Source organism: Nelumbo nucifera, chromosome 5 (genome assembly GCF_055504915.1).
Source record: "Nelumbo nucifera cultivar China Antique chromosome 5, China Antique-T2T, whole genome shotgun sequence".
NCBI classification, from domain to species: Eukaryota; Viridiplantae; Streptophyta; class Magnoliopsida; order Proteales; family Nelumbonaceae; genus Nelumbo; species Nelumbo nucifera.
Genome location: NC_142653.1, coordinates 80,887,603 through 81,031,781, shown reverse-complemented (window position 1 = coordinate 81,031,781; position 144,179 = coordinate 80,887,603). Strand labels below are relative to the sequence as shown.

At 38.8% G+C, this 144,179-nt stretch overlaps 3 protein-coding genes across 13 annotated transcripts; 1 reads left to right on the top strand and 2 right to left on the bottom strand.

The window, feature by feature from the left end:
* Positions 1–14,180: 14,180 nt before the first annotated feature.
* On the top strand, positions 14,181–52,160 carry LOC104593833 (glucan endo-1,3-beta-glucosidase 6-like). Of its 4 annotated transcripts, none has more exons than XM_088888851.1 (4): positions 16,328–18,648; positions 18,814–18,942; positions 19,160–19,339; positions 50,859–52,160. In XM_088888851.1, the coding sequence occupies exons 3-4, from the start codon at positions 19,245–19,247 to the stop codon at positions 51,976–51,978; spliced, it is 1,215 nt and encodes a 404-aa protein (XP_088744977.1). In that variant the 5' UTR covers positions 16,328–18,648; positions 18,814–18,942; positions 19,160–19,244; the 3' UTR covers positions 51,979–52,160. The 4 variants fall into 4 exon arrangements, with proteins under 4 accessions (XP_010252157.1, XP_088744976.1, XP_088744977.1 ...); XM_088888849.1 differs by having other exon boundaries at positions 19,149–19,339; XM_088888850.1 differs by lacking the exons at positions 16,328–18,648; positions 18,814–18,942 and adding an exon at positions 15,382–15,497 and having other exon boundaries at positions 19,149–19,339.
* Positions 52,161–64,450: 12,290 nt separating this feature from the next.
* On the bottom strand, positions 64,451–96,695 carry LOC104593834 (uncharacterized). The gene is made up of 5 exons (XM_010253856.3): positions 96,309–96,695; positions 96,164–96,208; positions 79,200–79,413; positions 72,391–72,538; positions 64,451–64,676 (listed from the first exon to the last, which is right to left on the bottom strand). Exons 3-4 carry the CDS (start codon positions 79,359–79,361, stop codon positions 72,413–72,415), a joined length of 288 nt encoding a protein of 95 aa, XP_010252158.1. The 5' UTR covers positions 79,362–79,413; positions 96,164–96,208; positions 96,309–96,695; the 3' UTR covers positions 64,451–64,676; positions 72,391–72,412.
* A 6,648-nt stretch (positions 96,696–103,343) lies between these two features.
* LOC104593835 (uncharacterized) lies at positions 103,344–143,960 on the bottom strand. 8 transcript variants are annotated; one of them, XM_088888846.1, is made up of 6 exons: positions 143,478–143,960; positions 129,168–129,258; positions 129,023–129,067; positions 106,280–106,327; positions 103,786–103,977; positions 103,344–103,667 (listed from the first exon to the last, which is right to left on the bottom strand). In XM_088888846.1, the coding sequence occupies exons 5-6, from the start codon at positions 103,957–103,959 to the stop codon at positions 103,596–103,598; spliced, it is 246 nt and encodes an 81-aa protein (XP_088744972.1). In that variant the 5' UTR covers positions 103,960–103,977; positions 106,280–106,327; positions 129,023–129,067; positions 129,168–129,258; positions 143,478–143,960; the 3' UTR covers positions 103,344–103,595. The 8 variants fall into 8 exon arrangements, with proteins under 8 accessions (XP_088744972.1, XP_088744970.1, XP_010252161.1 ...); XM_088888844.1 differs by having other exon boundaries at positions 103,786–103,986; positions 143,478–143,954; XM_010253859.3 differs by lacking the exon at positions 106,280–106,327.
* Between the last annotated feature and the right edge of the window lie 219 nt (positions 143,961–144,179).

Here is a 144,179-nt window from a genome sequence, read left to right as displayed (position 1 = left end):
TTATTTCAAGGCATGTTTGGTTCCAAGGTAGGTTCCACTAAGACCAACCAAGGTCGGTTCATTGGATCGGTTTGGGTAGGGTAAACCCCTATACCCTGTAACTGACCTGGGTGGGGGTTGGTCCCAAGAATTTGGAACCAAACCCTACCTTGTAACTACTCGAGTAGGGTCAGTTCAGGACCAGTTCGAGGTTGGTTCCATTCAATTCTGGGTAGAACCTACCCATTTGCTCACCCCTAATGTCAATTTTGGATTTTGAGGCCAGTTTATAATTTCGTAATGTATTTGTATTAGTCAATACATTGCGTATGGGCCGATACAATCTAATACACTATATGTACAATTCGAAATTCAAATTCGAATTTAATGACTCTTAATTAATTACCACATTTAATAACACACTATTAAAAGCAAATTGAATAGTGCATTTAAGGCAATATTCAAATTCAAATTTGAATTTGACATGCCACTAACTTGCCTATTAAAATTCACAAATAGAGGACAAAGGGATTTGAGCCCTAGTCATTTGTTTGTAACAACTACTAGTCCACCATTATGCCATACCACAAGTGTTTGTCATATAAATTTATAATTTAATTCTTAATTAAATTCGTTTATTAGTAGATGACTACCGATAAAAGCTAAAATTCATCATTAAAATATATAATAAATATCAATGTTTAGAGAATCGGGTTGGACATCAACCCAGAAAAGGGAGAGGTTCATAGGTTAAAGGTTCAACCGAGGTCAAATTGTGATGATGTAATATATTATATATTATTATACATATATACAATATTATAAATTCTATATTGGATTCTAATATATTCAAATTATATAATTTTATTCTTTATAATATATATTTCTATTTTCATTTCATTTTTTTATAAGGCACCTATATCGAAAAGTTACCCAAAATAAAAACAAAGGACACCGCAATAGGACATCTCAGCAAAAAGTTATGGCCTTTATAAGTTTGCATTAATGTGCTAAAACAATTTAAAAAATTAGTTGGTTTTCTAAAACCAGGACTGATTCACTAGTTTTCAAGTTTGACTAGTCTGGTCGGCAATTTTGGCAAATTTTTAACCCAATCTAGTCATGGTCCAACCGGTCCAATAGGCTAATCGGTCATATTTTCTAAAAAGTGGTAAATATTAATACAAATTATATTGATTCTTTGAATACTATGGTATGTATGAATACACAAACATTTTAATTATTTCATCATTTTTCAACAGTTTCCAGTTATGTTTCAATATTTTACACTTTGTATAAATCACTGAAATATGGATTTTTATGTTTAAATAGCTTATTATAGTGATATGAAACTCATATTTATTGTAATTAACATAGGTTTTTAGGATTTATATGAGTTTCTTAGTGTACCTATGCGTATCTTAATTTTTCATCCATATCCATGCGTATCTTAAGCATATCTTGATACATCTCTTAAAATTATCTCTCAGATACACATTGTGTTTCTGATACTTTAAACATTGCTAACAGCTATATAACAACTAGTTTTGGGGCATTTGGGTAAAGTAGGGGAGTACATTCGGTCGATCCGATTCAAATTGATGACCTAACCGACCATTCGGTTTAGTCATGTCCCTCAACTTAACTGAACTGAACTGAACTGAGTGTCAAAACTAAACTAAACCAAACCAAATTGAACTAAATTCAATTTGGTTCGGTTTTCGATTTGGTTAAGAGATAAATCAATTAAGCCAAGAGTTGTTCTTTAAATAGTCCTTGAGATTCTAAACTTGAAAAATCAATCAAGCCATTAGAAGCACCAAATCAATAGGATGTTCTTTAAATGGTCTAATTCTCCATGGCAATGTGATTGAAATACCAAAATACGTAGCCCAAAATATTGGTTACTACTTTTATGATATTACTGTTAGACAATGTATGCCCTTAGCTCCAATCAGATTAATGTACAAATACATTTATTGTAAATGAATAAAAGTATATTATTGTTTCATGTTGATATTGGTATGTTTTTGTGAAATTACTCCTTAAAGTGAGCACTTATGAGACTCGTGTTAGTTTAGAAAGTTCTCAGCCATTGGATAGACTTTGGGAGTTTATCCTGCCAAGGCTGACACTGATGTGCTGCCAATGAAGTTGGGGCAATTTGTCTCAGCTACTAGGGTTAGACTCAAAACACATGCAATGTGTGTTTGGTTGAAACACTGAACTCAAACCATTTTCCAATTATGTCTAGGACTTTGGAGAATGATTGATGGGCAAAATTGGAAAGTTATACATAACCCCTAGACTTGATTATGGTACTGCACTAGGTGTTGGATTGGGTTGTCTTTGATATGCCAATCTGTTTGATCCATTAAGAGTCAAAACCTGGGTATATTGGGATAGTATGAGAATTCATTTGTGATCATAGTGATAGGATCGGCCCCTTTGTTGGACAAAGTGAATGATAGGGCTTGCATTCTCTCTAATGGGAACCTAAACTATTGGTAGTGGATTTCAATTGTGTTTGAGATTTGGTTTTGCAAAATATATTTATATGATATATATATATTATGTTTTATGAATTTTTTTTGCAAAAGGTTTTAATTCCTATGATTCTTTTGAGCAGAGAATGTGACACTATACCTTGTAGTTAGGGGAGAGGTCCTTCCCTGTCGAGAGTGTTTAATCATTATAAGCCAAGAGGTTAAGTGTAAGAGACTATTACAGGGCTGATTACCTGATGGGCTTTATCTTATTTAAGTCCATTATCCTTGAGTTTTCATAGGATGGCTAAATTCAAGAATCATTTAAGTGTAAATGTTGGGCCCATTTTGAGCCCATAGTGATATGCTTAACGGGTCACTGCGTTTAGCAGTGAATTTGGCCAAGATTTTTCACAAAGGTTGGGCCGAACCCATGTGAACTTATGTGATGTCATTGTGGGGTCCCACGCCATACAAATCAGGCCTAAGTTGGCCATGCAACAACCTTGGGTTGTGAGTCTTATAGCTAATGGGCCTAAGGCCCATAATTAATAAGATTAAGTTGTCATGTGCTCCGGGTTGAATCTAGATTTGGAAATGGGTATGGAGCATTCATCCTATTAAGAATATAAGATTTATCTCTTAGTAGAGTTTAGATCCAAATTAGATTTGGATAATCACCTAATTTGATTAGGACAAGTGCTCCATAAAGAGAGAAAAGAAGAAGAGGGCAAAATATACTAGAACATCTCTCTATTTTGTTCTCTCTTCTTCTTTTTGTCTCCCAAGAAACCCTAATTCGACCACAGCTATTTTGGGACTAACAAAAGATCAGTTTTCATCTAATTTTTGCAAGAAAAATCCAAGAGAATTTCGTGCTCACCTTCCCCAGTTCGATCCAAGCAGTTGGATTGCAATTTTGTTGAAAACTGTGTTTCTGAACCAGCTTTAGGAATACACTGCACCATCTTTAGTGGAGGCTGGTTTTAAGATTGATTTGGGTGTGAACTTCCACCTTGGGATCTGTGTTTGTGGTATCCGTATCAGGTATACATCTTCCTCGTTGGTTGGTTTCAAATCTGGTCCGATTAAGTGTAAGACCGGTCCTAAATATATAGTTTTTCAAACCATAAGGAATTCATTCCCGAAAGGATTAGGAAAATTTTGAAATTTCACCCAACCATCTAGCATGGTTTGTCCATCCATATAATGGATCCTAACCCTTACAACAATTAATGGCCCGTTGGTTGGTTACAAGATTTTCCAAATCAAACTCTTCAAAATATCCAAGTGCAATTTCTTTGGTACTAGAAAGAATGTATCTGAAAAATCTTAATCAATCAGAAACCTAGATGAATTTGAATGAATAACAGTAGATTGGTTATTAATCTAATGATACTGATTGATTTTTCATTTTTTTTCAGGTTTTTTTGGGCACCACACCAAACCATTTTGGTATAGATATACCATTGGACTAAAAAGGCTTTTAGTTGCAAAACCTTAAGGGCCAATTCTTTTTTTTTTTTTTTTGAATTTGAGAGGGGGGAAATTTATTCGGTTTTGTAGCTTAAAAGTTAAAACTAAAAAAATCAAGGTTTGGTAAGTGAGAACCAACAAACCATGGAAAATTTATTCAATCCTGAGTACAGGTGGAAAATTTGTATTCAGATTAGATAATTTGATTCAAATTGAAACTCAGTAAACAACTAAACATGTAGCAAATCTTCATGAAACCAAATCCAAACTTCATATTAGATATTCATATAACCAAATCCAATATTCAATCTAGGGGTGATCATGGGCTAGGCCAGGCCGTGCTTTGCACTTATGATAAGGGCTATAGCTTAGGCCTAGGGTTCCGGGCTTGAAACATAAGTCCTAGCCCAAGTCTATACGGGCCCGGGCCTAGGCCTGATTCTGGGCCAATGTCACTCGTATATAAAATATTACATATTTATATATTAAATGACATAACATGCATATAAACTTATTTTATACATTATATAATATAAAATATTACATATAATATAAATTATACATGTCATGTTATAATATTTATATATAAAATATATAATATAATATAAAATAACATGTACACATATGTAAACATTATACATAAAATATATAAGTTTAAATATATGCGGGCCAGGCCGGGCCTGAACACAAAACCTAGGCCCAAGCCCAGAATTTCCAAGTCGGGCTGAAATTATCACTCCTAATTCAATCTGCATGAAACATTAATGACACCAAGAAATATCAAAAATTGATTCAATTAATAATAATAAAAGAAAAAAAGATGAAACCAAAACATTTTTGTAATAACAAAACTAAATTAAAAGGATGTTCCATTTAACCTCTCTCTTTCTCAAAGCCAAAACATTTTTGTGATATCTAGTCGACTAAAATGAAGGAAATCAATCACCCAATAAGTCTACCAAAAGGAACTTCACAAGTCACATGGATATGATAATCCAATGTTGAATTCTCCAAAGCCAAATGGCCCAAATCTGAAATATGTAATTATAAAGTCTTGAAATGTTCAGAATAAAAAAATATATTATTTACACAAACCTTGTAATCCTCTACAATAAGCATTTTATGAAAAAAAAAATCAAACAAACTCAATCAAATAGCAAAAGCATATTCATAAAATTGGTACATAAAAAAAAAAAAACTTACCAAACTTGCTATTTGTTAATGGTAAAAACCATACCCCTAAACATCATTAACAATGGTATCTAATTGATTTCCAAGATCCATAAAAAGTATAAGCAATGTTAGAACTTATAAGTTAGAAAAACATGCAAATTTGAATATTATAAATCTTAAATTGATAAAAAAAACAATTAATTACCATTTACCTTTCTCAAGCTCTTCAAGTTCATCCACACTCTCTTCATAATTGGGTAAATGAGAATTTCAAAGCCAATTCTGAGCACAAATGAGAGCCTTTACAATTCTAGGAGTCAAACAACTCCTAAATTGATCAAGAATATGCCCTCTTGTGCTAAATTCTAACTCAGAAGCAACGGTAGAAACGGAAATTGCTAATACATCACACGCTATCTATGAAAGTATTGGAAATCTAAGGGCATTGATTTTCCACCAACCTAAAATATCAAAAATCTCAACATCTTCCTTTTCACTTTTAGCCAAATACTTATCCAATTTTGATTTGTTATCCCCACCATCCTTTGAAAACTTAAGCCTCTTATAACAATCTTGTGTTCTCACCTTTTGTAATGGTTCTCCATCATCCACTACACTTGAACACTGAGCTTTTTCACTTCATTGCTTGTTTGTAGCTGAATAACCATTTTTGTATTCATTAAACAAAGTATAATTCACCTCTTTTACTTTTTTACAAATTGCCAAAGCCATAAGACCTTCATACATTTCTTTAACCACAAACTCCACATATTCTATTTTGTACTGTGGATCTAGAAAAACTGAGAGGAATGTCATGATATTCATTTTTTCTGGATTTCCCCAATATTTGTCATATTTCTCCTCCATTTTACATGCCAACATGTTGAGATCAAGATCATCACTCATACGACATTCTTGCAAGAGGTTACTAAGGTCACAAACTTCATTAAGAAACCCACTACAAGTCACATATCTAGAGCCTGAAACACACAATTGAATCTTATTGTGAAAATACTAATAAATGTTTTAGTTGAACTTCATGAGGTTATTAAGGTCACAAACTTCATGAAGAAACCCACTACAAGTCACACATCCAGTTTAAGGAATAATTAATAGAAACATACCAATAAGAACATGAAATAATAGTGTACTTTACCCATTTACTGATAAATGTTTATATGCATCAATCTGATTGGAGCTAAGGGCATACACTATCTAATAGATACTCCCGTTTTATGATTCACCTTGTTGGAGAAGTTGTATCACCTTGGTAATTGTAGAGTTAGTGAAATCTAGCCGTAGGGCTACTTTTTGTACTTTTACTTTTCTTTTCTGTATATCTCTCTTGTGCATTAAGGGTAGATCTATCCTTTTACAACTTAATATAAATATTTCTTTTAGGGTGTCGACTGACACAAGGTGTCACACTCACCATTCGGCTGTGTTGTTTCTCTCTCTTTCTCTTTCTTAGTTTTTTAATCTGACTCTGACATGGTATCAGAGCAGGTCACGATCTGATCTGCAAGTGACTACTTCCTCACCTCTTTCTTATCTATTATCTAGAGTACTCCCTCCCTAACAGTATTTGGGAGGCTCTTGAGTGTTCTTGAATCCTATTTCTAAAGCTACATTCAATCAGAACTTTATACTCTGTTCTTGGACTACTGCGCCACCATATTTCTCTTTTGGATTGGATCTCCCTCTAGAAGCATCAGATCATGCTGAAACTTTAGATCTAGTGTCGCCTAGGGCAGATTTACTATTTCCAATTGGTTTGGTTTGAATCCGATTTGATCTAGAAGGGTTTTGAGCCACTTCGGAGTTCGGCAGACCCTTATAGTTTCCTTTTCTAGACATTGACTAAAAGGTACTTCATTATTCTACTATTTTGAACACTTCTCTCTGTAGTTTTTCTTGCTCTTGTTATTCAATGACATCAGAAAGAATGGAAATTCTCCCCATCAAGTTTAATGGTATGAACTATGCACTTTGGAAATTCAATTTCCAATTTCATGTGGAGGATGGATCAGCAGTTAAACCTGATGATTCGGACATCAAGGGTTTTAATCAGTGGAGAATTGATAATGCAAAAATTGCATCATGGATCTTAGGATCCTTTGAAACTGACATTGCAATTCCTATGAGAGGATACAAGACTGCCTGTGAGATGCACGAGTATCTCGAGAGAGTATATCAGCAATCAAACACCTCAAGACAGTAATGGATCAAGGAGAGGCCACCTCAGAAGCTTGGAAAGGAAATAAAGCACCCTCTAAAAATGCATGAATGGGGTAATGGATCAAGGAGAGGCCATCTAACGTAGCCAAACTTATTTTAATATATAGCAATAGATTGAATAGCTGGAAGGCTTCACCTTTTCTCCTTTGCAGGAAAGAAGATTCTTATTAAATCATCCATGCAATCTATCCTTCTTTATTGCATGAATGCATGTAAATGACATGAAATGAATAGCTTGGAGTAAATTTACCCTGAACCGGGATTTACACTCTATTTGCATTGTTTCCAAATGCAGCCTAAGATGTAAAAGTGCATCAATAAAAAAGAAATAAATTTGCATTAAAGTGGGTTTTTTGATAAAAAAAAGCATATGCTTTTATTGGAAGTCGTGTTTGAATCCATTACAGCTAAAAGTCTGTTTGGTAAGAAGATAAATTTGGCAATGCAAAACTAACCCAACTTTGCAATTTATATTACCATTTTATACTCTAAACAGATAGAGGTTAACATCTTCTCCTATTATCAAAGAGAAAGAAAGGTCGAAAAGTACTATACTGGGTTTATTAACCTTTGGACCGAATATGAGCTTGTTCACATGGGGAATGATCCTTCATAATGTTGTGTGAAGTATATGAAGGAATTTGATATAAGAAAGATTATGCACTTTCTAATGCATCTCAAACCTGAATTCGAAGTTGTTAGATCTAATATCCTAAGGCGATGAACACTTCCTGACTTGGATACTATTCTTAAGGAAATTTTGGGGGCCGAAACCAGATCTGCCACACAGATTATTCTAGATGGAAGAAAGGAGTCTAACATTGATACTGTCTTTCTAGCAACAAAACTGAAAGGGAAGAAAGACTTCTCTAAAATATAGTGCTATGAATGTAAGGAGTTCGGGCATATTGTTTCTCACTGCAAGAAAAAGAATATATGCACCTACTATAAGCAACTTAGTCATATTATCACTGAATGCCCCACTCGGCCTCAGAAAAGCAGTGGATCAAATCAGAAAAAGGAAGCTACAAGGCTTATTAGACGGGTGTAGATGGATCATATGCAACATCCTCCATTACTTCTGTGATTGGGCAAAATGACACCTCAAGTAGCATGTCTGAAGAACGAATTCGACAGTTCATGTCCTCTGTTATCTCTTCAGCCTTCTTTGCTATGGGCCTGTCTGGTAAGTCTCCTACCTACTGTTCCTCACCGAACCATCTATGATACATTGACTCAGGAGCCTCTAACCATATGGCAGGGGCCACTCTTGGTCAGTGTCCTAAACCCCATCTCCCCAATAAACACATAGTTACTACTAATGGTGAGAAATTGGATATACTTGGATGTGATGCTTTATATTTATCTACTTCTAAGTCATCTCCATTTCATTTTTCCAAAATCCTATTTGTACCTAAGCTTACTACCAATTTAATTTATGCTGGCCAACTTATAGAGAAAGGTAATAATGTCTCATTTACTTCTGATGGTTATTTGATACAGGACTGACAAACTGGGGAGGTGAAGGGGAAGGGGCGTAGACTGGGAAAACTCTTTGCTCTAGAATTTGAGAAGAATAAAACTATGCCCACTTCTACTTCATGTTTGATTTCTACTACTTCTAGTTTTGAATCTGTTAGTTGTAATAAAAATTGGCAGTTGTGGCATAAACGACTGGGCCATCCTTTCTCTAAGAAACTTGATCAGTTGTTTTTCCTTTAGTAGTTTACATGTTTATAATGTTTCTCTTAAAAATGTGAATAAAGATTGCACTACTTGTGGCTTATGTAAGAGCCATATTTTGCCTTTTCCTTCTCATTTTGAACATGCAACAGTCCCTTTTTATTTAATACATAGTGATGTTTGGTCATTTCCAATTGTCTTACGGATGGGTTTTAAATATTTTTTTAACCTTTATTGATGACTACACTTGTTTCACTTGGGCCTATTTTCTTCGAAAGAAATCTGAAGTATACTCCGTATTTCAGCACTTTCACACCTATGTTACCACTCAATTTAATGCCCGAATTTGTGTGCTACGATCGAATTCAGGGGGAGAGTATATTGATGGCGATTTCTAAAACTACTTAAATCAACATGGAATTCAAACCCAAAAGTCTTGTCCAGGCACCCCACAACAAAATAGGGTTGCAAAAAGGAAAAACTGGCATATTTTGAGTGTAGTCAAACTTCTTCTACAGGATTCCCACGTACCCTCTTAGTTTTGGGTGGAGGCGGCCAGCATTGCTGTGTATCTCATAAATCATCTTTCGTCATCAGTTTTGAACAACTCCTCTTCTTTTCAATCCCTCTTCCACAAATCCCTAGACTTATCCATGCTCAGAGTGTTTGGATGTGCTTGTTTTGTCCACCTTCCACCCCATGAACGCACAAAGTTAACTACACAAGTAGATTTATACGCCTTTATGGGGTATAGCTCTGAACATAAAAGGTATCTTTGCATGACCCTTTGGTTCGTCGTCTTCAAATTTCTAGTAATGTAGTTTTTCTTGAAAGTGTGTCATTTTTTGAACATATTGTGAAGTTCCCAGCTCCTTTTGTTTCCTTGCTACATAGTTTTGATTCTACAGGTACATTAGATATTCCTTTGTCACCCCCGCAACAACTTTAGACCTACTTCAGTCTCCATCCCCCCTTCTGCTCCGCCTCTAGTTGCTGATCCAGTCATTCCAACTGCCTCAGTAAGTGTTCAAGACCTTCCCTCTGAATCTATTGCTCCTACTTTACGCCGTTCCTCTAGAATTTCTCATCCACCTAACCGTTATGGTTATTCACTAGAACATAACTCCTTTTCTACCATTTTATCTACCACAGACATTCCCATATCTTATTAGTAGGTTGTAGTAGAACCACACTAGAAAGATGCAATGGATTCTGAGTTTCAAGCTCTTTTGGAGAATGACACATGAGACCTAGTCAAAGCCCCACCTGAGACATCTCTCATAGGAAGCCGATGGGTCTATTCTGTGAAACTAAAATCTGATGGAAGCCCAGATAGATACAAAGCTAGGCTTGTTGCACAGGATATTGTATAGATCCGCAGCTTGTTTGTCGTCTAAAGAAGTCACCTTATGGCCTGAAGCAAGCTCCTAGGGCCTGGTTTGAGAAGTTCGGATCTGTTATCACTAATGTTGGCTTTCTTCAGAGTTCTTTTGATTACTCCTTGTTCACCCTAAGGCGGAAGCATGGAGTAACGATATTACTCCTTTATGTTGATGATATACTCATTATAGGGGATGGCATAGAAGGAATTTCTAGGTTATAACAGTTACTCAATGAATCCTTCAAGATGAAAGACTTGGGGCCGCTGACATATTTCTTGGGCTTTGAAGTGAGCAGAAATTCTTGAGGCTATTTTGTTAATCAACAGAAATATGCAGCTGATTTGGTTAAACTAGCAAATCTTAGTGATTCTAAGATTGTGGACACTCCACTAGAACTAAACCTGAAACTCAACAAAGATGATGGGTCTCCCCTTGAAGATCCTACTTGATGCTGCACGATTTGGGCACTCCTACCTGGCTGTGACTTAGCTTCTGACTGGAACGAACGACACCTGAGAGGAAGGAAAAGTGAAGGGTTCCCGGGGAGTTATCCCGGTGGGAACACTCAGATGGCTAAGTTAGAACTGGAGGAAATCTCATAGAGAGTAGAGAGTAAGAGTGCTCAAAGTGCTTAAGCTTCAATACCTTTTCTCTGTGTGGGTTCGGGTTCTTTTATATTGGAGTCTAGTCACACCTGGCATAACCACCATCGCTGTTAATGCCAGGGCAGGTGTGACAGGCGCAGGTGGCCGCCACAAACTACCATTGCCAGGTACGGGCTTGACAGACGTGTCATGCCTTCCAGAGGAGGCAAACAGAACGTTGCTTGGCAGGCAGAACGCCGCCTGGCAAGAGATCAGAGCCTTGCTACTGGGTTCGGTGGGTACGGATGTCAGACAGGGCTCCCCACAACATACCGAGCTACCGCGCACCGGACTGTCTGGGGTAGGTTTGTCTCTGTACCGAGGTGCCAAGGTGTTGCACTGGGGGGAGGGAGGACGATGCTGTCCCGAGGTGCTCGGGACACTTAACCACGAGCTAGGGTGCTCCCTTTTTGGGAAGGGAGAGCTCCGGGCCTCTTAGGGGGAGCTCGGGACCTTCCACACTTGGTGGAAGTCACAATTGGCCAGGCGTCAGTCCCCGGCGAGTTGCTTAACCCGCTGAGTGGCCAGCGTTGGACTCAGCGTGTCTCTCCCGTCGAGTTGCGGTCGTGTTGTCAGGCTGAGTTGTACACTGGGCCAGGTCATATACACGTGTCCCCGGGCTACGAGGTCGGGCCAAATCACCCTTCATCACTACCCTTTATCGTTAACTAGTGTGCAGTTTAATCTATCTCACCATGACTCAACCAAACATATTTTATGCAGTTCAAATAATAAGCTAGTTTGTGTCTTCTCCGAGAAAACCACATTTATTTGTAGTTCATCGGGTTATAAGATATGTATGAGGCACACTGTCACATGGGATATTCTTCTCCTCATCATCTCCCATTCATCTTATGGCCTATGCGGGTGTTGATTGAGCTGGATGCTTGACACCCGATGGTCCATGACTAGATGGTGTGTCTTCCTAGGCAACTCCCTTATCTCATGGAAGTGCAAGAAACAAGCTACTGTGCCCAAATCTTCCACTAAAACTGAATACAGGGCTATGTCTTCCATGTGTAGTGAGATCATATGGCTTTGGGCTATTTTATTTGAAATACTAAATGAGCCACCACTGTCTGTTCCTCTTTATATAGAGAATACCAATGCAATCAAAATTGCATCCAACCCTGTCTTCCATGTGCGCACCAAACACATAGAAGTTGATTGCCACTTCATTCGCAATCTCCTTCTCGAGGGTACCATATCTCTTCCTCATGTCTCTTCTGGGCTCCAACTGGTAAACTTGTTAACTAAAGCAATGACACGGGCTCGGCATCTATTTCTCATGGACAAACTAATGCTTATTCCTAGGCATCAGTTTAAGGGGAGTGTAGAGATAGTGAAATCTAGCCATAGGGCTATTTTTGTACTTTTACTTTTTTTCTATATATTTTTCTTTGTATTATATTTCTCTTGTACATTAAGAGCTGATTTGTCCTTTTATAACTTAATATAAATATTTCTTTTAAGGTGTCGATTGACACAAGGTGTCTTACCCATCATTTGGCTGTGTTGTCTCTCTCTCTTTCTCAAATTTTCGATCTAACTCTAAGAATAATGAGCCACCATGAGATCATTCTAAGCTTTAGAAGGTCACCTCACTCATAACTCATGCCCTACTCTTCGAGCTTGATCCCATTAAATGTTAAGAGTACTGAAGTTGATTTTCAACCTCTAACAATCATCGAATAGATAGACCCATGAATAAAGATCATGCCAAATAACCATCGAATTCTAATAATCAGATATAATTGTTAGTTTTCATTTTAGGATTTTGAGTGTCCGATTGATTTAACCACCCTTTTGTTTAACTATTTCAATGTAATGTTTAACTGTCAAAGTTGGAAACCTTTTTCTCCCTCTGCCATATATAAGACTCGTCGAGCTTCTAATACATAATTGGTTTTAGGGAGAAAATACATCTTTCATTGAATATTGCTTTTGTTTCTTTCATCTTTACTCTCTTGTTGAACTTGTTATAGTGCCACATAGGTCAAACCTTTAACACCTCCTACGTGTGTAAAGACCAAAATCACTACCACGACGAATTGTAAAACCAAAAGGATAATATTAATGTATTACCCTAGGCCGTAGATTGTTCTCTAAGGCTGCATTTGCCATTCCATATTTTTAAGGAATTATCTCTTTTTTACTGTTATATGCAGTCCAAAAGAACTAATTCCTTTTATGAATCATTAGCCGCATCACCGCTATTATTAAAAGATATAATAAATTTTCAACATAATTAAGTAAAATTATTCCCCCAAACAACTCTGAATATTCACAAAATTATTCCCTATTGGATTCACATCATTAACTGCGCCCCACATGCATATCTCAGCGTGCATTGAGAACATAGTGGAAAAATGTTCCCAATACACGGTTGGGATATGCTGTGTGGGGGCGAAGATGTGAATTACCCTACCGGCCGTATGATGGACGTGACGTGGGTAACGGTAAACCGAACGGAATCATCACAATCAAAGCCCAAACCCAAAGGCAGAGCCGTAGATCCTCGATATAAGTAAAAGTAAAAAAAGTGAAGTAAATTTTGTTGCTTTCTTCATCCCTGTCCTTATCTGACGTGGCGTTAACCAAAAAACAACCTGGCAGAGAGTCAGAGGCAGACAGCTCAAGAGAATATTATGCCTATAATTCCCAAATTACCCTTTATTAATATTTGATATTTTATTCGCTTATGATCTGAAGTGTTCTACAATGAGGGTGGCCTCATCGTAACATCGAATAAAACACCATCACTCACATGTTTCTTCTAAAATGATTCCATGTATGCACATCTGATTGGAGGAGGAGCACTAGTTTATATCAAACGGTCCATAAGGCATCACCAGAATTCCGAAAATACGCTGAAATTTTTTGAAATCTGGACACTTGTGACATGACGAGAACACTTAAGTCTGTCTCTTTTGAATTTATTATCAGTTCTTTTTTAATTAAATGATCTCACTATTGATGGGAATAGACTAGATGATGTCTTCATTCTTTGTCCACCGTTGGATTAGGATCTTCTTTTTGAATCGTTTGGTGATGATTGAATTTACATCGAATTATTCGCTTCTCACGGTCTCACCTCTCAGTTCTCACTCCTCAATATGTAGCAGAAGGAGAGAGAAGAGCCCCTGCGAACTCCTTCCTTCGTGGCTTCAGCCTTCTGGAGAAACAGCTCAAAGATAGATAAAGAAGACAGGAAAAAAAAAAAAAAATAGAAATGATAAATACGAGCTCACGCTTTATCACTGTCTTCATATTTATTTTAACTAGTAACTCTAGATTTGTCTTCCTAATCTTTTGTGTTGGTAGATTCTTGAGCTGGGTTTCTACTCCAGCTCAAAGATTCTTAGCTTCATTTCCACAATAATACCGCTTTTATACGATCTCTTTAAGCTTCCTTTTTTGGATTTCTTTTTTACCTGTTGTTGTTGTTTTGGATTACCAGTGGTTTTTCTCCGTCTAGTGTCACTTGATAGCTCTGTGCTCTTTCTTAAAAGGTATTACCTGGTTTAGAACCCATCTCAAGACTCGACACCTTCACAAAATCCAAACTTGTCTTGTTTCCTTTTCATTTTCTTCAACCTCTCATGCTTATTGGCTGGTTCCAACTTTTAAGCCGTAGAACAGAGTCCAACTGCTTTTGCAGAAATCCTTATGGTTTTTCTTTGCATCTTTTGGGATTTCTAATCTAGTCCGCTTTCACTTCTTCCTCCATTTTCCTTCTCCAGTTTCCTTTGCATTATTGTACCTTATATGCATTTTCGTTGTGCATGCTTCTAGTGTGTAAATTGTCTTAAGATGTCAGGAACAGAAAACAAACATCTTTTCAGTGTTTTCTGAAGCTCGGGATCCCTTCATCACTTGTTTTCTCTGTTTAGCTTAACTTTAGCTTCAATCCCATTTCATAAGTAGGTTTTGGATCATCTTCTCTGGTTCTTAGGGTATTATTTTGGTGGAAATCCGAGGAGAGAGACGAGCAAGGCTGGATCCTTTTTCTAGAAAAGCTATAAGCTCGGAACCACTTCGGTTTCTATCTTGTTTGTCTACTGGGGAGTTGTTTTAGCGTTGGGGAGGTGGATTTGTGGGATTATGGGTTGCTTTTCTGTGGTTGCTGGTGTAGTTTCTTTGTTCTCTTTGGTGGTGTCAGTGGGTGGAATTGGTGCCAACTGGGGTACACAGTCAAGCCACCCTTTGCCGCCTTCAACGGTGGTCAGGCTGCTCAGGGATAATGGGTTTCAGAAGGTGAAGCTCTTTGATGCAGATTCAGCGACTTTGAGAGCTCTTGGTAAGACTGGAATTGAGGTGATGGTGGGGATACCCAATGACATGCTGGCCACTATTGCAGGCAGTATGAAGGCAGCTGAGAAATGGGTGTCCAACAATGTCTCTTCTCCTATCTCCAATGATGGTGTAAACATCAAGTGAGTTTCTGTACCTGCATATCTTCTATTTCTTTTTGTGTTTTCATAAATCCCTTGAAACGGGTTGAAGTGCTTTATTTGACTCAGAAGTCACCAGAAAAAAAAAGAGTTATTACTTGTGTGAATTCATATCCGTTTCATCCACATTATTTTTCATGAAAGAATTGCATTTACTTTGAATCCTTTTTGACATAATTATGGTTCAGTCAGAAAAAACATCGAATGCATACTTTTTGTCTATCATTATGTTTGTGTAATAAGTTATATATTCTGGAAAGAATGATAAAGTTTAAACTGCAGGTGCCACTAGGTGCATCCTTTTCCATACTTGTCTGGTGCCTTTTTTCCCCACTGGTTAATATGATATGGAATGATAGAAATGTAAATCATTTGGATATTATTGTTGGACATATCCTTGATTTTTTTTCTAATCAGTAGGAAATGCCCCTGATTTTTCTGTCAGTTATATTTTTTTTCACTTTTATAGTTGAGTTTACACAGTTCTCAAGTAAGCTTCTGGCTTTATCGGTGGTCTAATCTACAAATTGATTGAACCTGACCTTGTGAAGACCTTGGTTCTGTTGGTTTGTTCTTAGAGATCAGAAAGGAATTGTCAAAGCTATGAAGTTTGGGAAGTTAAAAGCATTATCTTCTGTTTATGCTGAGGCTTTAGCCATAAAAGAGTGTTTCTTTTTGTCAAAGATGTGGGTCTGGGTCAGTTGGTAATTGAAAATGATTGTAAGTAGCTAATCTCAGTTTTCTTTTCCTTTGAAGTGGATTCTGATAAGTCTATCTGGTTTGTTGCTAGGGACATCTTGCAGATTGAGGTGGGTCTCAATGTATAGTCATATACTTTGGGCAATAGCTTTAGCCAATTTAGCGGCTTGTTTGGGTTTAGCTTCTGAGGGTGCCTTTCTAGGTACTTCCACGGCCCCTGGTTGGGTGATATCTTCATTGGCTGGGGAAGCCTCATTTGGAGCTGATAGCAGGCCCGTGTAGTTTTTCTGTTTGTTTGTTGCGTATTTTGGTTTTCATGTAGCTTTTTTGCTGGTTTCCTTTTATTAATGACTGCCCTTTTACCAAAAGAAAAAAAAGGTTTGATAGTATATGTATATGTACCAATTTCATGATTTTGATTTGAAAAACCTTGGAGTGGTTATTTTTTCCCATTATTTGTCCACTTCCCCAAAGAAAAGGTATGATTTCAATATTCTATGCCAATTAAAGATAGTGTAGAAAACGGTTTGCATTAATTTTCCATATTTCTAAAGTTATCCCCACTAAATCCTAAATCTAGTGGAGGCACCATTTTTGTGTTCGATATTTTATTAATTATGAAAAAAAAAAGAATGCTTATTCACATTCCTTCTCCCTGTTATCAGGTATTATTCTTAGTCTTTTGGAATTATATGTTGCCCAAAACTCAAATAGATAAATGATTAATTAAGTAAAAATATAAAAAAACATAATTTTAGCTTATAAAACATTACAAAAATAAAGGAAAAATGAAAAAAAAACTACTTAGTTTTTGGTGAAGTTCTCCTAATAGTAATACCAACCAATAGAATGCTAAAATTATACTACCAATAATTCCTATCAATAGGTACTATTGGATGTTTGAAAGGCCATTTTAGGAACAGGAGTAGTTGGTTACTTGGTTAGAAGTGGAATATAAAGACCTAGTAGGCACAAATTCCACTTGGAAGAAATTCAAAGATCCAACTGTCATAAGAAAGAACAGAAGTGATGGTAAGACTAGGCATGGATGTAATAGTTCCTTTTCCAGCAATGGGGGAAATGGAACCATCAGCAATGTGAACTTTATCATGCCCAAAACATTTAGTGTAGGATGAGAGAAACTCAGACTTACCGGTTATATGATCTGAACTCTGAACTTTTCACCAAGGCTATAACTCATCCTTGCCACAAATTTCTATCTAACAAACTGATGCTTCTTCCTTAACATCAGTTTGAAGGGGGTGTAGAGATTATAAGAGCTGATCTCTTGTTTGGGAGCATCTTTTTATCTTGTAACAGACATGATGAAGGAAATCAATGCACTGCTTTCCAATAGAACATCCAAATTAGTCCTTGGGTTAAACACGACCCACAAGATATTGGACACTCACAAAGTCAAACAGTGCCTACATGTGTGTGGCACACTAGAAACCCCAAACACTACCTCAGAGAGCAGTAGCACCACTACACTTTATTCCAGACATACCAAACTGTGTCACTAGACTGGGATACATCAACTTCAACCATTCCTTCTAGAAAACAAGTCAAAAAAGAAACAATGATAGGCTGTGAGGTAAATAAGTAATTAAAATTGGCTTCCACACACTCCATACTTCATCAAATTTAATTAAACCATATTCAGTAGATCATAAAAAGTGATCTAAATCACAAACTTTCAGCCCCAAATATTAAAATTTCACTGATTCAAGCAAATCTACCAAACAACATAAACTTTTTTTTTTCTGGAAATTTATAGAAAATATCCTTCAAAAAAATACTTACAGCCTTCAAAGAATCTTAAAAAAATTATCTTTTGAACCCAAAAAAGATTCTCTATGAAGCAGTGAAATCCATCCTCATCTGGTGTAAGTTTCAATTATCATCTGAATGCCATGATGTTGCCAGACTCTAAAAAAAGCTCTTGATTCTCCTGCTCTCATACCAAACAGTTGAGTGCGAATTGGTTAAAGTAGTAGTGTATCAATAGTACAAGAAAACAAGAGAAGTTTCTCTCTCTCTCTCTCTCTCTCTCTCTCTCTATCTATCTATCTATCTATCTATCTATCTATCTATCTATCTATCTATCTATCTATCTCTTGTCTTTTTTCCTTTTTTCCCCTCTTTTCCTTGCACCAGCTGAGACCTCGGCACAACTTGAAAAGCTTTGGTGAGACCTGAGGAGTAAAAGAAATTGCATTTGGTGGCATGGGACAAGGCCTGCCTCCCAAATGACAAAGGAGGAATTGGGCTGAGAGCTTCGAATGCTGTGAATGTTTCCCTGTTGGCAAGTGGATCTAGCTGTTTGGTGACGAGAAAGAGGCCATGTGGAGGAAGCTAATCCAAAGAAAATATGGCAAGGAGTTGTGGATTACAAATCCTGTCTCCCAACCTTATGGTATGAGCTGTTGGAAAGGTATTGTAAAGAATCTGTCTCTGTTTTCCCAGTGGGGTGTTCCTTCAAGGTGGGAAATGGGGAAAATGTCAGGTTTTGGAAAGACACCTGGTGTGATTCCTCTCCATTAGCATCTCCTTCCCACACATTTTTGGAGCAGCTAGTGACAAAGATGCTCTGGTGCAGGACTGTTTTGAAGTTACTAGTGGTCAAGTGGTATGGACTCTTGAGTCTTTAGGAGAAACATCCACTATTGGGAAATAGAGGAGCTGAGTTCTTTGTTGGCCTGTATTAATTTTGTTATTCCAAACCTTGGTGAGTGTTAGATATTATATTCTGTTTTATGTTAGAGTTGGTAGGGGTGTTTCGGTTTCTTCTGTTTCCAGCCTTAGTTCATTCTCTCTTCTTCTTTCTCCCTTGATTGTAAATATTTTCTAGGCCTTTTTTTTCTATTTATTTCTACTTTTTTAGATCTGATCACATGGTATTAGAGCCAAAGTGATTGACCTGGTTTGTTCCAGATGCCATGCAGCCCTCTGTCAACAAATAATTCTCTCCAGACATTGAAGGCAAGAGGACTAAAAAGAACTGATTGCCCACTAGAAAAAGAGGCTTCCATGCCTCAAGTTGCAGTGCTTGTGGAATTTGTTGGTGTTTTTTTTAGATTCCCTCTAATTGGTGATTCAAAGAGTGACTGTTATGGTTGGTACAGGTCAGTTGTTTAATTTCTTGGACTTTCTATTGAGTGATGTGTTAAAACATGTGATGATGTAAGGGTTTCTATGCCCACAATGTATTTTTGAAGTTGGATAACTGTTAGAAAAGGTGTTTTGTGTTTTATCCTGAGTTGCGGCTATGGTGTTTATGCTTTCAGACTAGTAAAAATTGTTGTTGGTGGTCTATTATTTTGGTGTGTGGTTTTTTTGGTGAAGTTTTGCGGAAATAGTGTATCTGTGTTCCTTATATGTGCTATGGTTTCTATGGGTAGTGGGACCAAGTCTAGTGTAGTAATACAGCTAGACTTCATGGCTGTTCAGATGACCTCTGAAACTCAATGGTGCAAACTACATTCCCTGGCCAAATCAGCAGAGGCGAATCCAACTGCTAGAGGGAAATTCAAATACATTATGGATGGCAAACCAGATATAGGTTTTGCTGGATATGCTAATTGGGTGCGAAGGATGCATGAATTATGACTTGTCTTTGGAACAGCATGGAACCCCATATTAGTGAGAAGAGATTCTAACCCACAAAATGGTAGTTCTGTTTCTGAGAAATCTACTTTGGTTGCAACCAGGGGAGGTAGAGGTGTGGTATGTGTAGCAGGGATGGTAATGTTAAGGGGGTGGTCATGGCATAAGAGGTGGACGTGGAGGTGGTAGGGATAAGGTGCTGTTAGAGGATGGGTTATTGGGGGACAGGGTACAGTAAGTGTTTCCACTGTGGGTGTAAAGGACATACCGTGAACTTCTGTTATGATTTACATGGCCTACCATCTACATGGGCCAGTCATGCTTCTTTCGAACACCCAACAGGTGTTTTGATCTTTGGTCAGTTGCTATCGCAAGAGAGTTGTGATCTCTGATTGTGTGGTGGTACAAGAGGGCATGGTTGCTGCAGTTCCTGCCTTTGTTTTGCTGCTGTTTGCTAGGTTTGTGTAGTAGTTCAAGCAACCTGTTGGTGGCAGTATTTTTTTGCTATTCTGCCATGTCTGGAGTTCCTGGAAGCTGCCTATGCTTAGTATAGGTGCTTAAATGGGAAACTTCCCTATTTCTATCACACCTTTGGATGGTTTGAACTACTAGGAGTGGTCTAAAGGGTGAAACTGTTTGTTGTAGAAAGAGGAAAGTTTGGGTACCTTACTAAGAGTATCTTAGAGCCTAAAGAGACCAGACCTTCTCATGATAAAGTGGGAGCAGGATAATTATATGCTCATGTCCTGGAACTCCTGGTTTTTATCCACCATACAGCCTTCCTTGAGAAAGAACTTCATGTTGGTTGATACAACTAAGGAAGTATGGGAACAGGATAAAGCCACATATTCTGAACAGAGGCATTATGCCTGGTTTACTAGCTTAAAGTTGAGTCATCTACTTATCGACAGAGGGGAAAAAAGCTTGTATACATATTTCTCTATTCTTACCTCTATGTTGAAGGAGTTGGAATATTATTAGTCCATTGGCTGGAGGGATGTTGCAGATGCCAAAGAGTATAAGAGGCTTGTGACCCAGTAGTATGTTTTTGCTTTTCTTGCTGGCCTAAATCCAATTTATGAACTTATACAGGTTCAACTGTTAGGAAACAAGGAATTTCCTAAAATTTAGGAGGTACCTTCCCTTGTTCTGTCTGAAGAGAGTAGGAAAATTGCTATGAATCCTCATGAAGGGGAGCAGGTGGCTCTTTATGACAGAGAGGGCAGCAATGACAGTAAGAAGACTGAGATGATGGACAAAGATAAACTATAATGTTCTCACTGTGGGAGGTCTCATCAGTAAGAACCCATAGTTTTCAAGGCACCAAGGCGAGGCTAGGCGACTAGGAGGGGGGGGGGGGCTTGTTGCCTAGGCGATGGATTTTTTCAAGTAAAAAACCTGGATTTTTTTTTAAGTTCTTCCTTATTGGTTCAGGTTTTGAGGTCTTTGAGGGTTCAATACAACATTTAGCAATGTTTGTGTTGATTAAACTCTAACAAGTAAAAAAATAATAAAAAAATTAGTATATAAACACACAAAATGAATATTCTAGTTTAAAAATGTCTATTTTTTTTGAACAGAAAAGTTTAAAAATGTCTATTTGTTGCGGATGCGTTCATAGGGAGGACGTACAGCTGTCGACAGCAGCAGTGAGGAGGGGCCCACAAAGGCGGCAGCTTATCTTGGCTCATCTTATCTTATTCTTAGTAGTTTTCCTTATCTTCTAGAGTTTGATTTACCTATTAGAAGTAGGAGTCTGTTGATCCTAAAAGTGTGAATTATCCTTATCTGTGAGTATTCGAATTCTACTGGGAGTCTTCCCACACCTCTTGTAATCTCCTATTTAAGGAGCTGTAAATTGAGAATAAAGCATTCAGTTTTCAGTCAAGAAAGAGTAGGAGAGTTAGGATGATCTCTTGAACAAATCACCCTCAGTTCGCCACCATAGGGTCTGCGCACAAAGGGAGGGGCAAGGAGAAGCTAGGAGTTCTCCCCATGGATCGACCCGTGACAAGATCCTATGCTAGGGCCCATAACACTATTATGTAATTATAACCTCAAAAAATTAAGAATATAAAAGTTTTTTATAACACAATGTAGAAAACTTTTGAGAGGGTGAGACCCCAGTTACCCATCTCCAATTCGTGGATGACATATTAATCCTTTGTGAAGGGGCTGAGATTGAGAGGGTGAGAAGTTTAAAGATGCTGATTAGGAACTTTGAAAGTATGTCCAACTTGAAAATCAATTTTGAAAAGAGTTGCATTGTAGGGGTTAATTTGGAGTCAAGAGAAGTGGAGGCTATTGCTGAGTGCTTAGAGTGTTCTGTCTCTACTTGGCCTTTGACCTATTTGGGGCTTCCTTTAGGAGAAAATCCTTGGGATAGTAGGTTCTAGTGCCCAGTTGTAGAGAAGTTTGAGAAGAGATTGGCTTCATGGAAAAAGAACTACATCTCTCTGGGGGGAAGAATCATCTTAATAAGAGCTACACTGCAAACCTTCCAACTTACTATTTCTCTGTCTTTAGGATTCCAACTAGGGAAGCTAAGAAGCTGGAAAAATTAATGAGAGACTTTCTTTGGGAACCAGGTGAAGATAGGAAAGACCATTTAATTAAGTGGGAGGTGGTGTGTAGGAGTAAAGAGGAAGGGGGCTTGGGACTAGGGAACTTAATTCAGAAAAATACAGCCTTACTGGGGAAGTGGCTGTGGAGGTGGCCGTTAGAGAGAGTCAGGTTGTGGCATGAGGTGATCGGAAGCATACATGGATGCTCAGGGAATAGATGGGATGCTGGTGTATCAAGGCAGGCAACTTTGGCAACCCCTTGGAAGGCAATGCACAATATTCTTCCTCAGTTTCGCAGTCATATCAGGTATGATGTGTGATGGCAACTCTGTCCTCTTTTGGGAGGACATTTGGGTTGGAGATGTTCCCCTGAAAACCCTTTTCCCCTCCCTGTTCTCAGTTTCTCGATACAAAAAAGAGGTTGTTTCCAAATTTTGCTCCTCATTGGAAACCCTTTGGGCTCCTACTTGGGATTTTGGGTTCTGTAGAGGCTTAAGGGATGAGGAGATTGAGTGCTTAGTCAGTTTACTCTGCGTTCTTGAGCAAGTTTGTTTGAACCCCTTTGAACCTGACAAAAGAATTTGGATACCTAGATCGGAAGAATCTTTTTCTTGTGCTTCTTTTTTCAAATCCCTTTGCTGTTCTAACCTTCAGCAGGCTTTCCCTGTTAAGGAAGTTTGGTGCAGACCTGTTCCCCCTAAGATTTTGGCTTTCTGTTGGGAAGTGTACTATGGGAAAGTAAATACCTTGGATAATCTACAAAAGAGAAGACATCTTCTCTGTATTTCCCCCAACTGGTGCACCCTATGCAGATCTCAGAGTGAGGACTGTTATCATTTGTTAATTTCTTGTTCCTTTACTGCAGAGTTATGGGATTGGCTTCTCTCTTTGATTGGGAGCAGTTAGAACTTGCCAGCAGATTTAAGAATGCTTTTTGATCCCTTTACTTTTGTTTGGCAACAGAAAAGGGGTAAAATCATGTGGAGGTGTGCAAGAGCTGCATTGATATGGACAGTCTGGGAAGAAAGGAATGCTAGAACTTTTTTGGAAAAGGAAAGGAACTTTCAAGAGATAAAGGACTGCATCTTGGTTAGGGTGATTCATTGGCTGAAATCTTTGGACTTGTTTCACCAATTCTCTTTTAATGACATTTGGAGGAATTGGGCAGCAGCGGCAAGTTGTTCCTCTTCCAAGACTAAAGTGAGAACAGGCTGGTCATCACCTCCTGCAGGCTTCTTGAAGTTGAATTTTGACGGAAGCAATCTAGGAAACCCCGGTCCTTCTGGGTTAGGTGGGGTGCTGAGGAATGAAGTCGGGAATGTGATATTTATCTTCTCAGGTCCGTTAGGAGTGGGAGACTCTACTAGAGCAGAAATGTTTGCTGCCCTGCAAGGTGTACAGTTTGCAGCTCAATTAGGGGTGAACCAGCTAATAGTTGAAGGTGACTCAAAGGTTGTAAACTTGTAATAAGCTGGTTGCAGGACCCAGAGTCAGTAAGTTGGTGCTTTAGGAATGAAATTAAAAAGTTTAAGGTGCTGACAAGAAACATGGACCTAAGAATACAATGAGTGGGGAGATCAGCAAATGCTATGGCGGACTGTCTAGCCAAGCAAGGGGCAGCTAGGGAAGTTTTGTATTGGGCACAACTGTAACTTATTACTTTAGTTTTCTTCTTTAGTGGAGAGATCGCAGCTTGTGCCTCTCTAAGGGCTGCTTGTATGTGCTAATTTTTCCAAATTAAAAAGTTCATTTATTTATCAAAAAAAAAAAACACAATGTAGAAAACTGCTTGGCGATTAGATGAGGCGAACCTCCAAGGGCACCTTGTTGCCTAGGCGTTGCCTTGACAACTATGCTAAGGACACTGGTTGGGATTGAGTGGTGAAGCCTAAGAAATTCATCTAATGTTATTTCTGGTGGTCCACCTCAAGAGAGAAACCTTGTCGAGATACTATGGGCCGACTTGGTTGGGAGTATTGTATTATCATGTACCTTATGTACAATATCTTTTATTTCTTCTTTGTATATCTTTTTGTACCCACTTAATCTATCTATCTATCTATCTATCTATCTATATATATATGTATGCATGTATGTATGTATGTATGTATGTATGTATGTATGTATGTATGTATATATGTATATATGTATAATGCTTTCTTTTGGGTGTGCACACATTTTGACACACCTTTTCATATTCTCTGTGCAGTTCGAACTGTCTCTGTCATGGTATTAGAGGAGGTTCGATTCTAGATCTACTGAAGCTCTTTCTCTTGCCTGTTGTTTACTTTGAGCATCAGAAGTCATCTCCTCTCTGCAATTTCTGAGATTGATTTGGTGGTTTTCTAAGGACTGTTTCGATCAGTCTTCTTCTGGGCTCTCCAGTGAAGGATGATTTGCTTCAGTTCTCTTTCCTGCTTGATTGGATAGCCTTGAAACCCTAGATCTTGTGTCGCCCAGACCTGCTCTTGCTTCCCATATCATTGCTTTGTAGTTTGGTTCCTTGCTGGTAGGGTTTTTAACTTCATCTTCTTGGAGTCGACCCTATACTTTCCTTTTCTGGACTGTCTACCTTTCAACAACTTCTGGGTGTTTTTACTCCATAAAATCTGTTCTCCCTTAATTATATCAGATCTGTAGTGATTGATCTGAGACTTGCACTATCAATTTTACTTGCTGGAAGTTTAGTTCTTGTTGTTTTTCTTACTGAAATGGCTTTAGACAAGAGAGATTTATTGTCAATAAAATTCGATGGGAGTAACTATGCCCTATGGAAGTTTCACTTCCAATTTTATGTTGAAGGCCAAGGATTCTGGGGCTATGTGGATGGTTCGGTTGCCAAGCCTGATGAATCTGATAATAAAGGGCTGAAGCAATGGAAGATAGATAATGCAAGAATAGCTTCATGGATTCTTGGTTTGATAGAAGCTGACATAGCTATTCCGATGAGGTGCCTCAAGATTGCAAAGGAGATGTTTGAGTACATTGAGAAGGTCTACTAACAGTCTTACTTATCTAGACAATATCAAATTGGAACAGAAATCTTCTCCTACACCCAAGGGGGAGAAAAAGATTCAAGAGTACTATGCTGGTTTTATTAATCTTGGACTGAATGTAAATTGGTACACACGGGGGACTCTTTGTCAACTTGCTATATCAAGACAATGAAGGAACATTTTGACAGAAGGAAGATTATGCATTTTCTAATGCATTTATGGCCTGAATATGAAGTGATTAGAGCAAATATTCTAAGTAGGGATGCTACCCCAAATCTAGATGCTATATTGGGAGAACTCCTCAAGGAAGAAATGAGATTGGTTACTCAATCCACGATTAAAGGGAAGCATGAATCTAGAACTGAAACTGTCTTTTTTGCAAACGAACCAAAGAAAAAGAAGGATCTCTCTAAGGTATAGTGTTACGAACGTAAGGAATATGGTCATTTTGTCTCACATTGCCAAAAGAACACTTATACCTATTGCAAGCAACATGGACATATAATATCTGAATGCCCTACTAGGCTACCCAAGGGAAACTCTTCAAGAAACAAGAAAAATCAGTATAGAGCTTATCAAACTACTATGGATGATTCAGATGGTGGTACAGATTCTTCTCTTGCGCTGACATTAGTCAAAGGTGAGTCTTTTGGAGGTATAACTAAGGAAAAGATGCGATAATTGGTGTCTTTAGCCATTTCTTCTACATTCTCTGCTATTGGGTTGTTTAGTGAGTCTTACCTTTACTGTTCTTCTCCTAGTTATCTTTGGGTAATTGACTCTGGTGCCTCCAATTATATGATGGGGGCATATTTTGGTCAGTATTTTAAACCTAAATCCTTGAATAAGCATATCATTACAGCTAATGGTGAAAAACTTGAGATTCTTGGCTATAATGATTTGACCTTGCACACCTCTTATTCTTCTAAGTTTCATCTTCCTAAAACTCTTCTTGTCCCAAAACTTACTACTAATTTAATTTCTGTTGGCTAATTAGTAGAAGATGATAACATTGTTTCCTTTTCTCATGATGGATGTTTGATCTAGAACTAGCGAACTGGGACGGTGAAGGGGAAGGGGCGTAGGCTGGGATAGTTATTCACTTTGGAGTTCGAGAAATCACAGTCTTCACCAACTCCATCATGTTTACTTTCTACTACATGTAGTATTGAAATTGTTTGTAGAAATAATGCGTGGCATCTTTGGCATATACGCCTTGGCCACCCTTATGTTAAGAAACTTGAATTTTTGTTTCATTCTGGTTGTTTATCTTCTATTGCTACTTCTTTTGCTCATATTAATAAATCTTGTGAAGAGATGAGAGATCCATCGTATGGACGCCCAAAGATTGCGGAGTAAGGGGTGAGTTTCAAAAATTTTTCTCATTCCCTTCAACTGGGAATCGCATTCCCTATTTTAGAAAATCATATTTTCAATGATCATTCTTGAACCATAAATTGAACCAGATCTGAACCAAAAGGAGTAGGAGAAAATTATACTTGATACGGAGAAGTAGTATCTCCCAAAGGAGGTGTTCACACCCAAGGAAGGATCCAAAGACTGCTCCCACTGAAGTGGCGCAGTGCAGGATGGAGCAGAATCAGTAGTGTTCTTCTCCAAGAACTCTGTCCTTCGCAAGAATCAGTAGAATGGTACGTGAGCACAGATTCCTTTCAATTCTTTCTTAAAGAACTGATGTCAAGATCCAATCTTGACTTCTCCCACAACTGGAGATCGAACTGGCAAACAGGGCGGCAAGAACAGAGAGGCGGCAAGAGAGTATTTGCAGGGTGCAGAATTCTCTCTTCTTGTTTTTAGCACTGAAGGAAATCTGATGTGTTTCTAAAGGCTGCCGCCCCCTTCTCCTTTTGTTAACTTAGAAAGATCAGCTCCTAATCTCATTAGGAGCTGCTTATCCAAATCATATTTGGATCAGCCTTCTCTTCAGGTGATAAGGATAAACCCTTATCTTATCTACAGATTAGATTAACTTTCTCCTAATCTCATTAGGAGGTTTCTAAATCTGAGTCACATTCAGATCTGGACTCTCTGAGTGGATAGGGTCTTGACCCTATCCTATCTGCTAATCCATCTCAGAATTCGCCCCATTATTAACTAAATAAATAGCCCAGTTCGAAATGGGCTTTAGGCCCATTAAGCTTATGTGCTCACTTAACCGTCCTAATTGCTGCCCAGTTGGGCTTCCTTGTATGGCGTGGGACCCAAGCATTGATCTACACATCAGCCACATGGGTTCGGCCCAGCCTTTGTTACAAGGCCTGGCCGAATACATTATTAAAGACAGTGCACCCCCTGAAACCTATCGAATGGGCTTTATGGGCCCAACACTTACCCTAAGTGGTCCTTGGGCCAAGCCACCTTATAACACCCAGGGACTGTGGGCAGATGCAAGATTAGCCCATCAGGTATTATTCTCAATGGTCTTACACTCAACCTCTCAGCCCATAATGATCACACATTGCCCGACAAGAGAGGACCTCTCCCTCGGCTGCAAGGAACAGTGTTGCACTCTCCACTTATATGGATCCCGGGAATTAAAACCTTCTTGCAAACATTTTAGAAACCATAATATATATACTTTTATATCTCATATAAAATATACTTTGCAAAACAAATCTCAACGGTTGAAATCGGCTGCCGGGGCAGTCTTGGTTTCCATCAGTGAGAGTGCATCCCCGATCATTACCTTTGTCCGACAAAGGGGCTGATCCTATCACTATGATCACCCACTCAGATGAATTCTCGGATTGTCCCAACATACCTAGGTTTTGACCCCCGCTAAGCATCTCACTGATTGGTACATCAAAGACAGCCCAATCCGACACCTAGTGCAGTATCATAATCGAGTCTAGGGGTCAGGTGAAACTTTTCAGTTTTGCCCATCAATCTCCAAGGTCCAGGGCAATACTGGAAATCTGGTCCAGTTCAAAGATTCAATTAATCCTACACTGTAAGTGCCTAGGGTCTCACCCTGGCAGCTGAGACAGGCCACCCCAACCGACTTGGTGGTACCACAGTGTCAACCTTGTCAGGATAGGTCTCCCCAGACCGACCCACTGGCTGTGAACATTCTAAACTAACACGAGTCTCATTACGTGTCCAGTTTAAGGGTATTACACAAAAACATACCAAGGGAACATGAATCAAATATGCACTTTTATTCATTTACAATAAACTCATAAAGTACATCATTCTGATTGAAGCTAAGGGCATACAAAACTGTCTAACATCTTGCATTTCATGTGGTTTGAGTAAAGACATATTTTATCCTTTCCATCTATTGCCGAACACTCTTCAGTTCCTTTTAATTTGATTCACAATGATGTTTGGTCGTTTCCCATATCCTTAAGGCTAGGGTACCAATACTTGTTATATTTGTGGATGATTGCACACAGTATATTTGGATATATTTTTTGAGACACAAGTCAGAAGTTTTCCCTACCTTTAAATTGTTTCCGGCTCTTATTTAAAACCAGTTTAATGCTACGATTGGTGTTTTTCGATTAGATTCAGGGGGGAATACCTCGATGGAGATTTTCAGACCTATTTGAGGGAATTGAAAATTCAATGATAGAGATCCTGTCTTGGGACCCCACAACAAAATGGGGTGGTAGAGTGGAAGAATGGACATAGATTGAGTGTGGTGAGAACCTTGTGGCAGGACTCCCATGCACCCACTTTCTTTTGGGCAGAGGCGGCCAACACTGCTGTATACCTCATTAACCTACTCCCCTCTTCTGTTCTTCATGATACTTCTCCCTTCCAATGTTTATTTCATCTCTTCCACCTCTTCGTCGTTCCTCTCGTGTTTCTAGACCTCTTGACTGCTATGGTTTTCCTACCAACCATAGCTCCTTTTTTGCTGCCTTGGCATCTATAGATATTCCAAAGATTCATCAGTAGGTTATGGCAGTTCTTTATTGGAAACAAGCTATGGATGTTGAAATTCAAGCCCTCACAGAAACTGATACTTGGGATCTTGTTTCTACACCCTTAGTTGCTTCAATCATTGGGAGTAGATGGGTATATTCCATCAAATTGAAATTAGGTGGTAGTCTTGATAGATACAAAGCTCGCTTAGTTGCACAAGGATACAAATAAGAATATGGGATTGACTATGAGGAGTCCTTTGCTCCAGTTGCAAAGATGACTATAGTTTGCTTGATCTTGGCTATCTCAGCAATTAAGCAGTGGGGCATCCATCAAATGGATGTCAAGAATGCTTTCCATCTTGGCCATCTCAAAGAAATGGTGTTTATGAAGCCTCAAGAAATCCCTTTTATGGATTGAAACAAGCACCTTGGGCATGGTTTGAACGATTTCCTTTTGTTATTATAGATGCTGGGTTGATGAAGGAGGTGGGAGGAGATAGAGGCTTGAAGGTCAAAAGAGAAGGAAGGAAGAGGAATAAGTGAGGGCAGGAGGGTTTAAGGGGAAAGAACATAGATAGATGAGAATCTTAAGCTGGAATATCAGAGGATTGGGAAGTGCTAGGAAGAGAGCAGGAATAAAAGAGGCCATCAAGAAAATAGACCCGATGTGGTACTTTTGCAGGAGACCAAGAGAGCTGATTTTGACATTAGGTGGGCAAGGAGTGTCTGGAGAGGCAGGGGGATTAGCTGGGCGGCTCTGCCTTCTTGGGGGTCTACGGGGGGTGTTGTCACTATGTGGAAGAATGAAGTACTCATAGGTCAGGAAGAGTTAATAGGCCAATTTTCAATTTCCCGGAAGTTTAAACAAGTGGAGGATGGGTTTGAATGGGTGCTTACCAATGTATATGGTCCAAATGATTATAGAGAGAGAAGGAAGTTGTGGGAAGAATTGGCCAATATAAAGGGACTATGGGAAGGGCCTTGGTGTCTAGAGGTGACTTTAATGTTATAAGATTCCTAGAAGAGACAAATAGTCAGAGGCGGAGATCGACCTTGAGTATGAGGAAATTCAATCAATTTGTGGATGTTTACGAGCTTAAAGAGATCCCACTATCACACAACTGTTTTACTTGGTCCAATCTCCAAGTGAACCCGATTTGCTCTAGCTGGATAGATTTCTATTCTCAAATGACTGGGAAGAACATTAGGGGAATCTAAACTCTAGAACATTTCCAAGGGTGACTTCTGACCATTGGCCTATTGTAATCTATAGGGAGAAAGTGAGAAATGCTGGTCTTTGAAAACATGTGGCTAGGATATTCGGGGTTCATCAAGAAAGTCAAAGAGTAGTGGCTAGAAAGCAATCCAACAATGAAATGGAGTGGAATGAGGTTTCATAAAAAGCTCCAATATCTGAAAGGCAAAATCAAGGAGTGGAATCTGTTAGAGTTTGGGAGGTTAGAGGAAAGAAAGCAAATAGTGTCTGCACAAATTGAGGACTTGGATGGCAAGGAAGAAAGTGGTTGTCTTACAGAAGAAGATAAGGAGCTAAGATAGAAATTGCGTAAACAGATAGAGGATTATCTTCTTCAGGAGGAAATAAGTTGGAGACAAAAATCAAGGTGTAAATGGCTGAAGGAGGGGGATAGGAATACCAAATTTTTTCATGTGGTGGCAAGTAGAAGAAAAAGAAGGAATTTAATATCAAGTCTGGAGATTGAAGGGGTTATACAATATCCACCCAAAGAGAAATAGTGGGGGCTTTTGCAAATCACTTTAGGTTTATTTTTAGAAAACCCCTAAATAGTAGGGTGTGGATTGAGGGTATGGAATGGCCAACTTTGTAGATAGAGGATAGGGATTGGTTGGAAAGGAAATTCGAAGTGGAAGAGATAAGGGAGGCAGTGTTCTCTATAGATATATCAAAGGCACCAAGCCAGATGGTTTTACGATGGCTTTTTATCAAGATTGCTGGGAGATATTAAAGGAAGATTTATGGACTATGTTTGATGAATTCCACTCTAGAGGGGTGATCAACCCAAGGCTGAACTCCACTTTCATTGCACTGGTTCCTAAGAAGAGGAATGCATGTCACCCAAAGGATTTCAGGCCGATTAGCCTAGTCAACCGCCTTTATAAGATTATCACCAAGGTGTTGTCCATCAGAATAAGGAAAGTGCTCCCAACAATTATAGCAGATAATCAAGGAGCTTTTGTGAAGGGGAGATAGATAACAGATCAGATTCTGATAGCAAATGAGAGCTTGTAGGAGTTCAAGAGATCCAAGAAAAAGGGGTGATTTGTAAAAGGCTTATGATTTGGTGGATTGGTCTTTCTTGATGGAGGTGATGACCAATTTTGGTTTCGGAATAATTGGTGCAGATGGGTCTTGGGTTGTATCAGGAACTGCCATTACTCCATATTGGTAAATGGGACTGTGGTTGATTTCTTTCCAGCCTTGAGAGGGATTAGGCAAGGAGACCCCCTCTCCCCCTTTTTATTTACTTTGGTAGCTGAAGTTCTGGGGAGACTAATTTATAGAGCAGATTCCAGGGGCTTAATAAGAGGTTGGAGAGTTGGGAAGGAGCTTGTGCCACTCACACATTTGCAATTTGCAGATGACACCATACTCTTTTGTGAAGCAGGGGACCTTGGCAAGGTTAGAAATTTGAAGCTCACTATACAACTTTTTGAGCAAATGTCAAACCTTAAGGTGAATTTTGAGAAGAGTTGTATAGTTGGGGTAAATAAGGGCGAGGGGGAGATCTTTGAGGTTGTAGACTTCTTAGAATGTGCAATAGCAAATTGGCCCCTTAATTACCTCGGTTTGCCACTGGGTGATAACCCTCAGAAAGGTGAGTTTTGGGTTCCGGCTGTTGAGAGGTTTGAAAAGAAATTAGCAACTTGGAAGAAAAATTACTTGTCTCTTGGAGGGAGAACCACTCTAATCAGGTCTACTTTAGCTAATCTTCCTGTTTACTTCTTGTCAATCTTCAAGATTCCGACAAAGGTGGCTAGTAGATTAGAAAAACTAATGAGAGACTTTCTCTGGGAGCCGGGGGTGGAGAAGGACCATAGGGTGAGGTGGGAGATGGTTTGTAGGAGTAAGAGGGAGGGAGGTTTGGGTATCAGGAATATAAGGAATAGGAACTTGGCTCTTAGAGAAATGGCTTTGGAGGTTCTCATTGAAGAAGGACAAACTTTGGGTGAAGATAGTGGGCAGTATTCATGGGGTTGCAACTAATGGATGGGACTTTGGGATTCTGGCAAGGAGCACAAGAGCATCTCCTTGGAAAGCTATTCAAGCTATTCTACCTTTGTTTTCTCCATGGATCAGGTATGACTTGCACTCAGGCAATCTCATTAATTTTTGGGAACATCTTTGGATTGGGGACTCCACCCTTAAAGACCAATTCCCAAGCCTTTTTGCCCTTTCCACTTTTAAAAATGAACCGGTTTCTTCATTCATTGTTCCTTTTAATTCTATTTCTGGGGTCGGCTGGAACTTGGGCCTGCGAAGAGATATCAGGGACATAGAGCTTGATGGTATCTCATCATTGTTATCCATTCTTGAAGGGGTGTTCCTAGAGCCAACGAAGGCAGATAGTAGAATTTGGACACTCACCCCCTTTGGATCCTTCACTTGTGCCTCTTTCTTTAGAGATCTCACACATTCTTCTTCCTCTGGCTTATCTTTCCCTATTAAAGAGGTGTGGTGTCATCCTATACCTCCTAAGGTTGGGAGTTTCTGTTGGAAAGCCTTTCTGGAAAGAGTTAATACAACAGATTTACTTCAAAGAGAAAGACCCAATAGTCGTTTTTGTCCTCACTGGTGTGTCCTCTGTAAAGCTGATGGTGAGTCTGGATATCATTTGCTAATCTCCTGACGGTTCACTAACATCATTTGGGAATGGTGTACTTCTTTGTTTGGGTGCAGGTGGACCCCCCCTTCGAATGTGCAAAGCCTATTCACATTTATGCCAATTCGGCCAACAAAAAGGGCTAAGTTTATGTGGAGGTGTATGAGGACTGCAGTCTGTTGGACTATTTGGGAGGAGAGAAATTCATGAAATTTATAGATAAGGAGAGAAGTTTGGAAGCAGTACTGGAGGTCATCCATATTAGGGTTATACACTGGCTGAAAACCTTGGCTCTATTCGCAAAATTCTCAGTTGATGAGTTGCAAAGAAAGTGGAAGGAGATAGAAGAATTTGCTCCAATGAGGAAGGCCTCAAATGTTTGTTGGATCTCCCTACCCCATGACTTTGCTAAACTGAACTTTGATGGCAGTAGCTTGGGCAATCTATGGCCATCCGGAATAGGGGGAGTAATAAGAGATGAACAAGGGAATCTGTTAGCTATGTATTCTGGACCAGTAGGGGTGGGAGATTCTTTGAGAGCTGAGATTCTTGCAGCTCTTGAAGGGGTACAAAGAATCAAGGATATGCATATTAACAAGTTGTTCATAGAAGGAGATTCTGAAGTGGTGGTAAACTGGCTGAAAGAGGATAGTCTTAGACTTTGGAATTATAGTAATGAAAAGCGGAAATTCAAGTGGCTGACTAAGGACATGGAAATCCAATACAAATGGGTAAAAAGAAGTGTGAACTCTTTGGTAGATGGTCTAGCTAGACAAGGGGTGAACAAACATTCCATATTTTGGGCTGTCTTGTAACTTTTGTTTTTGATGTTTAATGGTGGTTCTTGGGAGCTAAGATTGTTTAGCCCCCATGCCCTATAACTTTCTCATATTTTTAATATTAATACAATCCACAATTATTGATCAATATATATATATATATATATATATATATATATATATATATATATAGATGTTGGGTTTCTACAAAGCCTTTCTGACTATTCTCTCTTCATCCTGAAGAAGGCCTAAGGAATCACTCTTCTTCTATATGTTGATGATATGCTTATTATAGGTGATGATCATGACGGTATTTCCCACCTCAAGGATCTCTTGAGTCTCTCTTTCCAAGATGAAAGACCGGTCATTTGACTTACTTCCTTGGATTAAAAGTCACTCATTCTCCTCAATGGTACCTTGTGAATCAATAGAAGTATGCTATAGACTTGGTTCACCTTACTTGCCTCATTGATGATAACTAGGTGGATACTCCTCTTGAGATGAAGCTCAAATTATCTAAGGATGATGATGGACTTCTTCCTATTGCTACATTATTTCGATAACTTGTTGGTAGTCTCGTCTACCTCTCTATGACAAGGCCGGATAACTATTATGCTGTTCAAGTTGTTAGTCAATTTGTTTCTTCCCCTAGATAACCACATCTGACCACAACTCTTGGGATCATTTAGTACATTAGGGGTACTATCTCTCATGGACTTCTTTTTTGCTCCTCATCATCTCTCCATCTATTAGCCTATGCTAATGTAGATTGGGCTGGATGTCCCAACACTAGAAGATCTACTACTGGCTGGTGTATTTTTATGGGCGATTCCCTTATCTCCTGGAAATGCAAGAAACAACAGACAATTTCCAAATCCTCCACTAAAGCTGAGTATTGAGCCATGTCATCAGTCTATAGTGAAATTGTGTGGCTTAGAGCTCTTCTTGGTGATCTTCATATGTAGCTCCCAACTCCCATTCCCATCCATGCAGATAATGTTAGTGCCATCGAGATTGCCTCTAATCCTATTTTTCATGGACATACTAAAAACATAGAGGTTGACAATCACTTCATCAAAGATTAGTAAGTATTGAGAGAATTTGAGAGAAAAAAATTAATTGATTGTATTGTCTTGGAAGGAGCATATACACAACTTTATATAGAATTACAGAGCTAACTTACAGGGTGATAAAATAGGAAACTAACTTTTCCTAGAAAACTAATTTCTATATCAGTGGGATTCTCCAATTAATATCCCATGATTCTAGGTGTAATCATTCATGGAGAGAGAGACGAGAGAGAGAAAGAGAAGAAGAGGAAGATATGATTGAGAGAAAAAGAAAAAACCTTCTTCTGGCTGCCACTAGTTCATTATTTATATTAACTTAATATAAAAAGAATGGAAGTTACAAGTATGCCCCTGGCGGCACTCCCTATAAACAAACTAATAAGAAAGAAAGAAAATAACTAACTGACAGCATCTAAAGCGGACAACCCACTAACAACAACTATAAAATAACAATTAAATAATCCTCACAACACTCCCCCTCAAGTTGGGATGAATATGTCTATCATGCCCAACTTGTCACATAACTCATTGTGCCGTGAGTATGGAAGCCCTTTTGTGAGGACATCAGCGAGTTGTTCCTTGGAGTTGACATAAGGGATGTAGATTTCCCTTTTTTCCAATTTTTCCCTTATGAAGTGTTTGTCCACCTCAATGTGCTTGGTCCTCTCATGTAGGACAAGCTTGCTGGCGATGTTTATGGTTGCCTTGTTGTCACAGTAAAGAGACAGGATTATGAACAACAACTCCAAGCTCCCCTAGAAGATTTTTTAGCCAAAGGACTTCAGCCACCCCATGTGCCATAGCTCTATATTCAGCTTCAACACTTGACCTTGCTACCACACTTTGTTTCTTGCTTTTCCAGGTCACTAGGTTTCCTCCCACAAATGTGCAATACCCACTCGTGGACTTTTTGTCATCCACAACACCTGCCCAATCAGCATCTGTAAAGACTTCCACCTTTAGGTGATTATGTTTACTGAATAGTAGACCTGGTCTAGGATACTTTTTCAATTATTTAAGAACTCTCTCTGCTGCCTCCATGTGTGGTTTCTTAGGAGAGTGCATGAATTGGCTTAGAACCCAAACTGAATAGGCAATGTTTGGACGGGTCATGGACAAATAAATCAGCTTTCCCGCTAACCTTTGGAACTGTTTCACATCTTTCAAAGGTTCACCATCACAGTCACCCAACTTGTGGTCAACATCCATGGGAGTATTTGCTGGCCTTGCACCTAATTTGCATGTGTCCTGTAATAGATCAAGGGTGTATTTCCTTTGAGAAATGAAGATACCCTTTTCTGAGCGGGCGACTTCAATTCCAAGGAAATACTTCAAGGGACTTAAATCTTTCACTTCAAATTTAGATGCAAGGAATTGTTTCAATTTTTGTATTTCTGAACTCCAACTTCCTGTAATGATGATATCATCCACATACACTATCAATACAAAAACTAGTTCCTGACATCTCTTCACAAAGAGTGTATGATCATACTGACATTGTTTGAAGCCCATCTGTTGAACTGCCATGTGAAACTTACTGAACCAAGCTTTGGGAGATTGTTTTAAACCATAAAGAGACTTTCTCAGCTTGCACACCTTATTTTCACTTCCCTTCGCACAGAATCTAGGGGGTTGAACCATGTATACTTCCTCCTCTAAGTCACCATTCAAAAAAGCATTCTTTATGTCCAGTTGATGCAATTCCCAGTCAAAATTAGCAGCTAATGATAGGAAAACCCTAATTGAGTTCATCTTAGCTACTGGAGCAAAAGTCTCATCATAGTCAACCCCGTACACTTGAGTGTACCCTTTGGCTACTAATCTTGCTTTGTACCTTTTAACTATTCTGTCTGCCTTGTATTTAACTGTAAACACCCACTTACACCCCACGGGGTCTTTCCCCTTTGGAAGATCCACCAATTCCCAAGTTTGATTTTTATGAAGAGCATTAATCTCCTCCTTCATGGCATTTGTCCATTTGGGGCATTTTAAGGCTTCTGCAACATTTCTGGGAACAGGGATACAATCAACTACAGATAGGAAGGCTCGGTATGAGGGGGAAATGTGATCATAGGAGACAAACTGAGTAATGGGGTGTTTGGTAATGCATGACCTGACTCCCTTTCTTTGAGCAATAGGAATGTCAAGGTCATCCATAGGAGTAGGGGTATCAATAGGTGCAACAAGGATTGGACTTACCTCCTAGGAGTCTAACGATGTCGGTTACTCAATGTTTGGCCGCTCCACATCTCTATCACATTGTTGATCTCTATGACGTGTACACTAGAAGACACGAAAGGGAGTAAGGTCCGAAATAGAAGGAAGAGGGACTTGGCGGACCTGAACCTGCTTCTCCTCTTCCATACTACTACTCTCCCCCTGAGGAGAAGCAGGGAATAATGGCTCAGACTCAAAGAAGGATACATCCATAGACACAAAAAACTTATGGCTAACGAGATCAAAGCACTGATACCCTTTTTGAGAGGAGGGATACCCTAGAAAGATACAAGGAATGGACCGAGGGTCTAACTTACCTCGAGATGGAGACAAATCATGGACAAAGGCACGACAATCAAAAAATCTCATGGGAATGGAAAATAAGGGGACTGAGGGAACAATTGATGAGGGGCCATGTAGTTCAACACTTTGGAGGGCATGCGATTGATGACATAAGCAACTGTAAGTATAGCATCCATCCAAAACCTTTTTGGAACATTCATGTGTAACATCATCTCGCGAGCTACCTCAAGGAGGTGTCTGTTTTTTCTTTCTGCAACACCATTTTGTTGTGGTGTTTTGGTGCATGAGCTCCTATGAATAGATCCGTGGGAGGCACAGAACTCATTGAGCTACCCATGGAAGTATTCTTTTGCATTGTTGGATTGGAAGATCTGTATTTCAACATGGAACTGTGTAAATACCATCCTCTGGAAGTCTTTCACAATCTTTGGAACTTCGTCTCTACTACGCATAGGGAATACCCATGTATAGCGAGAGTAGTCATCGATCAATGTGATAAAGTACTTATATCCGCTCTCAGAGATTACAGTAGTAGGCCCCCATACATCAGAATAGACAACATGAAAATGAACACTTGATCTTTTATTATTTGAGTGAAAAGTTGTTCTACATTGTTTGCTCAACTGACACGTTTGACATTGGAACTCTGACCCTGAACATGACTTAAATAAAATCGGAAACAAAGACTTTACTATTTCAAAAGAAACATGACCTAACCGACCATGCCACAAAAAAAAAATTGACTCTTATTTGACTAACTATGTGAATCTGAGGATGACATCGAGAGACCAGCTTTGTTGTCGAGAATGTAGAGACCATCCACTAGGCTCCCTTTACCAATCGTCATCTCAGAAGTTAGGTCCTGAAAAACACATGAGCTAGGAAAAAAGGTTACACTACAGTTTAAAGAGCTTGTGATACTAATTGAAAGCAAATTTATAGGAAATTGAGGGACATGCAATACACAATTCAGGTTAAGGCCATGGGGAAGAGATATTGATCCTTGGCCTGCAATGGAGGAGAATGAGCTAGGGATTGAAGTAGCTCATTCCAGAGAAGGCATCTTTATCTCACAATAGAAATATATAACAAATCTTTTAAGAGAGACAGAAAAGTTAGCATGCAAACCATCCTCCACACTGATTGAGCCAAATCACAAATTGGGAGAAGCAAATGAAGATCCAGCCGTGAATAGGGAAATGCACCAAAGATTAGTAGGAAAACTTATATATCTTGCCCACACAAGGCCAAACATAGCATATGCCGTGAGTGTGATTAGCCAGTTTATGCACAACCCGAAAGAGGTTCACCTACAGGTGGTCTATAGGATACTACATTATCTAAAGGCTAATCCTGGCAAAAGAATCTTGTTTAAAAGAAATACTGGATTAGCCCTAGAGGCATACACCGATGCAGATTATGCAAGCTCTCCCGTGGATGGGCGGTCTACTAAAGGTTACTGTACGTTCCTTGGAGGAAATCTTGTGACATGGAGTAAGAAGTAGAATGTGGTAGCTAGATCAAGTGCGGAGGCAGAATTTAGGGCAATGGCTCAGGGAGTATGTGAATTACTATGGCTCAAGATAATTTTGGAAGACCAAAAGATTAGATGGGAAGGTCCAATGAGATTATTCTGCGACAACAAGTCAGCTATTAACATTGCTCACAATCCCATCCAACATGACAGGACAAAGCACATTGAGATAGATAGGCATTTCATAAAGGAAAAGCTAGATAGCGAATTAATCTGCACTCCATACGTCTTAATGAGTGGTTAACTAGCAGATGTGCTGACAAAAGGGCTTTGCAATGTGGCATTCCAAGGACTTATCTCCAAGCTGGGAATGAAAGATGCATATTCACCAACTAAAGGGGGAGTGTTGGAAAGTAGAAGATTGATTCTCCATAATTTTAGGTGCATCAGTTTAGGAAACATACATAAGTTAGTTTCCTAGAATCATGGGATATCCTAGTGTTGTGAGGATTATTTAATTGTTATTTTATAGTTGTTGTTAGTGGGTTGTCCTCTTAAGATGCTGTCAGTTAGTTATTTTCTTTCTTTCTTATTAGTTTGTTTCTAGGGAGTGCCGCCATGGGCATACTTGTAATTCCCATTCTTTTTATATTAAGTTAATATAAATAATGAACTGGCGGCAACCAGGAGCAGTTTTTCTTTTTCTCTCAATCATATCTTCCTCTTCTTCTCTTTCTCTCTGTCGTCTCTCTCTCCATTAATGATTACATGGTATCAGAGCAAGGTTTTGGGCTATAAAAGAATTTCGGTCTCTCCTATTTGAACCTGCTTCGTCCTCTTTTCCTTCTTTGATTTCTTGGACGTGGAAGACAGAGAAACCCTAGTAGACTACTTGCGGCTCTTCCTTTGGTTTCTTCCTTGGTCTTAATATCAAGGAAACCCTAGTTGAAGAAGGGCGATGCAGAAAGAGACTCCCCTTCTTTTCTGTTCGATTGTGTGAAGTCAGTTTCTGGTTGGCACCTTCGTACAGGTGCTGGACAGGGTATGTATTCTTGTTTTTTTGTTTTTGGCCAATGGTGTGAAGGCCTTATTCCTTGGTTCTATACATTCGTTTGGATGCTGGATTGTTAGACTGTATGGGCTGTAGTCGAATTGATAATATACTATTCTAATGTCTGCCTTGGCTGGTGTTGGATTGATTATCGAGCTGGTTTAATGACTGAACCATCACAGAGTTGATTTCAGCAGTTTTTTTGTTGTCTTTTCCACATCCCAGAAGTAAATTTCTTGAGGGTTGGTATTCTGTTTGTGGCTATTGTGCAGTTGTGTGGAATTTGGACTGATTTCAGCAGTAATCTATGGCAAACTATGATTCAACCTCATCGGGGGTTACATCGACAAGCAGCACAGCTGGTATGGGAGGTGAAAACATGATGTTTCCCATGCCCATTACCCCTTTAAATGGTCTAAACTACCTGGAGTGGGGTAAAAGTGTAAAACTTTATGTAACAGCAAGGGGAAAAACTGGTTACATAAATGGAAGGGTGAAAGAACCCAAGAGTGAGACAGCTGAACATGATAGGTGGGACCAAGAAAACAGTATGGTGATGTCTTGGCTCCTTGCAGCCATGGAACCTGATGTGAAGAACTTTATGTGGGCAGACACCGCTAGTGAGATCTGGGAACAAGCCAAAACTACATATTCTGAGCAAAGGCATTATGCCAAGGTTTACCAGTTGCAAGCTGAATCCTCAACCTGTAAACAGGGAAATCGTAGTTTGTCTTGTTGGAAGATTTCAGTAATTATGTATTATATTATGTTCTATTTTAGGTAGTTGAGAGATTTGTGAGCTGTACAAAAATTTTTAGAAATCAATTTTATTTTTTCTTTTATTTAGGGAGATTTGTTACCTAGTTTGTATCCTAGAGAGAACTATAAATTTTGATGTACAGAAGCATAAAAAATCATCCCATTCTTATTATCTTTTTGTCTGTTCTTTATGGTATCAGAGCAGAAAAGACCTAGGGTTTGTTTCTGCGTTTTTTGTCCCTAAAAAATGTCTTAAGTCATGTCCAGTTCTTAGCCTCCTCAGCCTTGTCAGCCTGAGCCCCAGATTGTCCGGAATCTGCTTGAAAATCACCCTATTCAGATCACTACAATCCGACTAAATGGTGACAACTTTCTCTGGTGGTCACAATCTGTTTGCATGTATCTCAGAGGGAGAGGGAAAATTGGCTATATCATAGGAGACACGAAGAAGCCTGATGTGAAGGATCCAACCTATGCTGTTTGGGATGCTGAAAATTCCGTGGTGATGACGTGGTTGGTTAACTCCATGACTGAAGAGATAGGGGCAAATTATCTCTGCTATTCTACATCCAAGGAATTATGGGACAATGTCTCACAGATGTACTCTGATTTAGGGAATCAATCCTAAGTGTACGAGTTAACTCTACAACTCGGAGATATTCGCCAAGGTGAGAACTCAGTGACTAAGTATTTTAATTCTCTTAAGAGAATTTGGCAGGACCTGGACTTATTCAACGATTACGAGTGGAAGTCACCCGATGACTGCAATTATTACAAGATGGTGAATGTTGGCCGAGTCTTCAAGTTTCTTGCAGGTTTAAACGTTGAATTTGGTGAGGTTCGTGGCCGAATTATTTGAAGAAACCCTCTGCCCCCAATCGATGAGGTATTTGCAGAAGTACGCAGAGAAGAAAGCTGGAGACAAGTGATGCTTGGAAAGAAGGTTGCAAGTACAACCAGACCTGTGGAAGGGTCAGCCCTGATTATTTCCGAGGCCCAAGTCAGTCGAAGGTCATCCCAAAATCAGCGGGTTGGAGGCAAGAATAACCTGTGCTGTGATTACTGTGGGAAACCTCGCCATACCCGAGAGAATTGCTACAAACTGCACGGGAGACCATCCAATGGCAGGGCGAACAAACTTGGTGAACAGAATATACCTACAGCAAACGAGGCTGAATCATCTCCATTCAGTAAGGAGCAAATAGATCACCTTCTTAAACTACTAAAATCCTATTCGTCACCTAATACTCCTGTCGGGTCTATGGCACAAACAGGTAGCAATTCTTTGGCAATCTCAATTCTAGGAAAATCCGGTCCTTGGATCATAGATTCAGGGGCCTTCGATCATATGAGAAGCTGCTCTAATTTATTTAGTTCCTATTATCCTTGTTCTGGTATTGAAAAAGTGAGAATAGCTGATGGTAGTCTTTCATCTATTGCAGGCAAAGGAAACATTAAAATTTCAGAAAAAAATACTCTGAAATCTGTTTTACATGTTCCAAAACTTGCCTGCAATCTTCTTTCTGTCAGCAGATTGTCTAAAGATACTAACTGTTCCATTCTTTTTCTTCCTTCCACTTGTGTTTTTCAGGACCAGAACTCGGGGAAGACGATTGGAACTGCTAGAGAGATAAATGGACTCTACTACTTTGATGAAACCGCTATTGGTAATAAAAAAGTTCATGGTTTAAGTAGTACGAGTTCAATCTTTGTCTGTGATCAAGTTATATCATGGCATAGAAGATTAGGGCACATCCTAGTTTTCCATATCTCAAACATTTGTTTCCTAAATTATTTAAAGGAATTGATTGGTCAAAACTTCATTGTGAGGCTTGTCCTTTGGCTAAAGATCATCGTGTTTTATTTCCAATAAAACCTTATTTTGCTTCAAAACCATTTTATTTGTTACATAGTGATGTTTGGGGCCCATCCAAGGTTAACACACTTTCTGGAAAAAAAATGGTTTGTGACTTTTATTGATGACCATACAAGGGTATGTTGGGTTTATTTGTTGGAAAGGAAATCAGAGGTTGAACAAAGATTTAAAGAATTTTTCCTAATGATTGAAAATCAATTTCAAACCAAAATTGGTATTCTAAGATCAGATAATGGGACTGAATACTTTAACAAATACTTGGGAGCATTTCTGACAGAAAAAGGTATTATCCATCAATCAACTTGTCGTGACATACCACAACAGAATGGGATTGTTGAAAGAAAAAATAGGCACCTTCTTGAGGTAGTTAGAGCCATCATGTTTTCTATGAATGTACCTAAATATCTCTGGGGAAATGCCCTCCTAACTGCATGTTACCTGATAAATAGAATGCCATCTCGAGTTTTAAAATATGAAACTCCTTTACAGAATCTGAAAAATTGTTTTCCCACATCTCGAATAACCACAGATCTTCCTTTATAAGTGTTTGGTTGTGTCTGTTATGTGCATATATCAAATGTTTTTCGATCAAAACTGGATCCAAAAGCTGAAAAATGTGTATTTCTTGGTTATGCATCTAATAAAAAAGGGTACAAATGCTTTAATCTAGTTACAAAGAAATTTTTTGAGAGTATGGATGTACACTTTGTTGAGGACCAACCTTTCTTTCAAAAAAATTCTCTTTAGGGGGAGAACATAAGTAAGGAAGATAATTTTTGGGAAACTTTACCTATTCTAGAAGAATTTATACCTTTGATTAATTATGATAAGCAAGTTTCAGAAACAATTGTTGAAAGAATGGAACCTAGTGATAGTACTCTTAATCTAAATTTGCCAGATACTACGTTATCAGAGATAGGGGGAGAAGTACTTCAAACGGATCACAATCCTCATCCTAAGCTTCAGTTTTATACCAGGAAGAGGTTTTGCAAAAGTATTACTGTTCTAGTTGTTTCTACAGCAGAAGTTCAATCCAATTTATCGAGTGAAGGTCCTACAACTCAGAGTAATCCTTCTTCTACTCCTATTCCGTCTTTGCCTAATCTGTCATCTTCAGATCTTGGCATTCCAATTGCATTAAGAAAAGGTACCCGAGCTTGCACAAAACATCCTATTGCAAAATACTTGTCATATGAGAAATCATCACATACTCATAAAGCATTTGTGTCTAGGATTTCTAATCTGTATATGCCAAGAATTGTTAAGGAAGAATTAGATGATCCGAAGTGGAGGTTAGCTGTGATGGAAGAGATGAATGCTCTTAGGAAAAGTAATACGTGGAGTATTACTGATCTACCCCATGACAAGAAGACAGTCGGGTGCAAATGGGTGTTTACAGTGAAGTGCAAGGCTGACGGAAATGTGGATAGATACAAAGAAAGACTTGTAGCAAAAGGATTTACCCAAACTCATGGTATAGACTACCAAGAGACTTTTGCTCCCGTTGCTAAAATTAACTCTATTAGAATAATTCTTTCTCTTACAGTTAATTTTAACTGGCCACTTTGTCAATTCGATGTCAAGAATGCCTTCTTGAATGGAGACCTAAAAGAAGAAGTATATATGGACCTACCACCAGGATTTGAAGAAAGTCTTGGAAGAGGCAAAGTTTGCAGGTTAAAAAAATCCCTATATGGGCTAAAGCAATCACCAAGAGCTTGGTTTGAACGATTTGGGGATATAGTAAGGCGGCGCACGGCTTCTTACAAAGTCAAGTTGATCATACTTTATTTTTCAAGCACTCCACCGAAGGTAAAATAGCTATTTTGATAGTGTATGTAGACGATATTATCATGACTGGAGATGATTTATTTGAAATCAACAAGTTGAAGAATAAGCTTGAGGCTGAATTTGACATTAAAAACCTGGGAAAACTTAAATATTTTCTCGGAATGGAGTTTGCAAGGTCCAAGGAGGGAATCTTTATCAACCAACGCAAATACATTCTTGATTTGCTCAATGAGACAGGGATGATAGGTTGTAAAGCCGTAGAAACTCCAATTCACCCAAATATGAAGTTAAAAGCAACAACAACAAATGAGGTGGTTGATCGAGAACGTTATCAAAGATTAGTTGGAAGACTAATCTATTTGTCGCACACAAGACCTGACATAGCCTTTGCAGTAAGTGTAGTAAGTCAATTTATGCATTCACCTGGACCTACTCACTTTGAAGCTGTGTTTAGGATTTTGAGATACCTGAAAGGAACTCCGGGGAAAGGACTCTTGTTCAAAAATAGGGGTCATCTCCAAGTCGAAGCCTACACAGATGAAGATTGGGCAGGTAATATAAATGATAGAAGATCTACTTCAAGTTACTGCACTTTGGTAGGAGGGAATTTGGTCACCTGGAGGAGCAAAAAACAGTGTTGTAGCAAGAAGTAGTGCAGAGGCAGAATTCCGCTCTGTTGCACATGGCTTTTGTGAAGTGTTATGGATCAAAAGGCTCCTAGAAGAGTTGAAGGTTCCTACACCAACACCTATTAAAGTCTATTGTGATAACAAGGCAGCTATTTCCATAGCTCATAATCCAGTTCTACATGACAGAACAAAGCATGTAGAAGTGGATAAACATTTCATCAAGAAGACAGACAGTGGTGTGATATGCATGTCCTACATACCCACCACGAGCCAAGTAGCAGACATTCTCACCAAAGGGCTTCCTAGGATGCAGTATGAGAACTTAGTTAGCAAGCATGCCATGAGTGATATATTCATTCCAGCTTGAGGGGGAGTGTTGGAAGATTTCGGTAATTATGTATTATATTATGTGCTATTTTAGGTAGTTGAGAGATTTGTGAGCTGTACAAATATTTTTAGAAATCAGTTTTATTTTTTCCTTTATTTAGGGAGATTTGTTACCTAGTTTGTATCCTAGAGAGAGCTATAAATTTTGATGTACAGAAGCATAAAAAATCATCCCATTCTTATTATCTTTCTGTCTCTTCTTTAGGGTCTTTATTGGGGAAGGTCAAGACAACCAAGACGTGAATGGGATAATTATTTCTTCAACATTTCAAGATGAGGGAGAAGTTGAGAAAAATAGAACTACTAAGGAAAAGGAAGGGGTGGGGGGGGGGGGAGGTAGAGAGCTGTAAGGGGGAGAGGCAATGAATTTGCTTTAAAAGTGGTGGATGTAGAGCAAGGAAGTACAAATCCAAATAAAACTATGGAGGTTATCAAGATGTTGGTGTGATGGAGACAGAACAAGGGCATGAAGTGGTTTGTGATGGGGATGTTTAATTGGGGTGCTAAGGTGTAGGGTCGAGGGGGTCTGATGCTGGTGAGTTTCTTGCTCAAATTTGTTCATTATAAAGTTTTAAGGATAGTTATTTAGGAGGTGGCGTGAGTTTCATAGATGTATCTTTTGTTATTTTCTTTGTTTAGTTTTTGGGGAAGTTGGAGGTGCTACCTTATCACTTCTTGTGGTTGTTATTAGCTGCTTTTTTCTTTTAATAAAATTTTCTTTTACTATCAAAGAAATCGATGTGTCTTTTCTAAAGTCTCAGTCCTACTTCCTTGCCCCTCCTTGGGGGGAGAATAATAACCTTGAGGGGAAGTGTTGTTGGGTAAAGTGTTTTTTCTCTCTTTAGTATTCTGTTTGTAACTAAGGGCATTAATGTCATTTTACTTCATATTGATACCTTAATCTAATTTATGAAAGGAAAGCCCTCAGACTAGAGAGCTTCTCCCTTGGACAAGTGGCATCTAATTGTCTCAAGAAAAAACATCTCAAAAGTAGTTACTCCCACTTTTTTTTTTTGATAAATTACTCCCACTTTCAAACCAAAGCTTCCTTCTTTAGGTACCTCCACTCTCAAAAAGGTTAGCGGTAGTTACCTCCACTAAAAAGAAACGAAAAAAAAAAACAAAATCTCATCTCAGATAACGTAGTATCCATAAAGTGGGTTATTATTTAGAAATAAAACTTGATTTAATCTCTTAAATTAAATAACAAATTTATATATAACAAAAAAATATCAAATAAAATAATAATCTAAATTTACGACATAAAAAATGGGTGTCAAACAAAATTTATCAGAATAGATGAATAAAAAAAATATCAGAATACTAGCCCCATACTTAGTAGTACAGGTGGGCATTCTCTAGTATATAAATCAAAGCAGAGCATCTGCCACTTTGACTTTTGGATTCATTCTTCTTTTCTCTCTTTTGTTCTCCTTTCTTCTCTCTACTGAATCTTACTAGAGTTACTATATATACCTGTATGCAGAATAGAACAGAGAAGAAGAGAAAGAAGCACTGAAAGCAAGGAAAGAAGAAATCTCCTAGGCCCCCAGTTTGGTAGAGACAATTAGATTAATTAGTCTCTCCAGTCTGGCGAATGAGTATATATATATATATATATATATGAGGTTACAATAATCTGCAGAATGATATTCAGACTTGATGAATGGAGTGTTAACCTCGTTAATTTGCACCTTATCTCAGATAAAATGACACTCTACATTAATATGTTTCGTCCTTTCATGGAACACAAGGTTAGAAGCAGTATGTACAGCTGAAGATGTATGGACAAAGAGATAGGAAGAGGAAACTGTTGAAGAGGGCTCTTTAACCACATGAGTTCACCTTTAATATGACTCATAGCACAATACTCAGCCTCAGCACTAGATTTACCTACAACATTTTTCTTCTTACTTTTCCATGTAACCAGGTTCCCACCAAGGAAAGTACAATATCTCATAGTAGATTGTTAAATAAGTGAGGTTACAAGTATGTCCCCACTTAGGTATCAAAAAGAAAAAAAAATCATGTCCCTGCTTATGGTAAAATGAGGACAAGAGTTTCCTTAATAAACATAGTAAAAAGATAAAACTACCTTGCCTCCTAAAGAAATCTATAAATAAAATATAAACACTCCTTAGGGGTTGTTTACTCTTTCACTTGTGGTGATGTTCACCCTAATATAACAAGTAATAGAGCTGCTGCCCACTCAATTCTTTTGCCTCCAATATTCTGTTTTCTATCTTTCTTCCTCTTTCTCTTTTCCTCAGGATCTGCCTTAGAAAACATGGTACTGGAGCAGGTTCCTTGATTGGATCGAACCTTCTTGCAGCTTCTCTCTCTTTTTCTTCCTTGGATCGATAGGATACAGAAAAAAGGATTTTTTTTCTTGTGCTGATCAAAGGTAGGATTCTTCTCTTTTTCTTATTTTTCTCCTTGGGAATTGATACCAAGGGATTTCTGTTGATGTGGGCATAGTTGAGGGCTTGTGAGGTGGTTTTCTTTGTAGTGTTTCTAGGTATCCTCAATCGTGAGTGTGAACCTGCAGAATCCTTGTGATCCTCAAGTGTTTGAGGACTTGTGTGTCTTGGGCTTGATGTGTAGCAGGCTGGGAAAAGTCTGGGTGATCTTTGCTGAAGTTGTATGACTCAGTCATTTAAAAGGCAAGCCTCAGGCACGCGTAGGTGCACAGGTGAGGCGCATTTTAGGGTATGTGCCTCGCCTAGGTCCTAGGCACAGCCCTTTCAAAAGGCACACGCTTGGTGCGCCTAATGCACCTTGCGCCTCAGCCCAAGCATGCACCTTTTGAAAATTTCACACTTGTTTGCATTTTTTGAACCTAGCGGCTGGGCCAAGGGCTCCGAGAACCCCCTATTTGTTAATGTTGTTCATTCATTCATCCTAATAAAATATCTTCGTAAAAAACAATTAAAATTATAAAATCATTATTTTTGTGTGAGAACTAAGAATTTAAGACCCTAACATAAACTTGTTTGGGCTAGAATCAGGAATGTAATATGTTTTACATCACACTAGCTACTTGAAGTAATGCAATTGAGGAAAAAAAAAGAGATTGTGGGTTTTACATGCTTGAAAATATTTCATATGTTTGATTTTATTTTTTAAAATTTCCTTTGAATACGCTTTACATGTTATGTTTATGTATTTTAATTTTAGATAATAGGTTTTTTAAGACATTTATTTTAAAATTTAAGTTTATATTTTTATTAATATTATGTTTAATATTTTTTGATATTTTGCATTTTTTGAAAATTTTGGCTTTTTTTTTTGTTTTTTAAGCATTTTTTTTTGTATTTTTGCGCCTTGCTTAAAAAATGTGCACGCCTTGCACTTTTAAAACACTGTGACTTTTGTTGAAGTTACAGGAAGGCTTGGATATTGGAAAGACCTTTGTTGGTTCAGGTGTAAAAGTATTGCAAGTGAAGAGGAGGCGTCTCAGCCAATGCAACAGACCTATAACTTTTTGTGCCATAGTTGACCTATGTTTGGTGCGTGTTATTTTGGCCTTAGAAATTGCGACAACTGTTGGTATGACTGTTTAGACACTAGCTTTGATTGTTGGGAGTGTATTGGAACTGTTTGTTCTTGTGAAGGAGTTGGGTGGCTAGTGAAGATTCAGCCTCTTCATCTGTTACTAGGACTTAGTTGACAGGCAATACTGATATAGATAACCTGTTTTCTCCTATTCCTATTACATTGTTAGATAGCTTAAACTATCTTGAATGGGATAAGAGTGTAATGTTATTTATTGGTGAAAGGGGAAAAACAAGTTACCTAACTGGAAGTATATCAGAACCTAAGGTGGAGGGTTCTTCTTATGACAAGGGAAAGACAAATCAGTATATTTGAGTGGGTTTTACAAGGAAATATAATTAAAGTGGCTTTTTGAGAGGTGTCTTGCAGGTGTTTAGGGTTGCTTGGGAGAATGACCTAGCTGGGATATGTAATTGTCTAAAATCTCCCTTGTCTTTACTAATAATGTTTAAACTTATCAAAAAAATAGTTTAAAATTTTCTGACTTTTAGATACCTCCAGAGATCTTTCCCTGTCAGAGATATTCCATTTAATGGCAAATAAAAGAATGCAAAATTCCTGTTCTACTCAGTATATAGTGTATTCTTCAAACATGTATAATTTAATATACCTAAAGTGCCCCTAGAAATTGGACCTACATATGTGAGCATAAGGGCGAATCAACATGCAAGTGTTGGTGAATTAAATGAATGGTCATGATCAACTTTTAGATCTTTGCAACTATTAGGCAATCCATTTTAGTATTTGGATTTTAACATACCAATGTACAGCCAAATCAATAATGTGCTTGATTTCTCGGTATTCTTGTGAGTGTGGCTTTGAATAAACTGATCAACAAAGTAAACTAGTATTTATTAATGACCAATACAGATAGAAGGCCTATGATATTAGTTCTAGAACTCTTATTTTTTGGAGGGGGTGAGAGAGATGTCTACATGTGCTAAGGGTATTTATGTGACATTAAAAATAGATGAAATGACATCAAGTGGGTTAGGGTCATTTCTGTCATTTAAGAGTTACTTTGTATTGGAACCTGAAGGAAATGTGACTTAATGGAATTATATGATATTACCTATAAAAAATATATGATATTACTTATAAAAAACAATGGAATTATATGATATTGTCACATTAAAGATAGATGTGATGACATCAAGTGGGTAAAGGGTCATTTTTGTCATTTAAAAATTACATATTATGAAACTGGAAGATAACTTAGGCTCAGTCTGGAAAGAGTACAAATACAAATATGTACAGTACAAATACATACAAAATACAAGGTTTTGCACACTACATATTTGTATTTGTACTCCTTCCAAATTGAGCCTCAAGGGAAGTATATTATTTGTTACCTGATGACAAGGAGTTTCTTGGAGGTTTCTAAAAGTTGGGGGAAGTTTTAGACATTGTTAATAAATTCAGGAGGTTTTAGATGATTTCCTTTTCTAGAATGATGTTAGACTGCTTCATAGTTATTCTATGCTTGATGAGTGTTCTGAACAACTGCATCTCGAGTTCTTATAATCTTGTTAAAAACTTTGTCATCCTGGTGGTTTTACCAATCCCACTTTCAGCATACAATCAGTCAGGGCCAGATCAAGCATGAAATAAATGGTCTTTATTAGATCTTGGTTGCCCGTTCAATGATTGTTATTTCTAGTTTTAACTCAAATATATGCAATAAAGATGGATTTTTGATGGAAAAGTAGCATTCCCCTTTTACATATAATCCTCATTCTGATGATTTAGTACCATATTCTTGTTCTTGTTAATATGGTATCTTCTATATTGCTTTTGTCCATTTCTTACCTCATCTTTCTGCTCCCTTTCAAAGGTATGTTGCAGTTGGGAATGAACCATTTTTAGAAACATACAATGGCAGTTTCCTGACGACCACCTTTCCTGCACTTCAAAACATTCAATCAGCCCTCATAAAATCTGGTCTGAGCAGTCAGGTGAAGGTTACCATCCCTCTCAATGCTGATGTATATCAGAGCACAACAGATGCCCCCTCAGGTGGGGACTTTCGGAGTGATATCCACGACCTGATGATCACCATTGTCAAGTTCTTGAGCGATAATGGAGGGTCTTTCACGGTCAACATCTACCCCTTCTTGGGCCTCTATACAGACCCCAACTTCCCTGTTGACTATGCCTTCTTTGACAGTACAACAGCCCGTGTCACTGACAACGGTAATGCCTACTATAACATGTTTGATGCAAACCTTGACACCCTTGTGTGGGCCCTTCAGAAGAATGGATATGGTAACTTACCCATCATTGTTGGGGAAATAGGCTGGCCTACTGATGGAGATAAGAATGCAAATATGGACTATGCCCAGAGGTTCAACCAGGGGTTCATGAACCACATTTCTACTGGGAAAGGGACTCCAATGAGGCCAGGGCTTATTGACGCCTATCTGTTCAGCTTGATTGATGAGGATGCCAAGAGCATAGCCCCTGGTTATTTTGAACGACACTGGGGAATATTTTACTATGATGGGGTGCCCAAGTACATGCTTAATCTTGGGACAACGAATTCAGGAACTTTGGTCCCTGCTAGGAATGTCCACTATCTGGAAAAGAAGTGGTGTGTTATGTCGCCAAAGGCAAACCTTGATGACTCACAAGTGGCGCCGAGTGTGAGTTATGCATGCTCACTAGCTGACTGCACAAGCCTTGGTTATGGTACTTCATGTGGAAATCTGGATGCACGTGGGAATATTTCGTATGCATTTAACAATTATTACCAGATAAATAATCAGCTTGATAGTGCCTGTCAGTTCCCTGATCATCTTTCAATAATAACAAAGACGGACCCATCAATTGGAAGTTGCAGGTTTGGGATCATGATCCAACCTTATATTGGAGGTAGCGAGCAGAGAACTGGATGTCTCAGAAAGAAGGTTCATTTGGTTTTATTCATGTTTCTCATTTTGTTGACAATACTGTGAAAAGTTTGAGCTTCTGTTTTATGAGATATCTTCTTTAAGTCTTCTTGTCATTGAGATTGGGAATGGATGGATGGGACCTCGGGGTAGGAAATATAAATACAAGGTTGTTTAATGAGAGATATTTCCTTTTTCAGCTTCTGATTTATGGAGATTGGGAATCAATTTGTTTTTTGGCTTGGTAACTATTGTGTCTCTTTTATTAAACCATTGCAAGAAATGCTATAATAGTGTCATATAAGCGCCATAGCTCACCTGTCCTGAAAGGGGCATCAAAATGAACTAGGTTATGTTTGGTTTGAAGGAAAAAGTAGGGAAAGGTAGGGAAACCTTTACAAATCTTGTGTCTGTTTTGCTACCTTTCCTTTTTGCTGTGTTTGGTTTGAAGGAAAAAGTAGGTTTCCTTACCTTTCCCTTCCTTTCCCTACTTTTTCCTTCAAACCAAACATAGCCTTAAATCAAACATAACCTACTTTAAACCAAACATAGCCTAAGGAGCTTTTGGTAACGTCTGAAGTTGCTGAATTGAATAATTTGCTTTGTTTTTTAGTGAACAATTAAATAAAATATTTAAGTGTCTAGTAATCTATCCAGTTTCACCTTCAGTCATTAAGCCCACTACCCACCCCCTTAAAAACTTGTATTCATTAAAAGGCAAAGAAACAAGTTCACTTCAGCTATTATCAACTGCTTTGGTTTTTTTTAGCGAAAAAAAGGTTGTGGTTGGTTTGACAGAAAACAAGAGAAAAAACATAAAGTTGTGGGGGAAATTCAGAAGGAATTTCAGAGATTTTTTTGAGGACCTTCCCTCAATTTTCACTCTTATTTTCACATAGCTAGCCTAAATGATGTATGCAAGGTTTTAAGTACCGATGTGTATTGGATGGCCTATACAAATCAATATTGTTACACTATGGACACAGCAAAGCATGAAAGTCACCTTCTGTATTGATGCATTCTGATATTTTTTGATATGATTTCAAATCAAATCTTGTAAATCCCTCCACATCTCATAATCCCTCATTCCCTCTGCTTCCAAAACTTCCCCTCTTTGATTGGCATGGCGAAGACAAAAACCTCCATTTATTCCAAGTATGTTTGCACACATGACATACAAGTTATCCTAAAAGTGGTCCTATTTAGTTTGACTTAAAGCCAAATGGACCAAAATGCCCATTGTGACTTTACTTCTAAATTCTAATATATGAATCTTAACTGAGAAATCTACCTCCTTTCTCTATCATACCTCTCCACAATAAACAATATTAACCTTGTTAGTCACTTGTAATTCAATATAGCCCTCCATTGAATTTTTGTATAATACACATCAAACTTTGTGCTATGTTTCACTGATTAATGCCCTAAAATGGCAGAAAATCAAATGAATCAATAGTTGGAAGAAGAACCCTAACCAGATCACAGCTGCAAATAACTCTAGATTGAGAGATCTGAGATAGATGGGGGAAAGTACTTTGTGCAATGGTATTTTTTATTAAAAAAAGTTAGTCTGCCAGTCAGAATGTTTAGCAAAGAAGGGTGAATGACTAATGTGTCTTATATCTATGAAATTGGTTTGTGGCTCAAAAAGGCCCTTTGGATTTCTTTTTCTTTTTCAATAACAACAGCTTTTCATTAAAATGAAACAAATATAATTACAAGGGGAGATAAACTTTCTTAACTCCCCGGGTTGGGCAAGAGCCCCCCAAAAAAGTAATAAAATAGAATTATAACATAGCCTAAAATAAAGATTCCCGAGCCACTCCTTAACTAACTAACCCATCAGCAAAAGAGTTAGCAAATCTCTTCACCTAACTATATTTCATTTCCATGTCCTTTGCTGTTATGGACACACCACCCGGCAACGCACAGCGGCACAGTCATAGGCAGCAGCACACACAGCAGGCCGCCTAGCGGCACGCACCGCCTGGCAGCGCCGCACAGCAGGCTAGCAGCACGCGACACATACTGCCCGACAGGGCGCTGCATGCACACGCCCGACACCACACGACAGCGGCACCATGGCGTGCGACACGCACCGCCAGGCAGCAGCGCGCACTGCACGGCAGCACGCACCGCGCACACGCCGGCACCGCAAGGCAGCGACACCATGAGACGCGCGCACGCACTGCGTTGCAGCAGCACTGCGCGCCCGCACGCGCGGCAGGGCACCAGGAGCCGCGCGCATGCACCCGGTAGCAGCAGAAGAGCGGGGCCCATGCGACAGCTCATAGGGGTGGGCCCATCCTTATCTGAATATGCCAACTCGCCGCCAGCTTAATCTTATCCCATATCCCTTATCCCTTATCCCTTACCCCTTATCTTATCCTTATCTTATTTTATCTTCTTAAGTAAGAGTTATGAGTTTTAGTTTGAGTAGGAAATTAGGAGTTTTAGTTGAGTTGGATTACCCTAGCCTAGCCGAATCCAACAAGGAATTCTCTTTTGCAATCTCCTATTTAAGGAGCTACGAATTGAAATAAAGCATTCAGTTTTCCAGCCAAGAAAAGAGTGAGGAGAGTTTGGGTGGTCTCTTGGACAAATCACCCCAAGGGAGAGTTCGGGTGGTCTCTTGGACAAATCACCCACTAGATAGGCAAAATAGGGTCTGTGCGTAAGACCAAAGGCAAGGGAAGATCAGGGGTTCCTGCCGTGGAATGACCCGTGACGCGATCCTACGCTCGGGCCCATAACATCTTGGTATCAGAGCCAAACGTCACGGGCGATATGGAGCAGTTGTCTTCCAAGGTCAACGAACTGGAACACCAACTTGCAGAAACCAACATGGAGGTTCGTGAAGTCAGGGAAGACGTCCGGGAGATGCGACGCCTGCTGGAAGCACTCCTCTCCAACAAAGAAATGAGTTCGGAGGGAACCGCCAACACGAACAGACACCGCCCGGACTGGGCAGAGGCATGCAGTGAACAACAGATCGCTGCCCCTACAGCCGCAGTTATTTCCAAGGATCAGCGCACAGAGGATGAAATCGTAAAGTCTCCTCTTGTGGCCGGGGACGAGGTCACGAACATTATAGTAGAACCTGCAGAATGCGCTCCTTTGACAAAGACAGGAGGGCTTGGCGATGTTGCTGGGACTTTACCGAAGGCCTTGGCTCGGCGTGGACATAAAGTTATGGTTGCGGCACCACCGTATGGTAACTATACAGAAATCCAAGAAACAGGGGTGCGCAAGAGATGTGAGGTGGAGGGGCAGGATATAGAGGTAATTTTCTTCCAAGCTTATATTGATGACATAGATTTTGTTTTCATGGACAGCCCCATGTTTCGTTATATTGAGGAAAATATATATGGGGAAGGCCGAGAGGATATTTTAAAATGCATGGTTCTCTTCGGTAAGGCCGCTCTTGAGGTCCTCTACGATAAGCATACCCGATGCATTCTTATGATCCACAACAGAGCACACTGGGGTCGTGGTCCAGTTCATGATTTCTATTATGTGGATCTTCCACAAAACTACTTCAAACTATATGACCCGGGAGGTAGGGAACACCACAATATCCTTGCGGCTGGCCTGAGTGCAGCTGATCGTGTAGTCACGGTAAGCCATGGTTACGCCGAGGAGCTGGAAACTAAAGAAGGTGGCTGGGGTCTGCATCAAATAATCCAGCTTTATGCACTGAGCTACGGGGCAGTCCCTATTGTTCATACTGTTGGTGGACTGAGAGACAGTGTGCAGCCGTTTGAACCATTCGCAGAGTTCCAAGCCATGTATCCGAAATTCGAGCTTGAGGACAAGCTCGTAGTCCGGGAGGGGTGTGATGTTATGGACACACCACCCGGCAACGCACGGCGGCACAGTCATAGGCAGCAGCACACACAGCGGGCCGCCTAGCGGTACGCACCGCCTGGCAGCGCCGCACAGCAGGCTAGCAGCACGCGACACATACCGCCCGACAGGGCGCTGCACGCACACGCCCGACACCACACGACAGCGGCACCATGGCGCGCGACACGCACCGCCAGGCAGCAGCGCGCACTGCACGGCAGCACGCACCGCGCACACGCCGGCACCGCAAGGCAGCGACACCATGAGCCGCGCGCACGCACTGCGTTGCAGCAGCACTGCGCGCCCGCACGCGCGGCAGGGCACCAGGAGCCGCGCGCATGCACCCGGTAGCAGCAGAAGAGCGGGGCCCATGCGACAGCTCATAGGGGTGGGCCCATCCTTATCTGAATATGCCAACTCGCCGCCAGCTTAATCTTATCCCATATCCCTTACCCCTTATCTTATCCTTATCTTATTTTATCTTCTTAAGTAAGAGTTATGAGTTTTAGTTTGAGTAGGAAATTAGGAGTTTTAGTTGAGTTGGATTACCCTAGCCTAGCCGAATCCAACAAGGAATTCTCTTTTGCAATCTCCTATTTAAGGAGCTACGAATTGAAATAAAGCATTCAGTTTTCCAGCCAAGAAAAGAGTGAGGAGAGTTTGGGTGGTCTCTTGGACAAATCACCCCAAGGGAGAGTTCGGGTGGTCTCTTGGACAAATCACCCACTAGATAGGCAAAATAGGGTCTGTGCGTAAGACCAAAGGCAAGGGAAGATCAGGGGTTCCTGCCGTGGAACGACCCGTGACGCGATCCTACGCTCGGGCCCATAACATTTGCCAGCCACTTGTCACCTTCAACCACAAGTCTCCTTATGTTCAGCTCTTTTGCCCTTTGGATTCCTTCCAGAATTGCAAGGATCTCAGCCCTGGGGGAGTCACCTACCCCTATAGGGCCTAAAAACAAAGCTGAAATAACTTATTTCTCATCCCTGAAAACTCCCTCAATATCAGATTGCCCTGGATTCCCTCTACTGCTGCCATCAAAATTCTTTTTCGGGGCAAATTTGAGAGTAAGGTTCAAAAAATTGATACTCTTTTAACCAAACTCTTTTTTTTTTTGTCTCATAATTTGACAGGGTTCCTTTCATATCACTCATTAACGTTACAAAACATTGACAATTTGAAACCCCTCTATTTCAGTGTATCATAGACCAGAAAACTGATACATATCAGCTTGTTGGTATGCAAAATTTACATCCAGTTCAAATTTGCATTGCATACAAACAGAGCCTCAGGGCTATTTTAAGACGCACACAAACAAGTGATGAGCCTTTATTTGTTCCCACCATATATGGTCCACTAGGTACTGTTGCATTATGATGATTACTTGTCCTCATATTTCTCATGCTCTACTAATCATTTACCTGCTTGCCTCCATCACTAGATTTGTTGTTTAAAGTTCAATTGGCCATCATCATCCTAAGCCTTGTTGTAACCAGATAGGGTCAGCTGGTGAATCCTAATCTGCCATTCCATTTTGTTCAGAACCGTATGAGCACTTAAATCATTTTTTATTTTCTTATTACTTCAACCTCATGTCGTTTTTTATCTGTCTATAGCCCTTCAAATCATTTTTTGGAATAAAACCTTACTCTGAACATCAATAGAAGCCATTATTTGGTGCAATGTTAATTTTGTGCTGACTAGCATGATAATGTGAACTAAGAGTGGCCACTTTGTGCCAAAAAAAAATGCCAAAGGTTAAATCTTTATCCAGCCCTCCCCTCCCAAGAATTGGCCGATGGACCTTTTAAAGCCTTATTTAAAAGGTGATTCACTTCCTATTGCAAACACAGAAAAAAGCAAGAGATTTAGTCTCATGATTCATGTTAATTTACAGTAATTTTCCCTTGTTCATTTTTATTAGATCTTGGTGCCCCTTTGTTTACTCTCATGCTTTTATGCTGTGAGAGATCAAAATGTTACCCTTATTTTCATATTTAGCAAACAAAGCATACTGAGATTGCTTGTAATTATGCTGGGCTGGGAAATTTCTTTTTGGCCACAACATGGACATTGATTGATTGGCCAATGGAATATATGATTAAATTCTTCTGGTTTTAAGTTTCTTCATTGCTAATTATAACACATAATGGCTCTCCCAATTTTCAAATGGCTGTGGAACTAACGATATACCCTACACAAGCAATAAATTCATGAACCCCACTGTAAGAGATGTGAGTACCATGTATTTTATTACTGGCATGGAAAATTATCATGGTTCCACAGCCCGCTGAACAGCCATTGCATTCAATTAATCCTTTCACTTCCAGTCTTCCCAATTGTGGTGTAAAACCATTCCATATGTATCAAAATTTTGAACCTTGCATAATATATGGATCAACAATCAACCAGTCACATTTATTGAAGCCAATGTTTAAAGTATCAGAAACACTAAGTATATCAGAAAGATAAATTTAAGAGGCATATCGGGATACACCTTGGCTATGTATAGATACGGACGAAAAATTAAGATACACATGAAAATGCAAGAAAACACTATAAATACTCCACTAAATCATAAATATACATCAATAACATTAAATATAAGGCCTAAAAAAGCTATATATACATAAAAAAATATGGCATAACCAACATACGGAAACATAAGGGTATTCTCTAATAAGGTTATAACTACAAAATATAAGCTTAATAATTATTTAATAAAATATTTTCTATAAATTTTTAAACAATTATTTATTTCTTATTCAAATAATTATTTTACTTTTTATTACAAAAATTAAAAAATAAAATGTAACACAAAAATAATTTTATGGATGTGGTAGATCATCCATAGATTTACAATATGGTAAATATTATGGTTATATCACATCAAAAATTAGAAAAAAAAAATATTACAAAAAATAAAAATAAATATTTTACAATAAATTTCAATAGATCTAAATATTTTTTCATACTAAAATTATAAAAATAAATATTTTTATTCAAAAATTACAAAAAGTAAAAAATAAATATTTTAGAAATTTCAATAGATCTATGGATATTTTAGATAACCCATAGATCTATGACATAATTATTCTTCATGGGAAGATTACGCAAAAAATATACAATTTTATTTTTTGTTATTTTTTATAAATTTTCTTCAAAAAAAATAAAGAAATCTATTTAAAGCACAAAAATATAGGATTTTCAACATAAGGAGAGTATAAGCATTTCTAAGTATTAAAGAAGACTCAAAGTATTGTAACATACTATCAAATAAATTGAAAAAAGTATTTATTTTTGCAATTTTAGTAAAAAAATGTTGAAAAAAATCTCAAAAATCTTCAGTTTTGGAAGTTGTTTTTGGTTTTTTTTTTAAGATTTTACAATTTAAGAATGTGTAGGGATGGTTAGGTGAATTTGGGAGAGAGAATGTTTTTGGAGAGAGTTAGAAGCCTTATTTTTTTCAAAAATTATTAATTTGCTTTTTGCCTATAGGAAGTTGTACTATATCAGCGAATACACCCCAATACTATTGCAATACAGTCTCGATACACCCTTATATGCCCCAATACGGATACAATACGGGATCGGCATGATGAAAAGACATGGTACAAATGATTTTGTAGTGTTTTTCGTGCTGATCCCTTAAAGATATGATACGTATCGACTGATACGGGCCAATATGTTGCAAAATTTTGAACCTTGATTGAAACTATTATAGTTAATTAAGACTAGGAGATTGTATTCAGAAATACAGTTAGGAAATTGAAATCCTACCGATGGACTTCAGCTCTCATGGATCCTAATATAAAATGATAGATCATCCTTTGACCAAACAATCATTTGCAGTGGTAGTTAGGCGATTCTCTCCTATCTCACTCCATTTTTTTTTATATTTCTTGCGTTGATTCCCTTAAACAAGGTGAATCACTGCCGGCAACCTATTTCCCGCCTTCCCGGATGAGGTCTTACTAAAAGTCTTATGCATTTTTTCATTGGATTCTCCCACGGTTCAATCCTTTAGGCCCCAATGGTTCTTGGGGCAAATAGGAGGAGGGAAAGTTGACTTTCATTGACCAACTTTATAATATTCTTTAGACCTGGCAATTGGGTTGGGTGGGTCGGGTTCGGGTTCGGGTTGGGTCAAAGTACTTCAGGTTGATTTCGGGTCGGGTTGATTTGTCAAATGCTAGACCCTAAACCTAAATATTCGAATTAGGGTTAACCCATGGGTCAATTCAGGTCATCCCAAAAAATAATTGAAATTAAAAAAAAATTAAATGAAAAATATCAAAACTAAAAGAATTGACCTTAAAATTTCAAATATAAAATAAAAAACTTTAATATTTAACAATTTAAAGAGTAAACAATAAAAAGTAAAGACTGAATAGAAAAAATTAAAGAATGGAAACTTCTAACAATGCATAAACAATCCTAATTAGACTTGACAATCGGGTCAGCGGGTTGACCCATGACCCGACCCAATCCAACCCAGTTTTTTTGGTCGGGTCGGGTCGGGTTGGGTCATTTTCATAATCGGGTAGCAAATATATGAAACCCTAACCCTGTTTTTTCGGGTTGGGTTGGGTTGGGTCAACTTTTTGCCAAGTCTAATGTTCTTTTTAGAAAATTCTAGGCCCTATGGTAAAGTTAATTTTCCTGGGTATCACAGATAAGTGATACCCATCTCCTAAGTGGGTAAGTAATTTTTCACCTGAGGGAAGGAATTGTAAAACATAATAGGACAAGTTTGTCCATTCTAATATTATCTTTTTATGAGTAAAAAAAAGTCATTATTAAACTTACCTGGGTCACAGGAAACATTTACCTTGGTAATCAGGTTTGGCCCTCACAAAATGGTGCGCACACTGTTCTCACAGCCTATCGCAGTTGTGCATTGAGAATATCCCAATTTGTGGAGAGATATTCCCAATGCAAGCTTGAATAAGCTGTGAGGACGATGTGAACATGATCAAATTGAAACTCAGTAAGTATACTTACCCGGGCAAGTGACTTTGGAAAACGAATAATGCCTTGACCTTACAAAATATTTGGGTGACCTTGCTTGAATAAAACCCAAAAAAAACAAAAAAAAAAAAACTATGATCAGATTTTCGTGAGACTAATCTTCGTGAAGCTTTCAATATTGATCACTTTTTATTTCAGTTGTTTAAACCCTCTATAGTCTATATACATCAACTTTCCGTTCTTGCTGGTCAATTTTTAAACCTAAGGTTTGTTGAGATCAACAGCACAAGCAATCACTCCTTTTCTTACGTTCGATCTAGCGGCTATACGCTATCTAATAACTAATGTCGCCTGTGTTTGTGTCAAACAAAACCTCCACGAACAACCAGCCAGGGGTGGATCTCTAATGGTAGAGAGGGTTATTGTATGTGAGCAGATGCTGGAATATTGCACTTACTATTACAACCTTGACCACAATTTAGGAACCTGCAAACATACGAAAGCCAACCAACAGTCGGCCGAAAACAAACATGACATAGAGATAAACCCAAGTGGATATCTCAGCGAAAGGAGACAACAAACAGAGGGGGAAGATTTTTGGTCCAGTTTCTGCTATCAGCAATTCTCAATCAGTTCCTCTGGTTCTGGTTGTAGAAGGGGAAATGAAGGTTGAAGCTGCATTTTGAAGTGGTTTGGCGGTAAAACCGTTGTGGAAACAATTTTAGACCATGATGAAGTGGAACAAGTTGACAATGGAGATGATATTGCAATGTACAATTGATGGGAGTTGGGACAATTGGTTGATGATCAAAGAAAGTTAGATCAAGGTTTAGGTTATATGAGAAACTGGACCAGGTGACACTCGTACCAATGATGACGGGGATGGATCAAACTCAATTCAGGTGGATGGTGTGGTGGCCGGATAGTCCAATGATATGGATACAATCTGAGATGACATAGCTAACGTAGGGGAGCTGAGACGATAATTAACACTTGAAGGTGGAAAGGTTGAAATGCAAAGGAATGGAAGAGGGTTAGCAAGATCTCACAAGACATTAACTAGGGGTGAGCAAAAAAAAAAAAAAAAAACCCAAAAAACTGAACCGACCGGAAAAATCAACCAAAACAGAAATGAAAATTCGGTTAATCAAAATTGGTTGGTTCGGTTTCATATCAATATTTTAAAAAAAATCGAAGGTATCGGTTTGATTTCAGTTAATCAAAATAGAAAACCGGTAGTTAATCAAGCCGATTGGTATACATATATTTATATATATTTTATGTATGTTTATATTATAATATTTTATATTTTCTATACATTATAAATTAATAAATATGTATTATATATATTTATAATATATAATATATTATTTATTATTTAAAATATAATATTATATATATTTCTAGCATTTTATTATATTTTTCTATAGTAAATATTATAAATAATAAAAACTGAAAAATCAATGAACCGAGCCGATGGTTAACCGAACCGGTCAACCAATTAGCCGATTGGCTTCGATTCAGTTTTGGTTACTACTTTTCCAAAAACTGATGACCTCAATTCGTTTTAAAAAATTAGCCCACAGTTCGGTTAACTGAACCGCACCCCTAATATTAACTTGGGGTAATATCTGCCATGTTGGTAAAAAAAACCTGTAAGTAGTGAAGTAGAAGCAACCATTGTGGTGATGCAAGCTCAGAACCAAGAAATTGAAGCCAATTCCATGGAGATAGAAACTCAGTGTGGGGAAAGGCAAGAAAGGGAATCCACTTATCCACCATTGTGGAAAAGAAAGATCTAAACCAAGATTGGATAATGGGGGAAGAAGAAAGCCTGCAAGTCAAAAAAAGAATAGGGGACTTAAACAGCTGAGAAATTGGAAACAGTTCACGTCCTAAAGATCGACACCAAAGGCCATCATCCTCTATATCATAATTATTATTCACAAGAATTTTTAGACATGAATTATAGTGATTGCTCTATTGTATAAATTCACTTGGAGGTAGTTGTGTCCAACCTCCCCTGGTTCATTTTTTAAAAGAAAAAAAAGACTCACCAAGGTGACAATGAAAGCAAGGTTCAAAATATTGATATGCCCGATATGTTGGTAGAGGTGAATCAGGCGAAGCGATATTGCATTTTGTGCCTTTTTTTTTTATTTTTTTCCGCAACTGGTTCAAGGGGGCGGTTTAGGGCTTCTCCACCCCCTAAACTGGTCAGACCCTTGATACACCCATTGTAAGGGCGTATCGGAGGGGTCCCAGAACGATATATATCGACCGGTACAGGCTGATAAGTGTCGATACTTTGAAACTTGAATGAAAGTCTCCAAGAGATTTCAAGAGTTTGAAATTGGATGATAGGGAAGAAAAAGGACTATTCATGGACAAGTAGATGATGTTATGGTTCTAAATGTTTAGAGTGCTTGGCTTAACGCATTCTATCAATCTTGAGGCTTTTGGTGTATTAATCAAACACACAACATTTGGTATCAAAGCCTACTATCATGTTTCAAATTCGAATCACAAAAAAGGGCTACCTAGGAGAAGGTCTACATAGAGTAGAGTGAAAGTTGTCATGGAAAGAACTATATCGGCCAATATCAATGCTTTTTTTTGTGTTTTATTTATATTTTTTTTCAAAACCAGTTCAAAAGGGTCGATTTAAATCCAAGCTACCCTCTGAACCATGGCCTAACCCGATATACCCCCTGTAGGGGCATCATATTGGAAAGGCCCCGATACGATACGTATTGGTCGTTACGTAATGATATTTTGAACTTTGAGTAAAATTGCCAAGATGTCGGTTACAAAAGTGTGAGGGTATGTTATGATCCTAAATGGTTAAAGTGTTTGATTTAACGCATTCCATCAGTCTCAAGGCTTTTGGAAGACCGGATCTGCTCCTCACACTGTGCACCTCACAGGCGCCTCACACGGACATCCGATCATGCATTGAAAACATTTCCCCCATACTTATTAGTTATTATTTATGGGAAATGTTCCCAATGCACGGTGGATATGCTTGTGAGGCGCCCATTAGTGGGGAGCAGATCCCGTCACGGCTTTTGCTGTATTTAGTCAAGCACATAACAGAGTCTATGATGCATAATTGATAATGCTAAAATGATGATAATGATGATGATTATAAGGGTGACAATGATGATATTGACCATACCCGTGGAGTAAAGATTGAGGGGACACAACCTTGAAATCTACACGTAACAACCAAAAAATGCTCCAGTATTAACCCTCCAAGTGTACATGTTTAGATTATAACCATTGTCATGTAAACGTTAATGACCATCGAAACTGCATATTAGAAACCCTACTAAAATAGAAATAATTTCCTTCTTTTTTTTTTCTTGATAAAACTAGAAAATGCAACAAAAGCCAGGGAGTAGCAACTCCCCACAAGTCAAACCATATAGGGCAATTGAAATAGAAATAATTGCTTTCAATTCTGTAGTAAGGGTCTAAGGCGACTGTAATTGTATTGAACTTCCTAATCTGAAAGCAGTTTTACAACCTTCAAACGTAATTCCTTTCCTTTTCTTTTTTTTTTCAAACTTTACCTTCTAAAAATTAAGGTTAATTCTGATTCCAAAACCAGTAGACAGTTTTATCATAATACTTGTTCAAGGATTAATGGGGATCAAATTTGTTGACTAGTAAGACTAAAATTAATAAACTAGTAAGACCATAATACACCAGTAGAGATCATCCCAACTCATGCCCAACCGATTCTGAAATTTCGACAATTAGGTTCGTCCATCAGGTTAATACATACAGGACAAAATTCAGAAAAAAAAAGTATAGTTAAAATTCAAGACTACACGCCAGGAATTTTCTCTTTGATCATTGTCTCTTCTCAAAATGAAAAATGTCTCAACCTGCTAGCGTAGCTTCAAATTTTCATCATATCCTAATGGGAACTGGCTTGCCTGGGGACAGAAAAAAGAGAACTATAAGTTGCGTGGAATGTCATGAAATCAAGGTTTTAAAAACCGAACCAGAAACCGAACCACTTTGGCCTCCAGTTTCTGGGTCAGCGATTTGACCTATGACATCATAAATAATGAAATATAGATAATAATAATATTTAAAATTATAAAAAAAATAGTTAAATTGCAAAATTGCAAATAAGAAAAGAATCCAGGAAAGAAATGCAGAAAATAAATAAGTAAATACAAAGAAAATGCCCTCACTGTTGATCAAAGGTAAAGCACTATATTTTCTGATAAATAACAAATTGAGAACAAAATCCCTACAAAATAACCTTGCTTGAGAAATCCAAGACTATTTTGTAGGAGCCAAAGGAACGACAAACTGAGAACGATTAAGAAGATTGAATAATCGAAGGCAGGATGATACAAGTGGTGACCAGTTTTGTTTTGTCCTCTGATTAATTTTCATTTTTAGCATCAATCCATGAACCATTTTCTGGGTCGAATGGTTTTAATTTTTCAACATTTTTTTTAAGAAATAATGGGTTATAGCTCATAGGCTATGGAACCGGAATAGGGACCGGTTCCTGGGTTGAGTGGTTCAATCATCCGAGTCAACAACAGCTTTAAAACATTGAGCGTTGCTCCTTCACACAACGGTTGGTTTGCTCCACTGCGACCTGGGTGACCAAATAGCCTCTGTGTATCTGCAGGGCTAAGGCTCCGTACATCTTTCCCTCCCCAGACCCCACATTGGCAGGAGCCTCGTACACCAGACTACTTTTAATTTGTTTTTCTCATTATTTGGAACAACACAATAAAATAAAGGTTCCTCCGAGGCAAAACTTTCAAAGTAGATCTAATAAAGCAAAAGGATCATGGGACCCACCCAAACATCCAACTTGGTAGAGTGGAGGGAGAGAGTAGAGATCACTCATTGGTCAAAAGACTCAACTTTCAAATAGAGAAGTGCTACTCATTTATATGGGAAACAACCATCCACTAAAAATTCAAGTTTTCTAGGTTTTTCTCAACTCTAACAAAAATATTTTTCAGGAATTGTTTTATATAAATATCCTAGGAACTTAAATTCCCTGTTAAACAAAATGTCGGGAGAATTTTAAAACTCCAAAAAATATTTCTTGCAATGTTTTCCCATGGAACAAACAGATCCTATTGCAAATAGAGTACTTACATCCCATTAATGATAAGAATCATTGTTTAGAAAACTGGACCCGATTGGCCAGTCGGACCAATTGAACCCGACGTAGCCCCTGGCCAGTTCGGTCATACCCTGAAAATCGGCTGACCGTCTGGTTTAACCGAAAACCGGTTAACTGTTTCTGGTTTTATGAAACCGCCTGGGCCATAACATGAATAAAAACTTCAAAATGATGATGATAATACTTGAACCCAAGACCTCTTATGTATATTGTCTTGTTTCCTTCAATCCATCTCTCTGTTTGCACTTATTTGTGCCTCCTTTTTATCAGAAACTCAGAAATTAATTCATTAATATTAGAAAAAGGAAGTATAACAAGAAGTTCTGTAAAGAAACAAGAAACCAAAGGAAACTAATCCAACCCAGGCATTACAATTGAGCCCAAAAGGCCAAAACATAGATTGTCTCTGAACCTCTTGCTTAGCTAAACCATAAGCTAGATTGTTCGTCCTAACCCAATTTATTTGGATCACCATATCTTTTGGCAACAATTGGAAATATCGGAATCCATTTCTTAATTGTGAAGTTACCCCCTCCCCCTTTTTCAGCCAACCCACAACTGCTTCCGAGTTGCCTTCAATGACCAGTCTTTCATTTTTTTTTTTGATCAGCAAAAATGATTAATTTATTAATGGGAGGTAAAAGTTACAACAGCTTGGGGATCCATCCACCCGGAAATACAAATGTCCAAAAACTAATTTACAATAGAGCCCAGAATAACTGCCGCCTCAAAACCCCTTGCTTTGCTAGTGTCGGCCATCCCATTAGCTGTCCTAGGAATCCAATTAAAGGAAGCATTCAGGTCCCCTCTCATGCTGTCTAATTTCTCTACCCCATAAACTGCTACCAATAATTGTGATCTAACTGCATCACCTTGCTTGATTGAGCCTGAATACAAAGCCGATATGTGTCCTCCCTCATCCCTAATTACCCCTTCAATACCCAAGGGGCCTGGATTGCCCACACATCTACCATCAAAACTCAATTGCTTCCTTCCACCTACCACTTTTGGAGGAAGAATCAGCTTTTGTACCCCAAGACCTGAAGAAATCTTCAACCTTGAAGTCTGAAGAATCAGCTTAGCAATAAATTTCCTTCAGGATCTTCTGTCCAATTCCTGTTTTCAAATGATTGGGAAGAACATTGGGGAAATTTGAATTCTAGAGAACTCCCAAGGGTAATCTCTGATCATTGGCCTATCGTACTTTGTAAGGAGATGAGAAATGGTGGGCAGAGCATCCGGGTTTCATTAAGATTTGAAAACATGTGGTTAGAGCATCCGGGTTTCATTAAGAAAGTAGAAGATTGGTGGGCAGAGAGCAATCCAGCAGTGGAGTGGAATGGGATGAGGTTTCACAAAAAACTTCAATATCGAAAGGCAAAGATCAAAGAATGGAATCTATTAGAGTTTGGGAGACTGGAGGAAAGGAAGCATAGGGTGATCACACAAATTGAAGATCTGGATAGCAAAGAAGGGAGTGGCAGCCTAATAGGTGAGGAAAGGGAACAAAGATGGAATTTGCACAAACAACTAGAGGACCATATCTCTCAAGAGGAAATAAGTTGGAGGCAGAATTCGATATGCAAATGGTTGAAAGAGGGGGACAGGAATACAAGTTCTTTCATGCTTTGGCAAATGGTAGAAGGAGAAGAAATTTTATCTCCAGTTTGGAGATTGGAGGGGCAACAATTACAGGTCAAAGAGAAATTGCAAGAGCATTTGCAGATCATTTCAGGCATATATTCAGAAGGCCCCTAAACAACAAGGTGTGGCTGGAAGGTTTGGATTGGCCAACTTTGAGGAAAGAAGATAGGGAGTGGTTGGAAAAGAAGTTTGAGTTGGAAGAAGTTAAAGAGGCAGTTTTTTCAATGGATAGATCAAAGGCACTGGGCCTAGATGGTTTTATGATGGCTTTTTATCAGGATTTTTGGGTGATACTAAAAGATGATCTAATGCCGGTGTTTGATGAATTCCATACCAGAGGAGTAATTAACCCTGGGCTAAGCTCTACTTTCGTTGCTTTGATACCCAAGAAAAGTGATGCAAGGCATCCAAAGGATTACAAGCCGATCAGTCTAGTCAATAGCCTCTATAAGATCATTACCAGGGTGTTGTCCTTTAGAATTAGGAAGGTGCTCCCAGGAATCATAGCAAATAACCAAGGAGCCTTTGTCAAGGGAAGGCAGATAACAAAGCAGATTCTTGTAGCGAATGAGTTTAGAGGATTTCAAGAGATCCAGGAGAAGTGGGGTGGCCTGTAAATTAGATTTGGAAAAGGCTTTTGACTTGGTTGATTGGTCTTTACTATTAGAGGTGATGATGAACTTTGGGTTTGGAGAAACTTGGTGCAATTGGGTGATGGGTTGCATTAGGGATTGTCATTACTCTATTTTGGTAAATGGGACAGTGGTGGGCTATTTCCCAACTTTGAGAGGGATTAGGCAAGGGGACCCTCTCTCCCCTTTTTTGTTTACTTTGGTTACAGAAGTGTTGGGGAGATTGATTCCCAAAGCAGACTCTAGGGATTTAATAAGAGAATGGAGAGTTGGAAGAGACAATATACCACTTACACACCTACAATTTGCAGATGACACAATTCTGTTTTGTAAGAAGGGGATATCAATAGGATTAGAAACCTAAAGCTCACTATACAACTTTTTGAGCAAATGTCAAACCTAAGAGTAAACTTTGAGAAGAGTTGTATAATTGGAGTCAATATGGGCGAGGGGGAGGTTTGTGAGTGTACAGACATTCTGGGGTGAGTAGTATCCAATTGGCCCTTAAACTACCTTGGTTTACCACTGGGAGACAATCCTCAGAAAGGTGAATTTTGGGCCCCTGTTGTGGAGAGGTTTGAAAACTTGCCAATTGGAAGAAGTATTATTTATTTCTCAGTGGGAGGACCACTTCGATAAGGTCTATTCTTGCCAACCTTCCTATCTATTTCCTATCATTCTTTAAGATTCTGGCTAAGGTGGTTAGTAGGCTGGAAAACCTACTGAGAGACTTTCTTTGGGAGTCGAGAGAGGAGAAGAAGGATCATAGGGTCAGATGGAATGTGGTATGTGGATGTAAGAAGGATGGGGGTTTGGGAATTGGTAATATAAGGGTTAGGAACTTAGCATTGTTAGAGAAATGGCTATGGAGATTCTCATTGGAGAAAGAAAGACTGTCGGTTAAGATAGCGGGAAGTATACATGGGTTGGCAGACAATGGATGGGACTCTAGGATCCTAGCAAGGACTACAAGAGCTTCTCCTTGGAAAGCTACTCAAGCCATCTTGCCCTTGTTCTATCCATGGGTTAGGTATGACTTACACTCAGGTAACCTCATTAAATTTTGGGAACATGTGTGGGTTGGGGACTCCTCTTTTAAAGATCAATTTCCAGGCCTCTTTGCTATTTCTACCCTTAAAAATGAACCAATTTCCTCCTTCCTTGTTCCTTCTAATTCACCTTCTGGGTTCGGTTGGAATTTGAACTTGAGAAGAGATGTCAGGGACATAGAGTTAGCCTACATTTCAGCCTTATTATCCATTCTTGAAGGGGTCTTCATTGAGCCATCGAAGTCAGATAGTAGAATATGGACACTCACTTCCTCGGGTTCCTACACCTGTGCCTCTTTCTTCAAGGCCCTTTTACCCCCTTCTCCTATTGGACTGTCCTTTCCTGTTAAAGAAGTGTGGTGTCAACCAATACCTCCAAAGGTTGGGTGCTTCTGTTGGGAAGCCTTTCTGGAAAGAGTTAATACAGGGGATCTACTTCAAAGAAAAAGACCTAATAGTTGTTTGTCTCCTCACCGGTGTGTCCTTTGTAAATCTGATGGTGAGTCCGGATATCACTTATTAATTTCTTGCCAGTTTGTCAAAGTCATTTGGGAATGGTTTACTTCTTTGTTTGGATGCAGATGGACTCCCCCTTTGGATGTGCAAAGCTTATTTACTTCCATGCCTAACTGGTCAACCAAAAGGGCCAAGATCATGTGGAGATGTGGTAGGGCTATAGTGTGTTCGACTATTTGGGAGGAGAGAAATTCAAGGTATTTTCTAATAAGGAGAGAAGCTTGGAAGTAATCCTGGAGACTATCCACATTAGGGTGATTCACTGGTTAAAAACCTTGGAATTGTTTGCAGTGTTCTTAGTTGATAAGATGGCCAGAAAGTGGAAGGAGATTGCGGAGTTAGGCTCAATCAAGAAGTCCACAAATTCCTGCTGGACACCTCCACCTCATGGGTTTACCAAACTGAATTTTGATGGCAGCAGCATGGGTAATTCAGGGCCTTCCGAAGTGGGGGGAGTGATAAGAGATGAAAATGGGAACCTGTTAGCTATGTATTCTGGCTCAATTGGGGTGGGAGATTCCTTGAGGGCTGAGATCCTAGCAGCTCTTGAAGGGATACAAAGGGCCAAGGAAATTAATTTTAAAAAGTTGATCATAGAAAGTGATTCTGAAATTGTAGTAAATTGGCTAAAAGAGGACAGTTCTATGCTCTGGAAATACAGCAATGAAAAGAAGAAATTCAAGTGGCTCACCAAGGATATTGAAATCCATTGTACATGGTCTAGCTAGGCAAGGGGTGAACAGAAACTCTATGTTTTGGGCTGTTTTGTAATTGTTCATGAATTGGGGTTTATAGGGTATTTGGGAGTTAGATTTTTTAGCTCCTTACCTTGTAATTCAGCTTTTCTAAATTATTAATAAAATACACTGTTATTGATAAAAAAATGTAGTCGGTAGATCTATAATAGATCAGAATCCAGATCATTGTCTTGGTAGAATTCATTAATAATCCTGCGGACTTGGGTAGAAACTTGGCATAGTCTTAGATAAAGAAAGCTACACTTCCTAAAGTCACATAATCAACCTCATGAAAATGGATTTTGGATCATCAGCTTCGAAAATTGACACCATGCATGGAATTGACTGGATTAAAAGACCACTAAAAGGAGCTTCACTATATTTGGCTATCACCACCCTTTTCCATAAAGCTTCCTCCTATCTATCTATATATATATAATCAAAGTGATATTTCTATTAAAGAATACTTCTTTTGATCTTTAGAAAAAATAAGACCAACGCATCCAGCAGCTTCTGTGGGTTAAAAATGATTTACTACATCTAACAACAGGACTAATACACAATCCATGGTTCCACTTTCTTGTTGCATTTTCTTTTCAGTTATCATTTATTAATTGTAGTTATTTAAAAAGTCTTACATGATATCCAAGTGTTACTGTTTTAGATCCAATTAAGAGGTGGTCCTTTGGTTAGTATCTATTTGGAGATATGCACCATCACTGCCACCAAAACTTCAATCTTAGAAGCTTATCACTGAAAAGAAAGAAAAAGAAGCAATGGACTTGCATCAAATACACTTGTTTGGTTCTAAACAAAAATAACTCATTAAATATTTTATTAAGTAAAACAAACATTACACTCCCTCAACTGAAAGCTAAAGGTAGAAATTAGAATAAATATTAAAACTCCCTCATCTGGTATCATTTTCTCAAAGCCTTCAAAGCCCAATGGTATGTTGTGGAGTTACTGGACTGCTGGAATCTAAAGGGATTAAATAAGAAAGGAAAAGTACTGTGGAGCTGTATTCCTCAAGCTGTTATTTGGTAAGGTTGATTTTTTTTTTGTATGGATAACAGAAATTTATTTGGTCAGCATGATTGGAGAGGAATACTTGTATTTTGAACAGAACAACCCTGTAGAAGCTGTGATATATTCCTGTGTGGAGCTTTTTTTCTGATCAGCAACACAGAAATGTTTTTATTAATAAAATAAAGTAGAAAAAATACAATAAGATGTTGTGCACTTGACAACCCTTTACAATGTAAAAATCCCCACTCTATTACAATTGAGCCCAATACATTTTCTGTTTATGAACTCCTTGCTTAGCTAAACCATCTGCTAATCCATTAGCCGTCCTTACCCAACTTAAAATAGTATTCATATTTCTTGACAGCCTTTGGAATCACCTGAATTTATTTCTATATTGCCAAACCACCCACTCTCCTTTCTTCAACCACATATTACTATCTTTGAATCCCCTTCAAGAACCAGCTTTTTAAATCCCATTTCTTCAGCTTTTTGTACCCAAAAAACTGTCGCTAAGAGAAATCCTGTGTGGAGTTATTTGCATATTGCATTCATGGCTGACAAATCAACAAATCATATTTTATTCAAGGATGTTCGTAGAACTGATCTACTGAATTTCAGTTGTTTTTTGAACTCTTAGTGGTTCTGCCCTGCAGCCCCGGTGTTTTGTACAGAATGCATATTGTACAGGGGGTTTACTTGTATAGTTTTTGTTTTTTATCATTAATAAAATATTTTACCTTCTTAAAAATATATAAAAAACTTCATAAAATCTTGAACAAGTAATTTAAACTAAATAAAATCTTGAATAAGTAATTTTATTTTATTAAGTAAAGCAACACTAGAAATCAGCATTGAACCACCACAACGAATTCTTGTCAAACCTTAAGAAGATGAAGCTGTTACTCATGCATTGGTGCTTGACTCAGAAGATTTAGCCGAGGGTGGAACATAGATGCGTGCTTTTTTAAGAATCTCAGCAACGACCCAATGCTTTCGTTTGCTCAATGGCCTGGAAGGATCCAGTCTAACCTGCATGTCCAAGAGCAAACACAAAGCACTATCATTTTTCACAGAAAACAAGAAATTAACCATTCATAGGAACAAATTAATAAATGTTTTGTACTTACAAAAACCAAAATAAGCACAAGAAAAGAGAAATTTACTATCTACTCATTTTTCTAGATTTTGATCCCAATCATGAAAAACATACAAATGCACACACAAGAAGGTGAAGTCAATAACAAACTAAAAATTATAAATCTTCTCTCTAATATGCATCCTAAGTCCACATAATGAGTTCCTTTATATTTTCTATTCATTGGTTCATCCTTTTATTTGGGGCTTGTTTGTTGGTCTTGATCAGTTAGTTGGTGGGAAGCTGGACTTAAGCAGGTACCAGTTACCAACCATGAAGATAAATAATAAGCAAAAAAGTAGATCCTTTTATACATACAATTTTAGCAACCTGAATGGAATATGAGCCAGAGATAGTAGGTAAAGCATCTATAATTGGAATTTTAAGTCAGTTTCCTAGTTGAATTTGGAGTCTATAGAGGGAATTGCAAGCCTTTGATCCATAAATAGTCATTGTAACTGGAATTTTGGATGAACATCAAAAAAGGTCATTACCCAATGTTGGACCCAGTTATCTGTAGTCTTGGGAGGGGTGGACTGGATACAGACCTAATCTTTGTATTTTTCTTTTTTTCTTTTTTTTTGATAAATTGTATTTTTCTTTTTTTTTTCTTCATCTTTCTCTTTCTTTTTCCTTTTTTTTGGGCAAAAAGTGGTTGCTCTCAGACTACAACCCACATTCTCATGCTTGGCAGCCCAAGATTTTACCATTATACCTAGCAGTGCCCCATTTGTGTATTAATGAAATAAAATCAAAGTTCAAAATTTTGATATGATGCTCCATATCAGGTGTCTCGTATTATCAGGGGCTCACCAGAATGCCTTTTTTAAGGCTTTTATAGCAACTCTCTTTTTTAACAACTCTCTTTTTTAACTGTTAAAAAAGTGAGATGTTCACCATCTTATCATATACCACAAAGTTGCAATCTTTCAATCTTTATTTGAAAACAAAGATTTGGACTCCCTGCCTCAACCTATTCAGCCTTCTCTCTCTCTCTTGTTTTTTTTAGGAAAGGGCAACTTTTTTTTTTTTTGATAATTCCAGGAAAAGCTACACAAGACGAGGGGTAGCACAACTCCTCAAATCAAAACAACAAATAAAATCTAGAGAAATAAAAGACTTTCTTGGGTTACAAGAAACAGTAACTTTCATTTAACTTGAAAAAAGAGAATTAGAACAGTCACTTTCCATAATAAGGTGACCCCTCATAGCATAATCAACTTACAAGCATGGAAAAAATAAAGTCTCCCTATTAACCCCTTGCTTTTCTAAAGGTCAGTCAAACCGTTTGCTGACCTCCTAGTCCAATTAAACTATGCTCCTGTTATGGGCCCGGGAATAGGATCACGTCACGGGTCGGTCCACGGGGAAAAGCTCCTGTTTTCCCTTGTTCCTCCCCTTCCTAGCTGAACCTATCTTGGCGTCCTAGAGGGTGATTTGTCCAAGAGATCACCGAATTCTCCTTTTACTCTCTTTCTTGACTAGAAATTTGATATCTTTATTCAATAAATTCAGCTCCTTAAATAGGAGATTACAAGAGGTAAGAGTCCTCCTTGTAGGAAGACTCCTTGATAACTAAACTGCTTATAGATAAGATAGATAAGACTCCTAGATAAGACTAACTAAACTGCTTACAGATAAGATAGATAAGACTCCTAGATAAGACTAACTAAACTGCTTACAGATAAGATAAGAGTAAGAAAGCAGATAAGATAAGGATAAGGTAAGATGAACTGTGGCTAGCTAGATAATCTGATGAGGGTCCCACGTTACTGCTGCTGCCGGTGGCGGTACTTCTTCCCCACCAATGCATCCATAACATTACTCCCCTCCTGGACTACGAGCTTGTCCTCAAGCTCAAAATCTGGATATGTGTCTTGGAGTTCAGTCAGGGGAATCCAGGATAGGTGGAATGATTTAGCCCTCCTGGATCGGGTTCCAATGAAGGGGGTTCATCCTCATCGTCCTCTTGTTCCACCAAGAGGCAGAAAAGTCTCTTGCACTTGTGCCCTGCTGAGTAGAGTTCATCACAATTAAAACACTGTCCCCTCGCCCTGCGTTCCGCCATCTCAGCCCTGGACAAGTGCTTAATAGGGGGTGCAACAACGCTGCTCCCCTCACTGGATGTTGATCTGGAATTGTGGCTCGTCTGTGGTTTCCGTTCTTGGCTGGCTGCTGAAGATGGAGCCATTCCGAGTGGTTCCGGGGATGCCCATGCGGATGGAGGCCACCCCATATTGAAGGTTCTGTGGCTGAGCTGCATCTTTCGTTCGAAGGCGCGAGCTAAATTCATGGCTGTAACTAGGTTGGGGGGGTGTTGCATCTCCACATCCACCCTCAAGGGTTCTGCTAACCCAACGGGTTGCTCGTCAATGGGGGCCCAAACCTGAGGAGGCAGTAGGATTTGAATTGGGTCCAACTGAGCCCGGGTTCCTCCTGCTCCAATTTATAAAACCAGAGTTGCGCCTCCTCCGTCATGTGGAATGCGGCCAAGCTTACCTTGTCGCTGTCCCCTGTCCGTTGGTTGCGGAAGAACTACTCACATCTGTACAGTCATCCCAAAGGATCTCCGGCGCCGTTGTATGAAGGGAACTCCAGCCTGCTGTACTTGGGAACGACCGCGGCTACCGGGGGGACGACCTGCTATTCGCCGGACGACTCCGTCAAGTCTGGTCGACGGCTGTTTGTGGTTACAGCCCCTTCTGGATTCCTCTCCTTGTTAGAGAAATACGATTCCAGCAAGCGTCGCAGCTCCCGGACATCGTCTTTGACCTCACGAACCTCCACGCTGGTTTCCACGAGCCTATGCTCCAGTTCGTGGACCCTGGATGATAGCTGCTCCAGATCTCCCATGACGGTAGGCTCTGATACCAAATTGTTATGGGCCCGGGAATAGGATCTCGTCACGGGTCGGTCCACGGGGAAAAGCTCCTGTTTTCCCTTGTTCCTCCCCTTCCTAGCTGAACCTATCTTAGCGTCCTAGAGGGTGATTTGTCCAAGAGATCACCGAACTCTCCTTTTACTCTCTTTCTTGACTGGAAATTTGATATCTTTATTCAATAATTTCAGCTCCTTAAATAGGAGATTACAAGAGGTAAGAGTCCTCCTTGTAGGAAGACTCCTTGATAACTAAACTGCTTACAGATAAGATAGATAAGACAACTAGATAAGACTAACTAAACTGCTTACAGATAAGATAAGAGTAAGAAAGCAGATAAGATAAGGATAAGGTAAGATGAACTGTGGCTAGCTAGATAATCTGGTGAGGGTCCCACGTTACTGCTGTTGCCGGCGGCGGTACTTCTTCCCCACCAATGCGTCCATAACAGCTCCAAGCTCCCTTGTTAGGTTCACCATTCCCCTTACATGTTGTCCAAGGGACCAAGTGCCCAAACTATTTGTTTGCATCCAACCTACAACCCTTGAATGAGTGATGAAATCCCAACTGTTTAGCCAATCTGAGCCCTTGAATGAGTGCAATTACTTTTGCTCTTAGTGAGTCACCCACCCCTATTGGGCCAGAGTAAAGGGCAAATAATCTTCCTTCCACATCTCTAAAAACACCCCCAATCTCAGAGGGACCAGGATTGCCTATAGAGCTGCCATCAAAATTCAATTTCACACTATGCTGTAAAAGAGGGGACCAATCCTCTTAAATGGTAGGAGAAGAACTGGAGGAACCCGCTACTGTTTTCCATCATCTAAGCAAGTCATCTACAGAAAGGTCCTTGAAGAGCTCCGAAGTTTTCAATCAATGTATGGCCTTGATGGTGATCCCTTCTATAAGTTCAAGTAATGTTTTTTTCTTGCCCTTGGAAAATCCTGTTATTTCTCTAATTCCAAACTGCCCAAATAATAGCTTCTCTCGATGTCCTCCATATCACCCTTCCCCTCTTCTTTGGCTGTCAGAAAAAACTATAGTCAAAAAGGTCCACGACACTTGAGGGAAGAATCCACCTACAATCAAAAAGAGAGGAGAACCATTCCCAGATATGAGTTACAAAAGAACAGGAGATTAATAGATGATTCACCATCTCACCACCATTCAAGCAAAGGCTACAGACAAGCGGGGATAAACACCAATTTGGTCTCTTTCTTTGAAGCACATCCGAAGTGTTAAGATTTTGGAGAGCCACTGCCCAACAGAAAACCCTCCCCTTCGGAAGCACAGGAGCACACCACACTTCTTTAACAAGGAAAGAGGAAAACACATTAGTAGAGTTCAACAGAGCATTGAAAAAGGAAGAACAAGAGAAATAACTTGAGGAAGACTCTGACCAAATTCTACTATCTAGACAAGACTGATTCAAATACACTGAGCTTAAAAGAGAAACAAGTTCATCTACCACGCCCACTTCTAAGTCCCTAAAACCTCTCCTTAAACCTAGATCCCGAGAGTCCCCAAAGACATGAAAGGAAGAAATGGCTTTAAACTAGTTCAAAGAGGGAATAGATGATTGGGAACCTATCCATAAGAGGAGAGTCCCCAATACAAATGTCCTCCCAAAAAAGAACTTTATTACCCAAGCAAGCATCATACCTGATGAAAGGAGAAAAAACAGGCGGTAAACCATCAATTTCTTTTTTTATCAACAAAATAAAATTCATTTATTAATATTTGAGACAAAATACAAAGGTTTTAGCTACTAAGTAGCCCAGAAATCATCAAAATATAGCTTGCTACACTACTTTGGTTTCTCAGCCCCCTTTTTTACTACTACAAACTACAACATTGCCCAAAATAAGGTGGATCTATCAGCTCCCTGTTGCTAGGATATCTACCAACCCATTTGCTGTCCTTTTTACCTAGAAAAAACTAGAGTTACAACTCTTTGCAAGAAAACCAGTTTCAATGAAAAAAAATCTATATTTCCAAGGGGCTGAGCTGATTTGCTTAGCCCATGAAATAACCAACATTGAGTCTCCCTCTACTTCCATCTCTCTAACTCCTAGTTGCACTGTTGGTTTCAAGCCTCGTAAGAGAACCATTACACACACTATGGTCCATTCTCATTGTAACACTATGGACATGGTGGTCTTGGCTCCAAAATTGAGGTGAAGATGGAAAATTAGGGTTTGGTCCAGGGAAGAGTGACCAGCAGAATGAGATGAAAGAAAACTGATGGGGAATGAATGAATGAATAAGTCCCTTCTCCACCAGAAGGGTTACTATTTATAGAAGTGGAGGGCACATTCGTGCATGGACTGAGAAATTCTGGAATATTATCAAGGCACTTAGGTCATACATCCAGGTCCAGGTTGAATTGATGGGGACACACATCAAATCCCAGGGTATGGGGACCAATTATCAGTTTGGGCAGCCTGCAATGGCCTTCACCTCCGTTATCCTACCACATGTCACATGCAGAACACCTATACAGCGTTTTTGTCGCTTGTGGGCGTTATTTTTGTGCCACACCCTCGTAGTTTACCTTTGTTCCGCAGCTTTGTCTTTGTTTTCGCCTAGTGTCTGAGAACTGTGGTCCGTCTCACTTGAATAGGGTGCTCCACAGTTCTCTGTGTATAAGGGAGATGACCGCTGTTGCATTGTAATCATACTACCGCGGTAGTTGTTCTGTCTGTTGCTGGCCTATGTTATTATAATAGTGGTGCATAACTTCATACTCTTACACTCATACAACAAGAAGCTAAGTTGAGAGTAAGGCCCCCAAAACACAAATCAAGTCCACCAACACCATTATTTGGAAGCAACAGCCAAGGAGATCATTGATCCCTAAATCTACCCCAACAAGATGTTCAACCTGGATGTTAGAGCTTAAGCATTCCTTTCAACCTTCTTTTTGCCTCCTTGTGTTTTGTATTTTCATCTACCAAGTAAAGGCATGTCCCTGTGGCCTTGTGACCACCTAGCTAACTTTCTTTTAATGAAGCAATTCCTTCCATTGAGGAACTACACAACAAAAGAAAGACAACATAGGAACTCTTTGTGATAAGCAAAGTTCTCAAAATTCTGGCTCTTCAACCTTCAATACATTATCATAATCCATTTCATCATGCCTCGGATTTGTATTAAATCTTTCATTGGAATCAATATTCATACAATGATTTCAAGATTGAACTCAACTTTGCAGCTTGCCATCCAAGCCCACGTCTACAAGACTCTACTCTGCATAGTAAATTAACATACAATACTTCTTGTTAAGTGTGTATACTTGGTAGAATAATGGAAAACCACTACAAGTTTTTGCTATTGATGTTTCTTATTCTTGAACGAAATAACATAAAGATTTTATCAATTACGACTAACAAATGAAGAATAGATTTAAGAAAGCACAGCTGCAATATACAGTTAATTACAAGAATATTGTATATTTCGTGGGAGTGACACATTCTTAATGTAAGTCGTGAGTATAAGTCAATTGTTAAGAAATCTTTTTAAGCCAATTCTCAGTTTGCAGAAGAAAAAATAGACAATAGGAAATAGTTACAAGAACACTATAGCACTTTGTGTAGCTAAGAGGCATTTACTGAACATTCATTTCAGTACAGACTTCAGGAAACAGAGTTGCTAAGAAAAGAAAGTAACAGTATTACTCTATCACCAATGTTGCATTCATTGTTCTCGTCATGTGCCATAAATTTACTGGTTCTTTTGACATAACGGTTGTAGAGTTTGTGATGGAAGAGATGATCCACAGCCACAACCACGGATTTCTGCATTTTGTTTGAGACCACCATTCCTATTACTGGCTTCATTGCTTCTAGCTTTCTTGTTCAAAAGCTAACCGAGATCACGTATCAACAGATCCTTCCATGCAAAAGAAAAAAGGACAAAAAAAGTCAGCAATGAGCAACCCAACAAAAACTGATCAAGGCAGCAATCAGCATCAAACCTCAACTCAGATTAAACTGCTAAAACAAGAAATAATGGTGGTAAAACTTGCCCAAGAGAGGTCCATGACAAAAAATAAATTTGATCATGCTATTGGTTAAATCCCACATTAAAAAGTTTTTCCAATCTAGTTGGAACAAATTGATCTAACGTATAGCTGGAACTAACTAATAATGACTGAAAAAATCCATTGCTTGGATGGCTGCCCAAGAGAAACTACACAGAATATTTTTTCAAGCAAAATTATAGGCAGCTGGGGTTGGAAAAACCTTGGTGACTAACGAGTATCTTTCCTACGTCGTGTATGTTTTGCAGCACGAGGCGGTGGAATAGTGAACCAGTGTCCTCATACAATGGAAACAAGCCAGAGATGAACGAGTTTTAGACGCCGCTGCTGCAAGCCTCTGTTTCAGACACTGCCGCTGCAAGCCTCTGTTTCAGACACTGCCGCTGCAAGCCTCTGTTTCAGGCACCGCCGCTGGAAGTGGTACTTTCTCTTTCCCATTGCAAGTGTCCTCACTTCCTCTGTTTCAGACACCGCCGCTGCAAGCCTCTGTTTCAGACACCACCACTGCAAGTGGTACTTCTCTCTCCCGCCACCTCTCTCTCTCTCTCTCTCTCTTCTCGCTATTTCTCTCTCCTTCTCTCTTTTTCTCTCTCCCCTCCTCTTTCACTATCTCTGTTCCGCCACTGCCGCTGCAATACTCTCTCACCACCGCTCGTCCCTATCTCTCATTCTCTCTCTTCTCATTATTTCTCTCTCCCCTCCTCTTTCATTCTCTGTTCCGCCACCACCACTGCAAGATTTGGTACTCTCTCACCACCTCTCATCCCTATCTCTCATTCTCTCTTCTCGTTATTTCTCTCTCCCCTCCTCTTTCACTCTCTGTTCCGCCACCGCCGCTGCAAGATTTGGTACTCTCTCCCCACCTCTCGTTTCTACCTTTCATTCTTTCTCTCTCCTCTCTTTTTCTCTCTCCCCACCTCTTTCACTCTCTGTTCCGCCACTGCCATTGCAACTTGCAGTGGCAGATTTGGTACTCTCTCACCACCTCGTGTCTCCCTATCAGAAGGTGTGCTGCCAGATCAGAAGCATTGATCTTGGAAGCCACCTCGGCAACAGTAGCCTTGGGCTTCTTGGGCTTTTTCTGCTTGAATTTTTCACTTCATTGGCCACATTCTCGCCACCACCAGCAACCTCGCTATCGCTGTCATCGCCATCATCATTGGAATGATGTTTTGGTTTGGGAAAGAGCCGCAGCAGCGGCTGCCTTCTGAGCCTCGACACGGCGGCAGCGCTCCTTGGATTGTTCTTCGAGAGACTGAAAAACGTTGGGGTTGTTTCCAACAATGACTACATTGGGGCGGAATTTGCTGGGATCGCCAACAGAATCAAAGGGTTTGTTCTTTCGCTGGCGTTTGGCATAGGTAACCTTCTACCAGCCATGGTCTTTATTGGTGGAAAAAACATTGTTCAAATTGTTCTCATCGTCTTCGTGGAGAGTTGGTTTGATGGCCGGTGCGATTTTTTCGTCCATGATTCTCTATCCTCTAGTTCTTCTCTCTTGAATTTCAAATTAGTTTCAGCTGCAAAGATGAGCAGAAACTACTCCAACAACAGCTAGAGAGGGTATTTTTAGGAATGGAGGTGGGAAGCGTGTTTTTGGAATTTTTTATCAATATATTAGTCACATGGTATTATATATAACGGAAAGTTAACGGTGAGGGTAGACTTAATCAATTGTCAGAAACAGTGGAGGTAGTGTTAGTCAATTTTCAAACAGTAAGGGTACACTTAGTCAATTAGCTAAACCATAAGGGTAGTTTAAGAATTAACCCAATACAAAATGTTTAACAGTTCATACAATCCAATATTTCTTACACCCTCTGTAGCATAACAATGAGAAAAAAAAAAAAGAGTATGCTGATCTTGAACCACCTTAATAAGAGGTTGAAACAGATAATAATCTTGATGAAATATCTAAGTTTCATGGTCAAATATTGGAAAACATGGGAGGTAAGGACATAGATAGGACTACAATATCTAACTCAATGCACTCATTTTCTAGTGGCAAAATCCTGCAACTCTGCAGCAAGCAGTCTTGTATTTGAGGATTGACCAAGAAAGAAATGCCCTTAAGTGTCTACCATGAAACTCCCTTTAGGTATATGAATTAAAACTGAAATGACTCCACAAAAACGGTCAGAGAGTAAAAGAATACTGATTAAAAGACACAGCCTCATTGCACTCATAGAATTTGATATTCTAACTAGCAAAACAAACTACATCAAGAATAGTAGATAATGAATTACTTTGAAAACCAGACTACACACTGCTTCAGGAATAAATAGTAAAGCCTAGAAACTCTCCAACACAGAAACCCAAAAGTCATTGTAGACCTAATATTTTCACAAACTCCAGACTATTGCCAGCAAATCAGACAACCACCATAGGTAACAATTCAACTAATTGCCACCTTTTTTTTCACCAATTGTCCATTTAACCAATTAATCTTAAAACAGTAGAAAGCTTGCTGAATTAAAAAATATGAAATAGGAGTTTCTTGAAGAAAGAAGGAAGAGAGAAGCAAAAGAAGAGAAGTTGAAAAGAAAGGAGAACAATAATCTGGCTGCCCCCTTCACTTATTATTTATATTAAAATAATAGAACAGTCCAAAGACAACTATGCCCTTATAGGGCGGCAAGACATAAAACAGCATATATAAGACACAAAAACATAATAAAATTTGGACTCACATAACTACTGTAGTCCCCACCTCCTATCTAACAACTAACATAAAACATCTACTCATAAAAATCATCATAAAACTGATTACTCTTCAATACTCCCCCTCAAGTTGGGAGTAAATGTCACACATTCCCAACTTGCATAGATCATATTCAAGCTTGTTCTTTGCCACCCCTTTAGTGAGAACATCAGCCAGCTGCAACTCTGAAGAGACATAAGGCAAACAGACTTCTCCAATTGTTACCCTTTCTCTCATAAAGTGTCTATCAACTTCAATGTGTTTTGTCCTATCATGCTGAATTGGATTATAGGCAATATTGATTGCAGCCTGGTTGTCACAGTATAACATCATAGGTTTCTCTGCTTTCACACCAATCTCACTCAAAAGAGATCTAACCCAAAGAAGTTCTGAGACACCATGAGCCATGGATTTATACTCAGCCTCTGCACTTGACCTTGCCACAATCGCTTGCTTCTTACTCTCCCAAGAGATCAAGTTTCCACCTACAAAGGTACACACTCCTAATGTAGACCTCCTGTCATCTAAGCATCCTGCCCAGTCTGCATCTGTATGGGACTCTAGCTTCAAATTCTCATGATTTGAGAAAAGAATGCCTCTGCCAAGGTGCTTTTTTAGATATGCAAGTATCCTCTCAATAGCTTCCCAGTGTTAAACCCGAGGTGCATGCATGTACTGACTCACAACATTGATAGCATAAGAAATATTTGGTCGTGTCATACACATATACAGCAACCGGCCCACCATTCTGTGATATCTCCCTACATCCTTTACCAACTCACCATCCACACCATTAACTCTGTGATTTGGATCAATAGGAGTGTCTGCTGGTTTGGTCCCCAGCTTCCTAGTCTCCCATAATAGGTCAAATACATACTTCCTCTGTAAAATAAAGATTCCATGCTTGGATCTTGCAACTTCAATCCCCAAGAAGTATTTAAGCTCACCAAGATATTTGATCTCAAATTCTTGCTGCAATGATTTTTTGAGATCATCAATCTCCTCCAGATCATTTCCTGTCACCACTATATCATCCACATACACAATTAGAATTGACACTAGAACATCTCTCCTCTTCGCAAAGAAAGTGTGATCAGACCGTGTTTGTGTGTACCCAAAACGGATGAGTGCCCCTCTGAACCTGTCAAACCAAGCCCTAGGTGACTGTTTCAGTCCATACAGAGATTTTCTGAGTCTACACACCTTTCCCTTACCAAATTTTCATAAAAGCCTGTTGGAATGTCCATATATACCTCCTCCTGTAAATCACCATTGAGGAAGGCATTTTTGACATCAAGCTGGAACAAAGGCCATGAATAGATGGTTGATAGAGATAAAAGGATACGAACTGAACTCTTCTTAACTACCGGTGCAAAGGTTTCCAGATAATCAACACCGTAGGTCTGAGTATTACCCTTTTGCTACCAGCCTTGTCTTGTACCTCTTCATCTTGCCATCAAGGTTTAAAATGTCGATGTCGATGGAAATCTCGCTTACCAAAATATAGGACATATGTCGGAAATGTCGAGGGGAAATATTGTAAAAATTAGAGACATTGTGGAAATATGCAAAGATATTTTGCAAAATGATAAAAGAAGCATTAATACATATTTCTAGAATATTATCTTATTCCCAACCATTATATAAAGCTAAGAAACTAAGATCAATAACAAATTAGTAAATGACAATTTACTGATTTATTATGCATTTTGATGTTTTTACAAGGTTATCTGATATTTTCTTTTCTTATTTTTAATTCTGATTTATTATAAATTCTAATGTATTTATTTCACACTAGTATATAGAAATACATTTATTCTGATTTTTTAAATATTAAAGTTATAATGCATTATGTTTTATTATAAATTTAATAAACTGATTCTCCTTTTTGTAGTATTAAGATTATGATAAATTCTGATTTCTTATAAAACTTAATGAATTTATTATGATTTTTAATACTAAATTTATAATAAATTATGATTTAGTATAAAATTTATTAAATTTATTCTGATTTTTTATATTAAATGTAGAATATGGTTTATTATAAAATTTAATAAACATTTTCTGATTTTAATAAAAATTTTAAAAAATACTAACTAGTTAATATTTTATTACTTGAAAAATATTTTATGTTTTCTATTATAAAGTAATTAATTTATTCTTTTGCTTTTATATTTTGTTAATTCTTTTTATAAATTTTTTTTGAAATATTAAATAGAAATTATTAATGGAATAATCTATATTAATATACTGAATTATATTAATGTAATATATTAATATATTATATTTTTAATGTACATTAGTCGACATCTTGTTGACATTTTTTTTTGATGAATAGTATTAAGTTTATTAATTCATAAGCAAATTAGAGTGAGTTCATACATCATCCCAACGAGAGGCGTGAGCTGCAGCCCCTCCTTGAAACTTACAAGTAAACTAGGAAAGAAAAACAAGAATCACAACTGAGCCCAAAATAATTCTTCCCTATTTACCCCTTGCTTAGCTAACACATCTGACAAGGTATTTGCTGATCTCCCCACCCACTGTACAGTGACCAACATATTCCTTGTCAACCAACTAAATTTCTTCATTTCATTCATGTATCGCCACATAGCCTCGTCAGGATTTTTCAACCAACCCACCAGCACTTTGGAATCCCCCTCGATTATTAGATGTTGTACCCCCAGCTGGTTTGCAAATTGGACCCCTTGTACAGCAGCTAAAAGTTCTGCCTTGATGGAATTCCCAATTCCCAAAGGACTTGAGTAGAGCAACAAAATCTCTCCCTTCTCATTTCTCAAAGCACGCCCCACTCCGGATAATCCTGGATTACCCATGCTGCTTCCGTCAAAGTTCAACTTAATTGAGCCTTCGAGTGGAGGAGACCAGCTTGTAATTGATTTGGCCTTTAAAGATGAACACCTTGCTACTGCTGACCAATTTCTCCAAATGTCATTAAAGGAGAATTGATGAAAGATTTCCAAGGTCTTCAGCCAATGTATTGCCCTGTTTAACACATAGTCTTTCAAATCTTGGTTGTTCCTTTCCTTTCTTGAAAAATTTTGAGATTCCTTTCTTCCCAAAGAGTCCAAGTCAAGCAGCACGAACACATCTCCACATAATTCTCCCTATTTTTGTAGGCCAATAAAATGTAAAATGGTTGAAGAGCATGTGAACTTCTGCTGGTAGACTCCAACTACCCCCAAACAACGAAAGTAGCCAAGCCCCAAAGGCCTGCAGAAAAGGGACAAGATACTAATAGATGGTAACAATCCTCACCGTGAGCTCTACAGAGGATACACCAATTAGGAGAAATACAGAGAAAATGTCTTCTCTTTTGTAGGTTGTCTAAAGTGTTTACTTTCCCATGGAAAACTTCCCAACAAAAAGCCACAATTTTTGGGGGAACTGGCTTACACCAAATTTCTTTTGACGGAAAGGATTGGTGAGTAGAAAGTTGAGAGATGGACTTGAAAAAAGAAGCACAAGTGAAAGTTCCATTGGGTCTAGGAGTCCAAACCCTCTTATCTGGCTTGGAGGGATCCAAACAAACCTGATTAAGACACCCAAGCAACAAAGAAAGAGACTCAATTTCAGCATCCCCAAGTCCTCTACGAAACCCAAAATCCCAAGTAGGATCTAAGGGTGTTCTCAAAGGTGAGACAAATTTTGAGACCACCTCTTTTTTGTACAAAGAAATAGAAAAAAGCGAAGGGAACAAATCCTTTAACGGTGAGTCTCCTACCCAAATATCCTCCCAAAAAAGGATAGAGTTGCCAAAACAAACATCATACCTGATAAAATTGAGGAATTGAGGAAGGGTGTTGTGAATAGCCTTCCAAGGTGCTGCTAGGTTAGCTTGCCTCGATACACCAATATCCCATCCATTCTCTGACCTCCCATGAATGTTCCCACCACCTCATGCCACAGCCTCTCTCTTTCCAAAGGCCATTTCCACAACCATTTCCCTAACAGAGCTTGATTCTTTCTAGTTACCCTTCCAATTCCCAAACCCCCCTCTTCTTTACTTCTGCAGACAATTTCCCAATTAACCAAATGATCCTTTCTCTCTTGTCACGGCTCCCATAAGAAGTCTCTCATCAACTTCTCCAGCTTCCTAGCTTCCCTAACTGGTATCCTAAAGACAGACAAATAATAGGTAGGTAAGTTAGCCAAGGTAGCTCTTATTAGGGTAATTCTTCCTCCTAAAGAGATATAGTTCCTCTTCCATGAGACTAATCTCTTCTCAAACTTTTCTAACACTGGGGTCCAAAATCTACTCTCCCTAGGATTTGCCCCTAAAGAAAGCCCTAAATATGACATAGGCCAAGCAGAGGTGGAACACTCAAGACACTCCGCAATAGCCTCGACCTCCCCTACCTCCAAATTTATACCTGCTACGCAACTCTTTTCCAGATTTATTCTCAAATTAGAGACACTTTCAAATCCTTTTATTAGCTCTTTTAGGTTTGCTACCTTTTCACTAAGACCTCCACAAAAAATCATTAGGTCGTCTGCAAACTGAAGGTGGGTGACGGGGACTTGGTGTCTCCCTATTCTCCAACCCCTAATGGCATCTTCGCTGTTAGCCTTAGTAATGATCCTACTAATCACATCATCTACTAAGGTAAAAAGGAAGGGTGAAAGTGGATCCCCTTGCCTGACACCCCTGCAAGCTGGAAAAAAATCCCTCACCGTACCGTTTACCAGAATAGAGTAGTGACAAGTACTGATACACCCAAAGATCCAACTACACCACTTGTCCCCAAATCCACCATTTCGCATAACCTCTAATAGAAACTCCTAGTCCACCAAATCATAGGCCTTTTCAAGATCGAATTTACAAATGAATCCTTTCCTACTGGACCTTTTTCATTTCCTCCACACACTCATTCGCAATTAAAATCTGATCTGTTATTTGTCGCCCTTGAATGAAAGCCCCCTGAGTTTCACTAATGATGGTAGGGAGGACTGTTTTGATCCTCAATGAGAGCACTTTAGCCAGAATTTTATAGATGCTTGTCACCAGACTAATAGGCCTATAATCTTTTGGGTGGTTGGCATCATTCTTCTTAGGTATCAAGGCCAAAAAGGTGGCATTAATTCCAGGGCTTATAGTGTGATTGTCTGCAAATTCCTTAAAGACTTCAGCTAGATCCTCTTTCAACACCTCCCAACAGTCTTGATAAAAACCCATTGTAAAGCCATCTGGACCCGGAGCCTTGGATCTATTCATTAGAAAGACAGCTTTCTTAATCTCTTCTTCCTCGAAATCCCTTTCCAATCACCTTGCCACTTCATCAATTCTTGGCCAATCCACCCTTTCCATGACTGTTCTCTCACTCAAAGGCCTTCTATAAATCGATTTGAAGTGGTCCACAAATTTTCTGGCTATGTCATCCTGGTTGGTAATCACCTCCTCTCCTATCTCTAGCTTGGTCACAAAATTCTTTCTTCGTCTCCTATTTGCCAAATCATGGAAGAATCTAGTGTTCCCATCGCCTTCCTTAATCTACTTGTGTCTAGATTTTTGTCTCCAACTGATTTCTTCCCTCAATAACACTTCTTCCAACTCCTTTTTTAATCGTCTCCTTAGCACTTTGTCCTCCTCGGTCAGCCCATTGTGAGATTCCTTTACATCCAAATTCTCTATTCGAGAGATTAGGCCCAATTTTTGCTCCTCAATTCTACCAAATTGATCTCTATTCCACTCTTTTATTTTGGCTCTCAACCTTTTTAATTTCTTATGGAACTTGATCCCCTTCCATCTTACCCCCCCCCCTCTCCTCCTCACCCCACCACTCCTTCACTCAACTTCTTGTCGACATAATAGGAAAAACTGTACTTTTTTTGGTTATTTTGACCGATTTGGTCGACATTTCCGAAATATAGGAAATGTTGACTAACATAATGTAATTTTTATATTACCATCCATTTTCATGTCGGTGAGCCTCAACATTGACATATGTCGAGCGACATTAGCGACATTTGAAACCATGCTTGCCATCAGCCCTATATTTCACTATGAATACCCATCTACATCCAATTGTCTCTTTGTCTGGGGGGAGATCAACTATTTCCCAAGTTTGGTTTTTAACTAAGCAACCATCTCATCTTGCATGGTTATTTTCCACTCAGGTTTGGAGAGAGTCTCAGTAACATTCCTAGGTATAGACGTAGAATCCAGGGAAGAAAGAAAATCACGGTAAGAGGGTGATAAGGCACTGTAGGAAAGATGGTCTGAAATCCAATGGGTTGTACACTTTTTCTTCCCCTTATGAAATGCAATGGGAAGATCAAGGTCAGTGGGATCAATTGCAACAATAGTGTTAGGGACAGAAACATTATCATCAGAAAACATAATAGGCTCAAGCTCAAGAGGAATACCTGGAACTGTATCTGCCGAATCTGGAGTTTCAGAAGGACTGATAGAGAGTGGTGTGAGTTAATGATGTGTGGAGTCAACCATCATCTGTCGGCACTGATACTTCTGTGAGGCTACCCGTAGTGGCTCAGGTAATGAAACTAGAGGTGCAGGTGCTGGCTGAACTGATGAAGGCACCAAAGAAACAGGAAGAGGAACAGATTGTGAGTTCTCCCCAAAACTCTCCCCCTAAGGAGAACCACTCGAAAAGAAGGTGGATTCAAAGAAAGTAACATCCATTGTGACAAATCTACTCCTCGACACTGGGTCATAACAGCAATACCCCTTTTGGTTCTGAGCATACCCAAGAAAAACACATTTCTTGGCCTTAGGATCCAATTTCTTGCGATGAGGGCCAAGAATGTGAACAATGGAAACACACCCAAAAACCCTCAGAGGTATATGAAATATCTCCCCATCTGGAAAAAGCAAACTAAATGGCACCTTAAACCCCAAAGCCCGTGAAGGAAGACGGTTAATCAAATGCATGGCTATAAGAACTGCATCTCCCCAGAACTATACAGGAACTGAAGCACACACCATAAGACTCCTTTCCACCTCCACAATGTGTTTGTTTTTTCTCTCAACAACTCCATTCTGTTGTGGTGTATATGCACAACTACTCTAATGAATTACCCCATGTTCTAGGAAATACGTGGTCTGGTCCTTCTCAAAGTACTCTCTAGCATTATCTGATCTAAAAACCTTAGTTCTCACTCCAAATTGTGTGAGAACCATCTAGTGGAACTGTCGTACCAAGTTAGGAACCTCATCACATGATCTCATCAAATATATCTAAGAATATCGTGTATAATCATCCACAAACAAGAGAAAGTACCAGAATCCTCATATGGAAGGGATATGATATGGCCCCTATACATTAGTGTGAACAATATTAAAAGCAAAAGTACCTCTTTTATTACTTGGTTTAAAAGACTATCTACAATGCTTTCCTAACTGACAACTCTTACACTCCAAAGTAGATAACTGAACAAACTCAAACAACTTTGGGAAAAGACATTTCAAAGAACTAAAGAAAAGGTGTCCCAAGCGATTGTGCCAAAGCATAATCTGGTTCACTAACTCTGACCCACTACTACTGCTACTGTTAACATGATGACCCTGATGTCTCGGAACTAATAGACAATAGGTTGGTATGAAGTCTAGGGACATGTAAAATAGAAGACAGAGTTATATCATTGGTCACTCTAACTGTCCCTTTCCCAGTAATGGGAATATGTGAACCATCTGCTGTAAAGATTGTCTCTACCAGAACACAACTGATAGGAATTGAAAAGGGTAGGGGCATTAGTCATGTGCTCAGATGCTCCTGAGTCTATAATCCAGGGAGGTCCCTCCTTACCTAAAGTGGATGCAAGATTTGCAGTTGCATATGAACTACCTATATGTGCAAAGGAAGAGGTGTAGCTAGCTCCTGCATTCTACTGTCCATCTGGAAGGCTAGTGCTAAGTGAATCTTTCTTACTCATAAGCTGTCCAAACCTCTCTAATTCTGTCTTCACTGCTTCTACTCTAATGGATTCCCAATCTGTTTGGGAAAGAGGGACCGAAGAGTCTCTTGTAGTGGCTACGTTTGCATTGCCCTTCTTGTTCCTTATCTGAGCATGCATAAGAGTTGGATGAAGCTTCCAACAAGTGTCCGTGGTATGCTTAGGCTTCTTGAAATAATCACACACCAAGTCCTTCTTATCTTCCATTCTAGTCTCACTACTCCCCCCGTCTCCATTTGGCTTAGGTTTTGTTGTACCAACCATAGCCGAATGGTCAATCCCAGGCTATCTCAGCATTACATTTTCCAACTTTCCTCTCCAAAGACAAAGGCATAGGCTTGAGAGAGTGCCACACCCTCCCTAAAAAGAATATGCTGCCTAGCAATGTCGAATTTAGGATTCAGCCCGGCCAAGAACTCAAAAACCCTATTCCTTTCTACCAATCTATGATAGGTTGCTGCATCATTTACACTTTCCCAAACCACAGTTTCTAAGTGTTTTATTTCCTGCCATAGGGTTTTCAGCATGGAGAAATACACAACAAAACGTTTTTCTCCCTATTTCATACTTATCACCTAATTCCTTAACTAATAGGCTCTGGCTTCATTTTGTTTCTAAGAATAGGTTTCAATCACTCCATCCCAAATCTCCTTAGCAGTATTAGCCCATAGGAAATTTTTTGCAATATGAGGTAACATAGAATTACACAGTCGGGACATTACCATGTAATTCTCCTGCACGCATCGGGAAGAGTCTATACTAGGTTTCTTCTCCTCCCTAGTGAGAAACCCTAATTTTCCACGGGCACCAACAGTCATTTTAGCTAATTGTGCCCACTCCAAATAATTTGTACCATCAAAGTTTTACTATAGTAATGATCCCAGACCCAAAAATATCACTACTACCTCCAACACCCAGTCCCACAGTACCGATAGATTTCATCTCGGTATTCCAACTCTCCATCTTACTTCAAATAATTCAACAGTAAGAAAAAATAGATTGAAAACCTTCCATAAACAATTTAATATCACACACAGAAACAAACCCTTCTGGAAGAAGAAAACCCTGGCTAGAGATAAAATCACACACACAGAAACAGCACCATCCCTCTCTTTGTTTCCCTGATCTTCAAGCTCAGCTGACCATTTAATCTCAGCTCCTCAAATAGTAGCTCCTTAGTTTCAACCTTCAAGGCTTTTCTCCAGCGGCCTACCTCCACAAACTCTCCCATCTCCAGCTCCTTAGTTTCCTCCTTGGCACTTTTTGGTTCCAGCTTTCTTCGCCTCCATACTCGTCTGCTGCTACTATTACTCGATGATTCCTGTGCTCTCAAAGAACTACACAGACGCCATTGATTTTCTGGACAGAGAGGGACTTCGATCTTAGACTGGGATGGTGGTTCCCTACAACTGGAGGTCTGAGAGAAGAAGGCAAGGGAGGAAAAGGGCAGTATATGAATACAACAACATTTTCTGTTCCCTTCTCCACAAAATCAATAGAACCAATTGACTCTAGTGGCTCATGTCCATGCAACACTGCTGATTAGAAATCTTCTATATATAGCAGTTAAACTTGAAAGAAGAAGAAGAAGAACTGTTTACTGTATTAGAGAAGTATTACAGGTTAAGAGAAGAAAGAGAGAGAGAGAGAGAGAGAGAGAGAGAAGAAGAAGAAGAAGAAGAAGAAGAAGAAGAAGAAGAAGAGTGAAGAGAGGAGAAAAGAAAGAAGGGGTTCGGTGGTTAATTATTCTAGTGGACTTATGGTTGTAGGAAAGAAGACTGAGGATGTTAGAAGGTATCTAACCATGTATAATCTTCTTTAACTCTTCTCTGACCCATCTAAGCCCACAATGTCCTTGTCTGGGATATATTTATTGCTATTTTGTATGACAAACAAGTAGTTAATTAACAAAATGCTCTTGATAGAGCACAAGTCTAAGGTAGCCTTTGGATTTGAAAATGGAGGTGGAATTTGATTGGTCAATTCTGAAGTCCGATGATAATGTCATTTAGATGATTTTCAAAGCATGGTATAGAAGTTGGAGAAATGCAGAAAAGATCCTGCAAATTATGTTTCAGTGGAATTTGAATTCTTCCCAGAGGCTAGTTCATTTCTGTGGAATCAAAATTCTAATCCATTCTGCTCCGAAATATAAAATCAGCCTAACTGAATCACTATTAGTACTAATGATAACTCCATAATTAGTAGAGATTTACAAAATCCAAAATTGGTGTAAATTATAGGGTGATTAGCTCATGGAGATATGGACCTTTCTAGTTCTTTTAGACCCAATTTCTAGACATACATACATATGTAAAGATGCAACCAAAACAGAATGGTAACACGACCTCTGGTCATCTGGTGTTATTTAGCCCAAAGATTGAAAATAATTGTGGGGAGAGTGCAGAATAATAAGAGGAGTGGCAATAGAAACTCCCTTTTTCTGTTGTTTTCAAGTACTACTACTATTTCTTTAAAAGCATTTAATATCTCCTAACACAATTGTGCTGCTTGACTTATTATTATAACATATTCCAGTGGCAGAAGGAATCAGCTTATAAACTCTTATCTTTTATATTCAGTGTGTGAGCTCTTGCATTTTGGGGTAAATGTAGTAAATCATCTAGATTTAATCTTGGTTCTAAACCTAGGTGGGTGTATGACATGCTAAATGCAGCAGTTTTATCTCATAGAGAGGTTAGATCTAGTAAAGTCCTTTGCTCTGACTTTGGTTTAGAACCAAGTTATTTACTTGCTTCCTATTACTAGGACAAAATTCTAGTGAATAGCTAACCCCAATTTTTCCACTTACTTTTTTTTTATCAATAACTTTGAAAGAATTTCATTAATTAAAATACTTTAGGATACAACAAGAAGTTGCAAAAAGAAATCAGCTTAGTAAGCTGACCCAGGACAGATTTACAAATGTGCCCAAAACATGTGTTCTTTGAACCCCTTGCTTTCCTAAGCTATCTGCCAAACTGTTGGCAGATCTCCTAACCCATTCCACCTGGATTGACATGTTCCTTGACATCCATTTAAATCTTCGGAAATCATTCTTCAACTGCCATGTCACCCCTTCCCCTTTCTGCAACCATTTTATCACAGCTTTTGAGTCTCCCTCGATGATCAATCTATTAACACCCAACTCTTTAGCCTTCTCAACCCCATATGCTGCAGCTAGAAACTCTACCCTTGCCACATCACCCTCCTCCACAGGACCGGAGTACACAGCAATAATGAATCCATTTTCATCTCTAATGGCCCCCCCAATGCCTGAAGGGCTTGGGTTACCCACACAACTCCCATCAAAGTTCAGCTTCTTCAAGCTTTTTACAGAATGTGCCACCCTCAATGTTATTGTTTCAACTAAAGCTTCCTTGCATTTTTTTTTACATTCAAATATTCTATCATTTCTTTCCTCCCAAACAGTCCAAAGTATTGCTGCTCTAGTACACCTCCAAAGAATCCTACCCCTCCTTGTCTTGCCACTGAAACCATTAGGATTGAATAAACCTTCCGCCCTGTCAGAAGAGGACCACCTGCACCCAAAGAGGAAAGTAAACCAATTCCAAATAAAACCGACAAAAGGCCAAGACATTAGAAGGTCGAAAGCAGTCTCACCACTCAACTTACACAGGACAAACCAGTTAGGGGACAAGCACCAATTTGGTCTCTTACTTTGAAGTACATCAAAGGAATAAATACAACCATGAAAAACTTCCCAACAAAAAGCACTGATTTTAGGGGGAGTAGAAGGGCACCAAGTCTCTCTAACTGGGAAAGGAAGAGAAGATTGTGTGGCAACCAACGAATGTAGAAGGGATTTACAAGAAAACGACCCATCAGAAATAGGATCCGAAATCCTAGAATCTGACCCACCTTCCCCCAAAAAATACTGAATTCAGCAATTCTAACAGCTTGAACACTGCAAGAAGTTCAGACTCTCTAAGGTTCTTGTTAAATCCAAAGTTCCAATTCAACCCTGGAAGGTGAGATGGTTGACTTAGGAAATCTGAAATAGGCTTACCCTTGAACCTGGACAGGTCACAAAGAGAAGGAAATTTCTCACCCAAAGGAGTATCTCCAATCCACACATCCTCCCAAAATTTGATTTTACTACTAGAAGACAAGTCATACCTGATAAAATTTAGGAATGTAGGGAGAACATCATGGATGGCCTTCCAGGGAGCAGCCAAGTTAGCCCTATGGAGACATCCAGCATTCCATTTGTTGCTCGACATGCCATGAATGCTTGCAACCACTCTGTGCCATAATTTCCCATTTTCATTTGAAAACCTCCAAAGCCATTTGTTAAGCAAAGACTGATTCTTCAATCTAACATTACCTATTCCCAAACCCCCCTTCCCCTTTCAATTTCCTCACCTTTTCCCATCTAACCAAATGATCATTCTTTTTTCCCCTTGACACCCAGAGAAAATCCCTCATGATTTTTTCAATTCTCCTCACTATCCCTTGTGGCATCCTAAACACTGACATGTAGTACACTGGAAGATTTGCTAAGGTGGACTTAATTAGGGTTATTCTCCCCCCCAGTGAGATATAGTTCTTTTTCCACGCTGCCAAGCATTTCTCGATCCTTTCCACCACCGAAGCCCAAAAACTAGCAGATCTAGGGTTGTCTCCAAGGGGTAAGCCCAAATATTTCATTGGCCACTCACCTTTCTCACAGCCTAGGGAATTTGCTAGAAATCTAACTCATCCTCTTCAATGTTGGTTCCAGCCAATAAGCTCTTTGACCGATTAATCCTCAAATTAGACATCCTCTCAAAGAGTTTCACAACCAGCCTCAGATTTTTCCACTTACTTGTAAAAGCAATTTTCTAACTTCTGCAACTATTATGTCCTTTTGTCTGCAGTTCGGATGTAGATGAGCTTGAAAGAAGGTTGGCAGCCCTCGAAAACCCATGAAGTGAAGATTGGTAATGTGTTTGGAATCTTTGAGAGTTGATTAACTCAGGTTCTCTTTAATCTGTATATCTTGTCTAGCATGTATATTTTGTATAGTGGTCTTGTTGTATATTGAGACAAGGTTAGAATTTTGTGTCCTTAAGGCAATATTATGCACATGGCACCCCCTATGAATTAAACTTGGGGTCTCTCATTTGGAGTCTTACTTAATGACATGGATTGTAAAATGTCAAATCTTAATTATTCATTGAATAGCAAAAACATGGACAATTGTGGATGGCCGAAGTATATTCTCACAGCCTAAGGTAAATAGAAATCTTTGAAAATTTTAAGAACTAACATTTTTTATCAGCAATTTAAGAATTAACATTTCAATTATCGTGAGTTTTTTATGTTGCGGGATTTCTGCCAAAAAAAAAAAAAAGATGTTTCTGGCCTAATATGATCCCAGAAGGTGCTAACTGAAGGTTTTTTGTATCAATTTAATGACGGGCCATAACACAGTATTATAAGAAGGACACAAAAGGGTAGCTCTTTTAACAATACATACGCTGTATGTTTTATTTCTTTTGTATTTAGGATGCTTTTTTTTCTATTCCCTGCATTTGGTGTTTTTATCAAGAATAATGTGACCTCCAAATTAAAAGGAGAAGGAACTATGGGGATGGAATCAAGGTAAAGGTTTTTACAGTTTCTGCAAGTTTGTGTTTGATAACTGCTCAAATACAGGAGGAGGGTGAAAGAAAAGATTCTAAATTTAAAACCCTTTCAAAATTCAAGGCATCAATGGTAATGTGATGAAGTTTTTATGGGTTTTCAGATTTCAGCATCTAGTTCAACTATAATCAAAACCCACTTTAGTGGTTATGCATGTTGAGATAAAACTTCAGAGACAGTACTTCATAAAAAGATGTTTTATAAAGCACATATGTAAAGAACTGTAAACGACTTTAAAAAACTAAAACGACTTCCTAATTAAAGAACTCGATTCAAATGTTAAGAATGGTGAAGGACACAAACTTGGCACATACCTGTAAACGGTAAGATGATTGAACGGTACAAGGTCTCTGTATTTTCTGGAGAAAAGATCAAACAAAACATGAAAATGGTGTTTGGATATACTGACATGGCTAGATGGGAGAATGAGAAGAAAAACGAAAGAGAGATAAAGAGTACCTGCGGAGCGATCAACCACCACGGCGTCGGAGAAGGTGATATTACAGTCGGGCGAAATGTTGAGGAAGATGGAATGACTGCGAACTGGGAACTGGAAAGAGAGGAAAACAGTAAATGAGGGAGGGTTTAATCGAGCCCGGCCCGGCCCTGCCCTGTTTTTGCGCGGTTTTTCCGTAATACCCTTATACCCCTGCCTGCTTTCACGTGTGATGAATGCCACACGTATTTACCTGGGCGAGAATCCGGATTCTTTGGCGCTGTTTGGCATCACTCCAAATAATCACTTTGGATTCTTAGGATGATGATAACACGTTTGGACACAATTATGAAGTGTTTCTCATTCCAAATGGGAAGAACAGGCAAAATTATGAGAAGTGAAAAAAATACACTGCAGAATCTCGATTCTCGCCGATGTAAGCTTAAAATAACGAACACGTGTTACTATGAAAATATGGGCAAAAATGTAAATTTGGTGTTGATCATAAAACCAATCAATAAACCCCACCCTACCCCCGCAGCCCTTCATTTTTCTTGGAGTTCAAATCAACCCCCCATAAGATTGCCCCCCACGGTACACCCCCTCGTGTATTGGGAACATTTTCTACTGATGATATCATCATTTCTGGTATTATTATCAGGAGATGTTCCCAATACATGATAGAAATGTATTATGGGACGTTGTGGGGGGCTGATATGATCTCTTCTTCTTCCCCGTCATTTCACCCCCAACAGCTCTCTGTACTACTGGTACAATACTCTGCTTTGATGTCATTTGAAATCGTATGTATAATTCGAGATCAGTTTCAGTCAGTGCAAGGTCCATTCAAACATTGTTCGAACAGTCTTTACAGCTTTGCATTGAGAATACTTCTGTACCTAAATACTTTATTTCATTGGGAGATATTCCTAATGCACTAACTGAAGCCGAGTTCACTCTGTATTTTTTCATTGTTTTCCCCTATATTTCTTGCATACAACTAGGCGATTCAACTTGTGTTTTCTATTGCCTAGTTTTCTCACGATCCATTGTGCTTCCATGATGCCATGGTTAGTTTAAAAACTTGATCATAATATTGTAAAGTTGGAATCTACAAATTTTATAGAAAATTTTCAAGTGTAAATTTATTGCATGCTCTGATAAAAAATCCTTGGATATATGAATATTGTTTCAGTTGTGAATACTTTTATTGAACAGGTCTAGTAACCAATTGCTTGGATTTTTATTTTTTATCAAAATTCATTTGGGGGTGGGTTTTGATTGGTCTAAGCCTTTTTTGTATCATGTCTTTGTATTTTTTTTTTTTTTGGAATTACACACATACTACTAACTTTTTTCTCCAAAGTCGGTGGAAGCAGGACTTGAATCCACATATCCGTTGGAACAATCCAAGTAACATATTAACTAAGCCATCCTCGATTGGCTTGTATATGTCTCTCAGCACCATAGTTTTTGTAACATTTTTAAGCTAAATGTGAGAGTACTTAAAATTAAAAATAAGTGTTTATTCAAATAAATATTTATTTTGGGCCAAGACCAAATCAACTTATTTCCTTTTTAGTCTGTCTTGACCCACTATATCATTTTGAAAATACCTATACTACCAATAAGTGTATTTTCACCAAACTTGGCGAGTATTTATTTTTCAATTAAGCACTTCCAAATTTATCCTTACACGAGTCCCTGGGGAAGATAAAGTGTACAAAATATCGACCATGAACGTTGCCCACAAATACACATGATTCTTGGTCCTAATTGATCTTCAGAAGGCTGTCATATAATAATGATGTTTGGTTACAACACCACATCAAAACCATATCAGTGATTCAACTTTAACGGTCGAAATTGTTGTTTGGTAAGCCGCAAAAAATGTTATAGGCAATAAAATTTTTATGGAATTTTTAAATGGGCATTGCCTCCTTGGACTTAAATTTGCTCATGGGCCTGAGTGCAGGAGTCCTTTCTGTTTGGACCCTATTCCATAAGCTCAAATTTGTATGGGCCTTGGTGTGAGTTTTTTCCTTTTGGGCCTTGTTTCTACAAGTCCACTAACATAAGAGGAGGGTATACATGTGGGGTTCACCATGAAATCACATTCAAATGTAAATTTAAATTAATTCAAGTCTTGGTGGTTTATGGAAATAAATCCAACTAAAGCCTTTCTTATATGCTAATGATGAAAATCCAACTGGTATTAAAGAGAAAATAATTGATTAAAAATCATTATCTCCATAAAATGGCAATTTGCCAAGCTTCTTCTCTCCAAAAGGTAAGGGGGGTCAATCAAATCTCTAGTCAATTAAAAAACATATGGAAATTTAGTTGATGATTAAGAGAATAATTATCTCTTTATAAGTGTTAATGTAACAACTCTTTGAAAAGGGTAACAAGAGCAAAGGCATGGGAAGATTAGACCATGCAATCTATAAACAGTCTCCCATCAAGAGAGAGAGGACCTGACCTTTGGTCAAAAACTTAGAAAAAAAAAAAGAAGGCCCTTGGAAAAGGGGAGTCACATATACATCATCTTCTCAAGAGTAAAGCTACAACACTCATGGAGTTTCTACAAAATCTTTCTTTTCATCAAGCTTTCAAAGCCCAATTGAAGGAACTTATCGTATTCATTCTTGGAAGTATGGGAACACATCAACCAACCCTGGACTTCAACTTAAATACAAAATTCCAAATTGTAAGAAGTGCACCATCAAGAGAGAATCAGAGGTTTCTCATCTCCTTTATAAGAGAGTTGAAATACAAAGAGTTGTAACCCATGTACTTTAAATATAAGAAATTAATTTATTTGAATCTTTCTCCACTTTTCTTGTGTTTGGATTTATAACGTAATTTGTGGTGATAAATTTCTGTCACACCTGGTAGGACACTCTTTTCTCCCACCTCTCTCGGGGTAACACTTATTTTGAAGCTATTAGTTAGTCAATGGCTGAAAAAGGTCTTTTGCAGCTACTAGCAGTAAGAAAAAAATTGCTTTGGATGGCCTTAACTCAACTTTTATTAGCACTAGCTACACAAGTTCGACAACTCAAGACAAGGTTAAGGTTGGAGTGGCTCAAACATTTAGGAGTGCTTCCCTTGCAAATCAAAGAAAATCTACCCAACAAAAACCATTTATTTGACTAGCTACACTCTTAACTAACGTGTTGATTTTGATAATGATCCAAAAGGAGGCATACACATCTTCTAATGAACACTCCAGCACTGGATTAAGGCATAGATCACCGCTCAGCTTAGTCAATAGAGGGGGTGAGCACAGGTATTGCTTCAACTGTTAAAATGCTTGCTTGCACTCACTGGTTAATAAGAAACCCTTTTGCCTTCTTGAGAACCTTGAAGAAGGGTAGGCATTGGTTTGTGGATTTCAATATAAACCTATTAAGCGTGACTACTTGATTTGTGAGGTGTTGTATGTCATAATGGTTAAAGGAAATGGCATGTCCAAGATGGCTCGATTTTTTTTTGGGTTGGCCTCAATCCCTATTTGAGTTACCATGAATCTCGTAAATTTATTCAGGCTCAGGCCAAATGCACACTGAGATTTAACTTCATCAAGTATTGGCAGAGGACATTGAAGACTTCTCAAAAGGCCATTTTCCCCTTTAAAGCTACAACATAGCATTGTCGAGCAGTGCGCTCATCACCTCGGATACTTCCGATGTTGTGCTTGGCTACGAGGTGGTACGTAGACATTGAGCCTTCATTGCGTTCAACATTGGGTGACCATGGACGATGTTGTACAGTGCAAGACCTTCACCACCAAGAAGTCCATGAGCAGTATTGTCTTCAAAGGTCCTTCCCCTGCTATGAGCAGTGGGGTAATCTTCCCCTCCAACCTCATGGTGTCACCAAAGAAACTAACCAAAGGGATTGTTGATCGTTTGTAGGTGCTTTTGCCCAATTTACACTCTCTAGAGTGCCTCGTTTAAGATTATGTTAGCCGAACTATCTATCTCAACGAGGAATAGATGCACTTTAATAGTTGATGATGCTGATCAAGATCACCAATGTGTCGTCATGGGGCGTCTAGACTCCGTCTAAATCCTTATCGGTAAACGTGATGGGGGAGTCCACCTTGGACTTTTGTGCTTAGGCTTCAACTTGGTTCATCCAAGCATAGGCTTTCCAAGCCAAAGAGCCTTCCCCTATTGTCGTTAGGTGCATCGGCACAAGCTTAATTGGTTTTGCATTGATGTTGGTAGTCAATGACGTACCTGCTAAGGTAGCCCTGTCAAAGAAGGTCTTTAGCATGATTTCAAAAGTCGCTGCAGTCCTCCATGTCGTGGTCATAGTCCTGATGAAATTCACACTACTTGTCCCCCAAGTCCTCTCATTTCTCTGGGACTTCATCTTCTCAGGCTATTTGATGAAGCGCCAGTGTTTGACTTGAATGAAGATCCTAGCTTGAGCTGTGTTGAGGGGTGTGAAGTTTTAGAAGGTTGGTGGGTGACCTCTTGACATGTTCTAACGTCGTTATAACCTTTTTTTGTCTCGACCAAAGTGATGGTCCTCGGCTTGTGATCCCAACAATAGATAAATGTCATATTACACTAGATGAGTTGAACTGAATTTAGCAACCCACGAGTACAAAAGGTCAGAGGCCCCAAGGTGGTTTTTCAAGGAGGAGCACTCTAAAGCTCAAGCCAGTGAAGAGAACGAAGTGGTCACCTAGGCCAAGCTAGTAATAGCCAAACAAGCTGAAGAGTTTAAGAGAACTAGAGGGCTAGAATGTCAGAGATGGAAAACATAATGTATATTGGGTGGTGTGATCTTAAATACTTATGGGGGATTGTCGTCGTGCTCCTCGCTTTGAGGGATACGCATTGTACCCCAAGGCCAGTCTCGACCCTGGATCCAAGGGTCAGATTTATGCCCTTCATGCAAGAGACGAAGCAAAGGGTGAGGGAAGTTGGGCTCTGACTGGGTGTTCACCACGTGTCCCTCTTCATCCGAGGTCCACACCGGTCCATGTCAGCATCCGTGTGGTGGTTTAACTGGGGTAGTTTAATCCCCCCACCATCACTAGAAAACACCACTCCTAACCATAACAGAAAGCCTCTGGCCATAATAGAGTAAGACACAAACTCCAATCATGGCAAAGTAGAAAACACAACTTTCTCTAGTGGAGAAACTCTACTACTTTATGAACTAAAATGTATATGTATATACTTTATTCTCAGAAAAAATATATCTAATTTATATTAATATTTATAAATATATAATTTGTAATGATCAATTTTAACACTTGTTACAAACATCCACCAAGGAAAGATTAACAGCTGAGAATCAAAATAGACAAACAATTAGAGTATGGTGTACAAGTGAAATAATAACTAGGGTTCAAATATTATTGCTTGCAGTTTTTATACCACAATGGTAATTATTAATTAGGAAAGTTTAATGAGGTCATTAATTAAGACGGATAACATAAGTGAAATAAAATAATGTATAAACAATTCCAGGGTTGGGGGGACATGCTTACCCTTTTTTGTGGCCCCGTGAAAACAAAAAGGAAAAATAGGAATTTCATGCAACTAGTGCTTCTTTTTCTGCACTCGTCATGCAAAGGTTGATATTAAAACGAAGCAGTGTATCATAAAATGGGTGTCATTTTTCACGGACATCGATTAATATTGAGTATTGGGTGAAACTATAGAAATTGAAAAACAAAATCAGAACATAAAAGTTGTAAAAAAACACTAATAGTTATAGAAACACACAGAAATTGCAAATAAATAACAAAAAATACAGGAAATTTTATAGATGGTAGAAAATAGAAAAATGAAAAACAGAAATTATAAAAAATATTAGAAATTATAACAAAACACTAAAAATGTAAAAAAAAAATGAAGAATGAAAAAGACCTTTTTCCTTTAACTCATCATTCAAGGGTGATTTGGTCATAAAAATTGTTATTTATGCTGACATGGACACCTCTGTTAAGAAACATTAATGGTGCACTAACGGAAGGCAAGTTTTGGAAAATAAAAACTGATTGACATGGTGAGTTTTAGACATTTTGAAAAGTTGTGAGTTTAAGAGAAATGCTGAAAACTCATGGTGAGTTTTAAACAATTTCCCTAAGAAAGAAACAAGAGATCGTTTGGTTGAAATTCCTGATACACAACTTCTGCACATCGAGACTTATTTTTTTGGTAAAGTTGTGATTGTGAATACACAATTAGGATCCTCTCAAGGAGAGTCTCCCCCAGGTATCAGCAAAACATAACAAGTCTAATTCCTGATCCTTGATTTTCCCTGATATGATTAGGTGACTGTGACCCTTAGCCAGATAATCTGCCGCGTAGTTGCCTTCTCTGAGAGTGTGTCTATATTCAATTGTAAGCCTTTTCCTTTCACAAATTGTATAGCAATCTTCAATAATACTCTTTAGATTCCATGGAAGTGTAGCTTTCTTTCTACAATAAGCTTTGAATCTCCTTCTAACAGACTTTGCCATTCCAAGCTTGATCAAACCCATGGTATTCCTGGCGATGACTCCCACTGCACACGATCCATATTCTCTTCTTGACGCATCAAAGTTGATCTTTAGCTCTCCCTCCAGTGGTGGTATCCATCTGATGTACTAGGTGCTCCTGGTCCTACCTTCTTTCCCCTGTGTTGGTGCTATTTTGCTTATAATCAGACGCACTATTAATAATTATTTCTTTAGGGGTATCCTTCCTTTCGAATATCTTTCCTATTTCGACTCTTCCAAATTCTCCACAGAATGAAGGCCGAACTTTGAGTTATGTTTGTATGGGCTGGGTTGTTTTATAAAGTTTTTAGCCTGGCCCAACATTCCTGTACGGACTCCTCTCATATGGGTTGTTTCATGTTATATATTTTTACCTTATTCAATTCTTTCAATTACTTCAACTTTAGATTTAATATATTTATAGAATTTGTGAAGCAAGTATGTCCATATTTTTCCAGCTTACGTGCTATCCAAAGCATATCAAAATATATCCAATTTTTGTCTTAATTTTGTTATGCCAACATTTTGAAGCTTGACTGCAACCAAATGCTTACCAAGTCATAATTTACTACATCGATTGAACTAATTTAGAAGTAATAAAAATCAAATAAATTTGTGCTTCCATTACAAGCAAAGGGGACTAATCTCTTATTATTTTTTTCTTTTTTTGGTCATAAAAGAGGGCTAAACTCTGCTGACTACATTGATAAAAAAACAGACAAAAATTGCAACCATGAACCCCTTTCATGTCAAATAGAAGAATAACTCAAGTAGTTAAATATGCTGAATGGAACACCAATTACTTCCTTCCCCTGCTAAGCCTCTGTAGGTGGTAATTGATGCTTCCCCAAGGCTTTCTGCCCTTGCCAGTCTGTAGTCACAAAAGAAATTCGTTAGCGTAATTAATTTGTTCCACATCAGCATCGGCTTGCTGCAGTTACAAGAGAACAATCACTTGGCACCAGTTATATATTAAATTTAGTAGGTACCTGAGTATCCATGCAGGCCATCAAGAGATCCTTGTGCCTAACACACTTGTCACCATCATTCTTGTTAAGAGCCAAGCAATTGAGAAATGTTATCATCTCCTTCATGCATGGTCTCCCAAATTTACTACCAAATTTCTTGGGGTTTATGTACAATCCTCCAGCTTTCCGGCCCATGCTTCTCTAGCTCACAGCCTAAAATACCTACTACACAAATGTTGTCATTTATTATCCTTTCTAAGGATACAAAGTCATGAGAGATTTCAATGCAATCAACTTTCAAATGTTGAAGGGAATACAAAGTTCTCAAAATCTTACACTTGTGATACAATTAAAGATTTGAATCATACAGCTAAATCATTTTTTTCTATAAAAATCTCATGATTATTGTTTGAATCCTACAATTTCACCTGTGAATCTTATGATTTATACAATTCATGTAATTCGAATCAATTTAATTAAGACCTAGTTCTCTACCATAATTTTCATGGCACTAGGTGACAGGGAGGCACCTTGTTGCCTAGGTGATGGATTTTTTTAAATAAAAATCATATATCCTAGGCTAGTTCCCTAGGTTCCAATAGCAACTAGCAATCATATTTCCTTAATAGTTACCCATAATTTTCATAAGTATCAACTTCATGTTAAAAGTATAGAAAATCAACATATTCATGAGAAGAAAAAGAAAGAAAAGAAAATTCAGAAAATATAGGGGCTGAACCCCAATTTTTGTTATACAAAAAGAAGAATAAATGAGTTGATTAGACAAAATTTTATGTTCTTCCTAACTGCATTTAGCACGTGTGTACCAAACCTGAACTTTTTATTTGTTAAGTTTTTCAAGTCTTTTAAGGTTCAAAACTGCATTTAGCAAGTGTGTGCTGATTAAACCCTAACAAATAAGAAAATAATAAAAAAAAACTACTATATGAACACACAAAATAAATATTTTAGTTTAATAGTGTCTATTTAATAATTACAATCTCAAAAAATTAAGAATATGAAAGTATTTCATAACACTATGCATAAATCTACTTGGCGATTAGGTGGCCCTCCAAGGGTGCCTTGTCACCTAGGCATTGCCTTGAAAACTATGTTCTCTACATTGCCAATTATTAGTTTAATTTTTTTTTCTTCGAAGGGCTGACTTTCGTTTCAAAAACTCTTACTAGAATGACTTGTTTAAGATATTTATAACCTATTGAGAAAGAAACCTTCTTAATTTTGTTTTCAAATCATATGTGGGTGCTCATAATTTAATGATGGATATGGCACTAAACAGAACTGGAATGGTGAAACAGGATCCCATAGCTGACACTGCTGACCCATATAGTTGGGACACGGCTATGATCATATATAGGTTAAAGAGCCATTTATATGGATTAGTTGACTTTCAAGCAATGTTTGCAACCTGTCATTGACCTACTTGGTCAGGCCTTTGACCCAACACCCACAAGAAAGCGTGTATGTTTCACCCAAAACTAGGGGTGAGCAAATGGGTAGGTTCTACCTGGAACCAAATAAAACCGACCTCAAATAGACCTGATTCTAAATTTTGGGTGGGGCCTGGTTCTAAATTCTTGGAACCAACCCCACCCAAGCTGATTCCAGGGTCTAGGGATTTACCCTACTCAAATAGACCTGGAGAACTGGCCTTGCTTGGCCTTGGTGGAACCAGCCTTGGTTGACCTTGATGGAATTGACCTTGGAGACAAACTTGCCTTGAAATAAATCTCAAAAATCCTTTGAGGATGTGAAGGTTTGAACTAAACACTCATAGTTACAAAGACCATGGTTTCACTTGACCATTGAGTCACTTAAGTGATTTGATTGTTTTTCTTCAATTTAATATTTAAATGTGTATAATAAATTGTAAGAGAAAATATTTACAAAATTTAAATTAGGGTAAAATACAAAAACCTCCCCTTAAGTTTCTGACAATCATAAAAACCACCCCTATAGTTTCATTTTAACAAATATCTCCCCTGAACTTTTGAGAAACTCAACAAAAACTCCCTTCCGTCACTGTCCCAGATGGAAACGTTAGATTGATGCACCAGTTCTTTCCAAATACCCATTCTACCCTTTTATAAATTATTTTACATACAAAATTACTGAAATAACCCCATTTTAACTCAATAAGAACCTCCTTTAACGATCATCTCAGTAATTTTACATACAAAATTACTGAAATATGTATTTTTGTTGAGTTAAAATGGAATTATTTCAGTAATTTTGTATGTAAAATCGTTTATAAAAGGGTAGAATGGATATTTGGAAAAAACTGGTGCATCAGTCTAACGTTTTCCATGGTGATGGAAGGGAGGCTTTTGTCGAAACTATAGGGGAGGTTTTTATGATTGTCAGAAACTTCAGGGGAGGTTTTGTTATTTTACCCTTTAAATTATAATGATTAGTTTTGTAATATATTTAAGGAACAGGTTCCATATTTTTCTGGGGGGAGGGGGCAAAGAAAGAACAAGTTCCATAGGTAGACCTTGGAAAGTTGGAATCAATCCTGGAACCGCCAAGACCAGAACCGACCCTGAAACCAATCTTTTTTTTATCAGTAACAAAGAATTTTATTAAACATTTTAAAAGAAAAAGATTACAGCAAGAGGTTGTTTAAACTGAACTCCCTTTACAACAAAGGTAAAATCTTTATTTCAGTTGTCTTTTTTTGTACAAGTGGCTCAATAGCAGATAGATCTACTCCCAATCATCACCTCCTGTTCTAATTTTTCTTAATCAGTAACAAAGAAACCTGTTCTAATTATTTCAGATTCAGTTTTTACATTTGTTCCACCATTCTAACTGTCATCGTCACCTCAACCTTGTCCCAACTATTTCAGGTTCAGTTTTTCACTTTGGTTCCACCATTAGACCGTATTCTATAAATGCATCAAACCCTGAAAATTACAGGCAAGGTTAGTTTTCTTCCATTTCAGAAAAAGAATGAGAAGTTCTGTAATACTCTAATGAAGTTTTGCACTTTTTTTTTGAAATCTAATGTGATTCCTTAATTGCTGAATGGCACATCCATGGATCCAAAATCCGATAAATTTGATCAGAGTCAAATTCGAATTCACCTCTTGTACATCCAGGCTTTGGATCGAATTCAGATTTTTTTATCGGCAAAGATAATTTAATTAAATTAATTATATTGGAGATTACAACATGATGACCAACATGTAAACCCAGAAAACCAAGGGTAGATTACAATGAAGTCCAAAAAAGTTGTTGACTTGCCGCCCCTTGCTTAGCAATGGGTATCAACTAGCCCATTTGCAGTTCTTCTCACCCACTTGAACTTGCCCAAGAGATAATTACTTTAGAATCCCCTTCCACCTCTAGCTGTCTAAGGTCTAGTTGCTCAGCTAACCACAGACCTTGTAACAAAGCCATCAAGCCTTTACCGAATTTGCAATGCCAAGTGGCCCTGAGTACACCTCCTATGCCTGCCAAACCCAGATTAGCCAAAGAACCCATCAAAATTCAACTTTACTCTGTTGCCTTCTGGGGGTTTCCATTATATTCTGATTCTCTCCTTAGTCCTTATCTCTTGAGAATCATGCTAATTCAGTCCAAGTTCTTATAATATCATTGACTGTGAAGTTTTGGAAGCTCAATGTCTTTACTCAAATTGCAACCTTCACTTTTATGCAATCTATTACCTCCTCCAAAGATCTACTCTTTCTGCTGAAAATTATGTCTTTACTCTAAAGAGCTCCACACAAGCTGCACATCTTACATCATAACAGACACAACAGAACATGATCAGCATGACAAAAAGATAACAATAGGGAGTTCTGATTAACAACACTAGAGAATGAGACTTGAGACCCAAGTCTGATTCTGCCCACGGCAAAATTGATGAGCTCCTCTACAGACTTCTCCTTTGACCTGAAGATTCTATCATTTTTTTCAGAACAAATTGTCCAACAGATGGCTGCAGTCACCAAAGCCCAGTCAAATCTGCCAAGCTTGTAGCAAGTCTGCAACAGAACTGGGCATAGACCAGCCAGCATAGCTTCTTCGAAAAAATGATTCCAGAGCTGACTTGCAACCTGGCAATGCAGAAAAAGATGGCTACTTGTCTCCTGATACCAATAACACAACATAGCCTTGATCAATCAGAACTCATATGGATAAGCTGTCCCTAGTAAGACATTCCCCAGAGCAGCTGACCACACCAAAAATGTCATATGGGAGGGGACTAGGGTTTTCCAAATCAACATACTAGGAATGGGATGGTATTCTGAGTTCTCAGCAATACAAAAATATTCAATAGATTACCAGAATGTGTACAACAAGGAGTTGTGGGTAGACTTAAAGTCCACCTAAACCCCACTAATTACAATACAGGCCCAAGCTTAGCCCAACAAAAAATTCATTAGTTACAAACAAGCCCCAAAAGGACCTAAGAGATATCCCACCAGCCACAACGTAGCCCAGAACATAGATTGCCTTTCGACTCCTTGCTTAGCTAGACCATCAGCTATGCTATTAACTGACCTCCTAATCCATCTTATGTGAATTTCCATGTCTTTAGAAGCCTGCTTAAAGCACCTGAACTCATTCCTTAATCTCCAGATTGCTCCTTCCTCTTTTCTCAGCCAGTTTACAACGCCTTTTGAGTCCCCTTCAATAATCAACCTGTTAATCCCCAACTCTTTAGCTTTCTCAACACCAAACACTGCTGCCTTCAATTCTGAATTCACCACATCAGCATACTGGGTAGGGCTGGAGAACATGCAATGATGTTTCCATTCTCCTCCCTTATTACCCCACCAATGCCCAATGGGCCAGGTTTCCCAAACAGCTCCCATCAAAGTTTAGTTTCTTCCACCCGACATCTGGAGGGGACCACAATTCAGTTACAATAGATCTTCTAGAAGCCAAATATGTGATTGTTCCCCATGATCTGAAGAAATCTTCTGTCTTAAAATCTGCAAATATTTTCAGAGTTTTCACCCAATGGGCCACCCTTATAATTATCACTTCAATCACAGCATCTCTGCCTCTTTCCTTATCATCAAATATCCTCTCAGATCATGTTATGATACTATCTCTTGTATTCCGCATAGTACTGGTAGCAATTGGGGAATATGTTGATTCGAGTAAAACTTCATGTTGCTACCCATGGAAGTGGAGATGGAAATATGTTGTTGAAGCTATCTCTTGTACTCCACAGTGTTTGTAGTGCTCATTGGGGAATATGTCAACTCCAGTAAAATTTTGGGTTCATGATTTTGCCCCAATTAATAATCAGTTCAGGTCTGCTACACCTTGTCCCGAGCCAAAACTGACTCATTGACAGCCCTACCTGGAAGACCTTCCCTTTTGGAGTCAATCAGTTCATTTGCCACCAAAACACTATCAACCATTGCTTGCTTGGAATGAATGCATTCCGGTGCCCCAAAATAACCACTCCCATCACTTTTTTCATCCTTTGAGATAACACCTTGACCACTATTTTGTAAGAGCTGTATAGTCAGTGTTTTAAAAGCGAAAGGCACAAAAAAGGCGCAAGGGCCATTTTGCGCCTGAGGCGCAAGGCAAGGCGTGCACCTTTTTGAGGCAAGGTGCACAATTTAAAAAAAAAAAAGCTAAAAAATTAAAAAAATGTCAAAGAAATTCAAAAAATGATAAAAAATTATAAAACACAATATTAATAAAAATATAAACTTAAATTTTAAAATAAATGTTTTAAAAAACCTACTATCTAAAATTAAAATAGTAAAGCATATTCAAATGAGAATTTAAAAATGAAATCAAACATATAAAACATTTTCAAGCATATAAAACCCACAATCTCTTTTTTTCTCAATTACATCAAGTAGATAATGTGACGTATTACATTCCTAATTCTACGAGCCGCCTTTGCACCATGCCCCTCGAGGCCACTCGCTCACTGAAGCTTCGAGAACCCCCTATTTGGCAATGTCGTCCATTCATTCAACCTAATAAAATATCTTCTTAAAAGCAATTAAAACTAAAAAATCATTATTTTTTTGTGTGAAAACTAAGAATTTAAGACCCTAACATGGAATTGTTTGGGCTGGCCTTGAGGAGTGTGGCCCCAGCCCAGCCGCTAGACTCAAAAAAAGGAAAAGCGTCAAATTTTCAAAAGGCGCACACCTGGGCTAAGGCGCAAGGCACACCAGGCGTGCGCCTAGGGCCTGGGCTAAGGCGCAAGGCACACCAGGCGTGCGCCTAGGACCTGGGCGAGGCGCCTACCCTAAAATGTGCCTCACCTGTGCACCTAGGTGTGCCTCAAGCACGCCTTTTAAATCACTGTGTAGTAAGCTGATATGCCTATAATCCTTCACCTCTATCACTCTTTCATTTTAGGGATAAGGGTAATGAAGGATACATTAAAACTCCATTCAAAAGAAGCATCTCCATAGAAGTCTTCCATTCCCTTCATAACATCTCTTTAATCATACCCAATACTTCTTATAAAACAAACTTGTGAAAGCATCTGACCCAAGGGCCTTATCCCCATCCAAGGACTTCACCACCTACCAAACATCATACTAAACAGCTTCTATGACTCTCGCTTTTGGTCCTCACTCAATCTTTTAAAGGAAACCTCACTGGGAAGAGACCTGCACTAACAAGATTCAAAGAAAAGATTTTCAAAGTAGTTGCTTGCTATGGATTGAAGATCTCCTTGACTCACCTACCCAACAGCCATAATCTAGCTTTCATTTAGTGGTAGCAAATGGGCAGATTTTTTGGAGGGTTGAATACCAACCCACCCATATCAATTCCCACTATGACCCACTATAAAAGCTTGTTAATAGGTCACAACCCACCCTGACCCTCAGCAAGTATAAATTCTTGTTTCCAATTTTCTTCTGGATCAGGTCAACCTATAAACCCAAAAATCAAATCTAAGAGAACTATTCATCCTTTTTCATGACTGCGACATGGCAGATACGGGTGACATAAACTCACATGCTTGGAAATTACAGAAATTTTACAGAAAATGCATGAAATTTGTAGAAAATGCAGAAAATGGAGAAAATTGCTGAAAATGCAAAAAAAAAAAAAAACAGAAAATTGTAGAAAATGCATAACTTTTAGATACAATATGATCTTCATCTTTTCCTTAACATAGAGTTTCAAGGTTGTAGTTCACCATGCTGCCTAAATGTCAATACCACTTTCAATCAAGCATTATTAGTAGATATTATATCCTAGTGTTGTATTCTATGATATTACACCTACTTATCGAGAAAAAAAAAAAGATGTTTCTGTTACACGTAGGTGATAGTTGAATAGCAAAGGAACATCAGGAAGATTAAGTGGAAACCTTTAAGGAAATGAAAAGAAAGCGTCAACAAGTTGAGTCTTTTGACTATTGATGCATCAACAATTTAAAATGCATGTATAAGTTCAACTCAAATTGCATTTACACCAAAATAGGTTATCAGAAAATTAAACAAAGTAATCAGTAATTCCAGTGCAAGAGGGCCCTAGTGCATCACAATTGGTACATCGCTTTGCCATCATATTTACAGAAAGAGCTTAAAGAAAAAATATAAGGAATCACCAGTAGAAACAATCTACAGTATAATGTCGGAGGTTATTAATTTTAATAAAGAACAAATTAAGGAATCTGAACCAGACAGAAGTAAGAACCCTGGATTACCTCTTCTGTCGATCCAAAGGGAGAATGAACAAAACGTTTGAGGCGACGGAGAGGCGGAGCAATGTCTGAGGCGAAACCTTCAAACAAAGCAACACCAAACATCTAACCTCACTGAGAACGGCAGAGGTGAAAGGTTGGAGAAAAACCTTCGAACCCTATGTCTAACCTCACTGTGATGGAGAGTCTGAGAATGGCGGAGAAACCTCCGAAGTTCGAAGTTACGACTTTCAACCCTAAAACATACCTTCACGGCTTCACCGATGAACCCTCGACCCAATGTTCAAATTATCGGAAACGCTAATGTATCGGAAAAGCAATTTTGTCAGAAATTAACGCAATTTTAAGAGATTATTAGAAATTATGGATACGGATACAGCCCAAGCTCATGTGGGCTCATGCTGTGCCGTGGGCTAAGCTACGATAGCGAGCCCAAGGATGGCTTAATCTGAGCTCAATATCCAAGAGGATGGTCCCTCTTCCCGAACCTCGGTCACCCCGAGCCGAGATGGCTCAACTTCGGGCACCGAAGTTCCCTCCAAAGACCGAAGAGGGGAGTCGCCCAACGACGAGCTGACCTCCCTAGCAGGGGCTGCGGATTGCACCTCGACGCCCTCGACCTCACTAGAGTTACCTAAGAGCCTATCTATGCTAGAGCTAGACATGATTAAAAACAAAGGAAGAACAAACTTAGGAAAACACGAACTCACCAAGAGAAAAGTGACCTCGAAAAATGAAGAAGGTAGCGAGTTGAAGGATTCCGACGTGACCTCAGAACGAAGACTTGCAAATTTGTGGCACGGAAAATGAGTCTCGGGCCCCTCTATTAATAGCCGCTATGTCCGAAAACTAACGATCAAGATCGAAGCAATCCAATCGCTCCTAGGAAAACCGGCTACACGACCCCCGAGGGTGAAATCGGTTTAGAGCGTTTTTTGACATCTACAGAGTTTATAGATCGCGTGACGTCCACACGTAGACTAGACGTGACCTGGGTTTTTCCTGGTTGATCCGAGTGGCCGAACAAGTCCGACCAGTGATTCATCTAACTAGCTGCCTGAACTTTAGACCAATTTCACTTGGCTCATCATGAACTCCCCGCACCGGGCCGGGACCCCTGGCTCGGGGAGTGGGGGCAATTGATGTAGGGTGATTTGGCCCGACCTAGTAATAAGGGGACACATGGACACGACCCAACTAGTAGGATGACAGCTCAGCCCGACGCACCAAGTCTGCAAGGGATCGAGCTCAGATAACCAAACCACCTCGAAACAGGTCCACCTTAGGACGAGTTCACCTCAGTTCAAGACCGCCTCGGTCCCAAGGCACTTCGGCATTCATACCAGGTCGGACCTAAAGAGCACTAGCTCGGGTAATACTGACCGACCACTGCATGGCAATCCCAAAGATCTCACCACCAGATTCAGCGCCTCACGGGATCACGCCTCGTAACAGCTAGCATTATCTCCCCCGTTCGATTTGGGTGGAACTGGTGAACCTTATCAGTTGGCAGCACTATCCCCAATTAATGCGGAAACGGACCTCATCGTGACGAGGATCCCGGAACTACTCCGCAAAACCCGCAAAGACTCCACTATATAAAGGCTCCACCCCCCGAAGGTGAAAGGTATGCATGATTTCCTGCTCTCAAGCTCTCTACTTTCAAGCAATCTTAGCTCGCTACTAGCCTACTAACTTAAGCATCGGAGCGACCTCACCGGGTTAGCACCCCCAGATTCTCTGATATCCTTGCAGGTTCTGTCTGCTGTCCATCTGGGAGCCAGATCACGCGAAATCAGAGGAATTAAGGATTAATTCTCAAGAGACATCTACTAGTAGGAAACCTATGAGAGGATAAAAAAGAATTAGGAGATCTCCCAATTACTATGCTTCTCTCTAGGGGTTCCAAAAGAGATGTTACTTGTAGAAGATCCCTTTGAATAAAAAAGAGGGGGGTGGAGATCCCTACCTCACTTTACTTCAAAGGGAGATTTTGAAAGGTCCATGAGAATCAATCTTTAATTTTTGCAATTCAATCATGAATATTGTTTTTTCTATGAAATTATGAGGTTTTCTCCAAGAATTAGTTGGAATGGCATTCTACACAAGTCAAGGGAGAGGGGTATCTAATACCTTCCCTCTCCCTCCCATTAGATGCCTAGAATAGCTATTTTGGGTATGGGAGTCTATTTTTTTTAACATTTTGGACAAGGGATGCCCATCACTCCCGTGTCCTTCCTATAGATGGGTGGCGGCTCCAATAAAATTTAGCCATGATGAGAACCCCAAATTAATTGGGTGCTCACAATATCCAAAGATAATGAAATCGTATGAAGTAGGAAGAAAATGTAATTAAGGCCAAATCCAATAAAACAGTCCAAGAATGAATTTTAATAACAACACATGAATTGTCACCATGATCAACCAAAAAATTAATGATTTTCTTGGGTGTAAGTCCGACAACCATAAGGCATTGGATTTGCTATGACTAATTGATGATGCGCGATTTGGTAACTCCCCTACTGGCTTATGACTCTGAAGCTTATTTGGATGGTTCCCTTGTCTGGGTCGAGCTGTGTTGGGTCAAGCTAGAGATGTATGAGCTATATAACGGAGTGTTGTGTAATTTTCTGAGAAACTTGCAGGGAAACAATATTAGCTGAGCTATATAACAGAGAGTTGTATAATTTTCTAAGAGACCTGCAGGGAAACCGTATTTGTCGAGTTGTGTTGGGTCAAGATGGAAATGGTTGAGCTATATAACGGAGAGTTGTGAAATTTTCTGAGAGACCTACAGGGAAACAATATTAGCCGAGCTGTGTTGGGCCGAGTTGGATATGGGATGGCCGAGCTGTTTTGTTCTACAAGAGAGACAGAGTTAGAGTGCCCAGGTGTCTTTACCCAGGGAGGGCACTCCGATGATTAAATCAGAGAGTGTTTTGAAAATATTTTAGAAAGTGAGAGAGATTGAGAGCTTGTAATCGCGCATACCTTCTCTCAGGAAAATGGTGCCTTTATATAGGCGTGAGGGATTAGAGACCTCCTGTAACGGGTCCCATCTTCTCACGGAGCTGCTTCTGCATAGTTAGCTGAGTTATTATGTCGGTTATGTGACCTACGGCGGGCGTTACGGCTCGCCCCAATAACTTTGGCATGGGTAGGTCGGCCTAATGGTCGAGAGTTATTACTCTGGAGAACTTGGTCTTGATAACAGATTTGTGTAATAGGTCGGCGAGCACACCTTGTAGGTTGTCACTTATACCCTACTTAGCTTGGTCGATCTCCAAAGGAGGTCGCTCCTTAAGCGGAGGTCCTTTAGGTCGGCCATAGGTCAGGTGCTACTAGCTGACCTACTGGGATGATTTGCTTACTCAATGTCGAGGTGTTACTTGGATGCCAAGTGTCTCTAGAGGTAGGTCTCTAGGTCTCTAGTAGGTCTCCAAAGGTAGATCACCAGGTCAGCAAAAGTAGGTCTCCAGTAGGTTGCCAAGTCTCTAGTAGGTCTCTAGGTCTCTAGTAGGTCTTTAGAGGTAGGTCTCCAGGTCTCTAGTAGGTCTCTGAAGGTAGGTCTCTAGGTCTCTAGTAGGTCTCCAGAGGTAGGTCTCCAGGTCTCTAGTAGGTCTTTGGAGGTAGGTCTCCATCATTTTGACTAAGGCAAGTCATTGCCTATGTGGTGTTGGGGTGTCATCCAACTATTTTGAGATGTCACGTGTCATGATGTCAGTGGAGGGCCAAATCTGCCCTCATCACTAACCAACATCAATGGTGATTAGCTTGTAAAAAGAAAACACAACCTCCTTTACAAATGTGATAATCTAAACTTTGTTAAGGATGTAACAAAGCACACCAGGCATTACAACCAAGCAATAAAGCCTATCACATCTATAGTTCTTGCATGATTGAGAACAATGTGAATGTAAATAAGGAAAATGATCATTGTACTCCGACACCCTCAAACATACAAAAACACTAACACAACTTAATAGAAAAAAGAGTGAGAGAAAGTGGAAAGTGAGGGTTGTGCGACTAACATGAAGGGGTGGGTTGGGGGATAGGGTGAGGAGTCTCCTGAGAGCAAAGAAAAAGAGTAGTTGGAAGATGAAAATACAAGAAAACATTGAAACGGAAACCAAGATGACAACCTCTCAGAGAGAACCACAGAGGATGAAGACTTGTGAAAACCTCAAGAGGGAAACAGAGAAGACAACCTATTGGAGAGAATCACCTTCAATTAGAAAAGAAATAATTATTAGCTATATTTTCACTTAGAAGTTGTGTCAATGCATGTTCTATAGTTGGATAGGATAGTTGGGCCTTTCCCATCCCTTAAAGCTTAAGGATTATAATTTATAAACTATAGTTAAATATAGGGTTTTTTAATGAAAATTATAATTGACTACGATGTATTTCATCATAAAATTTATTAAAATATATTAATTTAATCTATATATACTTTATTGAGGCATTGATTGACAAAATATGATATGTTTTGAAACAAATTGCAAAAATAGATAGTGGGACAAAAGGTGAAGTTTGTTTTACCAAATCCCCTCCTTAAAAGCCCCAAAGGCTCATCTGTCAATATCGCAATTTGCTTCTCTTGTCTATCAACTCCCTTTGTAGATTGCATATTACATCTCTCAAATAGATATCTCCCCCCCCCGGAAATGAGCTCGCTTTTATACAGAGCTCCTCTCCCAATTTTGCAATTTCAAAGGTGTTCTTTTTCATCTACATCTTCATCATCAATTTTTTTTTCTTTTATTTAATGAATTTTTTAGTTTCCTGATTTTGCAGCTTAAGAGGTGTTCTTTTTCTTCTTCATCTTTTTTTTTGCTTTTCTTTAATGAATTTCTTGGTTTCCTACACTACCACTTCGCTTTAATTTTTTTTGTTTATTCTATTAATTTACTTTAAAATTTTCATTAATTTTTTTCAATTTTTTTTAAAAACGTGGCTTGAATCCATCAACGACTTTGGCCTGACCCATTGCTTAGCCCACGGCACAACATGAGCCCACATGAGCTTGGGCTGTATCCGTATCCATAATTTTTGATAATCTCTTAAAATTGCATTAATTTCTGATAAAATTGCTTTTTCGATACATTAGGGTTTCCGATAATTTGAACATTGGGTCGAGGGTTCATCGGTGAAGCCGTGAAGGTATGTTTTAGGGTTGAAAGTAGTAACTTCGAACTTCGGAGGTTTCTCCGCCATTCTCAGACTCTCCGTCACAATGAGGTTAGACATAGAGTTCGAAGGTTTTTCTCCAACCTTTCACCTCCGCCGTTCTCAGTGAAGTTAGACGTTTGGTGTTGCTTTGTTTGAAGGTTTCGCCTCAGACGTCCGTCGCCTCAGACATTGCTCCGCCTCTTTGTCACCTCAGACGTCCGTCGCCTCAGACAGGGTTCTTACTTCTGTCTGGTCAAATTCCTTAATTTGTTCTTTATTAAAATTAATAACCTCCGACATTATACTGTAGATTGTTTCTACTGGTGATTCCTTATATTTTTTCTTTAAGCTCTTCTCTGTAAATATGATGGCAAAGAGATGTACCAATTGTGATGCACTAGGGCCCTCTAGCACTGGAATTACTGATTACTTTGTTTAATTTTCTAATAACCTATTTTGGTGTAAATGCAATTTGAGTTGAACTTATACATGCATTTTAAATTGTTGATGCATCAATAGTCAAAAGACTCAAAACTTGTCGACGCTTTCTTATCATTTCCTTACAGGTTTCCACTTAATCTTCCTGATGTTCCTCTGCTATTCTACTATCACCTAGGTGTAACAAAAACATCTTTTTTTTTTCTTGATAAGTAGGTGTAATATCATAGAATACAACACAAGGATATAATATCTACTAATAATGCTTGATTGAAAGTGGTATTGACAGTTAGGCAACATGGTGAACTACAACCTTGAAACTCTATGATAAGGAAAAGATGAAGGTCATATTGTATCTAAAAGTTATGCATTTTCTACAATTTTCTGTTTTATTTTTTTTTCTTTTTCAGCAATTTTCTCCATTTTTGCAAATTTTCTGCAATTTCTACAAATTTCATGCATTTTCTGTAAAATTTCTGTAATTTCCAAGCATGTGGGTTTATGTCACCCGTATCTGCCATGTCGCAGTCATGAAAAAGGATGAATAGTTCTCTTAGATTTGATTTTTGGGTATATAGGTTGACCTGATCCAGACGAAAATTGGAAACAAGAATTTATACTTGTTGAGGGTCAGGGTGGGTTGTGACCTATTAACAAGCTTTTATAGTGGGTCATAGTGGGAATTGATATGGGTGGGTTGGTATTTAACCCTCCAAAAAATATGCCCATTTGCTACCCCTAAATGAAAGCTAGATTATGGCTGTTGGGTAGGTGAGTCAGAAGGAGATCTTCAATCCATAGCAAGCAACTACTTTGAAAATCTTTTCTTTGAATCTTGGAAGTGCAGGTCTCTTCCCAGTGAGATTTCCTTTAAAAGATTGAGTGAGGACCAAAAGCGAGAGTCATAGAAGCTGTTTAGTATGATGTTTGGTAAGTGGGGAAGTCCTTGGATGGGGATAAGTCCCTTGGGTCAGATGCTTTCACAAGTTTGTTTTATAAGAAGTATTGGGTATGGTTAAAGAGATGTTATGAAGGGAATGGAAGACTTCTATGGAGATGCTTCTTTTGAATGGAGTTTTAATGTATCCTTCATTACCCTTATCCCTAAAATGAAAGAGTGATAGAGGTGAAGGATTATAGGCATATCAGCTTACTACACAGTGATTTAAAAGGCATGCCTCACAAGTGAGGCACATTTTAGGGTAGGAGCCTCGCGCAGGTCCTAGGCACACGCCTGGTGTGCCTTGTGCCTTAGCCCAAGCGTGCGCCTGTTGAAAATTTCACGCTTTTCTTTTTTTTGAGTCTAGCGGCTGGGCTGGGGCCACACCCCTCAAGGCCAGCCCAAACAAGTCCATGTTAGGGTCTTAAATTCTTAATTTTTACACAAAAAAATAATGATTTTATAGTTTTAATTGCTTTTAAGAAGATATTTTATTAGAATGAATGAATGGACGACATTGCCAAATAGGGGATTCTCGAAGCTTCACTGAGCGAGTGGCCTCGAGGGGCATGGTGCAAAGGCGGCTCGTAGAATTAGGAGTGTAATACGTCACATTATCTACTTGATGTAATTGAGAAAAAAAGAGATTGTGGGTTTTATATGCTTGAAAATGTTTTATATGTTTGATTTCATTTTTAAATTCTCATTTGAATATGCTTTACATATTATGTTTATGTATTTTAATTTTAGATAGTAGGTTTTTTAAAACATTTATTTTAAAATTTAAGTTTATATTTTTATTAATATTGTGTTTTATAATTTTTTTGCATTTTATGAATTTCTTTGACATTTTTTTAATTTTTTAGCTTTGTTTTTTTAAATTGTGCACCTTGCCTCAAAAAGGCGCACACCTCGCCTTGCACCTTTTTTGTGCCTTTCGCTTTTAAAACACTGACTATACAGCTCTTACAAAATAGTGGTCAAGGTGTTATCTCAAAGGATGAAAAAAGTGATGGGAGTGGCTATTTGGGGGCACCAGAATGCATTCATTCCAAGCAAGCAATGGTTGATAGTGTTTTGGTGGAAAATGAACTGATTGACTCCAGAAGGGAAGGTCTTCTAGGTAGGGTAGTCAATGAGTCAGTTTTGGCTCGGGACAAGGTGTAGCAGACCTTAACTGATTATTAATTGGGGCAAGGTGGTGTAAACGAGTCAGTTTTGGTTGATTGGCATTTCTTAATTGTGGTCTTGAGGCAGTGTGGGTTTGGAGAAAGGTGGTGTATATGGATTTGGGGCTGTTTGAGAACCTATCGTTATACGATGATAATTAATGGCAAGGTGGTGCGTTTTTTCTCTACTAGGCAAGGAATAAGACATGGTGACCCCCTCTCCTCTATTCAAACATATTGCTAATGTTTTAAATAGACTTATCCTAATAGCTTATTCAAGGTGCCTAGTAAGGGGTTGGTGAGTGGGAAGAGACAATGCACCAATTACCCATCGTCAGTTTATAGATGATACTATTTTGTTTTGTGAGGGAGGCGAGTTAGTGGCATGATTTAAAATGTCCTTAATTTCCTTATTATTTCCACGACATATTTCCATTTTCATGGGTAGCAACACAATTTTACTGGAGTTGACATATTCCCCAATGAGCACTACAAACACTGTGGAGTACAAGAGATAGCTTCAACAACATATTTCCATCTCCACTTCCATGGGTAGCAACATGAAGTTTTACTCGAATCAACACATTCCCCAATTGCTACCAGTACTATGCGGAATACAAGAGATAGTATCATAACATAATCTGAGAGAATATTTGATGATAAGGAAAGAGGCAGAGATGCTGTGATTGAAGTGATAACTATAAGGGTGGCCCATTGGGTGAAAACTCTGAAAATATTTGCAGATTTTAAGACAGAAGATTTCTTCAGATCATGAGGAACAATCACACATTTGGCTTCTAGAAGATCTATTGTAACTGAATTGTGGTCCCCTCCAGATGTTGGGTGGAAGAAACTAAACTTTGATGGGAGCTGTTTGGGAAACCTGGCCCATCGGGCATTGGTGGGGTAATAAGGGAGGAGAATGGAAACATCATTGCCATGTTCTCAGGACCTACCCAGTATGGTGATGTGGTGAATTCAGAATTGAAGGCAGCAGTGTTTGGTGTTGAGAAAGCTAAAGAGTTGGGGATTAACAGGTTGATTATTGAAGGGGACTCAAAAGGCAATGTAAACTGGCTGAAACAGAGGAATGAGCAATCTGGAGATTAAGGAATGAGTTCAGGCGCTTTAAGCAGGCTTCTAAAGACATGGAAATTCACATAAGATGGATTAGGAAGTCAGTTAATAGCATAGCTGATGGTCTAGCTAAGCAAGGAGTCGAAAGGCAATCTATGTTCTGGACTACGTTGTAGCTGGTGGGATATCCCTCTGGTCCTTTTGGGGCTTGTTTGTAACTAATGAATTTTTGTTGGGCTAAGCTTGGGTTTGTATTGTAATTAGTGGGGTTTAGGTGGACTTTAAGTCTACCCACAACTTCTTGTTGTACACATTATGATAATCTAATGAATCATTTTGTATTGCTGAGAACTCAAAATACCATCTCATTCCTAATATGTTGATTTGGGAAACCCTAGTCCCCTCCAATATGACATTTTTGGTGTGGTCAGCTGCTCTGGGGAATGTCTTACTAGGGACAGCTTATCCATATGAGTTCTGATTGATCAAGGCTATGTTGTGTTATTGGTATCAGAAGACAAGTAGCCATCTGTTTCTGCATTGCTAGGTTGCAAGTCAGCTCTGGAATCATTTTTTCGAAGAAGCTATGCTGGCTGGTCTATGCCCAGTTCTATTGCAGATTTGCTACAAGCTTGGCAGATTTGACTGGGCTCTGGTGACTGCAGCCATCTGTTGGACAATTTGGTCTGAAAGAAATGATAGAATCTTCAAGTCAAAGGAGAAGACTGTAGAGGAGCTCATCAATTTTTCCGTGGGCAGAATCAAATCTTGGGTCTCAAGTCTCATTCTCTAGTGTTGTTAATCAGAACTCCCCTTTGTTATCTTTCTGTCATGCTGATCATGTTCTGTTGCGAGTCTGTTATGATGTAAGATGTGCAGCTTGTGTGGAGCTCTTTAGTGTCAGAAGCTCCAGCAGGTGATTTGTTGTATTATTGTTGTGTTATCATCAATAAAATTTACCTTGTCTCTCTTGAAAAAAAATTATTACAATTGTTTTTAATATAGTATATGGTGGATGGGTGGATTTGAACTAGAAACAACGGGTGAAGTGCCTTGGTCCTTGCTCATTGTTGTTTGTTTTATATGAAGTATTTTGTTTGTACGAATTGCCATGTAATACAAAACTAGATAAAACCAAGCATGCCATGCACATCAATTATAAAAAAAAAAAGCATGCCATGCACATATGGGAATAAAGGGTGTATGGAGATATTAAAGGGAATATTAGAAGGGTGGAGATGGAGCTATCTCAGTTGAATGATGAAGTGCCATTTGAAATAGTAAATGTAATTATAGCATGCTTAAGGAGGGAATTGGAAATATGGCTTGGTTACAGTAGTATTGGGCTGCACCACTGGGTTGTTAGGTCTAGTAGGGGATAGTCCTTTAATTAGGCTAGGCTTACATGGTCTCCTTGTCCAATTCAGTTTTTCTTGTAGTTGAGCTAATCCGACAACTACCATCATTGTTAGGCCTGTAATCAGATTGGATGTACTTAAATCCGAGTTCATTTGATCCGATTAAAGTTTAGCAACATTCTCAAGAGGTGGTGGACATATTCAACCCAAACTTCTTGAGGCAACCAAAGAAAAGAGGGAGGATATTGTGGAGAACTACTAAAGCAGCAATCAGTTGGATAGTCTGGGAAGAAAGGAACAACAGAATTTTCACTAGAAAGAGTAGATCTTTGGAGGAGGTAATAGATTGCATAAAAGTGAAGGTTGCAATTTGAGTAAAGACATTGAGCTTCCAGAACTTCACAGTTAATGATATTATAAGAACTTGGACTGAATTAGCATGATCCTCAAGAGATAAGGACTAAGGAGAGAATCAAAATAGAATGGAAACCCCCAGAAGGCAACAGAGTAAAGTTGAATTTTGATGGGTTCTTTGGCAAATCTGGGTTTGGCAGGCATAGGAGGTGTACTCAGGGCCACTTGGCATTGCAAATTCGGTAAAGGCTTGATGGCTTTGTTACAAGGTCTGTAGTTAGCTAAGCAACTGGACCTTAGACAGCTAGAGGTGGAAGGGGATTCTAAAGTAATTATCTCTTGGGCAAGTTCAAGTGGGTGAGAAGAACTGCAAATGGGCTAGTTGATACCCATTGCTAAGCAAGGGGCGAAAAGTCAACAACTTTTTTGGGCTTCATTGTAATCTACCCTTGGTTTTCTGGGTTGACATGTTGGTCATAATGTTGTAATCTCCAATATAATTAATTTAATAAAATTATCTTTGCTGATAAAAAAATCTGAATTCGATCCAAAGCCTGGATGTACAAGAGGTAAATTCGAATTTGACTCTGATCAAATTTATCGAATTTTGGATCCATGGATGTGCCATTCAGCAATTAAGGAATCACATTAGATTTCAAAAAAAAAGTGCAAAACTTCATTAGAGTTGCAATAAACTTGCAATATTCCACCCATCCGTGTCACCTCCAGCACAACTGCCTTCGTCGTTTGCACTGCCCACGCTAGTACCATCAACCAAACAGTCCTATGAATCTTCATCACCTTCACTGCATTAAGCCCAGCCTTCCTCCTTATCTTCCTTCTCTTCAGGTCTTCCTTTAACGTAACTTGGCTTCGGCTTCTCTAAGGAGAGCCGTAGGGGGCTAAACTCCTTCAACCTTCGTCGGGAAACCCACAGCAGGTCGAGCTTCTTCTCTGTTTTCCGACGCTGCGCGCGTTCCCCACCTGTTTCGTGACTAGGGACGATGATACCATTAACATCGTCTATCTTAGTCGTGTCCCCAGTCACGTGAGTTACTAAAGGCTCACGCGCCTTCTTAAAACACTGGATCGGGCCCGCTGACCCAAATGGGCCTTTAATATCACCCAAAACATTTCGAATGGGCTTTGTCTTTGGCCCATTCTTAAGCCACTGTGACCTCACGTGACTTTTAAAAAGGTCACACGCATCCGACCCCAGGCTCGGTTTGGTTTTATCTGGTCTAAATCCAGTTCTTCCTTGGACCGGCTCCTTTTCCTTGTTCAAACAGGTCAGGTTGGCACCGGTTACAACCTGTGCAAAAGACCTGCCACCCTCCAGACTGTTCATTGCTCCCACACGCATAAAACCCACCCCCTGAATGCTACCCTTTTGTTTCTCCAGCCTTGGTTTTTCCATTTTTGTGAAAGTTCTTTTCTTGTTTGAATCAACCAATCCCTTCTTGCCACGCAATACTTCTTCTTCAAAGGATGAGGCCAACCACACTGAATAGCAAAGCCCTTCAACTAGCACCTCAATCTTTCGAGGAATCTCCTCAGGTTTTACACCATTCAATAAAATGGAGGCTGAACAAAGGTCTCCACAAAAGGCACCTCCTAAAGATCCTCCACACATCAAAGCAATGGCTTCAGCAACTTCCTGCTTCCACAAGTTAAAGGGAAGGCCTAAGAGACGCACCAGCACTCCATCTTCAACAAAGAAATCTTTGGAGGTTAGTATATGAGCTGAAACTTTAACTATCAGCTTACTTTCCCAATCTCCTCTTTGTATGTTTACTCCCATTCTGTACTTGCCTGCCCCAGCTGTCACTAATAGAGTCTCTTGCTTATTATTTCTCACCAGACTAGTAGAAGTGCTTATCTTCCTTTTTACTGTTTCTTCTCTTTTAGCATCCAAGTGTTGCAGCAGTTCACATAAGACCCCATGAACTGCCTTCCAGCCCTGACTCTTCCTTCCTTCTAGTAGGCAGACCATCTGCTTTCTTCCCTTGCCAAAAAATTCTGTCAAAGAGATAATATAACCTTTTAAGGTTTCTCTTACACTCTACAACAAATCTTCTTTCAGTTTCTGAGAGAAACTCTTTCCAACAATTTTGTTTTCCTTGGTTACTTTCACCTTCTACAAACTCCTTGAACCCTTCTATTACCCTCAACCCTTCTAACAGCACCATCCCTCTCTTTGTTTCCCTGATCTTCAAGCTCAGCTGACCATTTAATCGCAGCTCCTCAAATAGCAGCTCCTTAGTTTCAATCTTCAAGGCTTTTCTCCAGCGGCCTACCTCCACAAACTCTCCCATCTCCAGCTCCTTAAGTTTCTTCCTTGGCACTTTTTGGTTCCAGCTTTCTTCGCCTCCATACTCGTCTGCTGCTACTATTATTTGATGATTCCTGTGTTCTCACAGAACTACACAGACGCCATTGATTTTCTGGACAGAGAGGGACTTCGATCTTAGACTGGGATGGTGGTTCCCTACAACTGGAGGTCTGAGAGAAAAAGGCAAGGGAAGAAAAGGGCAGTGTATGAATACAACAACATTTTCTGTTCCCTTCTCCACAAAATCAATAGAACCAATTGACTCTAGTGGCTCATGTCCATGCAACACTGCTGATTAGAAATCTTCTATATATAGCAGTTAAACTTGAAAGAAGAAGAAGAAGAACTGTTTACTGTATTAGAGAAGTAATACGGGTTAAGAGAAGAAAGAGAGAGAGAGAGAGAAGAAGAAGAAGAAGAAGAAGAAGAAGAAGAAGAAGAAGAGTGAAGAGAGGAGAAAAGAAAGAAGGGGTTCAGTGGTTAATTATTCTAGTGGACTTATGGTTGCAGGAAAGAAGACTGAGGATGTTAGAAGGTATCTAACCATGTATAATCTTCTTTAACTCTTCTCTGCCCCATCTAAGCCCACAATGTCCTTGTCTGGGATATATTTATTGCTATTTTGTATGACAAACAAGTAGTTAATTAACAAAATGCTCTTGATAGAGCACAAGTCTAAGATAGCCTTTGGATTTGAAATTGGAGGTGGAATTTGATTGGTCAATTCTGTAAGTCCCATGATAATGTCATTTAGATGTTTTTCAAAGCATGGTATAGAAGTTGGAGAAATGCAGAAAAGATCCTGCAAATTATGTTTCAGTGGAATTTGAATTCTTCCCAGAGGCTAGTTCATTTCTGTGGAATCAAAATTCTAATACATTCTGCTCCGAAATCTAAAATCAGCCTAACTGAATCACTATTAGTACTAATGATAACTCCATAATTAGTAGAGATTTACAAAATCCAAATTTGGTGTAAAGTATAGGGTGATTAGCTCATGGAGATATGGACCTTTCTAGTTCTTTTAGACCCAATTTCTAGACATACATACATATGTAAAGATGCAACCAAAACAGAATGGTAACATGACCTCTGGTCATCTGGTGTTATTTAGCCCGAAGATTGAAAATAATTGTGGGGAGAGTGCAGAATAAAAAGAGGAGTGGCAACAGAAACTCCCTTTTTCTGTTGTTTTCAAGTACTACTACTATTTCTTTAAAATCATTTAATATCTCCTAACACAATTGTGCTGCTTGACATATTATTATAACATATTCCAGTGGCAGAAGGAATCAGCTTATAAACTCTTTATCTTTTATATTTAGTGTGTGAGCTCTTGCATTTTGGGGTAAATGTAGTAAATCATCTAGATTTAATCTTGGTTCTAAACCTAGGTGGGTGTATGACATGCTAAATGCAGCAGTTTTATCTCATAGATGGGTTAGATCTAGTAAAGTCCTTTGCTCTGACTTTGGTTTAGAACCAAGTTATTTACTTGCTTCCTATTACTAGGACAAAATATAGTGAATAGCTAACCCCAATTTTTCCACTTACTTTTTTTTTGATCAATAACTTTGAAAGAATTTCATTAATTAAAATACTTTAGGATACAACAAGAAGTTGCAAAAAGAAATCAGCTTAGTAAGCTGACCCAGGACAGATTTACAAATGTGCCCAAAACATGTGTTCTTTGAACCCCTTGCTTTGCTAAGCTATCTGCCAAACTGTTGGCGGATCTCCTAACCCATTCCACCTGGATTGACATGTTCCTTGATATCCATTTAAATCTTCAGAAATCATTCTTCAACTGCCATGTCACCCCTTCCCCTTTCTGCAACCATTTTATCACAGCTTTTGAGTCTCCCTCGATGATCAATCTATTAATACCCAACTCTTTAGCCTTCTCAACCCCATATGCTGCAGCTAGAAACTCTACCCTTGCCACATCACCCTCCTCCACAGGACCAGAGTACACAGCAATAATGAATCCATTTTCATCTCTAATGGCCCCCACAATGCCTGAAGGGCTAGGGTTACCCACACAACTCCCATCGAAGTTCAGCTTCTTCAAGCTTTTTACCCAATGTGTCACCCTCAATGTTATTGTTTCAACTAAAGCTTCCTTGCATTTTTCTTTACTTTCAAATATTCTATCATTTCTTTCCTCCCAAACAGTCCAAAGTATTGCTGCTCTAGTACACCTCCAAAGAATCCTACCCCTCCTTGTCTTGCCACAGAAACCATTAGGGTTGAATAAACCTTCCACCCAGTCAGAAGAGGACCACCTGCACCCAAAGAGGAAAGTAAACCAATTCCAAATAAAACTGACAAAAGGGCAAGACATTAGAAGGTCGAAAGCAGTCTCACCAATCAACTTACACAAGACACACCAGTTAGGGGACAAGCACCAATTTGGTCTCTTTCTTTGAAGTACATCAAAGGTATTAATACAACCATGAAAAACTTCCCAACAAAAAGCACTGATTTTAGTAAATAGGATCCGAAATCCTATTGTGTGGCAACCAACCATGAAAAACTTGCCACACAATCTTTGACTGGGAAAGGAAGAGAAGATTGTGTGGCAACCAACGAATGTAGAAGGGATTTACAAGAAAACGACCCATCAGAAATAGGATCCGAAATCCTAGAATCTGACCCACCTTCCCCCAAAAAATACTGAATTCAGCAATCCTAACAGCTCGAACACTACAAGAAGTTCAGACTCTCTAAGGTTCTTGTTAAATCCAAAGTTCCAATTCAACCCTGGAAGGTGAGATGGTTGACTTGGGAAATCTGAAATAAGCTTACCCTTGAACCTGGACAGGTCACAATGAGAAGGAAATTTCTCACCCAAAGGAGTATCTCCAATCCACACATCCTCCCAAAATTTGATTTTACTACCAGAAGACAAGTCATACCTGATAAAATTTAGGAATGTAGGGAGAACATCATGGATGGCCTTCCAGGGAGCAGCCAAGTTAGCCCTATGGAGACATCCAGCATCCCATCCGTTGCTCGACATGCCATGAATGCTTGCAACCACTCTGTGCCATAATTTCCCATTTTCATTTGAAAACCTCCAAAGCCATTTGCTAAGCAAAGACTGATTCTTCAATCTAACATTACCTATTCCCAAACCCCCCTTCCCCTTTCAATTTCCTCACCTTTTCCCATCTAACCAAATGATCCTTCTTTTCTCCCCTTGGCACCCAGAGAAAATCCCTCATGATTTTTTCAATTCTCCTCACTATCCCTTCTGGCATCCTAAACACTGACATGTAGTACACTGGAAGATTTGCTAAGGTGGACTTAATTAGGGTTATTCTCCCCCCCCCAATGAGATATAGTTCTTTTTCCACGCTGCCAAGCGTTTCTCGATCCTTTCCACCACCGGAGCCCAAAAACTAGTAGATCTAGGGTTGTCTCCAAGGGGTAAGCCCAAATATTTCATTGGCCACTCACCTTTCTCACAGCCTAGGGAATTTGCTAGAAATCTCACTCATCCTCTTCAATGTTGGTTCCAGCCAATAAGCTCTTTGACCAATTAATCCTCAAATTAGACATCCTCTCAAAGAGTTTCACAACCAGCCTCAGATTTTTCCACTTACTTGTAAAAGCAATTTTCTAACTTCTGCAACTATTATGTCCTTTTGTCTGCAGTTCGGATGTAGATGAGCTTGAAAGAAGGTTGGCAGCCCTCGAAAACCCATGAAGTGAAGATTGGTAATATGTTTGGAATCTTTGAGAGTTGATTAACTCAGGTTCTCTTTAATCTGTATATCCGGTCTAGCATGTATATTTTGTATAGTGGTCTTGTTGTATATTGAGACAAGGTTAGAATTTTGTGTCCTTAAGGCAATATTATGCAAATGGCACCCCCTATGAATTAAACTTGGGGTCTCTCATTTGGAGTCTTACTTAATGACATGGATTGTAAAATGTCAAATCTTAATTATTCATTGAATAGAAAAAACATGGACAATTGTGGATGGCCGAAGTATATTCTCACAGCCTAAGGTAAATAGAAATCTTTGAAAATTTTAAGAACTAACATTTTTTATCAGCAATTTAAGAATTAACATTTCAATTATCGTGAGTTTTTGATGTTGCTGGATTTCTGCCAAAAAATAAAAGATGTTGCTGGCCTAATATGATCCCAGAAGGTGCTAACTGAAGGTTTTTTGTATCAATTTAATGACGGGCCATAACACAGTATTATAAGGACACAAAAGGGTAGCTCTTTTAACAATACATACGCTGTACGCATGTTTTATTTCTTTTGTATTTAGGATGTTTTTTTTCTTCTATTCCCTGCATTTGGTGTTTTTATCAAGAATAATGTGACCTCCAAATTAAAAGGAGAAGGAACTATGGGGATGGAATCAAGGTAAAGGTTTTTACAGTTGCTGCAAGTTTGTGTTTGATAACTGCTCAAATACAGGAGGAGGGTGAAAGAAAAGATTCTAAATTTAAAACCCTTTCAAAATTCAAGGCATCAATGGTAATGTGATGAAGTTTTTATGGGTTTTCAGCTTTCAGCATCTAGTTCAACTATAATCAAAACCCACTTTAGTGGTTATGCATGTTGAGATAAAACTTCAGAGACAGTACTTCATAAAAAGATGTTTTATAAAGCACATATGTAAAGAACTGTAAACGACTTTAAAAAACTAAAACGACTTCCTAATTAAAGAACTCGATTCAAATGTTAAGAATGGTGAAGGACACAAACTTGGCACATACCTGTAAACGGTAAGATGATTGAACGGTACAAGGTCTCTGTATTTTCTGGAGAAAAGATCAAACAAAACATGAAAATGGTGTTTGGATATACTGACATGGCTAGATGGGAGAATGAGAAGAAAAACGAAAGAGAGATAAAGAGTACCTGCGGAGCGATCAACCACCACGGCGTCGGAGAAGGTGATATTACAGTCGGGCGAAATGTTGAGGAAGATGGAATGACTGCGAACTGGGAACTGGAAAGAGAGGAAAACAGTAAATGAGGGAGGGTTTAATCGAGCCCGGCCCGGCCCTGCCCTGTTTTTGCGCGGTTTTTCCGTAATACCCTTATACCCCTGCCTGCTTTCACGTGTGATGAATGCCACACGTATTTACCTGGGCGAGAATCAGGATTCTTTGGCGCTGTTTGGCATCACTCCAAATAATCACTTTGGATTCTTAGGATGATGATAACACGTTTGGACACAATTATGAAGTGTTTCTCATTCCAAATGGGAAGAACAGGCAAAATTATGAGAAGTGAAAAAAATACACTGCAGAATCTCGATTCTCGCCGATGTAAGCTTAAAATAACGAACACATGTTACTATGAAAATATGGGCAAAAATGTAAATTTGTTGTTGATCATAAAACCAATCAATAAACCCCACCCTACCCCCGCAGCCTTCATTTTTGTTGGAGTTCAAATCAACCCCCCGTAAGATTGCCCCCCACGGTACACCCCCTCGTGTATTGGGAACATTTTCTAATGATGGCATCATCATTTCTGCTATTATTATTAGGAGATGTTCCCAATACATGATAGGGATTTACTATGAGACGTTGTGGGGGACTGATTTGATCTCTTCTTCTTCCCCATCATTTCACTCTCAATAGCTCTCTGTTACAATACTCTGCTTTGATGTCAATTGAAATCGTATGTATAACTTGAGATTAGTTTCAGTCAGTGCAAAGGCCCATTCAAACATTGTTCGAACAGCCTTTACAGCCTTGCATTGAGAATAGCTCCATACCTAAATACTTTATTTCATTGGAAAATATTCCCAATGCAAGGCCAGTATGTTCCAACGGTCCTTGCACTAACTGAAGCCGAGTTCACTCTGTATTTTCTCATTGTTTTCCCCTATATTTCTTGCATACAACTAGGCGATTCAACTTGTGTTTTCTATTGCCTAGTTTTCTCACGATCCATCCAAGTTCTCTATGAATTACAAACTCGTTATGGATTGTTTTGCATGTATTCTCTCTATTGTGTTTCCATGATGCCATGGTTAGTTTAAAAACTTAATCATAATATTGTAAAGTTGGAATCTACAAATTTTATAGAAAATTTTCAAGTGTGTAAATTTATTACATGCTCTGATAAAAAATCGTTGGATATATGAATGTTGTTTCAGTTGTGAATACTTTTATTGGAACAGGTCTAGTAACCAATTGCTTGGATTTTTATTTTTTATCAAAATTCATTTGGGGGTGGGTTTTGATTGGTCAAAGCCTTTCTTGTATCATGTCTTTCCTTTTTTGGTATTTAGTCGTATGCCTAAATTTCCATGGGTTGTATTTTTTTTTTTTTTGGAATTACACACATACTACTAACTTTTTTCTCCAAAGTCAGTGGAAGCAGGACTTGAATCCACATCTCCGTTGGAACAATCCAAGTAACATATTAACTAAGCCATCCTCGATTGGCTTGTATATGTCTCTCAGCACCATAGTTTTTGTAACACTTTTTAAGCTAAATGTGAGAGTACTTAAAATTAAAAATAAGTGCTTATTCAAATAAAGACTTATTTTGGGCCAGGACCAAATCAACTTATTTCCTTTTTAGTCTGTCTTGACCCCCTATATCATTTTGAAAATACCTATACTACCAATAAGTGTATTTTCACCAAACGTTCGTGAGTATTTATTTTACAATTAAGCACTTCCAAATTTTATCCTTACACGAGTCCCTGGGGAAGATAAAGTGTACAAAATATCGACCATGAACGTTGCCCACAAATACACATGATTCTTGGTCCTAATTGATCTTCAGAAGGCTGTCATATAATAATGGTGTTTGGTTACAACACCACATCAAAACCATATCAGTGATTCAACTTTAACGGTCGAATTTATTGTTTGGTAAGCCGCAAAAAATGTTATAGGCAATAAAATTTTTATGGAATTTTTAAATGGGCATTGCCCCCTTGGACTTAAATTTGCTCGTGGGCCTTCTTAGTGCAGGGGTCCTTTCTATTTGGACCCTATTCCATAAGCTCAAATTTGTATGGGCCTTGGTGTGAGTTTTTTCCTTTTGGGCCTTCTTTCTACAAGTCCACTAGCATAAGAAGAGGGTATACATGTGGGGTCCATCATGAAATCACATTCAAATGTAAATTTAAATTAATTCAAGTCTTGGTGGTTTATGGAAATAAATCCAACTAAAGCCTTTCTCATATGCTAATGATGAAAATCCAACTGGTATTAAAGAGAAAATAATTGATTAAAAATCATTATCTCCATAAAATGGCAATTTGCCAAGCTTCTTCTCGCCAAAAGGTAAGTGGGGTCAATCAAATCTCTAGTCAATTAAAAAACATATGGAAATTTAGTTGATGATTAAGAGAATAATTATCTCTTTATAAGAGTTAATGTAACAACTCTTTGAAAAGGGTAACAAGAGCAAAGGCATGGGAAGATTAGACCATGCAATCTAGAAATAGTCTCCCATCAAGAGAGAGAGGACCTTTGGTCAAAAACTTAGAAAAAAAAAGAAGGCCCTTGCTTAGCAATGGGTATCAACTAGCCCATTTGCAGTTCTTCTCACCCACTTGAACTCAGCACCTATATCTTTCACACTCCTTTCCACTTCCTTGGGATCATGTTTGAAGTTCTATGGGGTATGTTTATTGTAAGTTACCCAAGAGATGATTACTTTAGAATCCCCTTCCACCTCTAGCTGTCTAAGGTCCAGTTGCTTAGCTAACCGCAGACCTTGTAACACCTCCTATGCCTGCCAAACCCAGATTACACAAAGAACCCACCAAAATTCAACTTTACTTTGTTGCCTTCTGGGGGTTTCCATTCCATTCTGATTCTCTCCTTAGTCCTTATCTCTTGAGGATCATGTTAATTCAGTCCAAGTTCTTATAATTTCATTAACTGTGAAGTTCCGGAAGCTCAAAGTCTTTATTCAAATTGCAACCTTCACTTTTATGCAATCTATTACCTCCTCCAAAGATCTACTCTTTCTGGTGAAAATTCTGTTGTTCCTTTCTTCCCAGACTATCCAACTGATTGCTGCTTTAGTAGTTCTCCACAATATCCTCCCTCTTTTCTTTGGTTGCCTCAAGAAGTTTGGGTTGAATATGTCCACCACCTCTTGAGGATGTTGCTAAACTTTAATTGGATCAAATGAACTCGGATTTAAGTACATCCAATCTGATTACAGGCCTAACAATGATGGCTGTTGTCAGGTTAGCTCAACTACAAGAGGAGAAACTGAATTGGACAAGAAGACCATGTAAGCCTAGCCTAATTAAAGGACTATCCCCTACTAGACCTAACAACCCAGTGAACCAGCCCAATACTACTGTAACCAAGCCATATTTCCAATTCCCTCCTTAAGCATGCTATAATTACATTTACTATTTCAAATGGCACTTCATCATTCAACTGAGATAGCTCCATCTCCACCCTTCTAATATTCCCTTTAATATCTCCATACACCCTTTATTCCCATATGTGCATGGCATGCTTTTTTTTTTTATAATTGATGTGCATGGCATGCTTGGTTTTATCTAGTTTTGTATTACATGGCAATTCGTACAAACAAAATACTTCATATAAAACAAACAACAATGAGCAAGGACCAAGGCACTTCACCCATCGTTTCTAGTTCAAATCCACCCATCCACCATATACTATATTAAAAACAATTGTAATAATTTTTTTTTCATGAGAGACAAGGTAAATTTTATTGATGATAACACAACAATAATACAACAAATCACCTACTGGAGCTTCTGACACTAAAGAGCTCCACACAAGCTGCACATCTTACATCATAACAGACTCACAACAGAACATGATCAGCATGACAGAAAGATAACAAAGGGGAGTTCTGATTAACAACACTAGAGAATGAGACTTGAGACCCAAGATTTGATTCTGCCCACGGCAAAATTGATGAGCTCCTCTACAGACTTCTCCTTTGACTTGAAGATTCTATCATTTCTTTCAGACCAAATTGTCCAACAGATGGCTGCAATCACCAGAGCCCAGTCAAATCTGTCAAGTTTGTAGCAAGTCTGCAACAGAACTGAGCATAGACTAGCCAGCATAGCTTCTTCGAAAAAATGATTCCAGAGTTGACTTGCAACCTGGCAATGCAGATTATGTTATGATACTATCTCTTGTATTCTGCATAGTACTGGTAGCAATTGGGGAATATGTTGATTCGAGTAAAACTTCATGTTGCTACCCATGGAAGTGGAGATGGAAATATGTTGTTGAAGCTATCTCTTGTACTCCACAGTGTTTGTAGTGCTCATTGGGGAATATGTGAACTCCAGTAAAATTTTGTATTGCTACCCACGAAAATGGAAATATGTCATGGAAATATTAAGGAAATTGAAGACATTTTAAACCAAGCCACTAACTCGTCTCCCTCACAAAACAAAATAGTATCATCTATAAACTGAAGATGGGTAATTGGTGCATTGTCTCTTCCCACTCACCAGCCCCTTACTAGGCACCTTGAATCAGCTATTAGGATAAGTCTACTTAAAACATTAGCAATAAGTTTGAATAGAGAGGGGGCCACCATGTCTTATTCCTTGCCTAGTAGAGAAAAAACCCACCATCTTGCCATTAATTATCATCGCATAACGATAGGTTCTCAAATAGCCCCAAATCCATTTACACCACCTTTCTCCAAACCCACACTGCCTCAAGACCTCAATTAAGAAATGTCAATCAACCAAATCATAAGCTTTCTTCATATCCAACTTGCAAATTACACCCTTTTTTCCAAATCGTTTCATTTACTCAACACATTGATTAGCAATCAAGATTTGATTAGTAATTTGTCTGTCTTTCACAAAGGCCCCTTGATTTGAGGAAACAATGAGAAGGAGAACTCTCTGAATTCTTAGAAATAGGACCTTAGCAATTATCTTGTAAAGACTATTCACTAGGCTAATTGGTCTAAAATCTTCGGGATGATTAACACCGCTCCTTTTAACGATTAGTGCAATAAAGTGGCATTCAACCTGGGGTATACAATACTCTTTTCACAAAAATCCCTAAATACATCCACCAAATCATTCTCTATTATATCCAAATCTGGTCCAATTGCTCGATCCAAGTCCATAGAACACAACAGAGAAGTATGTTGTCTCTTGCCTCACATGCTTGTCCTCAAGCAGGAAATGCAAGAGGCTAATGATCTCATGTGGAGCTATTGGGTATCTCAAGAAACTTTATGAGATGTAAATCCCTAGAGCCAAGAAACTGCTTTAACAACTGGAAAGAGGAAAGCAAAGAAGTTTGTTTAGCTTGTGTAAAGTGTATTATTGTCATGTAACTTTTGCTTGAAGTTTCATTGTCTGTATGAAACAAAGTAATTAAACCTATCAAAAAAAACCGATCCCATTTAACATGCATTTTCTTGATATCTAAGCCATCCATGCCACAAGAAATCCCTTTGCAGCATCTCAATATTCTTTCCTTCCTTAGAAGGCATGGAAAATAAGAAAGGTAATAAGTTCGAAGATTAGATAAAGTACTTTTTATAAGAGTTAATCTGCCACCATTTTGAGAGATATCTTGCCTTCTGGGAAACCAACTTCTTTAACAACATGCATTTTCTTGATATCTAAGCCATCCATGCCACAAGAAATCCCTTTGCAGCATCTGAATATTCTTTTCTTCCTTAGAAGGCATGGAAAATAAGAAAGGTAATAAGTTCGAAGATTAGATAAAGTACTTTTTATAAGAGTTAATCTGCCACCATTTTGAGAGATATCTTGCCTTTGGGGAAACCAACTTCTTTAACAGCATGCATTTTCTTGATATCTAAGCCATCCATGCCACAAGAAATCCCTTTGCAGCATCTCAATATTCTTTCCTTCCTTAGAAGGTATGGAAAATAAGAAAGGTAATAAGTTCGAAGATTACATAAAGTACTTTTTATAAGAGTTAATCTGCCACCATTTTGAGAGATATCTTGCCTTCTGGGAAACCAACTTCTTTAACAACATGCATTTTCTTAATATCTAAGCCATCCATGCCACAAGAAATCCCTTTGCAGCATCTCAATATTCTTTCCTTCCTTAGAAGGTATGGAAAATAAGAAAGGTAATAAGTTCGAAGATTACATAAAGTACTTTTTATAAGAGTTAATCTGCCACCACCATTTTGAGAGATATCTTGCCTTCTGGGAAACCAACTTCTTTTCTAGTTTCTCAATCACTAGCATCCTAAACGAATCAACTGTACAATGAGTCAAGATTTCCATGATACACAAGAATAGGAGAGGTGATAGAGCCAAGGGGTCTCCTGTCTTTTTTTTTTTTGATAAATAACAGGGGGGTCTCCTGTCTTATTCCCTTTGAACTGTTAAAGAACCCAGCTGCTTGCCAAATCACCGAAATGGAGAATTTTGGATTGGTGACACAAACTATGACCCATTTCCTCCATATCCACCCAAAATTCATTTATCAAGAACAAAATCTAAACATCGCCAGTTAACATTGTCATAGGCCTTCTCAATTCAATTTTACATATTACAGCTTGAAGTAGGGTTGCCAGTGGGTTGGTTCTATCCAATCAAATTGATTATATCGCTTTTGGTTCTATGTTTTTGTCCGGATTAATAAATGGGTAGGTTCTGTTTCTTTCTTTTTTCCAAACCGATATTTTGTTAATAATATATGAAGGTTTCCTAGTATTCCATTTTTCTTGTAATTTTTATTATATTTTATTCAAGTCTAAAAGGGTAAATTTGATAAACAATATTTAAGATAATTTTGGTTAAAAACACTTGATTTATTAACAATTTAACATAAAAACAATTTACTATTTTACTGTCGCTTTTATTAAGGTTATATTTTCAAAAATGAAATTTTAGGTTGTTCTAAACATAAATAATTATTGATGTCAGTATAATCGGATCTATTCAGGTCAGACCCAATTATCCCAATTAATAATTGGGGCAGTTTTGGGTTCATGATTTTGCCCCAATTAATAATCAGTTCAGGTCTGCTACACCCTGTCCCGAGCCAAAACTGACTCATTGGCAGCCCTACTTGGAAGACCTTCCCTTCTGGAATCAATCAGTTCATTTGCCACCAAAACACTATCAACCATTGCTTGCTTGGAATGAATGCATTCTAGTGCCCCAAAATAACCACTCCCATCACTTTTTTCATCCTTTGAGATAACACCTTGACCGCTATTTTGTAAGAGATGTGTAGTCAGTGTTTTAAAAGCGAAAGGCACAAAAAAGGCGCAAGGGCCATTTTGCGCCTGAGGCGCAAGACGAGGCGTGCGCCATTTTGAGGCAAGGCGCACAATTAAAAAAAAAAGCTAAAAAATTAAAAAAAATGTCAAAGAAATTCAAAAAATGCAAAAAAAAAATTATAAAACACAATATTAATAAAAATATAAACTTAAATTTTAAAATAAATGTTTTAAAAAACCCATTGTCTAAAATTAAAATACATAAACATAATATGTAAAGCATATTCAAATGAGAATTTAAAAATGAAATCAAACATATAAAACATTTTTTCAAGCATATAAAACCCACAATCTCTTTTTTCTCAATTACATCAAGTAGCTATGTGACATATTACATTCCTAATTCTACGAGCCGCCTTTGTACCATGACCCTCGAGGTCACTCGCTCATTGAAACTTCGAGAACCCCCAATTTGGCAATGTCGTCCATTCATTCATCCTAATAAAATATCTTCTTAAAAGCAATTAAAACTATAAAATCATTATTTTTTTTGTGTGAAAACTAAGAATTTAAGACCCAAACATGGACTTGTTTGGGCTGGCCTTGAGAGGTGTGGCCCCGGCCCAGCCACTAGACTCAAAAAAAGGAAAAGCATCAAATTTTCAAAAGGCACACGCCTGGGCTAAGGCACAAGGCGCACCAGGCGTGCACCTTTTGAATGGGCGGCGCCTAGGACCTGGGTGAGGTGCCTACCCTAAAATGTGCCTCACCTGTGCGCCTAGGTGTGCCTCGGGCACGCCTTTTAAATCACTGTGTGCAGTAAGTTGATATGCCTATAATCCTTCACCTCTATCACTCTTTCAGTTTTAGGGATAAGGGTAATGAAGGTTACATTAAAACTCCATTCAAAAGAAGCATCTCCATAGAAGTCTTCCATTCCCTTCATAACACCTCTTTAACCATACCCAATACTTCTTATAAAACAAACTTGTGAAAGCATCTGACCCAAGGGCCTTATCCCCATCCAAGGAATTCACCACCTACCAAACATCATACTAAACAGCTTCTATGACTCTCGCTTTTGGTCCTTACTCAATCTTTTAAAGGAAACCCCACCAGGAAGAGACATGCGGTTCCAAGATTCAAAGAAAATATTTTCAAAGTAGTTGCTTGCTATGGATTGAAGATCCCCTTCTGACTCACCTACCCAACAGCCATAATCTAGCTTTCATTTAGGGGTAGCAAATGGGCAGATTTTTTGGAGGGTTGAAATACCAACCCACCCATACAATTCCCACTATGACCCACTATAAAAGCTTGTTAATAAGGTCACAATCCACCCTGATCCTCACCAAGTATAAATGCTTGTTTCCAATTTTCTTCTGGATCTGGTCAACCTGTATACCCAAAAATCATCAAATCTAAGAGAACTATTCATCCTTTTTCATGACTGCCACATGGCAGATACAGGTGAGATAAACCCACATGCTTGGAAATTACAGAAATTTTACAGAAAATGCATAAAATTTGTAGAAAATGCAGAAAAATTACAGAAATTTTGTAGAATATTGCAGAAATGCAGAAAATTTGCAAAATTGGAGAAAAATGCTGAAAATGCAAAAAAAAAAACAGAAAATTGTAGAAAATGCATAACTTTTAGAGACAATATGACCTTCATCTTTTCCTTGACATAGAGTTTAAAGGTTGTAGTTCACCATGTTGTCTAACTGTCAATACCACTTTCAATCAAGCATTATTAGTAGATATTATATCCTAGTGTTGTATTCTATGATATTACACCTACTTATCAAGAAAAAAAAAAGATGTTTCTGTTACACGTAGGTGATAGTAGAATAGCAGAGGAGCATCAGGACGATTAAGTGGAAACCTATAAGGAAATGACAAGAAAGCGTCAACAAGTTTTGAGTCTTTTGACTATTGATGCATCAACAATTTAAAATGCACGTATAAGTTAAACTCAAATTGCATTTACACCAAAATAAGTTATCAGAAAATTAAGCAAAGTAATCAGTAATTCCAGTGCTAGAGGGCCCTAGTGCATCACAATTGGTAAAACCAATTAATGGTTCCATAGGACTAACACTAAAGATTTTGCAAGGAATCAATAAGTTACAATAATTACGCAGAGAACAATTACCTTTCTTTCATCTGGACGATGATACATCTCTTTGCCATCATATTTACAGAGAAGAGCTTAAAGAAAAAATATAAGGAATCACCAGTAGAAACAATCTACAGTATAATGTTAAAGGTTATTAATTTTAATAAAGAACAGATTAAGGAATTTGAACCAGACAGAAGTAAGAACCCTAGATTACCTCTTCTGTCGATCCAAAGGGTGAATGAACAAATCGTCTGAGGCGACGGAGAGGCGGAGCAATGTCTGAGGCGACGGACGTTTGATGCGAAACCTTCAAACAAAGCAACACCAAACGTGTAACCTCACTGAGAATGGCGAAGGTGAAAGGTTGGAGAAAAACCTTCGAACCCTATGTCTAACCTCACTATGACGAAGAGTCTGAGAATGGCGGAGAAACCTTCGAAGTTCGAAGTTATGACTTTCAACCCTAAAACATACCTTCACGGCTTCACCGATGAACCCAATGTTCAAATTATCGGAAATGCTAATATATCGAAAAAGCAATTTTATCAGAAATTAACACAATTTTAAGAGATTACCAGAAATTATGGATACGGATACAGGGTAAATTACAAATATCCCCATATTATAAATCGGCACGGCCCGCACTCCTTGGGATACTTGGGGGTTGGCTTTGTACGGCTCAAGCTCATGTGGGCTCATGTTGTGCCGTGGGCTAAGAAATGGGACAGGCCGAAGTCGTTGATGAAGCCAAGCCATGTTTTAAAAAAAAAATTGAAAAAAAATAATGAAAATTTTAAAATAAATTAATAAAATAAACAAAATAAGTTAAAGCGGAGTGGTAGTGTAGGAAACCAAGAAATTCATTAAAGAAAAGCAAAAAAAAAGATGAAAAAGAATACCTCTTAAGCTGCAAAATCAGGAGAGGAGATTAGGAAACTAAGAAATTCATCAAATAAAAGCAAAAAAAAAAAACTGATGATGAAGATGTAGATGAAAAACAACACCTTTGAAATTGCAAAATTGGGAGAGGAGCTCTGTACAAAAGCGAGCTCATTTTGGGGGGGAGATATCTATTTGAGAGATGTAATATGCAATCTACAAAGGGAGTTGATAGACAAGAGAAGCAAAGATTGCATATTGAAAGATGAGCCCTTTTAAGGAGGGGATTTGGTAAAACAAACTTCACCTTTTGTCCCACTATCTATTTTTGCAATATGTTTCAAAACATATCTAATTTTGTCAATCAATGCCTCAGTAAAGTATACATAGATTAAATTAATATATTTTAATAAAATTTATGAAGAAATACATCGTAGTCCATTATAATTTTTATTAGAAAACCCTATATTTAATTATAGTTTATAAATTATAATCCTTAAGCTTTAAGGGATGGGAAAGGCCCAACTATCCTATCCAACTATAAAACATGCATTGACACAACTTATAAGTGAAAACATAGCTAATAATTATTTCTTTCCTAATTGAAGGTGATTCTCTCCAATAGGTTGTCTTCTCTGTTTCCCTCTTGAGGTTTTCACAAGTCTTCATGCTCTGTGGTTCTCTCTGGGAAGCTATCATCTTGGTTTCCTTCTCAATGTTTTCTCATATTTTCATCTTCCAACGACTCCTTTTCTTTGCCATCAGGAGACTCCTCACCCTATCCCCCAACCCACCCCTTCATGTTACTCCCACAACCCTCGCTTTCCACTTTCTCTCACTCTTTTTTCTATTAAGTTGGGTCAGTGTTTTTGTATGTTTGAGGGTGTCGGAGTACAATGATCATTTTCCTTATTTACATTCACATTGTTCTCAATCATGCAAGAACTATAGATGTGATAGGCTTTATTGCTTGGTTGTAATGCTTGGTGTGCTTTGTTACATCCTTAACAAAGTTTAGATTATCACATTTGCAAAGGAGGTTGTGTTTTCTTTTTACAAGCTAATCACCATTGATGTTGGTTAGTGATGAGAGCAAATTTGGCCCTCCACTGACATCATGACACGTGACATCTCAAAATAGTTGGATGACACCCCAGCACAACATAGGCGATGACTTTCCTTGGACAAAATGATGGAGACCCACCTCTAGAGACCTACTAGAGACCTTCCAGAGACCTACTAGAGACCTGGAGATAGACTTGTTCATGGGCCGGACCGGACTGGGCTTGGGTCGGGCTTTTACTCATCATTAAAGGAAATACGCTAGGCCCGAGCCCGAGCCCGGCCCGACCAATGAGCCTATAACTTGGGCCCAAGCCCGACCCTGATAAAAAGCCCGAAGCCCGACCTAATAAAAAAATTACAATTTTCCCTATTCAAATTAAAATTAAAAATTCATATGGTTTTTTTTCCTATTTAAATGAACAATGGGCCTACAAGATGGTTTTTTCCCCTTTCTTTTACGTTTTAAAACACAATTTTACATTCTTAAATCAAAAAATTTATTCAAATGGACATAATCACATAACCCATTTTAAGTCTAATTTTAGGTTGGGTTGGGCCGGGCTAGGGCCGGGTTATTTTGACAAAACCCAAGCCCGACTCGAATTTATTGCGAGTCGGGATTTTTGGCCCGAGTTCAAGCCCGCAGGCCTATAAACATGTTCAAGCCCGTCCGGGGGCCGGGCCAGCCCATCGGGCCACCCGACCCAAGAACAGTTCTACTTAGAGACCTACCTTTAGAGACCTACTGGAGACTTGGAGACCTACCTCCAAAGACCTACCTCTAGAGACCTACTAGAGACTTGGCAACCTATTGGAGACCTACCTTCATTGACCTGGCGACCTACCTTCAGAGACCTACCTCCAGAGACACATGGCATCCAAGTAACACCTCGACATTGAGTAAGCAGATCACCCCAGCAGGTCAGCTAGTAGCACCTAACCTATGGCCGACCTAAAGGATCTCCGCTTAAGGAGCAACATCCTTTGGAGATCGGCTGAGCTAAGTAGGGTATAAGTGACAACCTACAAGGCGTGCTCGCTGACCTATTACACAGATTTGTTATCAAGACCAAGTTCTCCAGAGTAATAGCGCTCGACCATTAGGCCGACCTACCCGCGCCAGAGTTATTCGGGCGAGCCGTAATGCCCACCGCAGGTCACGTAACCAACATAATAACTTAGCTAACTATGCGAAAGCGGCTCCGTGAGAAGATGGGACCCATTACAGGAGGTCTCTAATCCCTCATGCCTATATAAAGGCACCATTTTCCTGAGAGAAGGTATGCGTGATTACAAGCTCTCAAGATCTCTCACTTTCTAAAATACTTTCAAAACACTCTCTGAATTAAGCATCAGAGTGCTCTCCCCGGGTAAAGACACCTAGGCACTCTAACTCTGTCTCTCTTGTAGAACAAAACAGCTCGGCCCAGCACACCTTGGCTAATATTGTTTCCCTACAGGTCTCTCAGAAAATTACACAACTCTCTATTATATAGCTTGGCCATCCCATATCCAGCTTGACTAATATTGTTTCCCTGTAGGTCTCTCAAAAAATTACATAGCTCTCCGTTATATAGCTCTGTCATTTCCATCTTGACCCAACACAACTCGACAAATACGGTTTCCCTGCAAGTCTCTTAGAAAATTATACAACTCTCCGTTATATAGCTCGGCCTAACACAACTCAGCTAATATTGTTTGCCTACAGGTCTATCAGGAAATTACACAACTCTCCATTATATAGCTTGGACATCTCCAGCTTGGCCCAACACAGCTCGACCCAAACAAGGGAACCATCCAAATAAGCTTCTGAGTCATCAGCCAGTAGGGGAGTTACCGAATCACGCATCATCAGTTAGTCATAGAAAATCCAGTGCCTTATGGTTGTTGGACTTGCACCCAAGAAAATCATCAATTTTTTGGTTGATCATGGTGACAATTCATGTATTGTTATTAAAAATTCATTCTTGGACAATTTTATTGGATTTGGCCTTAATTACATTTTCTTCCTACTTCATACGATTTCATTATCTTTGGATATTGTGAGCACCCAATTAATTTGGGGTTCTCATCATGGCTAAATTTTAATGGAGCCGCCACCCATCTATAGGAAGGACATGGGAGTGATGGGCATCCCTTGTTCAAAATGCTAAAAAAAATAGACTCCCATACCCAAAATAGCTATTCTAGGCATCTAATGGGAGGGTGAGGGAAGGTATTAGATACCCCTCTCCCTTGACTTGTGTAGAATGCCATTCCAACTAATTCTTGGAGAAAACCTCATAATTTCATAGAAAAGACAATATTCATGATTGAATTGCAAAAATTGAAGATTGATTCCCATGGACCTTTCAAAATCTCCCTTTGAAGTAAAGTGAGGTAGGGATCTCCACCCCCCTCTTTTTTATTCAAAGGGAACTTCTACAAGTAACATCTCTTTTGGAACCCCTAGAGAGAAGCATAGTAATTGAGAGATCTCCTCCTAATTCTTTTTTATCCTCTCATAGGTTTCCTACTAGTAGATGTTTCTTGAGAATTAATCCTTAATTCCTCCATTTCACTAGCTTAAGAAACACAAATTTATTGAAAGAAACAAATTAATTCTAACACAAGGAAAAGAATACCATATTCATTTTATGGAAATAAAGACAATAAAAAAGTACTAAGAAGCAAGGTAGATATGAAGCAATTTGGCCATCAAGAATACAACCCAAGGCTGCCCTTACTCCCTATAATAGATCAATTAGCAAAAAAGAGAATAGAGATAAAGAGAAACTAATGAATCTACCAAGATTGAATTCTTACAAACCTATCCTCATATATTCTAAAAAAAGGATGGTGAAAATACTAGGCTACATTTACTCCATAAACACATAAAAAACGGAAAGACATGAGAAATAGTGAAAATACTAGGCTACATTGAAGAAGTTTTAAACATACCTCTTTGTAGCTTTCTTCCAAGCTATTGGGGCGGCGGGATATGGGAGTGTTTTTCAAGGATGAACGGATTGAGAATGGTGGAGAAGCTTCTCACACCTTTGACATCAAAGAGAACTCGAAATGTAATGATATATCGAAGAGTTGGTGCTCCAATCTTTGTGTTGAACCGAATTGGATTCTCCTTCCGTCTTCTTCTTCTAGCTTTTCCCTTCTTGCTACCACCAAACTGAGAATAATGGAGGCTTCTCTCCTTTTCTTTCTTATTTCCTCTATTGTAAAAACTTTAAGAAGAAAGGATGGAGTGGGGGAGAAGGGGGGAAGAGATTTTAGTTGAGAGACTTGAAATGCAAAGAGGAAGGGGAGAGAGAAAGCAAAAGGAAGAGATTTTCGTTTTAGCCTTTCTAGGACACAGGGGATAGCAAAAAAATGGTTTGGTTCAAAGTTTTAGTGGAGAGGAGAGAGGGGTTTGAAATTTTGTCTAGGTTTGAAATTTTGTCTTTCTTTGAGTAAAGGGGTTGGGTTTCCATTATTGTGTAAGTACCTTGAAGGAAAGAAGCCTTGCATTTTTATATATGGGGATGGGGAGTGTTTTGAAACTTCTAAAAAATGATAGGGGGTCTAGGGTTTCTAAAGAGTGAGAGGTTTATCCTAGGACCAAAAATTGATGGGATAAAGGTTTGGGAAATCCTAGGGCTAGGGAGG

Excerpts from the sequence above, each read along its gene's own strand:
- LOC104593833 (XM_010253855.3), top strand. The coding sequence starts at position 15,166 with ATGGGTTGCTTTTCTGTGGTTGCTGGTGTAGTTTCTTTGTTCTCTTTG. Across the intron at positions 15,498-50,858 it reads AATGATGGTGTAAACATCAA|GTATGTTGCAGTTGGGAATG; the intron begins GTGAGTTTCTGT and ends TCCCTTTCAAAG.
- LOC104593834 (XM_010253856.3), bottom strand. The coding sequence starts at position 79,361 with ATGAAGCCAGTAATAGGAATGGTGGTCTCAAACAAAATGCAGAAATCC. Across the intron at positions 72,539-79,199 it reads AATGCAACATTGGTGATAGA|GTTAGACTGGATCCTTCCAG; the intron begins GTAATACTGTTA and ends TTGGACATGCAG.
- LOC104593835 (XM_088888846.1), bottom strand. The coding sequence starts at position 103,959 with ATGGGCCGGAAAGCTGGAGGATTGTACATAAACCCCAAGAAATTTGGT. Across the intron at positions 103,668-103,785 it reads TGGCCTGCATGGATACTCAG|ACTGGCAAGGGCAGAAAGCC; the intron begins GTACCTACTAAA and ends TTGTGACTACAG.